Here is a 144,179-nt window from a genome sequence, read left to right as displayed (position 1 = left end):
TTCATGGGATTTTTCAGGCAAGAATACTGGATTGGGTTGTCATTTCCTTCTCCAGATCTTCCCAACCCAGGGATTGAACCTTCAGCTCCTGCCATGTCTCCTGCATTATAGGTGGATTCTTCACTGCTGAGCCACCAAAGAAGCACTAAACACCCACATATCAAGTGGAAATCACAACTCACTTGAGACTTTCATGTCAAGCAAAAATAATCACAAAAGTCATTCTAAAAGTCAACAGATTCATAAATGTTTAGAGTATACCAAACTCAGGGGTTGGCACAAGAGTCAGAGTATTTTTTTAGCTTGCAAAGCATTTTAACATTCGTTATCCTGTTTGAATTACCTAAGAGCATTTTCTAGTGGCAGTATAAGAGAAGGAACAATATGAACAACGCTCTTTGTGTATACACATGCAAGCATGCCTCATTTGATTGTGCTTAGTTTATCAAGCTTCACACACATTGTGGTTTTTACATATTGAAGGTTTGTGGCAATCCTGAATTGACAAATGATGGTTAGCATTTTTTAGCAATAAAGTATTTTCAATTGAGGTATGTACTTTTTTAGACATAATACTATTGCACACTATAGTGCAAGCATAACTTTTTTGTGCATTCAAGAGACCAAAAAAATTCATGTGACTGACTTTATCATATTTGCTTTACTGCAGTGGTCTAGAACTGAACCTGTAGAATCTCTGAGGTGTGCCTACATATAAATACACTGAAGCCCTAAAAGCCTAAGTCTAAGGGCAGAGGACTTCTCTTTGAGAAGTATATCATTTTGGTGTTTTTGAAATATGTGAGCAATGCCTTGTAATTATTTTTCCCACCATCATTGTTTCATTTTTAAAAGCTTTAATGTGTGCCCAGATTTCTAAAGTCAGTAAACAAATAATATATTCTAAAAAGAAATGGCCCTGAGACAAAAATTGCTGGCCAGTTTGTTTTCTATCATTGTTATCTATTGACACTTAACATAATATGCCAATGGTTGTGCTATCAATGTCATTTCAAATTTGTATCCTTACATTCTCAAACACAGACATGAGTAGACATTTTATTCATATAAATGGAATATTTTTAACTACTTTTAAACTTGAAATCATACTACTTATAATAGTGAGACATCTACAATTTAATTAATTACAACACAATTCATTTAAAAGAAAACTTTTTAGAGAAAACTCAATTTTTGAAATGTTAGTGTGAGAATCACATAAATCAAGCTCCCCTCTCCTGTAGAATTTTGGCCTGGAGTTTTTAATAATTATTTCAGGAAATATGTTAAGTGAAAGAAATTATAAACACATTTCACAGAACTTCTTATATATATGGCATTATAGTATATCAAACTAAGAAAATGATTCTGCAACAACAAGCAATAGTCTTATGACTTGAGATATGCTTACTGATTATTTCTGATCAAGTATGTAATATTTAGTATAACAAGAATGGTATAAGACCACCTCTGTTTCTTACAATAGAAAATAAAACAAGTTATTATGCATGCCTCCTTCTTATTTCTGTATAATGCTTCCCCCACATGCATTGTGGAGCCAAAACCTGACATGAAAGTTTATGACAGAGTGAGATTGTAAAAATGTATTTTTATTTGAGACAATTTTGCAATAAAAGCACATTTCAGTCCTTAAAAATAACAGTCGACAAGATTTACTGTATCAAATGTAAGTTTCACACCTCAGTCAGTGGTTAAGATTTCAAACAAACCCCAGCCGCTAAGCTGAAATTGGCTTTTAAAATTTTTAAGTTAGTTTGTTCCCAGATGAACATTTTTTTTAACATGAAAAATCACACTTATCATGCAGCTTGCAAATTCTCTAGTTTCCATTTATCCATTTTATTATCTTTTTATTATTGACAGAGACAGGAGCCAAGTCAGAGCTACATTAATCCAGAAACCACAAGTAAGTAGACAATATTGTGAATATTAATGCAAGGTGGCAACTCTTATTTTTCACCATCCCATCCTATTTTTCCTTGGAACCAATTTGTACAAATGTATTTAAAAATCAGAAAGTTAAAGACAACCAATTTTCAACTTATTGACCTACAAATTTGTCTTTGATTGCAGTGCACTTCTGTTGTAGCAGAGAGATTAGGAGTGGGTGCTTGAAACTGCAGATCTCGTGGGGAGTGTGTAATCACATGCTGACAATGCACCCGAGCTGTTTAATGTCCAGGGTAGAAATTGGAGGACATCTAGCCAGTGTTTGAGTCCCAAGATAGGGGGGCAACAGATATCCATAACCGTAACACCTCACTCTGTGGGGAGCCTGTCTAGTTGTTGACAAGAATTTTAAGCTTAGTTTTTCCTGGATAACTTTCCCTTGTCTCTTTTTCTTTCACTCTCTTGTTGCTAAGTAAATAAAAGTAGAACTAAAAGTACATTCATTCACAAACACAGACACACACACACACACACACAGATAAAGAAAATTAAATGAAGAAAATCACAACAGATTCGACCCTAGATTTGTTTTAGCTATTATGAACACTCAGACTTAGCACCCACTTGCTTTGCGAGTTTATCCCTACAGTGAACACAGTGAAGTTGCTCAGTTCAGTTCAGTCGCTCAGTCATGTCCGACTCTCCGCGACCCCATGAATCACAGCACGCCAGGCCTCCCTGTCCATCACCAACTCCCGGAGTACACTCAAACTCATGTCCACAGAGTCGGTGATGCCATCCAGCCATCTCATTCTCCGTCGTCCCCTTCTCCTCCCGCCCCCAACCTTTCCCAGCATCAGAGTCTTTTCCAGTGAGTCAACTCGTCTCATGAGGTGGCCAAAGTATTGGAGTTTCAGCTTTAGCATCAGTCCCTCCAATGAACATCCAGGATTGATCTCCTTTAGAATGGACTGGTTGGATCTCCTTGCAGTATAAGGGACTCTCAAGAGTCTTCTCCAACACCACAGTTCAAAAGCATCGATTCTTCGGCGATCAGCTTTCTTCACAGTCCAACTCTCACATCCATACATGACCACGGGAAAAACCATTGCCTTGACTAGACGGACCTTGGTCGGCAAAGTAATGTCTCTGCTTTTTAATATACTATCAAGGTTGGTCATAACTTTCCTTCCAAGGAGCAAGCGTCTTTTAATTTCATGGCTGCAATCAGCATCTGCAGTGATTTTGGAGCCCAAAAAAACAAAGTCTGACACTGTTTCCACTGTTTTTCCATCTATTTCCCATGAAGTGATGGGACCAGATGCCATGATCTTAGTTTTCTGCATGTTGAGCTTCAAGCCAACCTTTTCACTCTCCTCTTTCACTTTCATCAAGAGGCTTTTGAGTTCCTCTTCACTTTCTGCCATAAGGGTAGTGTCATCTGCATATCTGAGGTTATTGATATTTCTCCCAGCAATCTTGATTCCAGCTTGTGCTTCTTCCAGCCCAGCGTTCCTCATGATGTACTCTGCATATAAGTTAAATAAGCAAGGTGACAATATACAACCTTGACGCACTCCTTTTCCTATTTGGAACCAGTCTGTTGTTCCATGACCGGTTCTAACTGTTGCTTCCTGACCTGCATACAGGTTTCTCAAGAGGCAGGTCAGGTGGTCTGGGATTCCCATCTCTTTCAGAATGTTCCACAGTTTATTGTGATCCACACAGTCAAAGGCTTTGGCATAGTCAATGAAGCAGAAATAGATGTTTTTCTGAAACTCTCTTGCTTTCTCCATGATCCAGCGGATGTTGGCAATTTGATCTCTGGTGCCTCTGCCTTTTCTAAAACCTGCTTGAACATCTGGGAGTTCACGGTTTACATACTGCTGAAGCCTGGCTTGGAGAATTTTGAGCATGACTTTACTAGCGTGTGAGATGAGTGCAATTGTGCGGTAGTTTGAGCATTCTTTGGCATTGCCTTTCTTTGGGATTGGAATGAAGACTGACCTCTTCCAGTCCTGTGGCCACTGCTGAGTTTTCCAAATCTGCTGGCATATTGAGTGCAGCACTTTCACAGCATCATCTTTCAAGACTTGAAATAGCTCAACTGGAATTCCATCACCACCACTAGCTTTGTTCGTAGTGATGCTTTCTAAGGCCCACTTGACTTCACATTCCAAGATGTCTGGCTCTAGGTCAGTGATCACATTATCGTGACTATCTTGGTCGTGAAGATCTTTTTTGTACAGTTCTTCTGTGTATTCCTGCCACCTCTTCTTAATATCTTCTGCTTCTGTTAGGTCCATACCATTTCTGTCCTTTATCGAGCCCATCTTTGCATGAAAAGTTCCCTTGGAATCTCTAATTTTCTTGAAGAGGTCTCTTGTTTTTCCTATTCTGTTGTTTTCCTCTATTTCTTTGCATTGATCACTGAGGAAGGCTTTCTTATCTCTCCTTGCTATTCTTTGGAACTCTGCATTCAGATGCTTATATCTTTCCTTTTCTCCTTTGCTTTTCGCCTCTCTTCTTTTCACAGCTATTTGTAAGGCCTCCTCAGACAGCCATTTCGCTCTTTTGCATTTCTTTTCCATGGGGATGGTCTTGGTCCCTGTCTCCTGTACAATGTCACGAACCTCCGTCCAGAGTTCATCAGGCACTCTATCAATCAGATCTAGTCCCTTAAATCTATTTCTCACTTCCACTGCATAATCATAAGGGATTTGATTGAGGTCATATCTGAATGGTCTAGTGGTTTTCCCTACTTTCTTCAATTTAAGTCTGAACTTCGCAATAAGGAGTTCATGATCTGAGCCACAGTCAGCTCCTGGTCTTGTTTTCGCTAACTGTATACAGCTTCTCCATCTTTGGTTGCAAAGAATATAATCAATCTGATTTCGGTGTTGACCATCTGGTGATGTCCATGTGTAGAGTCTTCTCTTGTGTTGTTGGAAGAGGGTGTTTGCTATGACCAGTGCATTCTCTTGACAAAACTCTATTAGCCTTTGCCCTGCTTCATTCCGTGCTCCAAGGCCAAATTTGCCTGTTACTCCAGGTGTTTCTTGACTTCCTACTTTTGCATTCCAGTCCCCTATAATGAAAAGGACATCTTTTTTGGGTGTTAGTTCTAAAAGTTGCTCAGTCGTGTCCAATTCTCTGCGATCCTATGGACTGTAGCCTACCAGGCTCCTCCATCCATGGAATTTTCCAGGCAAGAGTACTGGAGTAGGTTGCCATTTCCTTCTCCAGGGGATCTTCCCAACCCAGGGATCAAACCCAGGTCTCCCGCATTGCAGGCAGACACCTTACCATCTGAGCTACCAGGGAAGCCCCTAATAATGACCAATATTTGTGTACTGCCCTTAGGATTACCAAAGGCCTTCACAAATGTAACATCTGCACAATAAAAAGTTTTTGCAGCAGGACTATAACTCCATCAAACATATTGCAAATTTTAGTCTTGAAGATGGTTTTTTGAAACGAAGTCCCTGAGATAGAAATTCAAAGTCCGATGATCTTTTCTCTATACTAAGTTGATATCTTCACCTTTGAAATGTTTATTAATTTTTGTATATTTCATATAAAAAATAAATGAAAATTAGACTTCCTACATTTAGCATATTAAAAAAGGTAAACCTATACAGAGTATCCAAGTAATAAGAATACTAAAACACACAGTGTAAAATCAGATAGAAGATGGATGCCAAGTGTCCTCTGGTTGTTTCCTCTCCTTTAAGAATAAGTCCAATGAAATGTGAAGGACTGGAACACAGGGGAAGATGGCAAGCATGAGACACTGTGCCCTTTGGTTTTGTCATTTATGTGCTCTTTCGGAAAAATGTGGGACTCACTGAATATGATTATTTCTAATAAACCCAAAGTGAAAACTACCTAAGTGCCCATGCGTAGTAGAATGGATTGATAGATTGTGATTTATACAAACAAGAAGATAACACACAGCAATGAGAAAGAATCTTCACTTCACCCAACAGTGAGACTTTCTTAAATACACTAATTAGCAAAAAATAAAGAACCAGACACAAAAGAATACATACTATATTACCAAATTTATATAAAATGCAATGCAGTCAAACTAGTCTATAGGTTTAAAGAGGCTAGGAGCAGTCCACTGTTGAAAGGAATTAGTACATGGAGTATGGAGGGCTATGTCTTTATCTGCATGATGGGTACATAGTTGTGCTTTATTTGTCAGTCTTTGAAGTGAAACCTTTATGATATTTGTACTTTCCCCTAGTAGCTCAGATGGTAAAGCATCTGCCTACAATGCGGGAGACCCGGGTTCAATCCCTAGGTCAGGAAGATCCCCTGGAGAAGGAAATGGCAACCCACTCCAGTATTCTTGCCTGGAAAATCCCATGGACTGAGGAGTCTGGTAGGCTACAGTCCATGGGGTCACAAAGAGTCAGACACAACTAAGCAACTTCACTTTCTACTTAGAATATACTTCAATAAAACTTGCAAAGGAAGAACATGGTTGGACCTTAAGACTGCATCTGTACCACCATGGATATATTGGAGTAACTAACTGTAGCCTTTTTCTGGCAGAAGAACATTGGAAAAGTGTGGGCTTTGGATCCATTTGCCTGAGGTACAAATCTCCACTTCACCGTGACACTCACTAGCAATGTGTTCTAAGGGAAGTTTCCTAAACCTTGGTTTTTCCAATAATTTTTTTATGGACTTATGCCCCTCAACTACTCAGTAGGGACAAACAGCATAAATAGGACAAAAACATAAACGCAAACCATATAAACTGAGAGACTGCAAACAAATTGATGGTATCATTCTTCATTGGCCCTTAAATATCTTTGAGTTAGTGCTATCATTAGCAAAAAAATCAAATTCTGTATTAGGAAGGTTTGGTAATAATTCAGTATGGCTAGCAACTCTCCATAGTTTAGTGGCTTCACACAACAGATAATATTTCTGACACTTGACTGTCCAGTTGGGGTTTCCTCATTTAATGGCCTTCAGGAATCCTGTTCCTGGCTCAGTCTTTGGGATCCTCTCACTTTTTATTTGGAAAAAAGAGACCTTAGGAAAGGTACATCTATTCTTAACTGCTTTGTCCCTGAAGATGTATGCGTTTTTCTCATTTACATTCATTTTAGGGGGAAGTAGCCACATGGCCCCATCTCTCTGCACACAATCTCAGGAAAGTATGACTTTTCATTAGTCCATTAGCCACATCTGTCACATTGTCCTTATGTTCTCCTACATAAACTACAGATAATTTCTGAGGTGCTATCAGTTAGGCATTTCACAACAAAGTCATAGAAATGCCAGGATCATTTGATCTACAAACGCATGTAACTTCCTGAAATATATATTCCAACTGGTTGACTTTAAACTCAATCTAAATACCAATGGATCTACTCACACTTCTGAGAGACAGTTTACATTCATTAACAAATGTTAGTTAGCCTAAGTCTCAATACCAAGGTGTCAGGTCATATCAATCTGAATTGAATACACTTTACTTTTTTGATCGTTAAGGTGAGAGATGTCTTGGTGTTGTAGAAAGTACCCAGCACTGGTAACTGGGGTCATAATCCACCTTCTAAATTTATAACCAAATGTCAATATAATCAAAACTAGAGGGAATTCTTACATAGGACTTTTAAAAAATCATAAACTTAAACCCACTGTTAAATATTGTTCTCTAAAACTTTGGAAATGAAAGTTTTACTTTTACAACAGAAGGCTTATATAAGATACAGGACTTATTCCAAATCACAAACTTGGAACCAAAACTTGAGGCTCTATATTACCAGTCTAATATATACTTTACTTCTTAGCAAAGCAGGAAAATGTCAAAAGTAAAAATGTAATAATGTTTGCATATAGGATACGCTAATGATCAAGTTTAAGAAAAAATTTGATAAATCTGATAAGACTGTTTTACTGCTGAAATTCTCTCTGCTCCTTGATAGTTGACCCAAGTAGTACCAGGAACTACTGTTATATCAATAATCATCATAAATTGTATCTATTTCTCATTCTTCAATCTTTTTTTGTACTTATAGGCTTAGGATTGCAAAACATAAGGCAAAAGGTATCACTTTGAAGAGTTTTTGGTCCCAGGAAGTGGTTATTTCATTTTAATAGTCCTGTTTCTATATATAAAGGTGTCTCATGCCTGAAATGAATTTCCAAGACTGTCTTTATGCTAAGATTTGGCAATCCAAAAACTATTGCTTCTGAAAATATGTATAGACCAGGAATGAAGTGTTCCATTTTTACAATGAGATGCAGATTTCCCATTAAAAAGTAAAGCTTTCATTTCCAATGTTATAAAGGACAGTATTTGAGTTTTGGTGAATTAATTTAGGAGGCTATAGAAGTCCTATAAAAGAATTTTTTCTAGTCTATGTATTTACTGTTGATTATAAATTTGAACATTATTATTAGTGTCCAGTTTGTGACTTTGAATATTTGGGTCAAATAAATATTGCTGCTGCTACTGCTAAGTCACGTCAGTCGTGTCCAACTCTGTGCGACCCCATAGACGGCAGCTCACCAGGCTCCTCTGTCCCTGGGATTCTCCAGGCAAGAATACTGGAGTGGGTTGCCATTTCCCTCTCCAATAAATATTGCTAACTGGTACTTAATCATTTTCAGTAACACTATTTTCAATTAAACTTGATCTCACAAGTTTATACAATTTTACAATTTAATTACACAATTATCTCATACTATTTGCAAAATTTCAGGGATCAATTATCAAAATGCATGATACTATTTTTTCACTTGTCTCTGTCTCAATGATACTGTTTACTATTTTAGTGCCCTTTCTTCCATAGAGCAAAAAAAAACAAACAAAACAAAACAGGAAAGACACATGAGAAAATGTGGAGGTTATTTCAGGTCTGAAGTAAGATATGAAGAATTATTCTAATCTTTCCTCCAGCTTTTAACAGTGTTTCAAACTCTTATCAAGTAAGAATAGATAACTTATGCAATGTAGGGCATTGTGGGCCTGGGGTCTTCAATATTTCTCTAAGTTTGTAGATTTCATGGTCACAAGTAAGTACAAATAATTAATAAGCTCTATGCACCATCTTCACTAACCCTACATACCTATGAACCAGCACAATGTCTAGTATATAATACTTGATTAAAAATTAATGAAGTATGGTTGGCAGCAGTTCCTCTACCTCTTGGCCAATCCTGACTTGAACATTCTTCTCTCAATATTATAGGCAAGCCAAACAGACAATCACCCTGAAAGTTTTTCAAATGGCTAAGAAAACTTCTATGTCCCAAACTATACCGTCATCTGAAATTCCACTTTTGAGTTTCTTTCATTTAGCTAAAAATGTCAGTCTTGTTAAAATGCAAAACAAATGTAGCAACAGAGAGTCAATGACACTTGAATCCCTTTTAAATTATTTAAACTTGTGACAAATGAGTATCAGATTTGTTTTTCACTAGTGCAGTCTGGTCAGAGGAGGGAGTCATTCTGTGGTCACAGAAGTAGGATGAGAAAAACCCAAGTCAGTAAGATGAGTTTAGATGAGTCAGAACAAAGAAACTTCTTATCTCACACTGTTGCCTATAGATGAAATAATACTAAAAGCATAGATATTATCTGGTTATTACCACGACTTGTACATAATGAAAGTGAGATGCACTGATATGAACTAGTTAAACAGCTAATCATTGTCAGAGTTAAGGTTAGTTTTTAAGAGACTTGACTTTTAGTTTGATGCTCCTTCTTTCAACTTTGATTACTTATTTATAAATGCTAATCCTACTTCAAAGTAACCTAAACCTTATAAAATATTTTGGAAATTCAAAAGAACCTTAAAAGGAGTATCAACGAATTTCTTGCCTCTGTAATTTTGTATAGTATACATAAATAACTACTTAGGCTCCTTAAGAGTGATTTAATTTTCCAAACATGTAAACTATGATTAATTAAGTGTGAAGGTTTATGATTATGTAGTTGGAATTTGGTTTAAAAATATTCTCCATCATTTTCATCAATACTAAATCAGCTAATTGAAATAATCATTGGGATCTACGTGTATGGCAAAAAAGAAAAATTTGTATTGCTGCAAATATAAAGAAAATATCTTTCCTTCTACTTCAAAAACATATTCAATAAGGAAATTACTGTTAAATAAAAAATTATTATACCATGTTCCACAGTAGAATTCTGAGGTCAACAGAGTCAAAATTAAGACTATCAGGCAATGTATTACAGGGAATTAGCTCCCATGATTATAGAGATGCAGAAGTCTCAATATTTGCAAGGTGGCAAGCAAGCTGAAGACTCAAGTCAAAATCCACAATCCTGAGAATCAGGAAAGCCAATGATGTTGTTCCATGCTAAAAACAAGCAGGCTCGAAATCAGGAAGAGTTAATGTTTTAGTTTGCGTCTAAAGCCAGGAGCAAAGTCAGTGGCCCAGTTCAAAGGACACAAGTTGGCAGAATTTCCTCTTCACAGGGGAAGGTCAGCTTTTCTCTTCTATTTAGGCATTCAAATGATTAGATGAGTGACTTGACTAGCAAAGTTTGTTTTCTCTGGGGAGAAAGTTTGCTTGCTACCACAGTCCTCGAAACATAAGAGAATTTGAAGGTAGGAAAGGTAACATGTTAAACTTCCCATCATAAAAGCATTAAGACATTAGGCCCACCCACATTATGGGGGGCAATCTGATTTACTCAATATGCAGATTTAAATTTTAATCTCATCCAAAAACACTCTTAGGAGATACTTAGTGTCTGAATCCACTTGGGCTGCTATAACAAGATACTATAAATTTGACAGCTTATAAATAACAGAACTTTCTCACAGTTCTGAAAGTTGCACATCAAAAGATCAGAGTGATAACATGGTTGGCTGCTGACTTTTTCTGGATTGTAGACTTCTTCTTGTATCCTCACATAGCAGGAAAAACAAGGGATCTCTGTGGGGCCTCTTTTATAAGAAAACTTATCTCATTCATAAGGGTTCATCTCATGACTCTTAAGTCACCTCCTTAGACCCCTAACTCTTATTACTATCATTCTTGGAGCATTAGAATTTCAACATATGAATTTTGGGGAGACAGACATTCAGACTGTAGAACCAAGAATAATGTTTAACCAAATATCTGGGCACTCTGTGGCCCAGTCAAATTGACACATAAGATTAAGCATCACAGGAAGGTTACACTTTTCAAGTATCTTTATGCATCACATTTTAAAATAGAAATATAAGAATTTCCTGGGAAAAAGGTTGATACAGTTCTACAATTAGGATTAACACATACTTAGGCATATATGGCAACTGAATATTCTGGGATAGATGATAGAACCAGATTTTCAAGATGTTACATAGCGCTGCTAAGAAAGACATGTCCTAAACATAGACTAAGTCAAGCAACATCATTATCGTCAGAGAAAAGTGGCTTACCAGGTACAGATTAGTGACGATTTTACAAAGTGGTCTGGATTCGCCACCCTAGGATCTAATCTCACAAAATATAAGGACTAAATGTGAAACCAAAGCAGCTGTCCCATTAAATCTGTGATATTCCAGAGCTAGGCAACTTGGCGCTAGACACCTTTTACCAAGCACAACAGAAAGAAAAGAAGTAACTCTGAAGACGATCTCCAGGCCCATAGAATTGAAAAGTACTGGATATCAGCAGAACTGGAGGGTACTAGAGAATGTGGGAGTCGAGACTGATGTCATGAAAAGGGCAGACACATCAATGGTAGCTGCATGCATGCTAAGTTGTTTCAGTTGTGTATGACTTTGCAGCCCTAAGGACTGTAACCTGCCAAGCTCCTCTGTCCATGGAATTCTCTAGGCAAAAATACTGGAGTGGGTTGCCATTTCCTCCTTAAGGGATCTTCCCGACCCAGGGATCAAACCTGTGCCTCTTATGTCTCCTGCTTTGGCAGGCAGGTCCTTTACCCCTAGTCCCACCTGGGGAGCCCCCTATGGTACCTGGCATCTACACTAATCAGGGAGCACTGTAAGTGATCCCTCTGTGATATCCTAAAACAATGGGGGCAGCAGGAACATTTTTCATAGTAGGATGATTGATTCAACATTTTACGTAGCCAAATAGTCTACTGATAAATTAATTTTCATTTTGTGTTTTACTGCTCTATACTCACAAAAACATATAAAAATGAGCTTCCCTACAATACTCCAACCACAACTCCCTTCTCTCCAGAAGCACAGTCAGCCCCACAGTTCTAGTTCTTAATTCTCCACATAACAAGGTGCATGGTAAACAGGATTCTCTTAACACTTCTTTAAAAGAAGACATACCCAGGACCATGGACCATGATGCTGACAGTTCTTACAATGGCTCTTTGTGTTTGGAGACTGAGGACACTCAAGGGCTTTCCTGGTAGCTCAGAGGGTAAAGAATCTGCCTGCAATGCAGGAGACCGGGTTCGATCTCTGGGTCCAGAAGATCCCCTGGAGAAGGGAATGGCAATCCACTCCAGTATTATTGCCTGGAGAATTCCATGGTCACAGGAGCCTGGTGGGCTCCTCTGAGAATCTAAGAAGACAAATGATAGTGTACTACAGATAGCTTATATTCTCTTGCGAGAACCACTTATCTTTTTCAGGAATTTTGTGTTGTTAAGTACAGTCATCATTAAAATTTAAATGATATAAACTTACTGTGAAACTAATTTATTAAAAACAATACTAATGGATATTCAAAACTCATCACTTCCTAATTATTATACTGCATTTTATTATAATCTATGCTCTTTCTTGAGGTTATTTACATGTCTTAAATTTATATGGTGGAAATAATAAAAAAAAAAATCTGTTCCCAATTTTTCCTTTACTGACATCATGTTGGTAATGTGAAACTGACCACAGTGAGAGCAATCACACTCAGAAATTGGCAAACACTACAATTGTGGCTTCAGTTTTACAGTGAGTCAATTATGAAACTGGCATATCAGTGGGTTGACAAAGTGAGTGTCAAGATCTAACAAGGATGATCTGATCCTAAGTTATTGTGAGGTCACTGAGGATGAAGAAGAGGAAAGTGGTTACAAATTGAACATGGCACCCACATATGGCAGGATTTCTAAACGTGATGTGTCTATGGAATGGATTCTAAATCATGATATTCTGGAATCCCCTTCACCTTCAAAGGGATCATTCCTGGTCTGATCAAAAAATATTGGCAGGCATGACCTTTGAAAATGAGGACCAAGTCTCTCTTCACTTTTTCTGGTATAGAAGAAGCCTCTGATCTCTTCTACAAAATAATGGAAGGGTTTTCCACTATTAGATGATACTGTACATTTGCCCAACTTGGTGGTTTGTGTCTGAATCCAAAATAAATGCTATTTATATGAAAAAATCTGATATTACTTATACCCCTAGTATTGTGTAATGATTCATATTTGTTATTGCATGGGGAAAATGCCTTGTTAGTAAAAATTAAATGTGGTAGTAGGCATATCTCAGCAGGCATATCTCATAGGGACGTTGATTATAATTTGCATTTATTACTAGGTTTCATATAGGCCAAATAGTTGAAATATTTATATTGTCATAGAAAAAACAGGTGTGATTGATGTTTTAAATGTTTGCATCTGATTCCAGAAACTATGCTGCATAGTTATAATTCCCCCTCTATCTCTCAGAGTTTGTGAAACTAAGAAATGATTATACATGTGACATTGGGAGGAGAATTTATGAAGTTGGTAGAAAGGCCCTACAACCTTTCTCAGTTCAGTTCAGTTCAGTCGCTCAGTCGTGTCCGACTCTCCGTGACCCCATGAATCACAGCACGCCAGGCCTCCCTATCCATCACCAACTCCCGGAGTTCACTCAAACTCATGTCCACAGAGTTGGTGATGCCATCCAGCCATCTCATTCTCTGTCGTCCCCTTCTTCTCCCGCCCCCAACCTTTCCTAGCATCAGAATCTTTTCCAGTGAGTCAACTCGTCGCATGAGGTGGCCAAAGTATTGCAGTTTCAGCTTTAGCATCAGTCCTTCCAATGAACACCCAGGATTGATCTCCTTTCGAATGGACTGGTTGGATCTCCTTGCAGTCCAAGGGACTCTCAAGAGTCTTCTCCAACACCACAGTTCAAAAGCATCAATTCTTCGGCGATCAGCTTTCTTCACAGTCCAACTCTCACATCCATACATGACCACGGGAAAAACCATAGCCTTGAGTAGATGGACCTTGGTTGGCAAAGTAATGTCTCTGCTTTTTAATATACTATCAAGGTTGGTCATAACTTTCCTTCCAAGGAGTAAGCGTCTTTTAATTTCATGGCTGCAGTCAGCATCTGCAGTGATTTTGGAGCCCAAAAAAATAAAGTCTGACACTCTTTCCACTGTTTTTCCATCTATTTCCCATGAAGTGATGGGACCAGATGCCATGATCTTTGTTTTCTGAATGTTGAGCTTCTAGCCAACCTTTTCACTCTCCTCTTTCACTTTCTCAAGACCCCCCAAATCATGCTACCTTAAAGATACTCTAAGAATGGCTCAGACATCACAGTTAGTCAAATGCAGCTAATGAGTTAGTAAAATTAGGATATTAATGTTACTGGGAATTTGTTAATCCTCACTGAGCAGTGAGTTAGTCATGAGAAAAACTGCCCTATCCGTTGTATCCCAGGGTCTAACTAAGGAAAGAAAACCATTTTACAAGCAAGAATAAAGGGAATTAAGTACAGAGAATTGGTTATACCAGTCATGGAAGAGCCATGAGACCAAACAAGAGATGTGTGACAATCCAGAGATTATCACCAACAGAAGACTACTATTCTCTTAGGCTGGAGGTCAAAGGAATTAGGTGATATCACCAAGAGTCAAGACAGCATCTATGGTCACCTGGCTGACAGGCTTTTTAGGACCTGGAGTCACAGAATTGAAGACATTCCTGCCAGAGATGCCAGCAAGATCAAGATAGAGAAAAAGACTCAGGTTTCTCCCTTCCTCCTATTCCTCAACTACATATCAAGGATTCTCACTAAATCTAACCATGTTAACAGTGGGTCCTTGTATATGTAGCTTCTAGGGATCAGAAGAGAAAGAAAGGGAGAAGGAATATATCTGAGGGGAAACAGGTACAGGAATAATAAATCTAGCAAATCCAAAATATGTATCTACATCTAGATGGATGGATAGATAAACACAGATTCCCCCCAACATCCATTAATGCTATGATAAGGTAAAGAAATCGGAGAAGGCAATGGCAAGCCACTCCAGTACTCTTGCCTAGAAAATCGCATGGACAGGGGAGCCTGGTGGGCTGCAGTCCATGGGGTCCCTACTAGTCGGACACGACTGAGCGACTTCACTTTCACTTTTCACTTTCACGCATTGGAGAAGGAACTGGCAACCCACTCCAGTGTTCTTGCCTGGAGAATCCCAGGGACGGGGGAGCCTGGTTGGCTGCTGTCTATGGGGTCACACAGAGTCGGACACGACTGAAGTGACTTAGCAGCAGCAGCAGCAAGGTAAAGAAAATAAATTTTTTTTTCCTTACCCAGGTATATTATCTAAATGAGCATTTAATTAGTTACTGAATTAGAAGTTGACACATTCAATTGCTATTTAGCTTCCTAAATGAGCATCTGTTCAGTTCAGTTCAGTCACTCAGTCGTGTCTGACTCTCCGCGACCCCATGAATCACAGCATAAGATAGACCAAATATCATGAGAGTCTATTACTAATCCAAGAGACTCTTTTTTCCCATTATTCTAAAGCTCTCTATCTGTTCTCAAACTGAGAGGTACTATAACATAGAAAATCAGATTGATTTAACAGTTAACCCACTCTTTTTCACCTTGCCTTCTTTCAAATATGCTGAGAAAAGTAAAATAGCCAAAAGGAAAGAAGGAGGAGAAGCACAAGTATACTCTACAAACTTGGTGATGGATGATTGAGAGCTGACTCTTTCTCAAGTGCTTTTACTGGCCCACGTGTTAACCAGGCATCCCAAGAAACAGCTTGATGTAACATGCCAATATGAGTGTCACTTCTTTGCCATATCCTCTTTTCACCATCATAAAAATAAGAGTCCATCAGAAAATACATGTTTCATAGAGTTACTTCTGTTTTATGCAAATCCTCTTTATAAAGCTATTCTTAGCGTCCTCTTCAGTATCATAAGCTTAAACTAAGAAAACTACCTTTCCTTCCTTCTGAACATTATTTCATGAGGAATGAATCCTGTTACTTACAAAGATAGGCAGAATTCTCTCAAAGCAGAAAAGCCATCTATTTTGCTTGCTTTCCACATGCTATCTATGTACTACAGTTAAGAACTTCAAGCACACAAATTTATTCTAGAGAACTGGCAACTCAAAAATACAAATAATCTTTATAGTATTCAAGTAACCCTTAAACACTTTGGAGAAGAACTTTGCTTTAAAAGTTAGAGTACAAAAAATTTCAAAAGAATTGGCACACCCCTCCAAAAGATTCTCTAACGTTTAGCAGAACTGAACACTGAATCTGGTTTATGAGTAAAAGACAAGTCAACTTTAAAGCCAATCATAGATGACAATGTTTCTTTTCAATGTGCCTTCTTTGGAGCCATGTTTCTGCTAAACGGTCAAAAATTTCCTCGAGTATTTTGTGATATGTTAGAACCAGAAATAAGGGATGTTAGTGCTAGAAGGCCAGTAAACAGTCTTTAATTCACATATTCTTTCTGCACCAGATCACTGAGTTAGCTTAAGAATTTTGAAGCTGTAGAATTCAGGGCAGGACATTAAAGTATGCCAATATTACTATTCTCCTGCTCTGACATTCTCCACTGATTGACAGATGAAGGAGAAGGAAGGGCAGTCACCATTAACTGAGAGTAAATGAAACTGGAATATTAAAATTCAGGATTATCTGAGTTACCTGAATTTCCTGGCAGAGTGTTCACCAGTTAAGTGTGGGGAAAGATTAATTCTGCACATGACACCACTACTGTATTTATACAAGTCTACTGGGACAATTGTTTGCCTTGAATTTTCATTTATTTCAGACAGTTGTGTTGGCTGATTTTTGTTTTTGATGTATGAAATGACTGACTGAATTTACCATTTAATTTCCACTAATGCACTGTAAAAACAATAATCAAATTAGATTGGCAGGTATGAAAAAGTCTACCACAGAACTAGACAGAAATATTGTGTTCTATAGGTGTGTATGTCATATGCCCTGGGTTTTGGAAAACTTTTCCAATTTCAACTATTTTGCCACATGTTTCAGAAGTGTGGGGCCACTGGATTTAATAGTAAAAATAAGATTTGTGAAGTTCATATAAAAACAATTTTGTGTGAACCTAAGAATCACATAATGGGATCAGAAAAGAACTATTATGAGAAATTTCACTGTTTCTTACTTATCAAGAGGTGTTTCTATGTCAAACTTTTGAGTCTTCTTCTAGAAGATGTTTAGGAATGAAAGGTTTGAATATATTCATAGCAAATCCTTATTTATAATTTTGTTTTCCCAATTATTATAGTTACTATGATAGGCCATTTTCCATGTCCTATCTCATGATTCTAAGCTCCTATTGAACATTTGGAAATTGGTGACACGAGTAGGAAAGTGAAGCAATTTTTGAGATTGTTATTGAGTAATGCTGATTTTATAACGAGTGCTTCCTTACATAGTTGACTAATTTATCATGGTGCAGATGGCTGGTTACTACTCTTAGAAATGAAAAAGGTCTTAAGAAATTTTCCATATTCCATTCACCAATCTGTGTTCTTCTTCAAAGCAAAATTAATTCCTTGAAAATTAACATATTAGCTTAATTATAATTTTTAATTTTAAAATTAACTGTGAGAATGGGAATTTTTGGTAGGAAAAAGTGATGGAAGATGGGACAAAATAAAATAAAGAATTCATAGAAAGATAAAACAGAATTTTTCAATAGTAGGTAACGACTTCTGCTTCCAACTGTATCAGTTTACCTTAGGAAAACATACTGGAAAGGTCAGATAAATCATAAGCAACATTTGACTGAGCATTATAAAGCTAATGAGGTAGCAAACCAAAATAGAAAAGAAACTCACTGAAGTAAGAACAGTATCCTGCACATGCCTTTCTAGCCCAGTCATTTAGAAACTGGAACTCAAAAGCCTCTTGATGAAAGTGAAAGAGGAGAGTGAAAAGGTTGGCTTGAAGCTCAACATTCAGAAAACAAAGATCATGGCATCTGGTCCCATCACTTCATGGGAAATAGATGGAAAAACAGTGGAAACAGTGTCAGACTTTATTTTTTTGGGCTCCAAAATAACTGCAGATGCTGATCGCAGCCATGAAATTAAAAGACGCTTACTCCTTGGAAGGAAAGTTATGACCAACCTTGATAGTATATTAAAAAGCAGAGACATCACTTTGCCAACCAAGGTCCATCTACTCAAGGCTATGGTTTTTCCCGTGGTCATGTATGGATGTGAGAGTTGGACTGTGAAGAAAGCTGATCGCTGAAGAATTGATACTTTTGAACTGTGGTGTTGGAGAAGACTCTTGAGAGTCCCTTGTACCGCACGGAGATCCAACCAGTCCATTCTAAGGGAGATCGATCCTGGGTGTTCATTGGAAGGACTGATGCTAAAGCTGAAACTGCAATACTTTGGCCACCTCAAGCAACGAGTTGACTCACTGGAAAAGACTCTGATGCTGGGAAAGGTTGGGGGCGGGAGAAGAAGGGGACGACCGAGAATGAGATGGCTGGATGTCATCACCGACTCTGTGGACATGAGTTTGAGTGAACTCCGGGAGTTGGTGATGGATAGGGAGGCCTGGCGTGCTGTGATTCATGGGGTCGCGGAGAGTCGGACACGACTGAGCGACTGAAATGAACTGAACTGAACTGAACTGATGAAAATCAAAAGTCTGAGAAACCAAACGTGGCCCCTAAGAGGCAGAAAAGCCAGTAGATCTTAGGACAATGTCATAGAACTGAGGAGAGAGCAGAGTTGGAATTTAGAAATAACAAGGCAGCTAGAATTTTAAGGATCAAAATCCCAAAGACAGGAAAGATTCAGAGACTCGAGCTCAATTCAGCAACAGTGGTCATATTTTCCATGTAGGTAGACAAGGCAAGATGCTAAGAAGTCAAACAAAAGCTAACTGAAGTCAAAGCAAAGACTCAGAAGTCTTATAATGCTGAGGAGATAAAACTGACGTTCAGAACCCACCAAAGAATAGTGGCCCAGTGGAAAGCTAATGATATGAATTAGGACACTGGAGGTTTCTATATCTATGTGTATGTGTCTCTGTGTCCATGTGAACGTCTGTTAGGAAAGTTTAATGAAACAGCTACATTGAAGGAAACATCTATAAAGAAGGAAAATGAATATGAAGTTTGTGCAATGACTGAAGATCAATGAGGTGATCTTTCCTTCTGCTCCTTACTTGGGAATAGGAAATTCTCTCTTGAAAAAAGTACAGTTTACCATTGAACAATGGAAGAGTTAGAGGCACTGACTTCCTATGCAGTCAAAAATTCACATATAGGAGGCCCTTCCTATCTATGGTTCTGCATCTGAGGATTCAACCAACCACAGGTCACATAGTGCTGCAGTTGTTGGAAAAAAATCCATATATAAGTGGATCTGTGCAGTCTAAAATCAGGTTGTTCAAAGGTCAACTGCAATGTCATTCAGATTCTCTACAACTTGTCATATCCCAAGTCTGGTATCCATTGAAGAACCACCAAGACTACTAAGAAAAGGAGAATTAGAATAAAATACAGAATCAGAATCATGGATGATCTAAATATTAAAGTTCAAATATATTTTCATAAATATTACAAAGTTCAGGAAAATAGATGACAAGGTAGAGAATTTAACTAGACAACCAGAAACTGATTGAAGCGGAATTGATAGAATTCAAAATTATACTAAAATTAAAACTCAGTAGCGGACTGAACACAGGTGAAGAAAGATAAATGAACTGGAAGATAGAGTAACAGTAAAAACATTAAGACTAAACATGGAAAACAAAAAGGATAAAAAAGTACAGAAAAGAGCATTTGAAACATATGCACCACAGTAAACATTTTTGTCATATGTTTCTTTTATATTTTTTAATTTTTATTTTTATTGGAGGCTAATTATTTTACAATATTATATTGGTTGGTTTTGCCATACATTGACATGAATCTTCCCCGGGTGTACATGAGTTCCCCCTCCCGAACCCCCCTCCCACCTCCCTCCTCCCCTTATCCTCCCTCTGGGTCATCCCCGCATACCAGCCCCGAGCATCCTGTAACATGCATCGATCCTGAACTGGTGATTCGTTTCACATATGATAATATACATGTTTCAGTGCCATTCTCCCAAACCATCCAACCCTCACCCTCTCCCACAGAGTCCCAAAGACTGTTCTATACATCTGTGTCTCTTTTGCTGTTTCGTATACAGGGTTATCATTTGCATCTTTCTAAATTCCATATATATGCGTTAGTATATTGTATTGGTGTTTTACTTTCTGGCTTACTTCACTCTATATAATAGGCTCTAGTTTCATCCACCTCATTAGAACTGGTTCAAATGCACTCTTTTTAATGGCTGAGTAATACTCCATTGTGTATACGTACCAAGCGTTCTTATTCATTCGTCTGCAGATGGACATCTAGGTTGCTTCCATGTCCTGGCTATTATAAACAGTGCTGCAGTGAACATTGGAGTACATGTGTCTCTTTCAATTCTGGTTTCCTCGGTGTGTATGCCCAGGAGTGTGATTGCTGGGTCATATGGCAGTTCTATTTCCAGTTTTTTGAGGAATCTCCACACCGTTCTCCATAGTGGCTGTACTAGTTTGCATTCCCACCAACAGTGTAAGAGGGTTCCCTTCTCTCCACACCCTCTCCAGCATTTATTGCATGTAGACTTTTGGATAGCAGCCATTCTGACTGGTGTGAAATGGTATCTCATTGTGGGTTTGATTTGCATCTCTCTGATTATGAGGGATGTTGAGCATTTTTTCATGTGTTTGTTAGCCATCTTTATGTCTTCTTTGGAGAAATGCCTGTTTAGTTCTTTGGCCCATTTTTTGATTGGGTCATTTATTTTTCTGGAATTGTGCTGCAGGAGCTGCTTGTATATTTTGGAGATTAATCCTTTATCAGTTGCTTCATTTGCTATTATTTTCTCCCATTCTGAAGGCTGTCTTTTCACTTTGCTTATAGTTTCCTTTGCTGTGCAGAAGCTTTTGATTTTAATTAGGTCCCGTTTATTTTTGCTTTTATTTCCAGTATTCTGGGAGGTGGGTCTTGGAGGATCTTGCTGTGATTTATATCAGAGAGTGTTTTGCCTACATTCTCCTCAAGGAGTTTTATAGTTTCTGGTCTTACATTTAGCTCTCTAATCCATTTTGAGTTTATTTTGGTGTATGGTGTTAGGAAGTGTTCTAGTTTCATTCTTTTACAAGTGGCTGACCAGTGTTTCCAGCACCACTTGTTAAAGAGACTGTCTTTTCTCCATTTTATATTCTTGCCTCCTTTGTCAAAGATGAGGTGTCCATAGGTGTGTGGATTTATCTCTGGGCTTTCTATTTTGTTCCATTGATCTATATTTCCGTTTTATGCCAGTACCATACTGTCTTGATGACTGTGGCTTTGTAGTAGAGCCTGAAGTCTGGCAGGTTGATTCCCCCAGTTCCATTTTTCTTCCTCAAGATTGCTTTGGCTATTCGAGGTTTTTTCTATTTCCATACAAATTGTGAGATTATTTGTTCTAGTTCTGTGAAAAATATCGTTGGTAGCTTGATAGGGATTGCATTGAATGTATAGATTACTTTGGGTAGTATACTCATTTTTACAATATATATTCTTCCAATCCACAAACACGGTATATTTCTCCATCTATTAGTGTCCTCTTTGATTACTTTCACTAGTGTTTTATAGTTTTTGAAGTAGAAGTCTTTTGTTTCCTTAAATAGATATATTCCTAAGTATTTAATTATTTTTGTTGCAACAGTGAATGGAATAGTTTCCTTAATTTCTCTTTCTATTTTCTCATTATTAGTGTATAGGAATGCAAGGGATTTCTGTGTGTTGATTTTATATCCTACAACTTTACTGTATTCATTGATTAGCTCTAGTAGTTTTCTGGTAGAGTCTTTAGGGTTTTCTGTGTAGAGGATCATGTCATCAGCGAACAGTGAAAGTTTTACTTCTTCTTTTCCGATTTGGATTCCTTTTATGTCTTTTTCTGCTCGGATTGCTGTGGCCAAAACTTCCAGAACTATGTTGAATAGTAGTGGTGAGAGTGGGCACCCTTGTCTTGTTCCTGACTTTAGGGGAAATGCTTTCAGTTTTTCACCATTGAGGATAATGTTTGCTGTGGGTTTGTCATATATAGCTTTTATTATGTTGAGATATGTCCCTTTTATTCCCACTCTCTGGAGGGTTTTTATCATAAATGGATGCTGAATTTTGTTGAAGGCTTTCTCTGCATCTATTGAGATAATCATATGATTTTTACTTTTCAGTTTGTTAATGTGGTGTATTACGTTGATTGATTTGCGGATATTGAAGAATCCTTGCATTCCTGGGATAAAGCCCACTTGGTCATGATGTATGATCTTCTTAATGTGTTGTTGGATTCTGATTGCTAGAATTTTGTTAAGGATTTTTGCATCTATGTTCATCAGTGATATTGGCCTGTCGTTTTCTTTTTTTGTGGGATCTTTACCAGGTTTTGGGATTAGGGTGATGGTGGCCTCATAGAATGAGTTTGGAAGTTTCCCTTCCTCAGCAATTTTCTGGAAGAGTTTGAGTAGAATAGGTGTTAGCTCTTTTCTAAATTTTTGGTAGAATTGAGCTGTGAAGCTGTCTGGACCTGGGCTTTTGTTTGCTGGAAGATTTCTGATTACAGCCTCTAATTCCATGCTTGTGAAGGGTCTATTCAGATTTTCTATTTCTTCCTGGTTCAGTTTTGGCAAGGTGTACTTTTCTAGGAATTTGACCATTTCTTCCAGGTTATTCATTTTATTGCCATATAATTTCTGATAGTATTCTCTAATAATCCTTTGCATTTCTATGTTGTCAGTTGTGATTTCTCCATTTTCATTCCTAATTTTATTGATTTGGTTCTTCTCCCTTTGTTTCCTGATGAGTCTGGCTAGTGGTTTGTCAATTTTATTTACCTTCTCAAAGAACCAGCTTTTGGCTTTGTTGATTTTTGCTATGGTCTCTTTTGTTTCTTTTGCATTTATCTCTGCCCTAATTTTTACGGTTTCTTTTCTTCTACTAACCCTGGGGTTCTTCATTTCTTCCTTTTCTACTTTATTTAGATGTAGGGTTAGGTTATTTAGTTGACTCTTTTCTGTTTCTTGAGGTGTGCCTATATTGCTATGAACTTCCCCCTTAGCACTGCTTTTACAGTGTCCCAGAGGTTTGGGATTGTTGTGTTTTCATTTTCATTCATTTCTATGCATATTTTGATTTCTCTTTTGATTTCTTCTGAGATTTGTTCATTATTCAGCAGCATGTTGTTCAGCCTCCATATGTTGGCATTTTTAATGGTTTTTCTCCCATATTTGAGATCTAATCTTACTGCATTGTGGTCAGCAAAGATGCTTGGAATGATTTCAATTTTTTTGAATTTACCAAGCCTAGATTTATGGCCCATGATGTGATCTATCCTGGAAAAGATGCTGTGTGCGCTTGAGAAAAAGATGAAATTCATTGTTTTGGGGTGAAATGTCCTATAGAGATCTATTAGGTCTAACTGGTCTATTGTATCATTTAAAGTTTGTGTTTCCTTGTTAATTTTCTGTTTAGTTGATCTATCCATAGATGTAAGTGGGGTATTAAAATCTCCCACTATTATTGCATTGTTGTTAATTTCCCCTTTCATACTTGTTAGTAATTGTCTTACATATTGCGGTGCCCCTATGTTGGGTGCATAAATATTTATAATTGTTATATCTTCTTCTTGGATTGATCCTTTAATCATTATGTAGTTTCCTTCTTTGTTTCTTTTCACAGCCTTTGTTTTAAAGTCTATTTTATCTGATGAGTATTGCTACTCCTGCTTTCTTTTGGTCTCTATTTGCATGGAATATCTTTTCCCGCTCTTCATTTTCAGTCTGTATGTGTCCCTTGTTTTGAGGTGGGTCTCTTGTAGACAACATATATGGGGTTCTTGTTTTTGTATCCATTCAGCCAGCCTTTGTCTTTTGGTTGGGGCATTCAACCCATTTACATTTAAGGTAATTATTGATAAGTATGATCCCGTTGCCATTTTCTTTACTGCTTTGGGTTCGAGTTTATATTCCCTTTCTGTGTTTCCTGTCTAGAGAAGATCCTTTAGCATTTGTTGGAGAACTGGTTTGGTGATGCCGAATTCTCTCAGCTTTTGCTTGTCTGTAATGCTTTTGATTTCTCCTTCGTATTTGAATGAGATCCTTGCTGGGTACAGTAATCTGGGCTGTAGGTTATTTTCTTTCATCACTTTAAGTATGTCTTGCCATTCCCTCCTGGCCTGAAGAGTTTCTGTTGAAAGATCAGCTGTTATCCTTATGGGAATCCCCTTGTGTGTTATTTGCTGCTTTTCCCTTGCTGCTTTTAATATTTGTTCTCTGTGTTTGATCTTTGTTAATTTGATTAATATGTGTCTTGGAGTATTTCACCTTGGGTTTATCCTGTTGGGGACTCTCTGGGTTTCTTGGACTTGGGTGATTATTTCTTTCCTCATTTTAGGGAAGTTTTCAACTATTATCTCCTCAAGTATTCTCTCATGGTCTTTCTTTTTGTCTTCTTCTTCTGGGACTCCTATGATTCGAATGTTGGAGCGTTTAACATTGTCCCAGAGATCTCTAATATTGTCCTCATTTCTTTTAATTAGTTTTTCTTTTTTCCTCTGTTTCATTTATTTCTACAATTCTATCTTCTAGCTCACTTATCCTGTCTTCTGCCTCTGTTATTCTACTGTTTGTTCCCTCCAGAGTGTTTCTGATCTCCTCTATTGCATTATTCATTGTATATTGACTCTTTTTTATTTCCTCTAAGTCCTTATTAAACCTTTCTTCCATCTTCTCAATCCTTTCTCCAGGTTATTTATCTGTAACTCCATTTTGCTTTCAAGATTTTGAATCATTTTCACCATCAAAATTCTAAATTCTTTATCAGGTAGATAACCTATATCTTCCTCTTTTATTTGTGTTGGTGGGCATTTATCTTGTTCCTTTACTTGCTGGTTATTTCTCTGCCTCTTCATCTTGCTTATATTGCTTTGCTTGGGGTGGCCTTTCCGTCTTCTGGCAGTTTGTGGAGTTCTCTTTATTGTGGAGTTTCCTCACTGTGTGTGGGGTTGGACGGGTGACTTGTCAAGGTTCCCTGGTTAGGGAAGCTTGTTTCGGTGTTCTGGTGGGTGGAGCTGGATTTCTTCTCTCGGAATGCAATGAAGTGTCCAGTAATGAGTTATGAGATGTCAGTGGGTTTGTAGTGACTTTGGGCAGCCTGTATATTGAAGCTCAGGGCTATTTTCCTGTGTTGCTGGAGAATTTGCGTGGTATGTCTTGGTCTGGAACTTGTTGACCCCTGGGTGGTGCTTGGTTTTAGTGTAGGTATGGAGGTTTTTAATGATACTCCAGTACTCTTGCCTGGAAAATCCCATGGTGGAGAAGCCTGGTGGGCTGCAGTCCTTGGGGTCGCTAAGAGTCAGACACGACTGAGCGACTTCAGTTTCACTTTTCACCTTCATGCATTGGAGAAGGAAATGGCAACCCACTCCAGTGTTCTTGCCTGGAGAATCCCAGGGACGGGGAGCCTTGTGGGCTGCTGTCTATGGGGTCACACAGAGTCGGACACGACTGAATTGACTTAGCAGCAGCAGCAGCATGGAGGTGTTTGATGAGCTCCTATCGATTAATGTTCCCTGGAGTCAGGAGTTCTCTGGTGTTCTCAGGATTCGGGCTTAAGCCTCTTGCCTCTGGTTTTTTGTCTTATTCTTGGAGTAGTCTCTAGACTACTCAATCTGTCATTTCCAAGGTGGTTCCCTCCTATTTTAGCTTCTGTTTGCTGGTCTCTTCAGTGTCTAATTTCCGCCCTGACACTAGTGTGTGGGTGGACACTTTTTAAATCTCAGTTGTTCAGTCCTGTTCTGGGAAGGGAGGAACACTGCAGACAAATATCTCTGGCATCTGTGGGGAGTGCTCGCAGCATCTCGGCCACACTGGGTTTGCCCCTGCTCACAGTGCTTGTGTTGTCCCAGTCTACACTGCACAGGCTATTGGTTGCTCTTCTGGGGACTGTCCGAGGCCGACACTGGGTTGTATGCACTTCCCAGGTCTGAGTGGCTCAAGTTCAGTTTCTCGGGTACTCCACAAAGGCGCAGACTTGGTTGGGCATGCATTTTGTGCCTTCCCCAGTCCGAGCAGCTCAGATGACCAGGTGTTTGGCAAGCACCGTCACTCCGACTTATCACCTCCCCAGTCCCTGCCACTCGGTTTTCTGGGTGTGCAACCGGTGCACCTTCTCAGGCAGATATCGACTGGCCCGAGCCCAAGAAGTCTTAATTAGCAACAAGCCTGCCTGCAGTTTGTATTAGATGCCTTTCTGTGGCCTTGGTTGCCCCCTCCGGCTCTGGCTGACCTCCCTGCCTGTCTCGGCAGGGGATGGGGGATGGTCCGACAGGAGCCGGCTCGCTCTGTCAGCCCTTTGTTCTGTGAGCGGGGCTGGTGGAGTCTTAGGTTAGAGCTTTCCGCCTTTTCGTGGGGAAGCTATCCCAGTCTGCTTTGCTATCCCCAGTTAGTTCTCTCATTTTGTTCTTGTGGCATTCAAGCCCAGTCCTCTCTCTAAGCAGTTCATCCGGCTCCTCCCTGCCCAGCCCCCGCTTGCTAATGGTGTCTGCAGGCATCTGCACTGCTTCTCTGCTGGGAGTTACCGTTTGGCGGGTAATCTGTGGGTTTTAATTGTTTCTTTCTTTTTCCTCCAGGTTATGTGGCCCTCTGAGGTTCCAAGGCTCACCACAGATTCATCAGTGAGAGTGTTTCCTGGTGTTCGGAAATTTCTCTCTTTTTAAAGCCTCCCTTCCCGGGATGGAGCTCCGTCCTTACCTCTTTTGTCTCTCTTTTTATCTTTTATGTTTTTTCCTACCTCCTTTCGAAGACAATGGACTGCTTTTCTGGGTGCCTGATGTCCTCTGCCAGCATTCAGAAGTTTTTTTGTGGACTTTACTCCATGTTCAAATGTTCTTTTGATGAATTTGTGGGGGAGAGAGTGGTCTTGCCGTCCTATTCCTCCGCCATCTTGTTCCTCCCTCTTTCATATGTTTAAATTGGAGTCCAAAGTGAAAAGAAGAGAGAGACTGGGGTGAAAACAATATTTAGAAATAATAGCTGAGAGTTCTCAAAAACTAAAAAGACTATATCAAGCCATAAATTCAACAAGCACTAAAAATGCAACAAGAATAAATATAAAGAAACCATATCTAACACCACCACAGTACAATTCACAAATAGCAAAGAAACACAGAACATCTCAGAAGTAACCAGAGGAAAAACAACAAGAGTTGACCTTTGAACAATTCAGAAGATTAAGATTACAGCTTACTTCTCAACAAAAATGATTAATATTAGAAAATAATGGAAAGTGCTAAAGAAAATAACTGCCCACTGAAAATTCTAGAGGTGGAGAAAATGTTGTTTGGAAGATGAAATAAGGAAATCTTCAAACAAACAAAATTTAGAGAATATGTTCTCATCAGAACCAACTGAATTAAATTATAAAGAGAGACCTGCAGGCAGAAGGAAAATTATCATAGATGAAAATAAGGACTTTACAAAGGAATTAAATATAAGAGAAAGGATAAATAAGTGAATAAATCTAAATAAAATCTAACTGCACATAAGAGTAATAATGAAATATATAAAAATTAGAATGCATTAAAACAAAAGGAGGAGGAAAAAGTAATAAAATAAATTTAAGGTCTCAGCATTGCTTGAGAAGCAGTAAAAGAGCTAATAAGTCATGATGTATGTGTAATTGCTACTTATATAAACATTGTGAGCTAATAAAGGGATAATGGAGTTTGATGAATTCAAAAGGAAGAGCCAAAGGAACACAAAAAGGAAGGACAAGTAGAAAACAAGGAATAAATGGCCTATAATAAGACACATTAACTGTAAATATTCAAATTAAAGGGCAAAGATATTTTGAAACAAAAATCTTAATTCTGTGCCCCTTACAAGAGACCATAGTCTGACTGCAAGTTAAAGGATGCAAAAATTATGTCATGAAAACAATAAGCAAAATTGGAAAAAATATTAATGTGAGATTTGAAAGCAAAAAGTATCACTGGAGATAAGGCAGGATAATAAAACCAGGCATTACTTTACAAGGAACATGTCATAAAACTAAACTTCAATGCAATATATGAAGGAAAATTCTAAAAACTAACTAGAAATAAAATCGAAATTACCTAGATCAGTAATTCAGAACAACAAAAAATCAGTAAACTACAGATCTAAATACCATCATTAAAATCTTTGGCTTATACACCCCAAGGATACCAGAATTGAAAGAGACATAAACAAATTAACAAATATGAATAAACAAATTTAAAAAAAAAGCCAACATTCACTGCAGCACTATTTACAAAACCAGACATGGAAGCAACCTAGATGTCCATCAGTAGATGAATGGATAAGGAAGTTGTGCTATATACACACAATGAAATATTAATCAGCTATAAAAAGGAATGCATCTGAGTCAGTTCTAATGAGGTGGATGAACCTGGAGCCTATTATACAGAGTGAAGTAAGCCAGAAAGAGAAATACAAATACTGTATATTAATGCATATATATAGAACTTAGAAAGATGGTACCAACAATCCTACATGCATGACAGCAAAGATGACACATATGTAAACAATAGACTTTTGGACTCAGGTGGAAAAGATGAGGGTGGGATAATTCAAGAGAACAGCATTGAAACATGTACATTACCATAGGTAAAATAAATGACCCGTGCAAATTTGATGCATGAACCAGGGCACCCAAAGTTGGTGCTCTGGAACAACCCAGAGGGATACAGTGGGGTGGGAAATGGGAGAGAAGGTTCAGGACTGGAGGGGGGACACATGTATACCTGTGGCCATTTCATGTTGATGTATGGCAAAAACCATCACAATATTGTTAATGTAATTATCCTCCAATTAAAATAAATTAATTGAAAAAAAAATCTTTGGTCTAAATTTGCATAAAACACTGCATCGACAAGAATGAAATGCACATTTATACACAAATTTTGAGTTGTACATGTACATTTTTAAGTTGACTGTATGCTGGTTATAAAACAAGATGCAGAATAATCAAGAAATTTAAAAATATATAACCAATATTTTATCAAATATTTGGACATTAAAAACATATTTATGGATTTCCATGGTGGTCCAGTGACTAAGACTCCATACTCCCAATGCAGGGAGCCTGAATTCCATCCCTAGTCAGGGAACAGGATCCCACAAACAGAGTTTGCATGCCACAACTAAACGACCTTGCATGCTACAATGAAGATTGAAGATCCTGAAAGCCACAACTAAGACCTGGTGCAGCTGAATAAACAAATTAAAAAAAAAAAAAACATACTTCTGATCAATATGTAGGTCAAAGATAAAGTCATAATAAGCATTAGAATTTTATTAATTGAATGATAATGAAACACTCACCTACAGCCGGACTGGAATGTGAAGTGACGTGGGCCTTAGGAAGCATCACTACGAACAAAGCTAGTGGAGGTGATGGAATTCCAGTTGAGCTATTTCAAATCCTGAAAGACGATGCTGTGAAAGTGCTGCACTCAATATGCCAGCAAATTTGGAAAACTCAGCAGGGGCCACAGGACTGGAAAAGGTCAGTTGTCATCCCAATCCCAAAGAAAGGTAATTACAAAGAATGCTCAAACTACTACACAACTGCACTCATCTCACACGCTAGTAAAGTCATGCTCAAAATTCTCCAAGCCAGGCTTCAGCAATACATGAACCGTGAACTTCCAGATGTTCAAGCTGGATTTAGAAAAGGCAGAGGAACCAGAGATCAAATTGCCAACATCCGCTGGATCATGGAAAAAGCAAGAGAGTTCCAGAAAAACATCTATCTCTCCTTCATTGACTATGCCAAAGCCTTTGACTGTGTGGATCACAAGAAACTGTGGAAAATTCTGAAAGAGATGGGAATACCAGACCACCTGACCTGCCTCTTGAGAAACCTATATGCAGGTCAGGAAGCAACAGTTAGAACTGGACATGGAACAACAGACTGGTTCCAAATAGGAAAAGGAGTACGTCAAGGCTGTATATTGTCACCCTGTTTATTTAACTTATATGTAGAGTACATCATGAGAAACGCTTGGCTGGAGGCAGCACAAACTGGAATCAAGACTGCCGGGAGAAATATCAATAACCTCAGATACACAGATGACACAACCCTTATGGCCACTGGAGAAGGATATGGCAACCCACTCCAGTGTTGTTGCCTGGAGAATCCCAGGGGCAGGGGAGCCTGGTGGGCTGCTGTCTATGGGGTCGCAAAGAGTCGGACATGACTGAAGCGATTTAGCAGCAGCAGTAGCAGCACCCTTATGGCAGAAAGTGAACAACTAAAAAGCCTCTTGATGAAAGTGAAAGAGGAGAATGAAAGAGTTGACTTAAAGTTCAACATTCAGAAAACTAAGATCATAGCAGCCGGTCCTATCACTTCATGGCAAATAGATGGGGAAACAGTGGAAACAGTGGCTGATTTTATTTTCCTGGCCTCCAAAATCACTGCAGATGGTGAATGCAGCCATGAAATTAAAAGACGCTTACTCCTTGGAAGGAAAGTTATGACCAACCTAGACAGCATATTAAAAAGCAGAGACATTACTTTGCCGACCAAGGTCCATCTAATCAAGGCTATGGTTTTTTCCAGTAGTCATGTATGGATGTGAGAGTTGGACTATAAAGAAAGCTGAGCACAGAAGAATTGATGCTTTTGAACTGTGGTGTTGGAGAGACTCTTGAGAGTCCCTTGGACTGCAAGGAGATCCAACCAGTCCATTCTAAAGGAGATCAATCCTGGGTGTTCATTGGAAGGACTGATGCTAAAGCTGAAACTCCAATACTTTGGCCACCTGACACAAAGAGCTGACTCATTTGAAAAGACCCTGATGCTGGGAACGATTGAGGGCAGGAGTAGAAGGGGATGATGTAGGATGAGATGGTTGGATGGCATCACTGACACAATGGACATGGATTTGGGTGGACTCTGGGAGTTGGTGATGGACAGGGAGGCCTGGCGTGCTGCAGTTCATGGGGTCGGAAAGAGTTGGACACGACTGTGCAACTGAACTGAACAAAAATATACTGTAGCAAAACCTGTGGGTTGCAGATAAAGCTGTGGTCACATAGACGATTAAGTATTAGAATTATGTAATATATGTATCATATGTGTGTTTGTATATGTGTGTGTAAATGGTAAAAGAATAAAGCTTCCAAAAGATACCCTATTACCTTGAGGTAGACAACTACTGAACCTAATGGTGGAGGCTGGGCAGACTTAAGAACTTCAGGTGACCAGCAGAAGGCAGCATTTGGAAACAGGAGTAGCTTCCAAATGAGGCTGTTTGAGAGCACAGTGAACATCAATGTCAGAAACAGTCTCCAGGGAAGAGCATTTAATGTATAAAGCGCTGGATAAACTAAAATATATTTAAGATTTGCCACTGTAATTCCTTTTAAGGATGATTTATGTTGCTAGGGAAAAAATAAGAAGTACTTGATGTAGAAGGTGAATAACTTTATAATTTCCAGGAGAATCTTGGTACCAGGACTACACAATGAAGAACTTGGGAGTCCCCTGGCTAATCTAGCAGAGAGAAAATGAAAACAGAGATGAGAGAGAGAAATAGAAGGAAATATTTGTGAAATTTGGTGCTTTTGCACACCAAAGTCTAGGTATGCCCTCCAAATCTTAAATAAATGCCACTATGTTCAGAGCTAACCCTGAGACAGTGATTAGTGTCCAAGAGATAACTAGGGACAACTCTTGGAATCAACAATGTATGGAAGAAAAAGGACATCAGATTGGGCAAAGGTAGAAGTAAAGCTGTGTTGCAGCCTCAGGAAACCTCAGGTGACCCTTTGGGGGAGAGTTCTTAAAATGAGATGACCCCTTCAGGAGGATGTTCCACTTCAGGAGGATGCTTAACCTTTATATTCCTACACCTGTCATTGGATGAAGGGCGTTGTAGGAAGGGGTGATGCGACCCTGGTCTAAGTGGCTCCCTCTAGCTGAGACTGGCTGCCTGCAGCACTTCTGCTGCTGCTAAGTCACTTCAGTCGTGTCCGACTCTGTGTGATCCCATAGACGGAAGCCCACCAGGCTCCCCCGTCCCTGGGATTCTCCAGGCAAGAACACTGGAGTGGGTTGCCATTTCCTTCTCCAATGTGTGAAAGTGAAAAGTGAAAGTAAAGTTGCTCAGTCGTGTCCGACCCTTAGCGACCCCATGGACTGCAGCCTACCAGGCTGCTCCATCCACGGGATTTTCTAGGCAAGAGTACGGGCCAGGGTAAAAGCGCTAGAATCTGAAAATGGATCAAGTTTCCCTGTCTTGGATCAAGTTGCCAAAGTACAAAATACAGGCAGGGTGTATTACAAATAGTTCTTTAGCCTGCAGAAGAGGTCTTGAAGCTGTGAACCACTCACTGGGAACCAGCAGGACATGAAGGCTTCTTGAATAGATCTGAAGCTACTGGAAGGCCTTTCAGGAGTTCAATCCAATAATAAATAGTGTAACTTCAGTGTAACTTTGCCCTCTCTGCCAGTCTTCCTCAATTACCATGTGGGCCCTTTTGGACTTGGACTTGGTGTTCCCAGAGCTTGAGTTGGAGACTTCTGTGAAGTCAGCTTTCCATCTACTGGCTTTGGTTTCTTGCTCTCTCTGCTCCAAGCTAGTCTCTTCAAACTGCCTTTTCCATTTCTGGCAATAATACCCCTCTCAAGACCTAACTAATGCTTTTCTGGGGCAAAAGAAAGAGAATTAATAATGGTAACTTTTATTTCTAGGAGGGAAGTTCCCATATTCCTTCATAGTATTCATCTCCTTGATTATTTACCTTTTACTCTAGATTACTCATGGGTATTTCTGCTCCCCTACCTTCAACCCAAGGAGGTTTTAGAATATTGTCCTGTCTTAACATCTCTCCATCCTCCCTCTCTCTGTCTCCTTACCCACCTTTATCCACAGACTCACAGGCTTTCTGGACCTCCGAGGAAGGTAAGCACTTCACAGAATCTCTGCTACAGGACCAAACATATTGAAATGACTTTTTATGAAGATACTGAAGCAACAGAAAAAGAATATATGAGGCTTGTTTCTCCTGAGGGTTCAATTATTTAGAGGGCCTTTATCAAACTTTGATTGATAAATCTAACCTTTCCTTTCTTGACAACAGTTGATCACACTGCGAAGAAAACAAGTTAGAAAATGGAAAAACAATATTTGGATTTCAATGAAATAATAAAAATGCAGGGACTATCTTTGACTTTTGCAAAGTGAGAAAAGAGTTCACATTTCAACTTTGTGGTGGTAGGAGTCCCTTTTAAACAGGGCCAGTCTGCATAATGCGTTAAAAAGTCAACCTTTTCAAATACAGCCATACCCCCCACAAAATTTTTTCATTTCTTGGGGTCAGATAAACCAAACTTCAGAGTGGTGCCCTGTATATTAAAGTGATAAACATAATCTGGAAGCACAGCAATGGCTAAAAATATGGAGCTGGCAGTTTTTCATTGAAATTGAAAATTTTTTTCTGCTTTTAATTCATTGCATAAAATTTTAAATGTCCAAATTAGTCAGGTAGGTCTTCCTAATGATCATGAGCTTCAACCCTGCTAACAACTAAGCCTGCACTGTTAAACTCTACTTTATCTGTTCTAGAAACTTACTGGATTTCTTTTTTAACGCCTCTGTTACTACTTCCTTTCTGTGTTTCTTTAACAACATAGCTGTGTGACCTCTGGAAGTTTTATTACTTCCATGAGACTTGGTTGCCTCCTCTGTGAATATCTGGGTATACATTTAGTATTGCTCAACAGAATTTTCTATGATAATGAAAATGTTTTGTATCTGTACTATCCAATGCAGTGTTCACTAGCCACATGTAGCTAATAAACATCTTTGAAATATGGCAAATCCAACTGAGAAACTGCAGTTTTAATTTTAAAATTTGTTTAAATACAAATAACCTCGTGTAGTTAGCATCTACTGACAGTATAAATCTATGTAATATTTTAAGGATATTCTCCACTCTGAAACTCTACCATTCGTTAGCTCAACCTAAATATTTTTGCCCTTTGACAAGCATAAAATAATTTATGCTTCCCTTGAAATTATTTTTTCAAGACCTTTGTCAGTTGAGGACACTATATTCTTAAAATTGACTTTGCTTTATGAAACTTTAATAATGTTGAAGTTTCCTGCCCTTGGAAGCACCTTTGTTATTATGGGAAATATTGTGGATGAACAAGGACCATTTCAAGAGATCATGGAGAAAAAACTCCTTCTGGACTTAATTTCATTATGAGGATGCTCAGAATGTCAAATGCTAAATTGCTTACAGTAAGAACCATACCTTTTTTACACTATTTTCTGCATGTAGCTGGAAAACGTTTAAAATATTTTAAAATAACTGCACATCTATTTTTGAAGCTGATTTGGCTGTTCAAGGCTTGCTAGCACTTTATCCATCTCACTATTTCACTCAGTAAACAAATGCAGTTGTTACATATGTGTCTGTGTTCCCTTCTAGATTATGTGTTTATGAAGTTGGAAACTATATTTATGTCACAGCCCCTATGTATAGCAACAATATTCATTGCTAATTCAGATCGTGTTTTAAGGTGAGACAAAATTTAACATTTTTATTGTAGTCATAAACATCTAGCAAACCAACCAGAAAATGAAAACAATTTTTTTAATTGGTCAAGAACAAAAAAGAGAAATACTTAGGGCAAAACCATATCTCTAATAACTACCACTGGAATAAGAACACACACAAGCTAAAATTATTTTAAAATATCTTATCAAAGACTTTGAGGTTGTACCTAAAAAGATGATATCAGAAGTGGACATATTCATGTTGTCTGACCAGCGTGGATCATGCATTCAAAGTAAGTGTATATTATATATAAAATAAATAATAAGAACCCACTTTTAGGACAGAGAACTTACTCAATGCCTTGTAATAAACTGTAATGGAAAGACTACATACACACACACACATAACTGAATTACTTACCTGTACACCTGACACACAACATTGTAAATCAACTACACTTCAATTTTTTTTTAAAGTGTAAAAGGTAGTATAGCTTCATAAATTCACCTCTGATATCCAATGGACTAGCTGAAACAACAGAAGCTACAACTTTCTTGGAGACAGGACATGGCCAGCAAACTGGGCTGTTACATTTGGTAATAGTCATATCTGTCCAAAAATATGCAGATTCATTAATACATAGGAATTCTTCATTTTTCTGGCATTATTAGGCAATGAGGTATGCATATTAGAATTTTTTAAATGACAAATTTAAGAAGAGTATTTTAACCTTCACTCATTAATTTTTTCTAAAATTAAGAAATGTATTCATCAGTGTATTTAATGTTTCCTTGATAACTTGGGGTCATCAGTTCAATCAACGTTTGCATGAATAATACAAATGGAAGCAAGACAAGCACTCACACTGAAACTGAAGATGACATAATATTCTATCAACTGGAATAACTGATGAAGGAGTAAGAAAAAAACAAAGATGAAAACAAACCATGATCAAGGTACAGTCAAGTTCTGACTTCTACTTAGTTTCAAAAAGTGAATTGGAAGTGTTCAGTTGTGTCCGACTCTTTGTGACCCCATGGACTGTAGCCCACCAGGCTCCTCTGTCCATGAAATTCTCCAGGCCAGAATACTGGAGTGGGTAGCTGATCCCAGGGATCGAAACCAGGTCTTCTGCATTGAAGGTGGATTCTTTACTGCCTGAACCACCAGGGAAGCCATTTCAAAAAGAGATATCACAAATCCCAGTGATATTGCCAACATTACTAGCTGTCTTTATCCCTTGTTTCCATTTTCCTTTCCTTTTTCTTCTACCCTAGAGGGGTTCCAGGGAATGTTTATAGCTGCTCTCAAGACCAATTCTAATACCTGATTCTTCTCAAAACTTCACAATATGTCCAGGAGATAAATAGTGTGGAAGTCAAATACAATTCATCACAGGGAGATCTGTTGTGAAAATAAAATCAGAAACTAGCTTCTAAACATGCAAAAAGAAGAGTATGGTGTCAGGCACTAATTTCCTTCCAAATTCCTCTCCATTTCTAAAAGATGTTTTTATTTACCAAGATCCCTTTTTATCGGTTCCCTTTTCCAAACTACTCCACTTCACCCATCCTCACACTAAAAATACATTCACACTGTTTTTGATTCCAGTTATTTGCTCATTAAGTAATCATAGGACTGTTGGAATTAAATACAGAGTAAAATTAAAATACTAGAATCACTTGGAGGGTTTAAGCACATCCACCAATAAGTACTGGCTGTGGAATTCAAGAGGCTGCACTTGACTTGGCCTTGTCCAAGTTCTTTCTCAAGAAGTATGTAAGATAAACCTAAATTCAGAGTTAATCAGATTGGCCTGCTTTCTCAGGTGGACTAGAATTCACTGCTCATTCCACCCACTCTGAGATCAGTGGCACTTTTCGGAAATGGGGTGGCCTCCTCTGCCCACTGCAGAGGCTCAGTTTCCCCTGGGCCCACTCTCTGTCTGAAATCCCACACTGAGGCCAGATGCCAGCCTTCCCAGAACATTAGTGGTCTCCTTTCAGTGTTTGAACTGCTCAGACTGAGTCCCCATAGACTCTTTCTCAGCTTGAAACCTGATCTTCAACCCCTTTACCTGACCTGGATGGTCACCTTCCTACTCTAGGCTTCAGCTGTAAAATGATAAATCTCTTCTTAATTCTAAAGTCTTCTTTCTAACGCTCTAGAATGTGGTGACTCCATGAAAATGTTGCTCTCTGCTGGTTTCAACTTTGTAGAGAATTAAAATCTCAATTACTCTAAAAGACAGTGAGTTACACTTGATAAGGAAAGTGTGATTTTATAGTTAGATTTATAGGGATGAAAGATGATTTACTATGTTTTAAGATACTCACGATCCGTCCTCATGAGACTCAGGAAAGGGGAAGGGAGTGAATAAAATACTAAATGATTCTGACAAATTAAGTTAGCCAAGGTGTATCTAATTAGTTACATTTTGAATGAGTCACACATAACCAATTCAAGTTTTCTTTTCTAAGAAGGGATCCCAGTGAACAGAGCCCCATGTTCAGTAAACCCACATTCAGTGGTTTAGTCTTAAAAATTAGTTACGTTGCTAGAAGAAGAAATACTGCCCATCAGTCCTAATTGACGTTTAGCTATCAAGTGCATCTGAAATAAATTTATTACTTTGGCTGATCGCTGTTTAATACATTCCAAAAGGGGAAAAAAGCATAGAGAAATTTATGTACTCTCCGTCTTTTACACTAAAGTGTGTGATAAATTACATATTATTTGGCCATGAAATTAACAAGCCAGAGAAAGCACACCATTAGCAAGGTATATAGTGGTAAGCAGCAGGCAATGATACTGATGTAAAACAAAATAGAGTGTGTATGTTGGCACAGCTGCCAATAAAGTAATCATTACACACACGCATATGCATCTATGATAGGTAGGCTCTGTGAGAGCATTTCCTACGAAGATAGCCCCGTTTCTAGGGCCTTTATTCAAAGATGCTGAGAAAGGGTTATTGTAATAAACTCAGATCTTTCCTCAATATAGAATTTGGCCAACATGCATTCTGAACATCAAAATTTCACACTGCTGTCAACGTTCCTATACTAACGCCACCTCAACAAATGCAAGATAAAGTATAATGGATTATAAGAAGCTAGAAACAAAAAATGAAAGTAAGAAAGGTAGAAAAAAACATGGGTATAGAGTACTTCAACATTTATGTAAAGAGAGGACCCCAAAATAACCAGGTTACCCTAAACTATTAGCATACACTCTAGAAACTTGAGTAAACTCCAAGAGTTGGTGATGGACAGGGAGGCCAGGCATGCTGCCGTCCGTGGGGTCGCAAAGTGTCTGACACAACTGTGTGGCTGAACTGAACGGAATAGAAACTTGAATGAAAAACAATACAAGGGAAACTCAGAAAGACTTTTTTCACTTTACTGCATATGCATGCCCATCTTAAATAATCTATATGTTTATATTCAACAAGAAAGCACTGTTTTGCTAAAAATATTTGGGTTCTATCAGAAAGCATGTAAGGGTTAGGCAACTCATAGCCTTCAGGTGAATAACTGTTTCTTTCAGGTTGTGAGCATTTGAATTTCCCAGAAATATTTCCCCAAAATTGAAAACTAAAAGAGTAGGACAGTATCCTTTATTTTTTATTTTTATCTTTTTGAGAGACTAAACAACAACATACCTTTATTTTTTTTTAATTGGAGGCTAATTATTTTACAATATTATATTGGTTGGTTTTGCCATACATTGACATGAATCCGCCCCGGGGGTATATGAGTTCCCCTTTCTGAACCCGCCTCCCACCTCCCTCCTCTCCTTATCCTCCCTCTGGGTCATCCCCGCACACCAGCACCGAGCATCCTGTATCATGCAATGACCCTGAACTGGCGATTCGTTTCACATATGATAATATATATGTTTCAATGCCATTCTCCCAAATCATCCCACCCTCACCCTCTCCCACAGAGTCCCAAAGACTGTTCTATACATCTGTGTCTCTTTTGCTGTCTCGTATACAGGGTTATCATTTCCATCTTTCTAGATTCCATATATATGCATTAGTATACTGTATTGGTGTTTTTCTTTCTGGCTTACTTCACTATGTATAATAGGCTCCAGTTTCATCCACCTCATTAGAACTGATTCAAATGCATTCTTTTTAATGGCTGAGTAATACTCCATTGTGTATATGTACCAAAGCTTTCTTATCCATTATATCTCTTGATTCTCCTCCATTGGTAGGCAGATTCTTTACCACTGCACCACCTGGGAAGTCTCAATAATGAAAATATGTTTTAGTTGTCACCCCTCTCTTCCACCCTGTAGGACAGCTAACAGCTATTAGGAAGAATAATCCATAAGGATGTTCTTCCTACAAAAATCTTGACAGTGTAAAACTTCTAAAGGATACTGTCTGTCTGCTGCACACAGTATCCTTTAGAAGTTTTACACTGTCAAGATTTTTGTAGGAAGAACATCCTTATGGATTATCAACACAATGATTCCAAGTAGATCAATTTATGCTGAGAAAATTATATAACAACATTCACATCACCTCCATTATATTGACAATAAGTTTCATTACTTCAACCTGTGCTTCTTAGTAAAGTTTAAAACATTGAGCCAAGAATACATAGGGACAATGTCAGAGACTCAGGTGTACCTATAGGTGTCTTCAGACAAAATCAGCCACCTAGGCTAAAGTCCTGATTTAAAACGCTCCAGCATGAATGAATCTCAAAAAACATATGCTGAGTAAGTGAAGGCAGATCAAAAAGGCACCTTCTGTATTATTCAACTTATACAAATTTCTAAAATCAGCAAAATTAATCTCTAAAGATAGAAAATAGATCAGTGGTTACCTGGGAGTGGGAGATGGGGAGATTTTTGCAAAAGGTTAGGAGGAAACTTCCTAGAGTTTTAGAACTGTTATCTACCTTTATGGGGGTGGTAGTTATACAAATGTATAAACTAATTAAAAGCCACTGAACTGTTGACTAAAAGAGGCAAGGCCTCTTCTCCAACTCAACTCCAGCTCCCATTTCACTATGAAACCAAAGACTCACCTTCCTGGTTTTGGGGCTTCATTGGTGGCTCAGAAGGTAAAGAATCTGCCTGCAATGAGGGAGACCTAGGTTCAATCATTGAGTCTGGAAGACCCCCTGGGGAACAGAATGGCTACCCACTCCAGTATTCTTGCCTGGAGAATTCCATGGACAGAAGAGTCTCGCAGGTTACAGTCCATGGGGTCACAAGAAGTCGGATACGACTGAGCTACTAACACTTTCACTTTCAGGTCATTACCATATTGTGACAGCCCTGAAGAATAGCCAAGCAATTGTTATGTCAGAGCCATTTGACAGCTTGTAGCTCTTAAAAAAAAAAAAAGAAAGAACCAGGTACAGCATCTGTCAAATTTTTCCTGGTTTAAGATTGTGGTAATACAGCAGCAGTAATTCCAAAGTCATTTATGACAACCTGTGTGGGAAGCACCTCCCTTCGGGAAAATTCTTTGCCATATAATACTCCTTCCCTGATAGGCAATAAGAAAGCATGGCCGTGGAAAGTTATAATACCTTTTGTGGAAAGAACACTCAGCTTTAAGAAGGCCTGAGGTTCATCCAATTTTTTTTTCTTGAATTAGATTCCCCATTAATTACTTTATCCACAAGAAACTAATTATCAGAATTATGTAAGCAATTAAAGAGAAGCTAATCCATGTTCTTTCAGCTTGTTGACCTTTCCCACTTTATGTCATGTGGCTATCTGAAAAATCAGCAATTTACATGCCTTTCTTTTTTTTTTTTTTTTTTACAGATTTGTATGTATGTGTCCTCATAATAAAAAGATCATTAAAATAAAATATCATCAATGCAGTCTTAAGAAGCAGAGTCTTTTTAAAGTCTTGGAAAATGTGAAAGCACTGATATTCATGGACAATTTTACACTCTGAAATTTACCCCCAATTTTGTAAATCTCTATTTTGTCTAGCAGATTTTCAAAATTCCTACCATGGTCATTTGTTAATTTTATAATTACATAATAAATGCATTAAACATACAATTTTCTGTTATCAATTGCAGTTTTTAAACTAGTTCTCTCCTTGTCTTCAGCAGATATGTCATAGACTTGTTTCAAGTAAAGACAACATACAGAACTTTATAGTGACAAGAACTCTACTAAGCCCTCTCCATCCTAAGACAGTGTACCATAAAACCACAATATAGAACACTCCAAGTATTTCAAAATTACAAAACACTTATCTACTCAAAAAGAGTATACAAACTTGCACAGAAAATAAACATGTAAAAGTTCATAAATAAACCACAATATAACTCCCTTCACAGAATATGCTGACTCTATTGTCCTGAGCCTCTCCCATCCTTAGGTAGCCGGAAATTACAACAAAATAATATTTCACCTTTGGAAGTCACATCATCTCTCATACCAACCACCCTATTGCTTCCTTGGAGAAAACAGGAAATTAACCTGAATATCATGCAAAAAAATACAGCATTACTGATGTAGACTCTCTGTTTAAAGACAATAACTTCAATAGCAGAGGGAATTTCACCATTACAGGTTTCTAACCTCTATATTTCTCAGATTTCAAGCTAAATCATAAAATGCTATATTGTGTCTAAAGCTATTTTTTCAATAGTCTATTTTGTAAAATGCACTAGCAAAGCAACAAACACTGAGGAATAGTCTGACTTCCAAATCCTAAAGTCATTCTGATTATGTATGGGTGATCATGGGGACATCAGTGGACCCACCAGAAGACTGACTGAAATGCCAGTGTTCTGACCAACTTATAAATTAGAAATTATACAGAATCCAACTTTATTTTATTTTTTGTCAAGTAATTCCTATGAGGGATTTAGGATGTCAATATAAAGTCCTATGATGTATAACCTTTATCCATGAGATAGGGAACAATATCAATCCCCGTCATAAATACTTTCAAAATCTGACACAGAAAATCCACTGTAGGGCATAGGATCAGCCAATTGGATATGAATCACACATATCCATTCATTTGGACAATCTGCAAATATTCATTTTTAAGTCTACTATATGCCAATAATGTACTGGGTTCTGAGATACTAAAACCATGCTAAATGCTAAAAACAGACAAACTCAGGTGTGGCCCTCCTGGAACTTATTACTCAAAGATGTGCCTTCACTGTAAATGGTCAGGTCTCAGTCAACGCTGTTATCATCAGCAGGTGACCAAGTGATACAGCTTGATTTCTAAACAGCCTGCACACTCTGTCACTTGCTTTCAATATTTTTGCTCTCCTGCAAGGAACATAACCCAGTGGTGCCTCTCTCCTCGTTAGTGAGGTTTAGGGAAAAATCACCCGGTGAACAATCCTTGCAGCCTCTTTCGTCATCCTCTCCTCTTTCCTCTTGAACTAAAGAGACCTGGAGTAAAGTTGCTTGCTTTAATCCTATTATTTTAAAATACGGCTGCCCCTGCTCTGAGGATTTCTACTGGACCAACGTGGTGGCAAAGCAGCAATGAAGGACAGGCAGGTAAATTTCAAAAAGACAGCTCTAAAAATATCCATTCTCCTTCTGTTCTCCTCCCATCCCTCTGCTCTGATCACCTCTGCCCTGATGCACTGCCTTTATTTCTCTCTGCTCCAAAAGCGTTTCTAAGAGCGGGGAGTATTTATGATTTCATTTGTTCCCGAGTCCTTGGTGGAAGAGAATGGTTTCTCATTCTTACTAATTCCACACTCCCATTGGTAACACAAAAATCATTGTTTTTAAAAAATATTTCTTCAGCTTCCCATTTCTTCTGGACCAACACTGAAAGAATATTTTCAAAGAAACAATATTCTCTCCCCACTGCCCTTCTGGGCTTCAAGTTCCCACCTCTAGTCTCATTTTCAACCCTTACTAAGGGATGCATCACAAAAATAGAAGAACATTCTTTGTGCCTTCCTTGTACCAGCCAATTATTCTAATTTGTTCTGTCTCTAAAGAACAGAATGCGAAATCAACACAAAAGCTGATTATGTGATCTCTTCCAAGGGAAAGATCTGAAAGTTGTCTATTTACTAATGAAGCTCCATGTGTTTTAAGGGTTGACTGAAGCAACCATCAAGAATGTTCATCCCTTAAATTAGTGTCTTCCACCAGATACAAGTCTTTCATTTTGGATAATGTATCTTTTCAGTTTAGGATACAACTGGGCAAAAGAAAAGAAAAAAAGATAATCAACACCATGTTTTTGAGTAATAACACAGTAATATAGCTACCATCCTTCCCTGAGGAATTTCACCTACTTTATGAACACAATTTAGTATAAACTCATAAGAAAACTAACAAAGCCCAAAACCACTTCACAATAGCCTAGAGAGGTAAAGGTTGAAAATGATTATTGCCAGGCCCAGCAGACAATGGCATCTACTAGAAAGGGCACAGGACAGGAAAATCTCAGAAGCCTGTGTTCCATTTTCAGTTATTCCTGTAAGCACTAGTATGATCTGAGTGATCTCAGCCTGCCCCACTTTTTCCATTTATAAAAACTTGCATCATCCTCTCAATAGAATGAAATACAAGATCCAAAATGCTATAAACCTTTTTAGGAAAGAAATAAAATAAGCAAGCTTTCTAATGAAAAAGAATAATTCAGTCAATGGAGACTTAGTAAAAATCTGCCATAATGCAATTGTTTTCCTGAAATTTATCTTTTGTGGCATATTTACTGGGGTAAGGAATTTAAGGAAACCATACTTAGAGTTACCAATTTTTCCAGAAATCAAAGTCATTAAGTTCAGGTTCCAACTTTGAAGTATAAGATGTCCCTACACCTCATATTCACCATACATGTGAGAAACAAGATATGCAGACACATCCTCATATAAATATCCCATATGTGGTGGTTTTAATACAGGGCCCCAAAGTCATTGCCATTCTTTCCATCCACATGTGGGCACCTCTCCTCTTGAATTTGGGCAGACTTTCTATGGCTTCAAAGAACGGAGCAGGAGTCAGTAAATCATGGCTGGTGGGCCAAATCTAGGCCTCTATTTTCTTTTATAAATAAAGTTTCATTGAAACACAGCCATGTTCATTAGTCTATGTATTATCCATAACTGTTTTCATATCACAGCAGTGGAACTGAGTATCTGCTACAGAGCCTATATGGTTTGCAAAGACTAAAGTACTGACTGCTGACACCTTATAGAAAAAGACCTTAAACTCCTGTAATAGAATATAACAAGAGTGATGCTATGTAATATCTAACACTAGGTTATAAAGGTCATGCAGCTTCTGCATGATTCTCTTGCAATGCTTGAACTCTGGACACTCATTCTTGAGACACCCTACCTTGAATCCTAATTATCATGTTATAAGAAGTCCAAACCACACGGGCAGCCTTCTGCAGGCACACCAGTCAACAGTCCTTTTCAGGCCCAGTCTTCAAGTCATCCCATCTCAGGTGCCAGATGTGAAATTAAGATTATCTAGATGATTCCAGCCCTAGCTACTCAAATCCTCATGAGCTGAGGTTTCAAACATCAGTTATGGAGTAGAGACAAGCCATCTCCTCTGGGCACTGTTTGAATTGCTGACCATAGAATCTGTGCATATGTTAAAATTTCTGTTTACACACTACTAGGTTTAGACTTTTTATCATGTGAGCAATAGATAACTGTAGCACTGTGTCTCTCCACAGGAAATCCACATTTCACAGCATACGTACAAGAACTTATTAATCCCTGCATTGTATAAATTTTCTCTTTTAACCTCATAGAAACTCCTTGAGAGAAGCAATATTGTCTCTATTTTATAGATGAGAAAACTGAGGCAAAAACAGGTAACATAGTTGAGTACTCAACAAGTAAATTTTAGTCAGGGTTTGAATCTAAGCAGTCAAGTTTCAGATCCCTTTCTCTTAGTCATCAAGCAATATACTGAGAAAGGAGATGCAAGCTGAAAGCCATTACTTCATGTTCAAGAAGACAGAAAATTAGCAGGCATGGTTGAAAGAATACAAAACTTGGGAGTTGTAAGATCAGAGCTCAAGTTATGCAATGAATTCTCCTCTCATTTAGATAGAGGTTTGTTTTAGAAAATGAAGAAGAGTACTACATATTTTGGTTGTTAACATCTGTACTTAAGAAAATGATTACCAAAGATGAGCATTTCACCAAGGAGTTATTTTGCAATGACACAAATTACTGATTCAAAATCAAATCTTCATTAAGTATCCATTGCATCAGAAGTCTTTCCCACTCTGCATTTTAAAAATTCCTTTTCTGTCCACTCTTGGCTAAAGCCTTGAAGCCTAACATTTGGAAAGACAATAATTTAGGGGAGTCTCCTACTTGCTAAGATTAGAATCCAAAGAGCATGGTGGGTAAAAAGCTGCCCAAGGATATAAGTTCCTGCAGCTGGGAGGAGGAGGCAGAATGAATATCTGAAGATGTGCACTGAGCCAACACTAATTCCACAGGATAAAGTTAGAATTCAGGGAGCCATACTGTTGGCATTTTTTCCTTATTTTCCCCCCAAAAAGGGGCAAAACAAGCACATTGGCAAATGAAGAGCATTAGCCATCACAAATTCCTTTTTAGAGGTGATCTATCAAATGATTTGATGCAATGTAGACTATGATTTGGCTCCAAAAACCGTAAACAGGTCTATCCTCAAAGATCCATGATAGACTCTCCCCAGGTGATTATATTAATAAAATGCAAATAGGGTTAAGAGCCACCAACATAGCCAATTCAAGACACATAATATGTAGAGAAAATTTAAACTGAAATTTAGTTTAACAGTAAAACAAACTGTGACTCTACTGGCTGAAACTAGATAAGGGCTATGGATTTAGCGGGATGAGAAGAAAAGACGACTAGGGAGTAAATCAAATGCTTTACACCTGTGCTTAGCTAATTGCTACTCATAATTCAGACAGTACTCATAGTACCTGCGGAGAAGGCAAAGCAACCCACTCCAGTACTCTTCCCTCCAATCCCATGGATGGAGGAGCCTGAGAGGCTGCAGTCCATGGGGTTGCTAAGAGTCGGACACAACTGAAGCGACTTAGCAGCAGCAGCAGCATAGAACCTTAAAATCCCTTAGTTCTGTTAAAAGGAAAAACTTTTCAAGTAAACAAATTCTGGGATTATATAAATCATAAAGAGAAAAAAGAAATCTTATTTTCTGAGTTAGTTGCTTTCATATTTACTAGTTCACTTTCATGACATAAACTAGATTATTTTTCTCTCCATTTTATATTTGAGGAAAATAAAGCTTTAAAAGTGGTACTGAAACAACTGGACATCCCTCAAAAATTATAATAATAACCTCAACCTAAACCTCAACCTAAACCTCCACACCTTATGTAAAAAATAAATCAAAGTGGATCATAACCTTAAAAAGCAGAGGGAAAAAAACAGGAGAAAAGCTTTGGCATCCAGAGCTAGGTGAGTAATTCTTTGACTTGACAACAAAAGTATGATCAATAAAAGCAAAAACAAGAAATTGGATCTCATCAAAATGAATTAAGAATGCTTCATAGAATATCCTTTTTAAGTGGATGAAAACTCAAATTACACACTGAGAAAACACATTTGAAAATCCCATATGAGAAAAATGACTTATATCTATAATATACAAAGAATTCTCTAAACTTCAAAAAATCCAATTAGAAAATAGGCAGATGCAGGCAGAATACAGGGAAAGACATTTCCATGAAATAAAATATACACATGGCAAATAAGCACACAAAAAGATTTTCAACATCATTAGCCATTAGAAAAACACAAACTGAGACACGATATCACAGAATAACAAAAATTAAAATACAGTGACAACATCAAGTGTTGGTGAGTATGAGGAAAAACTGTATCACATCGCTGGTAGGAATAAAAAATGGTTTAGCCACTCTGAAAAACAGCTTGACAGTTTTTTTTTTTTAATCCTAAAACTAGATTTACCGTCAGTTCAGCTCAGTTCAGTTGCTCAGTCGTGTCCGACTCTCTGCGACCCCATGAATCACAGCACGCCAGGCCTCCCTGTCCATCACCAACTCCCGGAGTTCACTCTAACTCATGTCCACAGAGTCGGTGATGGCATCCAGCCATCTCATTCTCGGTCGTCCCCTTCTCCTCCCGCCCCTAACCTTTCCCAACATCAGAGTCTTTTCCAGTGAGTCAACTCGTCCCATGAAGTGGCCAAAGTATTGCAGTTTCAGCTTTAGCATCCATCCTTCCAATGAACACCCAGGATTGATCTCCTTTGGACTGGTTGGATCTCCTTGCAGTACAAGGGACTCTCAAGAGTCTTCTCCAACACCACAGTTCAAAAGCATCAATTCTTCGGCAATCAGCTTTCTTCACAGTCCAACTCTCACATCCATACGTGACCACAGGAAAAACCATAGCCTTGACTAGACGGACCTTGGTTGGCAAAGTAATGTCTCTGCTTTTTAATATACTATCAAGGTTGGTCATAACTTTCCTTCCAAGGAGTAAGCATCTTATAATTTCATGGCTGCAATCAGCATCTGCAGTTATTTTGGAGCCCCCAAAAATAAAGTCTGACACTGTTTCCACTGTTTTTCCATCTATTTCCCATGAAGTGATGGGACCAGATGCAATGATCTTTGTTTTCTGAATGTTGAGCTTCAAGCCAACCTTTTCACTCTCCTCTTTCACTTTCATCAAGAGGCTTTTGAGTTCCTCTTCACTTTCTGCCATAAGGGTAGTTTCATCTGCATATCTGAGGTTATTGATATTTCTCCCGGCAATCTTGATTCCAGCTTGTGCTTCTTCCAGCCCAGCGTTCCTCATGATATACTCTGCATAGAAGTTAAATAAGCAAGGTGACAATATACAGCCTTGACGTACACCTTTTCCTATTTGGAACCAGCCTGTTGTTCCATGTCCAGTTCTAACTGTTGCTTCCTGACCTGCATACAGGTTTCTCAAGAGGCAGGTCAGGTGGTCTGGTATTCCCATCTCTTTCAGAATGTTCCACAGTTTATTGTGATCCACACAGTCAAAGGCTTTGGCATAGTCAATGAAGCAGAAATAGATATTTTTCTGGAACTCTCTTGCTTTCTCCATGATCCAGCGGATGTTGGCAATTTGATCTCTGGTGCCTCTGCCTTTTCTAAAACCTGCTTGAACATCTGGGAGTTCACGGTTCACATATTGCTAAAGCCTGGCTTGGAGAATTTTGAGCATGACTTTACTAGCGTGTGAGATGAGTGCACCTACAAACCAGTAATTGTTTTATTGAGCTTTTATCCCAAAGAAAAACTTAAGTTCCTGCAGAAACTTAAACATAAATATTCATAGTAGTTTTATTTGTAACAACTAAAAACTGGCAACTACCCACATTTCTTTCAATGGGCAAATGTTTAAACAAATTGTGATAAAATATTGTGATAGACTACTACTTAGCAACAAAAAGTAATAAATAATATATGCAGAAAATTGAAATGAACTTCAAGGGAATGATACTGAGTGAAAAATTTTAAAAAGCCAATCTCTGAAGATTAATTCATGATTGTGTTTATATATCATTCTTAAAATAACAAAACTGTGGAGACAGAGAAAGATTAGAAGCTGCCAAGGGTTAGAAATGTGGGTAGAAAGTACAGGAGGAAACTTTGTGAGTATTTTTGGTCCCAGCACAAATAACACAGCAATCTTCGTTTTAATCCCTAAAGATATTTAAAAGCAATTCTTAATATGAGGTGTCCAGATATTTAGCAATGGCAGCAGATCAGAGGTATAGCATCCCCAAATGACAACTTCAAAAGAGACCGTACTAATTCAAACTATATGTCAGTTTTTAAAAGGCCAGTAACATTACTTAAATGGTACATTTTTTTTTTTAATGGAACATACTTTAACTATTCTGGATATCCAGTATACCAGATGGACCAGCAGCAATTTCTCTACATTCAATCTTATTTAAGAGAATAACTTTAATAATAAGACAGTAAGAGAAAAGAAACCACAAACATCAAGTACAGTTCTCATAGGAAGACAAGGTTAAAATAAGTAGTAGCAGTTAAAAAGCTTAAGCCATGGTACCTAAATTTGGCTGTGCCTTAGAATTATCTGAAAAACTTTTAAAAAACCTTCACACTCAGGATGCACCCTAGATCAACAAAATCATTTTAAATCTCCTCACAACACCAACATCTAGCCAGAATTGAGAACCAGCAGACTAAGCAGAAGGGGATGTTTCTACAAAAACCTTTTAATAGTAAGTCCTTTCACCCAATCAGATTTACCTCTCCCCAAGACTTCCCCACTCAAGAATCTCCCTGCAGTGCAGGAGGTATAGGAGACAAGGGTTTGATCCCTGGGTCAGGAAGATCCCCTGAAGGAAATGGCAACCCACTCCAGTATTCTTGCCTGGAAAATCCCATGGACAGAGGAGTCTGGCAGGCTATAATCCCAAGGGTAGCAAAGAATCTGGCATGACTGAGTGACTACACACACACACACGTAAAGAAGGCTAGATTTTGTCCATACTGATCTTTAATTAATACTTGGGACTTACCAAAAACTTGGATCATGTTCACCTAAATTATATATTATTCTCTAAGTTTTTCAAACCCAGAGCTAAGGGGAAAAGTTTCCCAAAATGAGATTTTAAGTGCTCACAGAGGACTAGTCGCTGGAAAACCAAAACAGCCATCACTCTGCGTTGAAATGTAAAGCATTCTTGATAATCTTGCCACTGCCTGTAGATACTAGTCTCTGCCAACCAATGGATAAAAAACATTTTCCATTCCTACCAGGGCAAATTCTGCTGTACTTCTCTTAGCTAGACTCCTCCTTTTCCAAGCACCACTGCCCTTCACCTGGTGTTGGACACTTTGGTTCTCTGACAGTGCAGCTATTTTCAAACTTTCAGGTGAATGAACATCATCTGGAGGACCTATAACAAAGATCACTGAGCCCCTCTAGAATTGCTGAGCCCATAAGTCTGGGACAGGGCCCTAAAACTTGAATATCTAACACAATGTCAGGGGACACTCTCAGGCTGTCACCGAATGCCAAGTTCCTGTGCCTGAAGCACAGTGAGGCCAAACAAACCTGAACACTGGAGCACGGAGCAGGGAAAGGTTTATGGTAGGGCTGAGCAAGGAGAGGGGTGGTTTATGCTCCTCAAAGCCCAAACTCCTGAAGGGTTTCAGCAAAGCACTTTTTACAGGCCACATAGGCAAGGGGCATCCCTGGGAATGTGATAACCTCACGCACAGTTTGATTGGCTGATGCAGAGGGAATAGGGCAGTTAACATTATCAATCCTTAGGTGCCAGAAGGCCTGGGGGCTACAAGCTCCGGATCATCAAGTGGTTAATTTCTTCCATTTGGTGCTGGTTTTCAGCATCTGAAAACTCAGGAAATATGCATGAGATACTGGAGAGCAGCTACAGCTGAGGATACCAGGGAGGAGTCTGCTAGAAGAAGGCCTGGTAGGTTACTGTTGGTTAGTAGATGACCATACTTTGAGAACCACCCTTCGAGAGACTTGGAATGTTAAGTAATAGAAGAATCCCTTTCCTAGTAGAGCCAACTGTGGGGGCAGGGGAGTAAGTTTTGTCCTTGGCTGTATTTCTTGTTCATTTAAATCAACACCTATTTGAGGGACTTCCCTGGTGTCAGAGTGGTTAAGAATCTGCCAGCCAATGCAGGGTACACGGGTTCAATGTCTGGTCTGAGAAAATCCCACATGCCTCAGAGAAACTAAACCTGGCCACCACAACTACTGAGCTAGCACTCTAAAGCCTGAGAACGACAGTTACTGAAATTACTGAGGGGCGCATCTCACCCCACAACTGCTGAAGCCCAAGTGCCCATGCTCCACAACAAGATAAACCACAGCAATACCGCAATAAGAAGCCCACACAACACAATTAAGAGAAGCCTGCTGCCCCGCCCCTCCACCTTGCTGCAAGTAGAGAAAGCCACCGTGCAGCAAGGAAGACCCAGCACAGACAAAAATAAATAAATCTAGAAAAGAAAAAGCCTATTTGAGACAGTGCTGCGCTCAAGCAGTCCGGAAGACCTCTCTCTTGCTTCAACAGTGTTTGGACGGAACCGACCCACGTGTTCCCCGTCCTCTAGCCTCCGACCACCCTTCAACCTTTTTTCCAGGTGCAACCTTTGGAATCCACCACTCAGCTCTCCTCGGCCTCTGGGACCAGCCAACACCAGTTTTGAGCTTAATTTACTACTGTTCAACCACAAGCTCCCTGATTTGTCAGAGTTATTCCACCGTGGTGGAGACTGCCGTTCACCGCCTGTTCAACACGCATCTGCCGGCACTTAGCTCTTTCTGCGCTTCCATTTCAACCACAACAAGGTGGCTCTGGATGAGCTGCTGCTGCTAAGTCGCTTCAGTCGTGACCAACTCTGTGCGACCCCATAGAGGGCAGCCCACCAGGTTCCCCCATCCCTGGGATTCTCCAGGCAAGAACACTAGAGTGGGTTGCCATTTCCTTCTCCAATACATGAAAGTGAAAAGTGAAAGTGAAGTCGCCCAGTTGTGTCCAACTCTTAGCGACCCCACGGACTGCAGCCCACCAGGCTCCTCCGTCCATGGGATTTTCCAGGCAAGAGTACTGGAGTGGGGTGCCATTGCCTTCTCCGGTGGACGAGCTAGGTCCACTTTTTTTCTTCCCCAATTGGCCCAGGAGAAGCCAAGAACGCTTTGAGTCTTTGGAAAACGCAAAACCAGTGTTGCGACTGCGCCCTCTTCCAGGACGTGCAGAAGCTTCTCAAGAGGGTGGGGTAAAACCCAGGATGCTGTGAAGCTGCCACTGTCATGAAGAAGAACCTGAACTGGGCCCTTCTGGATCTGCCTGCCCTGGTTCTCGCGAGCAGACTTCCACCTCCGTGATTTCCTGGGGAGACCCGTCCTGGAGGAGCAGGTGAAACTCATCAAGGTCCACCTCCGCAAGCTGGCAGCCACCCAGGCCGGGCTGGGTGAGTCTCTCTCTCAAAGGCTCACCCTCAAGCTCGACCAGGAGCCTTCAAAGCCCAGAGGCCTCTGAGGAGCCCCTCTGACATCAGGGCTTCTCCCTGAAGCCCCTTTCTGTAGCCATAAGGCAGCTGTTTAACCACTCTGGAGCCCTCTTTTGTGCCTTGAACCAAATGGAAACAGTAAAGCTTTTTGCAGGGGTGGTGGGGGAAGCATGTTTGAAACTCAAACAGTGTAACGAGAAATAAAGAAATAGATATATGAATTAATGTCCTTTTTACATATGAATTGCTCTCACTGTATCTGTATGAAATAAGTTTGTCCCCCTACTGGACTGGTTTTCAAACTTTGCTGCTTGTTTGAATACCTAAAGAGCTTTAAAAAAGAAACAAACAAACAAAAAAAACCAAAACTAGTGTCTTTGTCCCAGCCCCAGAGATTTTGATTTAATAGGTCTAGGAGGAGCCTGGGCACGGAGAGCTAAGTAGAGTTCCCCAGGTGATTCTAATGTGCAGCAAATTTGTGAACTGCCTCTTGGCTTCAATTCAGCTAGTGATCAGATATTAAATCTAAGACACATGGGCTATTGCGTGAGCTCTGTTGCTCCATATATTGCATTTTCTTCCTCCTGTAATATTTGTACCAGGGAAAAGAATGTACAGTTGTGTAACTTGCTGAAATGGACTGACGTTTTCAATTAGCTTGAAGGCAGGGTGGGGGTGAATGCAATAATGCAGATAGCCCTAGGTGAGTGGCTAGAAGCTTTTTCAATTGAGTCCACTCTACTGTTCATGCCAATGGTAATACTTGTCCTCCTAATGCAGCTGTAAACTTTATAAGCCCACAGGTAGAGAGCATCACAAAATATTCACCCCTCCCCATTGGCCCACTCTCAAGCTCCACTCCCTTCCCCAACACACAAATGTACATCAGTGTGCTGAGAGCAAAATAAACATATTGACCAATTCTTCTCCTTTGCAGCTTCTCTCTTATCAGGAGATGTCAGCATTTAGTGCAGGGACAAATGCTTGCCTCTTGGTAAGTAATGTAGACCAAGCCTCCAAGAGACAAATAGCCTTTAGGGAGCGGGGCAGGGGGGTGGCGGAAAACAGTCTTTCAAAAAGGTTTATGGCCTTTTCCAGTCATCTCATCTTAGAGATCAAATATCCAAGATAAAAATGGTTAAAAAGAAAAAGAAAGGAAAGAAAGAAGAAAATATAACTTTTTAATCACATTATAATAAGGCAATTTTCCTTAAAAAAAAAAACTTAAATTCTCTTTCCTAAACAAAATGTGCTATCCCATCTTTAGACTATTCCTCCTACTTCCTATATTATTTATGATGCTTAATTCCTCAAATAGCACATGGCTGAAAACAGAAGCTAACCTCTTGTTCAGAGTGAACTAAGTATTTTCCTAGAGCCCACATTCAATGTACAATTTGGAGTTGGCCAACACAAATATTTTCTCTGAAATAAGTTGCAGTATTATGTCTTTTCAATATATTGTTAACACAATATAATTAATATAGTTACTATAATCAATATTGTTAATATAACTACAACATACATGGTATGATGCCACTTTGGTGATTTCCTTCATCCATGTAATTTTGAAATTTGACAGTATATTTATTTTTGTATTCTAATGAGCTTAATAATACCTTTGCAGGGATACAAAAATAAAATAAATCTGTAATATTCATGTGTGGTTTGCCCCTGGGGTGGATTATCATAATGGCGGGTGGGATATTTGAGCCTTTTCCCAAGTCATTAAAAAACCTCCGGCCAGCAGCCCCTGGTCCTCTCCAGGGGGTGGAAGGAAAGGATCTTTAATCATAACAATCCTGGGGGAAAAACCTCGGAAATAAGACATCTGGTTCTGTGCCTGTTGTTCTGCAGAATAGCAACGATTGCTTTAGCAGCTTCCATTGCCATATGTGTACAATAAGTAAATGAACATAAAATTGAATGAACACATAAAAGAAGGATAAACCCACCCAGCTTAACAAATCCACTCTCTGACCTGCTGTGCCCTGAAACATGAAAAAAAGAATCACTGGATCATAAGGATTAATAAAATAACAGTCTCTGTTAACAATACTGACAGGCAGTACTAAGGATCATTTGTCTGATGTGGGGACCAAAAGCTTAGCTGCTTAATTCTTAAGCCTGCCCTCTTTTATTGCTTTTCTCCTAATCAGGCAATAAACATCACCTATATATTTGCCTTAGAAAAAATTAAAAGTTTGTAGTCCAAACATTTCATTTTGTTTTCTGTCCAGCTGGAAAGGAAATACATGACTGAGTTTTCTTCATCATTCAGATAGTCAATGTGGAAAACATCAGGGCTATGAATCTCAGTGCAGTAAGATCAGAAAATTTTATATTGATCTTTCCAAACCACTAATAATTAACTAATATTTTGTATAATGCTAAAATCTTTGATAGTATATTAAAAAGCAGAGACATTACTTTGCCAACCAAGGTCCGTCTAGTCAAGGCTATGGTTTTTCCCGTGGTCATGTATGGATGTGAGAGTTGGACTGTGAAGAAAGCTGATCACCGAAGAATTGATGCTTTTGAACTGTGGTGCTGGAGAAGACTCTTGAGAGTCTCTTGTATTGCAAGGAGATCCAACCAGTCCATTCTGAAGGAGATCAATCCTGGGTGTTCATTGGAAGGACTGATGCTAAAGCTGAAACTGCAATACTTTGGCCACCTCATGCGACGAGTTGACTCACTGGAAAAGACTCTGATGCTGGGAAAGGTTGGGGGCAGGAGGAGAAGGGGACGACCGAGAATGATGGCTGGATGGCATCACCGACTCTGTGGATATGAGTTTGAGTGAACTCTGGGAGTTGGTGATGGACAGGGAGGCCTGGCGTGCTGTGATTCATGGGGTCGCAGAGAGTCAGACACGACTGAGCGACTGAACTGAACTGAACTGAAAATCTTAGACTTTCTCTGATTTTAAAAAGTTCTGAGAACATTAGCAATTTTTCATCATCACATTTCTCATGCCTCAAACCTAGGTATTATTGAAAGTCCTTAATAATTCTTGATGAATAAATGTTTGTTAATTCTCACTGCTGCAGCAAAGTCATACTACTGATAAAAGAAATCTTATTTTAGATTTAGTAGAACAGGATGGAAGTAGGAGATTTTTGTGTGCTAACTATGGCAATAATTAAATATGTAAAAGAAGTTTCATATATTGTTGTTGGTCATTCTAAAATTGAATTAATACCCTCAGTTTCACAAGCGTTTATCCCAAAGTTCTTCTTTGGGATAATATCTCAAAGAAAAGCATATCATGTGTTTCCATTCAAAGTGCTACAAGCTCAGGTAATAAACTCAAGAAGACCCAGGTTCAAGTTCACGGTTATGTCTATGTCACTTACTGTCTATGTGACCTTGGGCGTTATGTAACCAAGCTAGGCCTTTATTTCCTCCTTTATAAGATAATGCTCATAATAGTCACCAGCCATACATACATACTATAAGGGTTAAATAAAAGTGAATTCAAATTGCTTAGTATAGGACCAATCATATAGCAAGTAACCAAAATGTGTTATTTCGTTCTTCTGAACAGACTTCTTTTTGCAATTTTTTTGTTCCCTTTAGTGTCTATCCCCTCTTCTTCAATGTCATGTATATCCCTGCATTCAGCTAGTTGCTCTTACTTTCTTGTTGAAAACCTACATTCTGCCCATCTCTAATGACTCATTCCTTTTATAGCCCTTTTTTTCTTACTGCCTCTCAATTACCATAAATACAAGGAAAATTTACTTATAAGCTAGTGAAGCTTAAATTCAGGGTTCCACAACTCTACGGGTTCCTTTTTAGGTCCTAGGAAGAGTGCTAAAATTAGTTCATGTAATCATGTTTTTGAAAAATTTTCTGAAGTGATATCTTTTAACTTCAATCAGATAAGACAAGTATTTCTTTCTTTTCCAATTTTCCCTCCATCATATTCCCCTATGTTGAGTCACACTGGAATGGCCACAGACTTTTTTGAAATCTGGCTGTGAAGTTAGAGTTGAGGCCATTATGTGATTTTCAGACACTGCTGCTGCTGCTAAGTCACTTCAGTCGTGTCCGACTCTGTGCGACCCCATAGACGGTAGCCCACCGGGTTCCGCTGTCTCTGGGATTCTCCAGGCAAGAACACTGGAGTGGGCTGCCATTTCCTTCTCCAATTTTCAGACACTACCATAAGTAATTGACTACATGCTGTCCCATTATAGGAATGACTTCCAGTACCCTTATTATCTACTCTACACCTCCTTAACTAGCATGAGACACAAAAGCACAAGAACAAAAACCATATTACAATACGGCCTTATCCTACAGTTCATAGCTCTTGAAGTATGTGGATTGGAAGAAGAAAAAAGAACTGAAAAGTATAAAGCCAGAAGCTATTCTCTGGAAAATTATTTCAATCATCAGGCATGTAAAATGTAAGTCAAAGACTCAGTTCTCATCAATGCTTAGTCAAAACAGAAATTTTCTTCTGTCAAGAATATACTCCATCAATGACAAAGAATGTATGTGTGTGTTTATAATGGAATTGTATGAAAAGTATTTTATCACAATTCCTGTAATGCACAAACCTATAGCAGTACCGAAATCATAATGCCTTTATAATAGTATTTCTGAGGAAGTAATCCATAGAGTTTTCTCAAATTTAACAATGAAAATTAATGTGAAATTATCAGTAATAAGTTGTGAAGTTGAAATAAAATTTTCTAATTTATTAATAACTAAAAGCAAATTCTAATCAACCAAATTAAAAGAAATTTGTGCACAGCTCAGTAGCTGAGGCATATAGGCTTAGTTGTCCTGCAATATGTGGGATCTTAGTTCCCCAACCAAGGACTGAACTCTTATTCTCTGTGTTGGAAGGTGGATGCTTAATCATTGGACCACCAGGTAAGTCCCTCACAGCATTTTAAAAATGTTAATTTGAAGGTTTGCTATTTCTAGGTGGGATTAAAATTTTTGAAGCAAAACAAGGTTTCCAGTGAGAAAAAAAAAAGGCAAATAAAATGGCCAGCATTCAATCAAAAATTTCTAGACATACCAAGAGATAGAATTATATGACTAAAATTCTAAGAGAAGAATGTGTGTGTGTGTGTGTGTGTGTGTGTGTGTGTGTGTGCATGTGCACGCGCATAGACCCCATGGTCTGTAGACCGCCAGGCTCCTCTGTCCATGGGATTTTCCAGGCAAGGATACTGGAGTGGGTTGCCATTTCCTTCTCCAGGGGATCTACCCAATTTAGGAATTGAACCCATGTTTCCTGTCTCTTGCACTGGCAGGCATATTCTTTACCATAGAGACACCTGGGAAGTTCAAGAGAAGAATAGCCAATATAAAAATATTTATATAAGATATTGTGCATCTTTATCAGGAAAATACTTTAAAATCATCAGAATTAATATTATATTTTATTTATTTACATATTTTATTTACATATAGATATTTATACTTATATTTATAGAACTTAAAACCCTGGTTAAGGCAGTGACGACTGCAGTGGGAATATAAAGAAATGGTGATATTCAAGACCTACTTTGTCAATATAATGTCTGACTGTATACATGGGATGAATAGAAAGAAAAAAAATCAAAGTTGACTTTAAAGGTCTGGTAAAGATGGGGTTGCCATCATCCCAAAGTCTAGGATACTCAAACGGAAGTCATGGTCAAAGGAAAAGATAATCAGTGAGAAAGCAAAACTCCAAGTCCCTCCATCTCCTTATACCCACTTTTTCTGCTCATATATGTAGCAGCATTTCATTCAAGGGGAAAGTCTTTAATCTGATTGATTGAATTAAATAAGGCACATTTACAGTGGGTAGTTTATCTGCAATTTAGAAGGCCATGCTCACAATCTCCTGCCTCATATACCCTGGAACACAATGGCCATTCCTCCAGAGTTTCCATTCCAAAGAGCAGGCCAGAGATGACGTTAGCCCAGAACTGAAAGCTTGGCATGAGATGGTGTCAGCCCCACATAGAACTCTGGCATTTTATACCCCAATCCAGCTTTCCAGAAAGTTCTATGTGGAATCCTGGAGTAAACACAGCCATAATAATGTGATTCTGTATTTTGTTTGGTTTTCTTCCTTGCTTAAACTTTCCCTAGCCACTCTAACAAATAAACTTTCAGGCATTCCTGGGCCACTCACTAACTTTAATCTATTTAATGTCATGCAGATTCCCAAGAAAATTATTAGCAATAAGGAGGGCAATTTGGAACATGATGAGTTTTAGATGCCTGAAATATACAGGTAATTGAATCCAGTAAGTAGCAAATTATTTGTATCTTAAATATACCAATAAAATCGCAGAGTAAGCTCAATTTAATGTAATCTTCTTAGTGGAGACACATGTAAATTCTGGGTGAATTTTTTGAAAGTTAAAAGCACATAGCTGAGATTAAAATAAAGGAACACATACATGTTTCAGAAAGTAATAGAAAAATTAAGCCCTGGAATTAGAAATCTAACATTACCTCGAAGTCAGGAATTTAGATTTAGTTTGGAAGAATATTGAGAAACTGGTACAAATGTCATAAAAAAAAATTTCATCCATTAAAAGGGGAAGGGGAAGTGGTGAGAAAGACTGACATCTGTTTAAGACCTTCAGGTAGAGAAAACATTAACACTTTTGAAAAGCAGGCCTGTCCTTCCCAGACTTTCGATGGCCAGGTTGTCACTAACCTGTAAGGCCTTGTATGAATTAGAAACTTCAAGGAGAGTAATTCAAAGAAAACAAGGTATAGGATGAGTATGGCAATAAATCCTAAGATCCCATCAGAAACAAAATTAAAACCACGAGTTGGTGATGGACAGGGAGGCCTGCCGTGCTGTGATTCATGGGGTCGCAAAGAGTTGGACACGACTGAGCGACTGAACTGAACTGAAAGGGAAATTTTAACAAACCAGAGCAGACAGCATCCTAGCCAGGATGGAATAATAATCCAGAGGATGTTACTTTATTTAAATAATATTCAATGCATTTCCATAGCCAGGCCATTGTGAAGAATTCTAAAACATAATAAACAATTCATTTACATCTTATGATTTACATCAATCCCACCATTCAGAGCAAAATTCATTTAGGAAAGACACTAGTGGAAATTGGGTAGCACTATGGAGAAAATTAAAGGTGTTTGCCAGGAAAAAAAAGAATGAAACTAAGAAAGATAATGTCTAATTTTTAATTATCCTGTATTTTATTTAAATCTTTTGAAAACCCAAATAGAGAAAACCTATGTGGACATGGAGATTGAGAGATTTATAAATTATGTCTATAAAACATTTATAAATCTCTTTTAATGAAATTCCTAAGAGGTATAAATGTATCTAGTGATAGGGTTAATAAGTCTGAGAGAATTTCAGTTGTTAACTATTCTTGGTCAGCTCTTAAGACCTTTCAGGAGTATCCTGATTTTCATGACATCACCCAATTGAAAACAGGATATTTTGCAGAAAGTCCTGGTCCTCTTTTGGCTTGTTTTTGTGTTTATGTTTTTGTTTTGTCACATTGGCTGGTACATTAGGCAACCTATTGCATACTTTCTTTCACGTGCATGCTTTCATTCAAAGAATATCTATTGAGTTGAAATATATTAGTTAAGACTCAATAAATAATGTTTAGATAAATGAATGTATTTTTGTCTAAGTGTAAGTACTTAAAAAAAAATCACAAAATGTATGATTCCAGACCTATAGAAGCTTATAATTATGTTGAAGATACCAAAAATGCTGATGACATAGCTAATTTATTACATTAGACAGTTCCTAAGTTCAAAAGTGAGTTTTTTATAAACAATCAGAGTCTACGGAGAACAAAGAAGGAGCAGTTTATTGTGGGTTGAATATGTCAGTAAATGTACATTTGAGATGTGATTTGAGATTGACCTTAAAGAAAGAAGGGACCTAGATATATGAAGCCTGGCATGCTGCATGCAATCTATGGGGTCACAAAGAGTTGGACATGACTGAGCAACAAGATACATGAACTGGGAACAAAAACTTCATGGAAGTAGCATGCACATAGATAGTGTGGCCAATGTTTATGTTTCTTTTTAAAGATAATCATAGATAACCAAAGTGTAACTGTTTCTATGGGTCCATTCTTGTGTCCAAACAAAACAGAAAATCCTATCTCAGTAACACTACTGAAAAATACAGTCTTTCACAAAGAGAAGAAAAGGGGGAGGAAAAAACTTGCATCCCATACCACACAAGCAAACTTATTTAATTATTTGTTTAATTTTATCCATCTGCAAATCTCTCCCTCTCGCTGCACATCTCTCTTCTCCCCCATCTAGCCACACTCTACCAGACATCTTTCCCAGTCTTTCCAGATCTCCTCATCCGAGTTTCATTATGCCATCATTTAAACATCTCACATGTCTCTGGGATGCATCCCCATCACATTACACAAAGACAAACATAAGACACTTCTCAGGATCCCATTTCTTTGAAGCAAGAGGTGATGAGGAGTGATTATAAATAACATGAGATGAAGAACAGTGACTTAAAACATAATTTTCCCTGTTTGAACATGAATAAAGGGGACTTTGGGAAACTATAAAATCTAGAAAAAATCACTGAAGATTATTTATTTTCAGTGAATAAAATAAAACATAAAAATAAGGCTAAACTCTGACAGGTAACTTTCAAAAGTTGCTTTCACACAACTTCACTATTGGGATGTTTGATAACCACATCTTTCCTTCTTGTTTTCTTCTTTCTTTGCAGACACATACACTGGCACCAATCTTTCAAATAGTAAGAATCTTCACATAAGTCCCTTTCCAGGTAAGGTTAAGGTATAACAACCCAAACAGATTTTTGAATAAGATGGTTGGTTGAAAGCAAAGGAAAAGAGTTGGGTTTCTCTTTTTCAACAGTCACATGAGTAATGTGGGAAGTGGCTTCAAAAGCCTCTCTTCATGAAGGGCTAAGGTTAAGACGAGGACTTTTGAGGCCAGAAGAGCACAGCAATCCACATATTTTCAAAAGCAGCCCTCTGGATCTGAGAGATTAATTTTTCCCAATATTTTTTCAGCAATCCAACTGGTGTCTTTATTAAATGACCTAGGAGAATACAATGTGGCCAAGAAGGTTTAGATTTCCTTAGCCCCAAGTCAGATACTCTCAATTTACTGTTCACTCAAATTAAAAAGAGAATTTTACAACAGGAAACTGTATACAACTAAGTGTACTTTTATCTGAATTTTTTGTTTTGTTTTCAATTCTCCACAGAAGTGCCTACATTAATATATTTTTAAGAACAGTTCGTTAATTTGAAGCATTCATCCAGTATATTCATTTACTATCATTTGGAAAATCCAAGTTCATTTCTATATAGCCACAGCAGTGTATTCTGAATTGAATGATACTTGGCAGTTCTTTACTCAGTTACTGACTCAACTCGAAGGCAGAACAAGGATTTCTACCTAATCAGGGAAAGAAAGGTTACTGAGCCTATGTAGCTATCTTAGGTTTCTTATCATCACATTAACAAACTGAAGACTAAAAACCATTTGATCATATCAATAGGTACAGAAAAAAGTTTTGAAAAAATTCAATATCCATTCATGGTAGAAACTCTCCAAAGGTGAGATAGAGGGACTATACTTCAACATAATAAAGGCCACAGTGACAAGCTAGCATATTTAATGATGAAAAGCTACAAGCACTTCCCCAAAGATCAGGAACAAGATAAGGATGCCCACTCTCACAAATTTTATTCAACATGTTTTAGAAGTCCTAGCCACAGCAATCAGACAAGAAAAAAAAAATAAAAGGAATCCAAAATACAAAAGAAGTAGAAGTGTTACTGTTTGCAGATGGCATGATACATAGAGAATCCTAAAAACACCTTCAAAAACTGCTAGAGCTCATAAATGAATCTGAAGAACTTGCAGATACAAAATTAATATACAGAAATCTATGACATTTCTATACACTAAAAATGAACTATAAGAAAGCAAAATTAAAGAAACAATCACATTTATAATTACATAAAAATGAAAAGGGCTCCTCAGGTTGTGCTAGTGGTAAAGAACCCACCTGCCAATTCAAGAGTCATGAGACACACAGGTTTGATCCCTGGGTCATGAAGATCCCCTGGAGTATGATATGGCAGCCCACTCCAATATTCGTTCCTGGAAAATTCCATGGACAGAGGAGCCTGTGAGGCTATAGTTCATGAGGCCACAAAGAACTGGACACAACTGAGTGACTGAGGATACACACACAAAGAATAAAATATCTAAGAATAAACTTGCCTACATGGGTAAAAGGCCTGCATCCAGGAAACTATAAGACACTGAAGATATTAAAGATGAGAAATAGCTGAAAAGATAAAACATTATGGTCATGGATTGGAAGAATTAATATTGTTAACATGGATATCCTACCCAAGGAAATCTACAGATTCAGTGGAATCTCTATTGAAATATCAAAGGCATTTTTCACAGACCTAGAACAAATAATTTTTATAACTGTATGAAAACACAAAAGACCCTGAATAGCTAAAACAATCTTGAAAAAGAAAAACAAAATTAGAGGAATCACATGCCTGATTTCAGACTATACTATAAGTTCAGTTCAGTTCAGTCACTCAGTCATGTCCGACTCTTTGTAACCCCATGGACTGCAGTACGCCAGGTTTCCCTGTCCATCATGAACTCCTGGAACTTACTCAGACTCATGTCCATTGAGTCGTGATGCCATCCAACCATCTCATCCTTTGTAGTCCCCTTCTCCTCCCACCTTCAAAATTTCCCAGCATGAAGGTCTTTTCAAGTGAGTCAGTTATTTGCATCAGGTAGCCAACGTATTGGGAGTTTCAGCAGCTTCAACATCAATCCTTCCAATGAATATTTAGGACTGATTTCCTTTAGGATGGACTGATTGGATCTCCTTGCTGTCCAAGAGACTCTCAAGAGTCTTCTCCAATACCACAGTTCAAAAGCATCAATTCTTTGGTGCTCAGCTTTCTTTATAGTCCAACTTTCACATCAATACATGACTACTGGAAAAACCATAGTTTTGGCTAGATGGACCTTTGTTGGCAAAGTAATGTCTCTGCTTTTTAATTTGCTGTCTTGGTTGGTCATAACTTTTCTTCCAAGGAGCAAGCATCTTTTAATTTCATGGCTGTAATCACCATCTGCAGTGATTTTGGAGCCCAAGAAAATAAAGTCTGTTACTGTTTCCATTGTTTCCCCATCTATTTACCATGAAGTGATGGGACCAGATGCCATGATCTTAGTTTTCTGAATGCTGAGTGTTAGTAACCAAAACACTATTGTACTGGCACAAAAACAGACACATAGATCAACATAACAGAATAGAGAGCCCAGAAATAAACCTATGTACTTATGGTCAATTACTCTATGACAAAGGAGGCAAGAATATACAATGGGCTTCCTTAGGGATAGTTTGATTCCTTAAGTGGACCATACTTTCCTATGTCTTGATATGAGTCTTATGATTAGTTGAAAATTTGGCATTCAAGTATTATTATTATAAGGTGATATCTATGGAAATAAGATTATCTCACTTTCCCAGGGTTTTCTGTGCTTTTGACTGTTGAAGCCTGTTTCAGTATGTTAGGGACCTTTCCAAAGTATTTTTGCAATGACTGTATTCCTAGTCATATGTAGTCACTGAAATCTCTATTCCTTTAGCCCATATTTAGCTAATGTTTTAACAGATATTTCCTCAAATTCCTGGACCTAAAGCAAACAAAAACAAATATACACCTGAACATCCACATGTACACTCAAAACTACACTAGTCTCCCCATTTTGCTAATTGCTAGATGACTCCTTCAGTAGCTGACTTGCACTGAGTTTATGGCTCAGTTCAGTTCAGTCACTCAGTAGTGTCCGACTCTCCGTGACCCCATGAATCACAGCACGCCAGGCCTCCCTGTCCATCACCAACTCCCGGAGTTCACTCAAACTCATGTCCATCGAGTCGGTGATGCCATCCAGCCATCTCATTCTCTGTCATCCCTGTCTCCTCCCACCCCCAACCCCTTCCAGCATCAGAGTCTTTTCCAGTGAGTCAACTCGTCGCATGAGGTGCCCAAAGTATTGGAGTTTCAGCTTTAGCATCAGTCCTTCCAATGAAAACCCAGGATTGATCTCCTTTAGAATGGACTGGTTGTATCTCCTTGTAGTACAAGGGACTCTCAAGACTCTTCTCCAACACCACAGTTCAAAAGCATCAATTCTTCGGCGATCAGCTTTCTTCACAGTCCAACTCTCACATCCATACATGACCACAGGAAAAACCATAGCCTTGACTAGACGGACCTTTGTTGGCAAAGTAATGTCTCTGCTTTTTAATATACTATCTAGGCTGGTCATAACTTTCCTTCCAAGGAGTAAGCGTCTTTTAATTTCATGGCTGCAATCAGCATCCGCAGTGATTTTGGAGTCCCAAAAAATAAAGTCTGACACTGTTTCCACTGTTTCCCCATCTATTTCCCATGAAGTGATGGGACCAGATGCCATGATCTTCGTTTTCTGAATGTTGAGCTTCAAGCCGAACTTTTCACTCTCCTCTTTCACTTTCATCAAGAGGCCTTTGAGTTCCTCTTCACTTTCTGCCATAAGGGTGGTGTCATCTGCATATCTGAGGTTATTGATATTTCTCCCGGCAGTCTTGATTCCAGCTTGTGCTTCTTCCAGCCCAGGGTTCCTCATGATGTACTCTGCATAGAAGTCAAATAAGCAGGGTGACAATATACAACCTTGATGTACTCCTTTTCCTATTTGGAACCAGCCTGTTTTTCCATGTCCAGTTCTAACTGTTGCTTCCTGACCTGCATACAGGTTTCTCAAGAGGCAGGTCAGGTGGTCTGGTATTCCCATCTCTTTCAGAATGTTCCACAGTTTGTTGTGATCCACACAGTCAAAGGCTTTGGCATAGTCAATGAAGCAGAAATTGATGTTTTTCTGGAACTCTCTTGCTTTCTTCATGATCCAGCGGATGTTGGCAATTTGATCTCTGGTGCCTCTGCCTTTTCTAAAACCTGCTTGAACATCTGGGAGTTCACAGTTCACATATTGCTGAAGCCTGGCTTGGAGAATTTTGAGCATGACTTTACTAGCGTGTGAGATGAGTGCAATTGTGCGGTAGTTTGAGCAGTCTTTGGCATTGCCTTTCTTTGGGATTGGAATGAAGACTGACCTTTTCCAGTCCTGTGGCCACTGCTGAGTTTTCCAAATTTGCTGGCATATTGAGTGCAGCACTTTCAGAGTATCATCTTTCAGGATTTGAAATAGCTCAATTGGAATTCCATCACCTGCACTAGCTTTGTTCGTAGTGATGCTCTCTAAGGCCCACTTCACTTCACATTCCAAGATGTCTGGTTCCAGGTGAGTGGTCATGCCATCATGATTATCTTCATCATGAAGATCTTTTTTGTACAGTTCTTCTGTGTATTCTTGCCACCGCTTCTTAATGTCTTCTGCTTCTGTTAGGTCCATGCCATTTCTGTCTTTTATCGAGCCCATCTTTGCATGAAATGTTCCCTTGATATCTCTAATTTTCTTGAAAAGATCTCTTGTTTTTCCTATTCGGTTGTTTTCCTCTATTTCTTTGCATAGATCGCTGAGGAAGGCTTTCTTATCTCTCCATGCTATTCTTTAGAACTCTGCATTCAGATGCTTATATCTTTCCTTTTCTCCTTTGCTTTTCGCTTCTCTTCTTTTCCCAGCTATTTGTAAGGCCTCTTCAGACAACCATTTTGCTTTTTTGTATTTCTTTTCCATGGGGATGGTCTTGGTCCCTGTCTCCTGTAAAATGTCACGAAACTCTGTCCAGAGTTCATCAGGCACTCTATCAGATCTAGTCCCTTAAATCTATTTCTCACTTCCACTCTATAATCATAAGGGATTTGATTTAGGTCATATCTGAATGGTCGGGTGGTTTTCCCTACTCTCTTCAATTTAAGTCTGAATTTGGCCATAAGCAGTCCATGATCTGAGTCACAGTCAGCTCCTGGTCTTGTTTTTGCTAACTGTATAGAGCTTCTCCATCTTTGGCTGCAAAGAATATAATCAGTCTGATTTCGGTGTTGACCATCTGGTGTTGTCCATGTGTAGAGTCTTCTCTTGTGTTGTTGGAAGAGGGTGTTTGCTATGACCAGTGCATTCTCTTGGCAAAACTCTATTAGCCTTTGTCCTGCTTCATTTCGTGCTCCAAGGCCAAATTTGCCTGGTATTCCAGGTGTTTCTTGACTTCCTACTTTTGCATTCCAGTCCCCTATAATGAAAAGGACATCTTTTTTGGATGTTAGTTCTAAAAGGTCTTGTTGGTCTTCATAGAACTGTTCAACTTCGGCTTCTTCAGCATTACTGGTTGGGGCATAGACTTGGATTGCTGTAATGTTGAATGGTTTGCCTTGGAAACGAACAGAAATCATTCTGTCATTTTTAAGAGTGCATCCAAGTACTGCATTTCGGACTCTTTTTTTGACCATGATGGCTACTCCATTTCTTCTAAGGGATTCCTGCCCACAGTAGTAGATATGATGGTCATCTGAGTTGAATTCACCCATTCCAGTCCATTTTAGTTCACTGATTCCCAGAATGTCGACGTTCACTCTTGTCATCTCCTGTCTGACCACTTCCAATTTGCCTTGATTCATGGATCTAACATTCCAGGTTCCTATGCAATATTGCTCTTTATAGCATCGGACCTTGCTTCTGTCACCAGTCACATCCGCTTTGGCTCCATCCCTTCATTCTTTCTCGAGTTATTTCTCCACTGATCTCCAGCAGCATACTGGGCACCTACCGACCTGGGGAATTCCTCATTCAGTATCCTATCATTTTGCCTTTTGATACTGTTCATGGGGTTCTCAAGGCAAGTATACTGAAGTGGTTTTCCATTCCCTTCTCCAGTGGACCACATTCTGTCAGACCGCTCCACCATGACCTGTCCCTTTTGGGTGGCCCCACACGGCATGGCTTAGTTTCATTGAGTTAGACAGGGCTGTGGTCCATATGATCAGATCAACTAGTTTTTGTGATTATGATTTCTTGTGTCTGCCCTCTAATGCCCCCTCCCAATACCTACCGTCTCATTTGGGTTTCTCTTACCTTGGTCGTGGAAAAATCTCTTCACAGCTGCTCCAGCAAAGTGTACCTTACCTTGGACGAGGGGTATCTCCTCAAGGCCGCCCCTCCTGACATTGAACGTGGAGTAGCTCCTCTCGGCCCTCCTGTGCCCGTGCAGCCACCGCGTCTTGGACGTGGGACAGTTCCTCTCGGCTACCGCCCTTACCTTGGGCGTGGGGTAGCTCCTCTCGGCCACGCTTCTGCAAGTGGTCGGTTGCGCCATTGCCGGTGTCTCTCGCGTCTGCGCCGCTGGGGGCCGGAGTCTCACGTCTGCGCAGCCAGGGCTGGCGTCAAAAGCTTAGAGTGAAGACTTCATAAGTATGCATGTGGTTTTCTTGATTTTTCTGTATACATGGATACTGTTTGTATGTTCTAATTCACAAAGTATCTCCCCCAGCTTTTGCTCCTGGATCTTATGTGGTCTATTGTATTTCAATCTGTAATCTTTTGCCCTAGTCATCTGTGCTTTGTTAGTTTACCTTTCACTTTTTTGGAACAATGATTTCTGCTTTTCCAGACTGTTTTCCATGTTGACAAAACAGATATAAGCATCTTTGTCAGTCTTTCAGGTAGCTCTAAGACAGGCTAGATCAGATACACATCATAATTTGAGAGTAGGGTCTCTCTGGTCCCTCTTGAACCAGGATTGATGGTCCCATACTAGGAACATGGTCTGTTGCTGTTTTAAGATTATCGTTGCATTAAGACTCCACTTCTTTAAGACCATCACAACACTGAGAATGGATGGGGCAAGGGCAAGTGTCACAAAGCTTTCCTGCCATTTTTGAACCACCTCTTCCTGGATTCAATATGCATCTGGTTGTTGTAAACCTTTGGCCAATTTCTTTTATTAAGATAAACTCAAAGAACCCTCCCCCCACCCACACCCCCACAAACATACCCAGAAACAGTATAATCAAACTCTCAGAAGCCAAAAGACAAAGAGAGAATCTTGAAAGGAGAAAGAAATGTTTTACAAAGAAGTGATCTCCAATAAGATTAATAGCTAATTTCTTATCTGAAACCATGGGAGCCAAAGGCCAGACATTTAAAGTGCTGAAAGAAAAATTAACAAACAAAAAACAAAAACTGTCAACCAAGAATTCTATATTTGGCAAAAATGTTTTCAAAACTTAGGGGGAAATTAACACATTCTCACATAAACAAGAGCTGAGGGAGTTTGTTACAACTTCCAACAAGTACCCTATAAGAAATGCCAAACTGAATCCTTCAGGTTGAAATTAAAAACCACTACACAGTAACTCAAAGCTGTTTAAAGAAATAGAGATCTCCAGTAAAGATAAATACATGGGCAAATATTAAGGCCACTATCATGTTATTGGCTTGCAATGCCACTTTTTATTTCGTACATGATTTAAAAAACAAATGCATAAAGTAAGTATAAATCAATGATATTGGGCTCACAAAGTATAAAGGTGTAATTTGTAACAACAATAAAGAAGAGGAATGGAACTATATAGGAACAGAGTTTCTGTATGTCATTGAGGTTAAATTGGTTTCAGTTCAAATTATATTGTTTTTAACTTTGGAATGGTAAATAATGACAGAATTAAGTTCTTCCTCATTAGTAAATTTTGAGAAGTAAGTGAATTAAGCTCTCCAATAAAAAGATAAACATTGATAAAGTTTTAAAAAATCACGATGCAGTTATATGCTGTCTACAAAAAAACTGACTTGACCCCAAAACACAGGTTGGTTGATAGTTAAAGCATGGGATAAAATATCCCATGTAATTATAGCCAAAAAGGAAAAAAATGGAGCAATATCTGGAATAGCTATGCTAATATCACACAAAATAAACTTTAAATCAAAACTGTCACAAGAGACAAAGGGCACTATATAGTGACAAGTCCATTCCATCAAAAAGATATAACAACTATAAAAAAAATGTACCAAACAACCCCCAAATATATAAAGCAAACATTGACAGAACTGAAAGAAAAATAGATAGTTCTAAAATAATAGTTGGAGATCAATACCTTGCTTTCAGTAATGTATAACACATCTAGACAGAAGATCAATAGAGAGCTGGGGGACTAAATAACACAATTAACCACCAAAACCTAACAGAGATGTATAGATCACTCCACTCAATAAAAGAAGAATATACATTTTTTTCAGGTACACGTGAAACATTCTTCAGTATAGACCATACATTAGGCCACAATACAAGTACCAAAACATTATAAGAAACTGAAATCATACAAAGTATCTTTAGCCACAGTGAAATGAAGGTAATAATAGAAATTAATAGCAAAATCATTGGTAGCCATTTCCCATCATGCTTGCTACACATGATCTAAAGCAATGAAGGGAAAAATATAACATTTAGAAAAGTGGGAAACAGGATATATCATTGGCACAGAGTTTGTGCTTTTCCCATGGTCAGGGATAGAAGCCTGCACACCAAACTAGAGAGTAGCCCCCACTCACTGCAACTTGGTTGTGCAAATTCAATCCCTGGTCCGGGAAGATCACATATGCCACAGAGCAGCTAAGCCCATGTACTGCAAATACTGAGTCCACAGGCCACAGCTACTTAAGCCCACATGCTCTGCAACAGAAGAAGCCACTTCAATGAGAAGCCTGCACACCAAAACTAGAGCATAGCCCCCACTCACTGCAACTAGAGAAAGCCCACTAACAGCAATGAAGACCCAGCACACCCAAAAATAATATTAATTTCAAATACAAAAATAAATTATATGAATATACACATATACATACGCATACACATACCTGCTATACATTTCACTTTTCCAAAATCAATTCAGGGATATGCACATTTATTGTATATTAGAGGTAAGGCCAGAAATAAGTGTAACACTCTGTTTGCAAGATACAGAAAAGAGACCCAAATATGGAAATTATTAACAATAAGAATGGGAAAGAAAGACTGTAACAAGGAATTTAAATGTCGTTTTATTTCCTAGTTATGATATTGAATATTGAACTTGCAACTTAAGATGAGGAGGCCATAAAAAGAAGTTCTAGTTTCCTAGAGTTGCCATGACAAAATACCACAGACTGAGTTAAACAACATAAATGTATCTACTCACAGGTCTAGAGGCTAGAAGTCTGATAAGTTGTCAATAGGGTTGATTTCTTCCGAGATGTCTCTTCTTGGTTTGGAGTTGCCATATTTTCTTTTTGTCTTTCCATGGTCTTCTCTCTATGCATGTCTGGTCCTAATAGTTTCAGAAATTATATCGGGACAGGATGCAGTTGGATATTTTTAGTGAAATTCCCACACAAGGGAGGAAATTAGGTCCAGAAACTTCAGCCATGTTTCCATGAAGAAGGCCAACAAAAGAACAAGAAACATTGTCATCCTTTTGATTCAGTGATCTTTCCTACAGCACTACAAGAATCAATTTCAAGAAGCTTAGTGTTTTCCAAACATTTACCAAACGACTTTGCAGGGTCCTCTAATTATATCTAAGAGACATAGTTTCACATTCCAGTCCACTTAAGACCAGGAGTTCCAATTGTTCTTTTGAGGAAATCAAAGTGAAAATCACAGCTGGTAATTTAGGACAGTTTCTTCAGGGCCTAGACAAAACCAAATACATACAGTAATAATTGTTGTTAATTGCACCTTTGAAAATGAATAATCAAGTATCAAAGAGGTGTATAAGATGGGAGAAATTATGGTAAAAAAGAAACATGGATCACAAATATTTAATTAATGTTCAATTATTTATGAGTTTACTTTTGGTTAAGCTAATTTTGGATCTTCTATACAATTTCCAGTTCATCTCCAGAAAGAGACCAGAATAATCAGCTTTCAATACAAGATTTATTGTGTCCCTCTAATTAAAAGCCTATAGTGACTTCTACATTCACTCTACCAATCTCGCTATGAGCAAAAAATAGCCATTATATTTTGTCTTGAATTAGATACCCAACCAAATTTCACTTAGCTCATACTATTGGAAGGGGGCAATAGAGGATAAAATGGTTGGATGGCATCCCCGACTCGATGGACATGAGTTTCAGCAAACTCTGGAAGACAGTGAAGGACAGGGAAGTCTGGTGTGCTGCAGTTCATGGGGTCACAAAGAGTTGAATGTGACTTAGCGACTGAACAACAACATCCTATTGGAAGCACTGTGAAGGCAGATTCTACAGTCTTGTCTTGTATCCTCTACAGAATCAAACCAAGGAACTCACACATAGTTAGAGCTGGAAAATATTTGTTCAGGGTTCATATTTTTAGCCTTTACCACCAAGACTTATGTCTACAGTCTCCAAAGCAGAAGACCTTCTTGCCTTCCATTTTCATATTGACTAGGAATGTGAAGGGAAGAACTGAGAAGTAACCACAGTGTGCTAGTGGCTGGAGCAGCCAGCAGAAATAAATCATCTGTGGAGATATTGTTTTTTTCAAAAGATACAAAAAGAGGAAGTCCTAGAGTCTGAAACATATTTGCATAATTAAATTCCACAAAGTGATCTCTCCGATGGTCCAGTGGCTAAGACTCCCTCCCAAGGCATGGAGCCCAGGTTTGATACCTGGTCAGGGAACTAGATCCCACACACTGTAACTAAGAGTTTGCATGTCACAACTAAAGATCCTGCATACTGCAATAAAAATAGATTTAAAAAGTAAATAAAGTAAAATTCCATAAGAACCTAGAAACCCAGATGTAGCACAGTGATGTATTAAATAAGCTGCTATATTCATGCAATGAAAACATGTACAGACATTAAGAACAATGAAATACTCTTTTCTATGGATATTATTTTCTCTTGTCACAGAACTCATAAGTGCTTCAAAAACACTGTTCAATAATTGTTTTTATTTAACATTATATCAGGCACTTTCATCTTGTCTGGCATTTATTGCCTATGTTACTAAAGTTTTATTATTAATCTCTTTCTCTTATATAATTACTTCTTATTGTGGAAGTATTCATTTATCCCTATTATTATTTAGTTTAAAATGAACATGGGCTTCCCTGGTGGCTCAGAGGTTAAAGCGTCTGCCTCCAATGCGGGAGACCCGGGTTCGATCCCTGGGTCGGGAAGATCCCCTGGAGAAGGAAACGGTAACCCACTCCAGTATTCTTGCCTGGAGAATCCCGTGGACGGAGAAGCCTGGTAGGCCACAGTCCACGGAGTCGCATAGAGTCGGACACGACTGAGCCACGGAACGGAACGGAGAAATGAATATTGATTTTTACAAAATATCTTTGGGGGATGTTTCAAATGACTGTATAGTTTCTGTTCTCTTTTGACCTTGTTATATGGTAAATTATACTGTTATTTAATATTATGCTATTTGTTATATCTTGTAATATATTTACTATATCACATTTATTATAATTAAAGTAGCATTTTGGTTCAAAAATAGAAGAAATATCCAGTGGAACAGGATGCATCTTAAATTAAAATTAGATTCAAGAGCATAAAGGAATTGAGATGATAATAAAATTGACATTTTTGGATCAGTAGCAAAAATCATTCAACAAAACTGGGAAAATATGGCTAATCATTAAGAAATTCTAGATATACCAACTAGTTTTTTAAAAATGACACTGTAAAAGAATCAGTAGTAACCTGGGAGACTTGAAATAGATTATTCATGAAGAATACCTTTCTAAGCTACAAAGAAAAAGGATACATTTAAATTATATAAGAATTAATTTTTCTTCATGGCAAAATGTACTTCAAAAGTCAGAAAAGAAATTGGGAAATATATTTACAAATAGATTTGCTTTCTTTACATCTTTTCAGAGAAGTATGTTTCTTTTGCTTCTAACCTGTAATATGAGTGTTAATCTGTAATGTAAGTGTACGGTTCCTTTCCTATAACCTATAATGTGAGCACTAAACTATATTGTAAGTGCATGGTTCTTTTCATCTATAACATAAGTGTCAATACAGAGCTCTGTTTCCGAGTAGTCTTTGAATGGTTTCTGTCCTGGTCCCATCACTGACCATCCACACAAACCTGCAAATGTAACCTTACTTTCCTGGGTATTAAGAGTATTACCTAAGAAATAGAAGCAAAATAGAACCTTCTCCCAGGAATAATAGAAGGTTTAAAGGAGCAAATGTGTAAACCACTTAGGACAATGCCGAGTACAAGAAGGATCAATATAGGTACTTACCAATTTTTTAAAAGACAAATGAGAGAAATAAAATGTGGGTGATTTAAATTTATATATTCTTGACATTAAACTACTTTTTCATTCATTGAATGACCTAACTTGGTCATGCTTTTTCTCATTCTAGTGAACTGAGGTAGCTGATATAATAGTTTAAAATTTTGCTTTTATATTCACAAGTAAATTTGACCTATAAATCTCATTTTCCTTACTGTGCTATCCTATTTTCAGTAGAAAGATTATAGACTTTGTAAGATGAATAAAGGAGCATCTTTCTTTTGTGACTCTTTGGAAGTTTTTTCCTTATTAATATTGATATTATCTGTTTATAGAAATTTGATAGAATTCACTTCCCAAATGATCTGATATTTTCTTGGTAAAAGATTCTAAACTATTGACTTAATTCCTGTACTGGTTAAAGAACTCCAGTTATATACTTTCTCTTCTGTCAGTTTTGGTAAACTTTAGGAACTAGGAAATTGTCCATTTTACATAAATGTTCAAATTTACTGGCATTTCATATATTCTCTGTTTGACTTCTCTGCTGGAATCTTTTCCAGATTCTTTCTGTACCTTATTTGTTTGCTTTTTGTAATCAAAGTGATTGTTTTTAAATCTTTTCAAGGAATATCATTTTGACCTACTAAATCCCCTCAATTTTATACTTTTTTTCTGTTTTATTAAGTTCTGTTCATACCTCTAATTTTTTCCTACATTCTCAGGGTTTATTGTTTTACTCTTCTGATGTCAGTTAAAATACTTGGTCATTAATTAAAACAAATCTTTTTGGTGATAAATACTTAAACATTTCTGAAGGTTTCAGCTTAGTGTTAAGTATCTAAGGGTCAGCTCCTGTTGTTTAGTTGCTCAGTCATGTCTGACTCTTGCGACCCCATGGACTGTAGCCTGCCAGGTTCCTCTGTCCAGGGGACTTTCCAGGTAAAAATACTGGAGTGCATGCCCATTTCCTTCTCCAGGGGATCTTCCAGATCCAGGGGTCAAACCTGCATCTCATGCATTGACAGGAGGATTCTTTACCACTGAGCCACCAGGGAAGTCCTGACTGTAGAGTTAGTAAGTCTTTAAAACAATGTGTATTTTTAAAGATCAGTCTACTTATACAATTAGGCAGAATATCTGATCTGCCATATTTTAAAAAACAGCATAATTTCACTCCTCTCCATAATTAATCTGTTTTAAACAATCTTTGAGTTTTTACCTCTATCAATGACATGTATTTTAAATTTTTTAAAAAGATTCTACCCAGTCTTATAAATTATCCTTCTTTAAGTTCTAGTTTTATGTATATTTATTTTCTGCCTTACACTTGGTAATTTCAACATCCAATGGATGGCCTTGGGAATCTAACTCTAGTATTGACTGCTTTTGCTGATTCTCTCACATTGTAGCTGATTTCCTCATTATTGTGTAAATTTAGCTTATGAGCTCATGTTTCGCTAAACTTTATCTGTGGGACCCTTTAGGCCAGGGTTGAAGGTCTACCTCTCCAGAAAGGATTTAGTTTTGTGTTTGGAATGCTACCCCTTTGGAAGCACTTTAATTTTTTGGCTTCTAGTTGCAGAACCACAAACAAATTTACAACCCAAACACTGTGAACACAGGTGTGGGGTTCAAAAATTTCAAGATTTCCTACTTGCTTCCTGCCGAGAGTAGAGGCCAAGAGAATTTGGTCTTAGTCTCCCTTTCCTCAAAGATACTTTTTCTCCTGGCACACCCTTTCACTACAGGTGAAGCGAGGGACAGGTTTAGTTCTAACTTCCCATCTAGTAGGGATGGACTCCTATCTCCTGCCTCCCATGTGGTCACAACCATTAAAACCGAGTCTCTAAGTCAGTAAACTATGGCTTGTGTCTCAAATCCAGAGAGCTGCCTATTTTTTACAGCTTATGAGCTATGAATAATTTTCACATTTTTAAGTGGTAACATTTTAATGGTTATATAAGTACCTAATATACATGTATGTGGGTTTCCCTGGTGGCTCAGATGGCAAAGAATCCACCTACAAGCAGAAGATCCAGGTCCGATCCCTGGAAAAGGAAATGGCAACCCACTCCAGTATTCTTGCCTGGAGAATTCTGTGGACAGAGGAACCTGGCAGCCTATAGTCCATGGGGTTGCAAAGAGTTGGACACAACTAAGCGACTAACATACATATATACATAAGTACCTAAATAGTGGGCTTCCTAGGTAGCTCAGCTGGTAAAGAATCTGCCTGCAATGCAGGGGACCCCAGTTTGATTCCTGGGTTGGAAAGTTCTCCTGAAGGAGGGATTGGCTCCCAACTACAGTATTCTTGGGCTTCCCTGGTAGCTAACATGGTAAAAGAATCTGCCTGCAATGCAGGAAACTTGGGTTTGATCCCTGGGTTGGGAAGATCCCGTAGAGAAAGGCAACCCACTCCAGTCTTCTTGCCTGAAGAATCCCCATGGACAGAGGAGCCTGATGGGCTACAGTCCATGGGGTTGCAAAGAGTCAGACGTGGCTGAGCAACTAAGCACAGCACAGCACCTAAATAATATCCCCAATTTTGCCTCTTAGGTCCACAAAGCCTTAAATATTTGCTATTTGGCTCTATAAAATGAGGTTTGCCAGCTTGTGTTCTAGGCTATCAAGATCTTAAATCCACCCTTAATGTAACTTTAACTCTCACAGTGATACACCACCCTTCATTCGTGGGTCATGGAAATTTCTATTACATATCTCCAAAATCAGACATGCACTTGAAAATAAGTTTTTTACATTGAACTTAGCATACCTAAGTGTTTTCTTTTAGGAGAGTTTTTCAAGTACTCTTGCCCCCCATGTGCTTCATAGCCTCATTTATAATGACAAATATTAAAACAACATTCAACAAAGGGGAATTGTTCATAACAATTACAGAAACACATGTGGTAGAAAACTATAAAGAGTTGTTGAAACGGTGAGACGTAACTATTTTTGTTCTTCAGTTCACTTCAGTCGCTCAGTTGTGTCCGACTCTTTGCGACCCCATGAATCACAGCATACCAGGCCTCCCTGTCCATCACCAACTCCCGGAATTTACCCAACTCATGTCCATCAAGTCGGTGATGCCATCTAGCCATCTCATTCTCTGTTGTCCCCTTCTCCTCCTGCCCCCAATCCCTCCCAGCATCAGGGTCTTATCCAATGAGTCAACTCTTCGCATGAGGTGGCCAAAGTATTGGAGTTTCAGCTTTAGCATCAGTCCTCCCAATGAACACCCAGACTGATCTCATTTAGAATGGACTGGTTGGATCTCCTTGCAGCCCAAGGGACTCTCAAGAGTCTTCTCCAACACCACAGTTCAAAAGCATCGATTCTTCAGCTCTCAGCTTTCTTCACAGTCCAACTCTCACATCCATACGTGACCACTGGAAAAACCATAGCCTTGACTAGACGGACCTTGGTTGGCAAAGTAATGTCTCTGCTTTTTAATGTGCTATCTAGGTTGGTCATAACTTTCCTTCCAAGGAGTAAGCGTCTTTTCATTTCATGGCTGCAGTCACCATCTGCAGTGATTTTGGAGCCCAAAAAATAAAGTCTGACACTGTTTCCACTGTTTCCCCATCTATTTGCCATGAAGTGATAGGACCAGATGCCATGATCTTAGTCTTCTGAAATCTGAGCTTTAAGCCAACTTTTTCACCCTCCTCTTTCACTTTCATCAAGAGGCTTTTTAGTTTTTCACTTTCTGCCATAAGGATGGTGTCATCTGCATGTCTGAGGTTACTGATATTTCTCCCAGCAATCTTGATTCCAGCTTGTGCTTCTTCTAGCCCAGTGTTTCTCATGATGTACTCTGCATATAAGTTAAATAAGCAGGGTGACAATATACAGCTTTGATGTACTCCTTTGAGAACTATGTTTATTTTAGTCCCTTTTGTTAAATAAGTATATTTCTGTATCTATATATACATAATTTATATGACATTTATATAAACATATGAAACATATATACATTTTTATATATATATGAAAACATGATGTATATTTATATATATACACAGGAACATAATCATATATATATACACACACACTGAACTGAAAACTGGTATTATATATATTATCATATATAAATGTGTACATGTACATGTGTAAAAATATAGTTGAGAGTTATGCAAGTATGATTTAGATAAGGTTCAAAATTTTTTAAGTAGTTATGTGTAGGTAGTAAGATTATAGCCCATTTGATTTAAAATACTGTTTATTTTACATCAGCTGTTATGATGAACAGATTCCTACATAATAAAATGTTAAGTATACCTACATACTTGTATGCATAATGTAACGCACGTATTATATAATTAAAATACATAAATATGTTTATAAATGTATATATTTATATTATATAATTGTCTTATAATACATTATATTGTATTGTATAGAATATATTAAACATATCATTATAAGAACTGTATATTTATATGTGCCCCATCACTCAGTCATGTCCAGTTCTTTGCAATCCCATGGAATGTGACCCACCAGGCTCCTCTCTCCATGGAATTCTCCAGGAAAGAATACTGGAGTGGGTAGCCATTCCCTTCTCCAAGGGATCTTCCTGAGTCAGGGATCGAACCCACATCTCTTGCATCTCCTTCACCTGCATTCTTTACCACTGCACCATCTGGGAAGCCTGAATATTTATATATTTGATATAACTATTTTATAGTCAGTGTGGTATATCACATTAATATCATGACTATATTATATTAATAAAATATATACTTGTATATGTTATACATAAATAGTTAATATTTAATATAACACATAATTGTTATACATCAACATAAATATTAATATATTACATTTATATAGTAATATGTTGATAATATTGGCATATTTATATAATATTTAATAAATATATAGCTAATGCTCTCAAAAGCCATCTGCTACATGAAGTAGAATGAGACTAGGAATACAACCAAAGCAAATTCTAAAACTTTCAGATTACTTATATTCATTTATATCTCATTTTCCTAGAATCCACATCTGTCTATTAAAGAGCACACATAGAAAAATCACCAAAAAAGTGCCCAGGTGGATGTAGAATCATTTATTTATTGGAACCTCAAAGGAAATATAGTGACATTCAATCCCATGTCAAAGAGCCAAAAGCAAAGCCTGAAGCACCCAGTAAAAGTCAATTCAAACAAAAAGCTTTTATACTTAATCTTGAAAAAGGTACATTCCTAAGATACCCACTACATCAACCACCAACGCTCACTTGGCAGTTAAAACAAATCAAAACAAAACAATATCATTCACATAACAACAAGAAATCTAAAACAATACTTGTTTTACTAAGAAAAAAGTAGCGACTTAATATATTCTCTGCTTGAAAGAAAGGAGTGGGGAGTGGGCACAAGACCTGATAGGAAAGATAAAAGGAAAGAAAAAGGAAACTAAAATTTTCCAGGTTTTCAACCAAGCCATCTTCAGCATCCGTTTCATCCTAAGGCCACCAAGCCAATGTGGAGGGATTTTCCTCCTTTCCTTTTCTTTCCATAAAACTGATTATGACCAGCACGGATTAGTCCATAGGATTAAGGAATGCTGTTGACTTCATGTCTGAAGGGGCTGGGGGTAAAGTACTGGTGGAAGCCTAAATGTAAATGTCTTCATGAATGTCCATATGGCACAGAGGAAGCTGACCCATCACAGATGAGCCAAAGAAGAATGAAAAGTGAAAGTGTTAGTCATTCAGTCATGTCCAACTCTTTGTGACCCCATGGACTGCAGCCCACAGGCTCCTCTGTCCATGGAATTCTCCAGCAAGAATACTGGAGTGGGTTGCCATTTCCTTCTCCAAGGTTTCTTCCCAACCCAGGGACTGAACCTGGGTCTCCCACATTGCAGGCAGACTTTTTACCAACTGAGCCACCAGGGAAGAATGGGTACTGGGATAGGTAGTTGTCCCCTTCTTCAGTGGATCTTCCCAACCCAGGGTATTGAACCCTGGTCTCTCGCATTACGGGCAGATTCTTTATGGACTGAGCCACCGGGGAAGCTCCAAAGAATAGTTGGATTTTATTTTATGTTTCTTTACTTTCCTTTCAGTTCACTCAGTCATGTCTGACTCTATGTGACACCATGAACCACAGCACGCCAGGCCTCCCTGTCCATCACCAACTCCGGGAGTTTACCCAAACTCATGTCCATTGAGTCAGTGATGCCATCCAGCCGTCTCATCCTCTGTCATCCCCTTCTCCTCCTGCCCTCAATCTTTCCCAGAATCAGGGTATTTTCAAATGAGTCAGCTCTTTGCATCAGGTAGCCAAAGTATTGGAGTTTCAGCCTCAACATCAGTCATACCAATGAACACCCATGTTATACCTCCTTTAGGATGGACTGGTTGGATCTCCTTGCAGTCCAAGGGACTCTTAGGAGTCTTCTCCAACATCACAGTTCAAAAGCATCAATTCTTCTGTGCTCAGCTTTCTTTATAGTCCAACTCTCACATCCATACATGACCACTGGAAAAACCATAGCCTTGACTAGAAGGACCTTTGTTGATAAAGTAATGTCTCTGCTTTTTAATATGCTGTCTAGGTTGGTCATAACTTTCCTTCCAAGGAGTAAGCATCTTTTAATTTCATGACTGCAGTCACCATCTGCAGTGATTTTGGAGCCCAAAAAAATAAAGTCAGCCACTGTTTCCACTGTTTCCCCAAATATTTTCCATGAAGTGATGGAACCGGATGCCATGATCTTAGTTTTCTGAATGTTGAGCTTTAAGCAAACCTTTTCACTCTCCTCTTTGACTTTCATCTTTGGACCATGCTTAATGACTATCATCTACAGGTTCAGCCTACTTTTTGCTGAGGACCAACACACTGGGAGAGCTGAGAGAAAATTGCATAGTAGATATGTCTTTCTTTTGACCAGTTCACCTTACTTCCCCAAACACAATGACTTTCTCTAATTCTTTCACATTTTTATTGTAGTAAAATAAACTGAACTGAAAATGAACATAAAATGTAGCATATTGATCATTTTACAATTCATTGTATAATTCGGTAGAAGTTAGTACTTTCACAATGTTGTGCGACTGTCACCACTATCTAGTTGTGAAACATTTCCATCACCCTACAAGGAAATCTGCACCCATTTGCAGCATCCATACTCTATTTCCCTCTCTTCCAAATCTCTGGAAACCACTAATGTATTTTCTGTTTCTATGTGTTATGTAGTTAGAAAAGGAAAAAGGAGTCCAAAATGGCAGTGGCTAAAAAACACAGAAGGGAGAAACCCGAGAAAATGGAACAAAGGAGAGTCCAAGGACCAGAGTGAGGACCTCGGGTGAAACAAACAGCCCTCCTGGCTAGCCCGATTTACATAGGGCAGACTCAGAGAGGAGGAGAAAAAAAACATATAAAACAGGACCCAAATAGAGCCCCACTCTTCTTTTGGGTCAGCCCGCCCTCATGCCTCAAGGATATATTTTCCTTTGCTTGACAAATAAAACTGAGCTGTAACCAAGCTGTAACACTGGCCCGCCATTTCAAATTTTTGCTGCGGTGAGAGAGAACAGAGGAAATTACACACTCCCCCGATGTATCTGGTGCCATTTCTCAGATTTAACTGGTTGAAACAATCTTGTCTCGGCCCCCACAAGGTGGAGGCCAAGTACAGCAGCAGCCCAACTCAGCAGAAGCTCTGAAGTGGAAGCTGAATGTGAAGGAAACCTAGTGCAGTGGAAGTGACAAGAAGCCCAATGTGCTGGAAACTGGGACAGCAAAAATAAACTCGGCAGAAAGCTCATGTGGCTCAGTCTTAGATTCCGGAAGACCTCCAGCTAAGGTAGGTGGTCCTCATCCCTATGGCTGGAAGGACATAGGGCTAACAAAATCTTAAATCCTTTATGATCTCTCATTTCTTGTTTCCTTGAACCCCCTGCAAATAGGTGAGTGGCAGTGGATGCAATTGAGGGACTCTGGCAGGTGCTAATACCCAGTGTATCCCAAAGGTTCTACAATCTGCTGTGCCCAAGCAGGAGAGGGTTCTTCTGTCCTCAGTCTTCTTTGTGCCAAGGATCAGGCCAATGAAAACTGTGAGCCCAGGTCAGATATTCAGCAGATTTTCCAGCAGGCCATGAAGGGGTTTCCTTGGCACGTTTCTCCAACTGCTTTTTCCTCCCATCTTTCCGTTCCTCTCTCCATCTATGCCACTGCTTACAAAGTATTGGGCAGGTCATCATCTTTCCACTTCTGAAAGTTGTGTTTGAAACTGTTTACCTAAGATTGGGACTCAAACCTACGTGGCAAGGATTCTGTGCTATGCTTAGTCATTCAGTTGTATCCAACTGGGACTTGAGCCTGGCTGAAACCCACAGTTCCTGGTTTCAGGAACTAATGAAGCTCAGGTTCTTGATGTCTCTCTGCAAAAAAATTCATTGAGAGACACAGCAATAGGTAAGAGGTAGATTTGTTCAGATTCAGAAAGAAGCACAGACCAGAGTGTGTGCCATCACAGAGGGGATATGTGGTGGCCATGAAATGTGGTAAGCTTAGTTTTCCTGAGCTGGGTGATTTCATGTGCTAATGAGTTAGAGGATCATTCCAACAATTGGGGAACCACCCACTCCTTGGTCTTTTGATTCGGTTCAGTTCAGTTACACAGTCTATTATATAGCAAAGGGACTCAGCTTTACATATACATATATCCTCTCTTTTGTGGTTTTCCTTCCCATTTAGGTCATCAAAAAGTGGTCGAGTTCCCTGTGCTATACAGTATGTTCTCACTAGTTATCTATTTTATCAGTTCAGTTCAGCTCAGTCGTTCAGTCATGTCTGACTCTTTGCAACCCCAGGGAGTGCAGTATGCCAGCCTTCCCGGTCTGTCACAAACTCCTGAAGTTTACTCAAACTCATGTCCATTGAGCCAGTGATGCCATCCAACCACCTCGTCCTCTGTCATACCCTTCTCTTCCTGCCTTCAATCTTTCCCAGCATCAGGGTCTTTCCCAAAGAGTCAGTTCTTCACATCAGGTAGCCAAAGTATTGGAGTTTCAGATTCAGCATCAGTCCTTCCAATGAATTTTCAGGACTGATTTCTTTTAGGATGGAATGGTTGGATCTCCTTGCAGTCCATGGGACTCTCAAGAGACTTCTCCAACACCACAATTCAAAAGCATCAATTCTTCAGTGCTCAGCTTTCTTTATAGTCCAACTCTCACATCCATACATGACTACTGGAAAACCATAGCCTTGACTAGATGGACCTTTGGTGGCAAAGTAATGTCTCTGCTTTTTAATAAGCTGTCTAGGTTGGTCATAACTTTTCTTTCAAGGAGCATGTATCTTTTAATTTCATGGCAGTCACCATCTGCAGTGATTCTGGAGCCCAAGAAAATAAAGTCTGACACTATTTCCACTGTTTCCCCATCTATTTCCCATGAAGTGATGGGACCAGATGCCATGATCTTAGTTTTCTGAATGTTGAGCTTTAAGCCAACTTTTTCACTCTCCTCTTTCACTTTCATCAAGAGGCTCTTTATTTCTTCTTCACTTTCTGCCATAAGGATGGTATCATCAGCATATTTGAGGTTATTGATATTCTTCCAGCAATCTTGATTCCAGCTTGTGCTTCATCCAGTCCAGCATTTCTCATGATGTACTCTGCATATATGTTAAATAAGCAAGGTGACAATATAAAGCCCTGAAGTACTCCTTTCCTGATTTGGAACCAGTCTGTTGTTCCATGTCCGATTCTAACCGTTGCTTCTTGACCTGCATACAGATTTCTCAGGAGGCAGGTCATGTGGTCTGGTATTCCCATCTCTTGAAGAATTTTTCAGTTTGTTGTGATCCACATAAAGCTTTTGTCATAGTCAATAAAGCAGAAATAGATGTTTTTCTGGAACTCTCTTGGTTTCTCGATGATCCAACGAATGTTGGCAATTTGATCTCTCATTCCTCTGCCTTTTCTAAATCCAGCCTGAACATCTGGAAGTTCACCATTCACATACTGCTGAAGCCTGACTTGGAGAATTTTGAGTATTACTTTGCTAGCATGTCAGATGAGTGCAATTGTGCAGTAGTTTGAGCATTCTTTGGCATTTCCTTTCTTTGGGATTGGAATGAAAACTGATCTTTTCCAGTCTTGTGGCCACTGCTGATATTTCCAGATTTGCTGGCATATTGAGTGTAGCACTTTCACAGCATTATCTTTTAGGATTTGAAATAGCTCAACTGGAATTCCATCACCTCCACTAGCTTTGTTCATAGTGATGCTTCCTAAGGCCCACTTGACTTCTCATTCCAGGATGTCTGGCTCTAGGTGAGTGATCACACCATCATGATTATCTGGGTCGTGAAGATCTTTTCTGTATAGTTCTTCTGTGTTTTCTTGCCACCTCTTCTTAGTATCTTCTGCTTCTCTTAAGTCCATACCATTTCTGTCCTTTATTGTGCCCATCTTTGTATGAAATATTCCCTTGCTATCTCTAATTTTCTTGAAGAGATCTCTGGTCTTTCCCATTCTATTGTTTTCCTCTATTTCTTTGCACGGATCACTGAGGAAGGCGTTCTTATCTCTCTTTGCTATTCTTTAGAACTCTGCATTCAAATGGGTATATCTTTCCTTTTCTCCTTTGCCTTTCACATCTCTTCTTTCCATAGCTGTTTGTAAGGCCTCCTCAGACAACCATTTTGCCTTTTTGCATTTCTTTTTCTTGGGGATGGTCTTAATCACTGCCTCCTCTACAATGTCATGAACCTCTGTCCATAGTTCTTCAGGCACTCTGTCTGTCAGATCTAATCCCTTGAATCTATTTGTCACTTCCACTGTAAAGTCACAGTCTTTTGATAGTACCTTGGAACTGTCCTGGCACCTCTGGGTGTGTCATTTAGCTTGCAGATTGAGAATCAAGGTTTAGTTGAAATTGACTTGTTTGTCATCTTGGACCCATTTGATTTTAATCAGTTTATGTGATGCCCATGGGCTCTGTCATTCTTTCATAAGTTGTGCCCTGCTCCCTTAGCTCTTGCATAATGCTCTTTTCCTGAGCCTTGTCCAGGCCCACAATTTGCCTCTAAAATCTTCTTGAGGGACAACCAGAAAAGAGCCGGCCCTTGGAAGGGAAATACTGTATCATATTCAGTCCCTCTAGGTATTCAGGCCTTCATCTTCCATGTTTCCTACAACATGAGCAACAACAGCATCTCTCAGTGAACCCACTAGGGTGGGTGTCAGGCACATAATATCTGCTACAAGTCCATCTGTTGGTTGCATCCCTTCCAGGACAACTGGGCTTCCAGGGATAATGTTTGCCACTTTGAGAGTTATTCCTGCAGGCCATTTGGACCCCAACCTTTACCACCTTTCTCCTAAAGTTACAAACATATCCCCAGGTCAAATCTCAATTCCACTTTTATGGCCCATCTAGTCTGTTCAGTTCAGTTCAGTTGCTCAGTCATGACCGACTCTTTGCGACCTCATGAATCACAGCACGCCAGGCCTCCCTGTCCATCACCAGTTCCCAGAGTACACTTAAACCCACCTCCATCGAGTTGGTGATGCCTTTCCAGCCATCTCTTTCGCTTTCGTCCCCTTCTCCTCCTGCCCCCAATCCCTCCCGGCATCAGAGTCTTTTCCAGTGAGTCAACTCTTCGCATGAGGTGGCCAAAGTATTGGAGTTTCAGCTTTAGCATCAGTCCTTCCAAAGAACACCCAGGACCAATCTCCTTTAGAATGGACTAGTTGGATCTCCTTGCAGTGCAAGGGACTCTCAAGAGTCTTCTCCAACACCACAGTTCAAAAGCACCAGTTCTTCGGCGATCAGCTTTCTTCACAGTCCAACTCTCACATCCATATGTGACCACTGGAAAAACCATAGCCTTGACTAGACGGATCTTGGTTGGCAAAGTAATGTCTCTGCTTTTTAACATGCTATCTAGGTTGGTCACAACTTTCCTTCCAAGGAGTAAGCGTCTTTTCATTTCATGGATGCAATCACCATCTGCAGTGATTTTGGAGCCCCCAAAAATAAAGTCTGTCACTGTTTACATTGTTTCCCCATCTATTTGCCATGAAGTGATGGGACCAGATGTCAAGATCTTAGTTTTCTGAATGTTGAGCTTTAAGCCAAATTTTTCACTCTCCTCTTTAACGTTCATCAAAAGGCTCTTTAGTTCCTCTTCACTTTCTGCCATAAGGGTGGTGTCATCTGCATATCTGAGGTTATTGATATTTCTCCCAGCAATCTTGATTCCAGCTTGTGCTTCTTCTAGCCCAGTGTTCCTCATGATTTACTCTGCATATAACTTAAAAATAAGCAGGAAAATATACAGCCTTGACACATCTCTTTCCCGATTTGGAACCAGTCTGTTGTTCCATGTCCAGTTCTAACTGTTGCTTCCTGACCTGCATATAGGTTTCTCAAGAGGCAGGTCAGGTGGTTTGGTATTCCCAGCTCATTCAGAATTTTCCAGTTTCTTGTGATCCACACATTCAAAGGCTTTGGCATAGTCAATGAAGCAGAAATAGATGTTTTTCTGAAACTCTCTTGCTTTTTCCATGATCTAGTGGGTGTTGGCAATTTGATCTCTGGTTCCTCTGCCTTTTCTAAAACCAGCTTGAACATCTAGAAGTTCATGGTTCATGTATTGCTGAAGACTGGCTTGGAGAATTTTGAGCATGACTTTACTAGCGTGTGAGATGAGTGCACATGTGTGAGATGTAGTTTGAGCATTCTTTGGCATTGCCTTTCTTTGGGATTGGAATGAAAACTGACCTTTTCCAGTCCTGTGACCACTGCTGAGTTTTCCAAATTTGCTGGCATATTGAGTGCAGCACTTTCACAGCATCATTCTTCAGGATTTGAAATAGCTCAACTGGAATTCCATCACCTCCAGTATCTTTGTTCATAGTGATGCTTTCTAAGGCCCACTAGTCTGTTGCCTCTTATAAATTTGTTCTTAATCCATTCACTAACTCCTACAACCAGGACCCTGCCCCTTGTAGGAAACATAGCTCCACCCAGCTTATTATTACTATTAATGCCCCTAACAGGACCAGATAACCCATTCCTTTGTCATTACTTCTGCTATTACCTAAAGTAGGTCTATGACAATGAAATGTTAACCATTGGAAACACTTTATGGAGGTGTTAAAATTGTTCTTATGGAGTACTAGGAGAGGAAATCAGTGACATCCATTCTGTCAGAGCAATAAGAGCAATAACAGCTTATGACTTTCACCAGGTTCCCAGTCTCAGGGCATAGACTTGGATTGCTTTACATCATGATATGTGTTCCCATCCACGGTGGACAAACCAGCAATGAGCTAAGATTATAACCCCTTTATCCTACCCAGTACTGGTCATGCTGGAGACCTTGGGGATGCCCAATTCCAGCCAGGGTTCCCAGGAGGTCGACCTGCCTTGACCTGCCTAGGGATCTGGTCCTTGGGAGGTTGTCACACTTCAACCTGCTTGGGGATCCACAAGTCCGGGGGTCCCAGCAGGTTGACATGGCTCAACCTGCCTGGGGATTTGATTTCCAGGAGGCTGTCACATCTCAACCTGCTCGGGAATCCACCAGTCCAGGGATCTCAGGAAGTTGACATGCCTCAACCTGCCCAGGGACCCAATTCTCAGGAGGCCAACCTGCCTTGACCTGCCCAGGGATTCAATCTCCAGGAGGCTGTCACACCTCAGCCTGCCTGGGGATCTGCACCCTGATCCTGGGACCCCTGGTTCTCAGGTTGCAACAGTACTAGGTAGGATAAGCTTCAGAAAGACTCACCCCTAAGGAAGTCCACCCATGGAAATAGCAGGAAGCATATTAGTTGTGGGACTGTGCCTGGTCTCGGCAATAACTCAGGAGCCCAATGAGAACCCCATTGCCTACTGGAAAGGCTTAAAGAGTCCCTTCAAAAGTTTACCAATCTGGACTTATACTCTTACAAGGGGCAAGTGATTTTAAAGGACAAATTCCTGTCCCAATGTGCATCAGACATCAGGATAAAGTTATAACAGCTGTAGCAGCAGAACCCTGCTGCCTCTTTAGATGTGATGGTCCAGACAGCCACCAGTACCTTTTATAACAGAGAACAGGAGAGGGAAGCCAAGGCCCAGGAAAGGAAGAAAAGGAAACAGACAAGACATGCCCAGATGCTAGATGCCCTCCAGGGAAGCCCTATGGCAAAACCCGAGGCCTTAAAGGACAAAGCAGGAGGCAAATGCTTTATCTGTAGACAGGCGGGACATTGGGCCAAAGAATGTCCAAACTGTGACAAGTCTCCTAAAACTTGCTACAAATGCCATCAATTGGGACACTGGGCAGCACTCTGCTCTCGGGACACAGGAGCCTCAAGGTCAAGCACCCAGCCTTCCCTCATGATGGTTCAACAGACTTGAAGTGGCTCATTCCAGCCAGCTCACCTGTTACAGATAACCATCACGTGGCTATAGCCAAGGGTGCAACTGGATATGGCAGGTAGGTCTGAGAATTTCTTGGTTGACACAGGGGCTACCTACTCTTTCCTAACCTCCTACTCCAGAGCCTTCTCCTCCCAAACCTGTACCATTTTGGGTACTATAGGAAAACAATTACAAAAAGATTCACCCAAGTACTTTTTTGTTGCTGGGATGAACAAATATTTTCCCACCAGTTTCTGGTGGTCCCTGAGTGTCCTACTTCCTTATTGGGAAGAGATTTTCCCTGCCTTCAAAATCTTGAAGCCATTGCAGTCCTGACAGTAGATGCTTTAAAACTCTCTCTTGGCAGCAAACTATTTTTACCAGCCACCAAGCAAAACATCTCCTTAATAGGAGAGACCATTTATGTATGTCTGATCAAGGGACCCTCAGATATCAAGTAGTGCTGATGGAAAATCCAGGCCTGACTATATTCCCTCATGAGGGAATATAACCCAGCTACCCCCCTGCCTACCCCCGAGGGCTCTCTCCCCTTTCACTCTTGCCTCTAAGAGTGAGAGCTTTCAAGAAGATCTTATGGGGTGGTTCCAATAGGAAGGACGCTTTTTTCTGCCTGGGAACCTCCAATGGAAGTTTGTTAACTCCTTACATGCCACCACTCATTTAGGGGAGAAGGCCCTCCAAAGATTACTACAAAGGTCCTTCAGAGGAACAGGCCTCCAAACAACTATATGGCAAGTCATCTCCTCTTGTCCCACTTACCAAATAAACCCCCCAAGCAGCTCGAAGACCCCAGTTAGCCCAGTCCATCCAATGGCATGGGACCTACCCAGGAGAGGACTGGCAGATGGACTTCACCCAGATGAGAGTTTCTCAAGGGTAAAAATACCTATTAATCATGATAGATACATTCACAGGATGGATTGAAGGCTTTCATACCTCAGAAGGCTGAGGAGGTGGTAAAAAAAACTGCTCCATGAAATCTTTCTGAGATTTGGTCTGCCCAGGTCATTACAAAGTAACAATGGGATATCATTTACTTTTAAGGTCACCCAAGGTCCGTCTAGTCAAGGCTATGGTTTTTCCAGTGGTCATGTATGGATATGAGAGTTGGACTGTGAAGAAAGCTGATCACCAAAGAATTGATGCTTTTGAAGGGTGGTGTTGGAGAAGACTCTTGAGAGTCCCTTGGACTGCAAGGAGATCCAACCAGTTCATTCTAAAGGAGATCAGTCCTGGGTATTCACTGGAAGGACTGATGCTAAAACTGAAACTCCAATACTTTGGCTACCTCATGCGAAGAGTTGACTCACTGGAAAAGACTCTGATGCTGGGAAGGATTGGGGTCAGGAGGAGAAGAGGAAGACAGAGAATGAGATGGCTGGATGGCATCACCGACTTGAAGGACATGAGTTTGAGTGAACTCCGGGAGTTGGTGATGGACAGGGAGGCCTGGCGTGCTGTGATTCATGGGGTCACAAAGAGTCGGACACGACTGAGCGACTGAACTGAACTCAACTGAAAAGACAAAGAAGGGAGAAGTCCACGAAAATGGAACAAAGGAAGGTCCAAGGACTGGAGTGAGAACCTCAGGTGAAACAAAAAGCCCTCCTGGTTAGTCCAATTTACATAGGACAGGCTCAGGGGAGGAGAAAAAAACATATAAAAAGAGGATCCAAATTGAGACCCACTCTGCTTTTGGGTTAGCCCGCCCTCACAACTTGAGCATGTATTTTCCTTTGCTTGACAAATAAAACTGAACTGTAACCACGCTGTAACACTGGTCTGCTGTTTCAGATTTTTGCTGCGGTGAGACAGAACCAAGGAAATTATACACTCCCCCGACATATGGATTTTCCTATGCTGGACAGCGGAACCAAATACTATGTGGCCTTTTGTGTCTGACTTCTTTCATTTAGTCTCATCCATAAAGTAGCATGTATCAGTAATCTATTCAGTTTTACGGCTCAATTCCCTGATCCTGTTTTCTTCTTACTGTTTGAATACAAAATGTAAAATATGTTAAGGATGAAGCTCTGTTTTAATTGCACATCTGCTAGGCCAATTCATTTAAAGAAGGTAAAAATGGAGATACTGTTGTGAAATGATAATCATTGGGAAACCTCACCCAATTTGATAATGAAAAGTTTGGGAAATGTTGCAGAAAATTATTTGTTTTATACTAAAAGTCTTTTAAACAAGGATTCAGGAAATTGTATTTTTCTTGCAGGTAACTTAAATGAGTCAGATGAAAATAACTGCCCTTGAAAGCATATTTTGAAAGGATTCTATTTATTCTTAATAGGAGAACCAGAGTACAGGTTGTTCATATCCAATACAAACCCCCTACCCAAACACTGCTTATCATTCCAGCTACCACTATCGAATTATATTTCTTTGGAGTCAGGCAGCTTAATTCCTGCATATTACTTTTTAAAATTCATCTATCAAATTCATTAATACACTATAAACAAGAGATGTTGATGTTTAAATGTAGTTCAAATATGAGATATAAAGAAAAAGAATCCTATGTCCCTTGCCAGAACATTGTCAGCTCTGGGGTGGTTTTCTAGCTGAAAGACACTTTTATTGCTAAAGGATAGAGGCTGTTTAAGAGGGCTGAGAGCCAAAATTTTTTAAGTACTTGTGTATGTTAAGAACAGTGCTAAGCTATTTCATATTTTGTATCAGTCAAGGCTCATCATTTTACATATGTGAAAAGCAAAGTTCAAAATGTTTTAGCAACTTACTAAAAGGCATGCAACCAATAAATCTGAGCAAGAATTCAATCCTAAATCTGTCACACCGAAGTTTGAGTTAATACTTAAGATTAAAAGAAATAGCACAAAATTAAAAGTTCATAGATATTTTTTATTTCATACTCTTTCACTAACACTCTTTAGAGATCAATCATTTCACTTATGTGGGCCTTAGTTTTTGCAGCTATAAAAGTTGGAAGCTTGACTACATGATCTCTTTACAGTATTCCAATTCTAAAAGGTTCCATTAAATTGGACTCCTACAGTATCTCTGCCCTTGCAATATATGCATGCTGCCACCAAGTGGCAGTAGAGAGTACTAGTTCCTTCTTTTTTTAGAGTGGGGAGTGCATTTTGACACCTGGCATGCTGTGATTCATGGGGTGGCAGAGTCAGACAGGACTGAGCTACTGAACTGAACTTAACTGAATACAACTATAAAATAAAAGTATTATTTCATGTAAAGCAAAAGCTTTACACTGTGTCTATGCATTGTATCAGAATCACTTGTAGAGACTTTTAAACATAGAGGAAATCCAGCCCCCACTAAATGAGAAGCTTCAGAGGTAGGTCTTGGGTATCTGGATTTTATTTATTGTTTTGCTTCCACAGGTGATTCTGACATACAGACAGTTTTAGGGTAAACAGAAAGAAAGTGTAAAAGCTCCTGACACTAACTGTTGACATTTTATAACTAACCTTTAGCCTGATCCACACACATACATACATGTATAATACACAGATACACATACCTCAAAGGGCAAACCTCATTTTACTGTACTTTGCTTTACTGCACTTCACAGCATTGTGTTTGTTACAGATGAAAGATGTGTGGCCACCCTGTGTTAAGCAAGTTTATCCACATTATTTTTCCAACAGCATTTGCTCACTTCATTTCTATGTCATAATCTGGTAATTCTCTTAAATAGTTTAAACTTTTTCATTATTATTATTTTTGCCATGGTGATCTGTGATCAGTGATCTTTGGTGTTAGTATTAAAAAAAAATTCGACTTGCTGAAGACTCAGAATATGGTTTTTAGCAACAAAGTATTTTTAAATTAAGATATCTTTAGACATAATGCTATGCAAACAATAGACTACAATGTAGTGTAAACATAACTCATATGGAAAGCAGAAAAACTGTGTTAACTCATTTTCTTGGGATACTCTTTTTATTTTGGTGGTCTGGGACCAAAATCACAATATCTCTGAGGTGTGCCTTTATATGGCTTTGTAGATATAACCTTACCCAAGCTCATCAAATATAAGTCATTCTAAACAACATGTAACTCTTTTTTTCTCCCAATTTTAGCCTCCTTCTTTCAAGGTCATCCTCTGAGTACCCTAATTTGCAACCATTGAAATGTCCCATAATAGAAAAGTAAAAAAGAATTATATACCCACACATACACCTTCAATTATCCAAACAATAGCTTTTTGGTTTAATAACTTTCTAAAGGGAGCATTGCAAAAATACCCACTCTAACTTAAAGCAATAGTGTTTTGTCCTTTCATTTTGGTTTTAAGCATTTATACATTTTTCCTGATTTCCTCTTTAATTCAAGGGTCATTGTATATAATTCTTAAATTTGTTTTTAATAATCATATACACAAAATTTTGCTATTGATTTTATGCATATGACATTATCATAGGAGAATCTATCTTATATGATGTTGTTTCTTTAAAATAATGTTTTTATTCTTTCTGAAAATTTTTGTGAAATTCTCAAGACTTGAAAAAATGTGTTGTTGTTTTTGTTTGTTTTATATGAAGTTCTTCCCAAATCATTTAGTGTAAAATTATTAATAGCATTATTTAAACATTTATCTCTCCTTGATTTTTTCTGCTTGACCTATATGGTTTTAAGAAACTTGCAGTAAAATAGTAATCTTTTAAGTTTTTTTAGTCTTCGATTTTACCTTACATTTCTAGCAGCATTTTACAGTCTATTTTAGGTACCTATATGTTCAGAATTGTTATATATTCTTGATCTGTTATTTGTTTTACTAGTATATATAACCTCTTTAAGTTTTAGGATGAATTTTATCATGAGTTATAATTTTTCTAGCTTTAAATCACTCACATTAGCTCATATTGATTGATACATCTTTTAAAACTTTTTATTATCATCTTTTTCCTGTTATTTTAAGAATAAATCAAATAGAAAAAATGTTGTTCAATATCTTTGCATTTTTAATCCAGTCTTCTGGTATTTGAATTCAACTTATTTATATTTACTGCAATTAATGTTATATTAGGATTTATCTTGGCTATTTAACTTTCTATTTTCTATTTCTTACACTTTCATTTCTTTCTGCTTTTCTGTCTCCTCTCATATGAGCTTTCATTGTATAGATTGTTTTATTTGAAAGTTATATAGTGCATTATAGTTTTTTCTTCCAGCAGTTAAATGTAATTCACAAAGGCCCATGCTTAAAGTCATTTCTTACTATGAATATTCTAAATATCAATATATGTTTTTCAGATAAGAAAAATGAGCTAAAATGATTTTTCCTTTCTCTGGGCTTCCCTTACCTATTCATATACCCACTCATCTCACTAAAAATGCTACAGCATAGTATTGAATTAATTAATTTAGTTAGACATATTTTTGTAACAAGTGTTTTCAAAGAAGGTTTTTATATGGTAACCCTTATGATGCTTTGTCTGATATCTTCATTGTGATTTCATCTTTAAATAATAATTTAGCCAGATATAAAATTCTAGGATCACATTTATTTTCCTTCAAAGGTTTGAAATTATTACTCCATTATCTTCTGGCCTGCATTTGTGATCAAGAAACCTGATGTCCATATGACACCTACTGATTTACAGTTCATCTACTATTTTTCTTTTTCTGGACTTTTTGAATATTTCTTTGTAATGTTCTTAATTTTTCTTACAAATTTATTGTGTTGTTTTCCCCTCTATCCTATTCCATTTGGACCACTTTATGGTTTTAATCCAAGACCCTTTCATGTTATCCATCAATGTTGTTCCTGTTTCAAATTATGAGTAGATTCCCATATTACTTTTTAAGTATTCAGCATGCTAATTTTCTAATCTGGCATTGATTATTATTGACTTGCATGCTTAGTCACTGAGTCATGTCTGACTCTCTGCAACTCCATGGACTGTAGGCCACTAGGCTCCTCTGTCCATGGGATTTTCCAGGTAAGACTATTGGAGTGGGTTGCCATTGCCTCATCCAGGGGATCTTCCCCACCCAGGGACCAAACCTGCATTTCTTGCATCTCCTACATTGATAGGTGGATTCTATCAATGTGTTATTTCAGTACACATTTTATAGTATTCAGGCTCCTCACACAGCTTGATGTATCTCCTAAAGCTTATATTCTCCTACAGTCATAAGCAAGATCATCACACATGACTATGCCAACTGAGCATTGCATAAACATACCTGGTCAAGGGGACTTGGGGACTTGATATGGACCTGCACTCAATCACCAAGTTGATGCCCTGGCACACGGCTGATCCTCCAAGAAACTGAACTAAATTTTCTTTACCCCAAAGTGCCATGTACTTGTCAAGTCAGACTATATGGTGCTGTCTTTTCCTAATTCTTGGGTCTTATTTTTAAGTTTTCTGTCTAGACATGTTGTGCCTTTAAAATTATTTTTAACAACTTGTCCATGTTGTAGATAGTATGCTTTTCTAAATTTTCATTGAGAAAGGATGTTTTTTCTAACTTGGGCTTTCCTGATAAGCTCAGTTGGTAATGAATCCGCCTGCAATGCAGGAGACCCTGGTTCAATTCCTGGGTTGGGAAGATCCATTGGCGAAGGGATAGGCTACCCGCTATGGAATTCTTGGGCTTCCCTTTGTGGCTCAGCTGGTAAAGAATCTGCCTGCAATGTGGGAAACCTGGATTCGATCCCTGAGTTGGGAAGATCCTTTGGAGAAGGGAAAGGCTACCCACTCCAGTATTCTGGCCTGGAGAATTCCATAGACTCCATGTGTAGTCCATGGGGTCCCAAAGGGTTGGACACAATCGAGTGACTTTCACTTTCACTTTCTTTCATAGAAATATAACTTTTGCATAGGGTTACCATCCTGGTCAGTCTGGGACATTCCCAGTTTATACCTATCAAGCCAAGGTACTTATTAATTGCTCCTCTTTCACTGTCAAAATGTCCCAACTTGGATGATAAATTAAGTGGTCATTCTATTTGTGGGTTACCTATAAGCAGCCTTGAATGTTACCACTACTTGGTAGATTGCTGATGTATACTCAGGAAGGGGGCTAAAGCCCAGGCTCTATTTTGTGACTTTCTCAGTGACTTAAAGGGAGATCTGCCAGAGTGGATGGGTCCTGGAGCAATGATCTTGGTTTGAACTTATCTATTTGTTGCATACTCCAAATAAGTGTGCAACTCTACCTTTCAGCATAACTCCTTTCTGACTTTCTTGAACACCGCTCTCCTTCAAGGGCTTTTCACTTCCAATCATTCAGAATTTAAGTAGGTATAGGACTGGGAGCCCCCATTGAAATACTGGCCAGGAGACATTCAGAATCTAGGAGAAAAGTAGAATGTAACTATGAAGACTCAGGCAGCTTATTGAGACATCAGTTCAGTTCAGTCGCTCAGTCGTATCCGACTCTTTGCAACCCCATGAATCACATCACGCCAGGCCTCCGTGTCCATCACCAACTCCTGGAGTTCACTCAAACTCATGTCCACCGAATCAGTGGTGCCATCCAGCCATCTCATTCTCCGTCGTCCCCTTCTCCTCCTGCCCCCAATCCCTCCCAGCACCAGTCTTTTCCAGTGAGTCAACTCTTCGCATGAGGTGGCCAAAGTATTGGAGTTTCAGCTTTAACATCAGTCCTTCCAATGAACACCCAGGACTGATCTCCTTTAGAATGGACTGGTTGGATCTCCTTGCAGTGAAGGGGACTCTCAAGAGTCTTCTCCAACACCACAGTTCAAAAGCATCAATTCTTCAGTGCTCAGCTTTCTTCACAGTCCAACTCTCACATCCATACATGACCACTGGAAAAACCATAGCCTTGACTAGATGGACCTTTGTTGGCAAAGTCATGTCTCTGCTTTTTAATATGCTATCTAGGTTGGTCATAACTTTCCTTCCAAGGAGCAAGCGTCTTTTAATTTCATGGCTGCAGTCACCATCTGCAGTGATTTTGGAGCCCCCAAAAATAAAGTCTGACACTGTTTCCACTGTTTCCCCATCTATTTCCCATGAAGTGATGGGACCAGATCCATGATCTTTGTTTTCTGAATGTTGAGCTTCAAGCCAACCTTTTCACTCTCCTCTTTCACTTTCATCAAGAGGCTCTTTAGTTCCTCTTCACTTTCTGCCATCAGGGTGGTGTCATCTGCATATCTGAGGTTATTGATATTTCTCCCGGCAATCTTGATTCCAGCTTGTGCTTCTTCCACCCCAGCGTTCCTCATGATGTACTCTGCATATAAGTTAAATATGCAGGTTGTATAGTACAATATACAACCTTGACGTACTCCTTTTCCTATTTGGAACCAGTCTGTTGTTCCATGTCCAGTTCTAACTGTTGCTTCCTGACCTGTATACAGGTTTCTCAAGAGGCAGGTCATGTGGTCTGGTATTCCCATCTCTTTCAGAATGTTCCACAGTTTATTGTGATCCACAGAGTCAAAGTCTTTGGCATAGTCAATAAAGCAGAAATAGATGTTTTTCTGGAACTCTCTTGCTTTTTCCATGATCCAGCGGATTTTGGCAATTTGATCTCTGGTTCCTCTGCCTTTTCTAAAAGCAGCTCAAACATCTGGAAGTTCACAGTTCATGTATTGCTGAAGCCTAGCTTGGAGAATTTTGAGCATGACTTTACTAGCGTGTGAGATGAGTGCAATTTTGCCGTAGTTTGAGCATTCTTTGAGACATAAGCTAGACTTTAATACTGCCCTAGAGTTACTGACCAACCAAGGTATGCTGGGTGGCTGCTGCTTTTTGCTTTCTTAAAGTAACTTCACTTCAGAGTTTTCTCCTGACCAGTGTTTCAATGGGGGCTCCCAGTCCTATACCTATTTAGGCTCCTTCTTCCATCCTGTGCCAGGTCACAACCACCTCCATTTCCCCAGGAGTTTCTGTAGGGCCTTAGATTCATTTTTCAGATCTACATATGTTTCTCTATTTTTCTGTCATTGCCAGAGTTGGATTTACTGGAGATAACCAGCATCCTATGTCAGTACTCCAAAACCCAAACTTCTCTGTTTTATTTTCATAGTACGGTTGACTTCAAACAACAACTCACAGATAATCACTGCAGGGCCACGAACAAGAGAAAATATGGACTACTATGCAACATATACCCAAATATTTAGAATTAAATAGCTGCCCAAATCTGTTAAATATGTTTTATATACCCTTGTCTTGAGAGATATGCCTTAATAAAGACTTGGAAGTTCTGGTTACAATTTTGATACAGGAGGAGCCAGTCCTCATCAGTGACCTCTCACCCATGGCCCACCCAACATAGGCTACATACTTTGTATGGCACAGTGCAAAATAAAAATGTTTAGGCCCATTACTAACAAAGTATGAAAAAAGTCAAAGTCATTAAAGTTGTTTAAGTATGAAGTTTTTCCCTTTCTTCTGCAGTCTTTCTCCTTCTCGACTTAACATGGGTGTTTTATACTTGCTATTTAAATAAAAACAAAAACTGGACTTCCTTGGTGGCTCAGTGATGAAGAGTCTACCTGCCAATGCAGGAGGCACAGGTTCAATCCCTGATACAGGAAGATCCCACGTGCATCAGAGTGGCTAAGCCCATGAGTTGCAGTTACTGATCCTATGATCTCGAGCCTGGGAGCCACAGCTAATGAGCCCACAAGCCACAGCTACAGAAGCCCACGCACCCAAGCAAGAGGAACCACAGCAAGAAACCACCGCGATGAGAAGCCTGTGCACAACAACTAGAGAACAGCCCCTGCTCTCTGCAACTAGAGAAAGCCTGTGCAGCAACAAAGACCCAGCAGGCCAAAAGTTAATTAATTAAAGAAGAAAAGAAAACGGAAATTTTAACTTACTAGCATGAATGTTATGTCCTATAAGTACATAATGCCAATTTTAAATGCAGATATCTTTATATAAAATCTTTCTATGACACCTTATGTTGTACCGTGCCAGTTTTAAATATGACTATGAGAGCATTTAACTTTTATGCAAAATTACCTAAAGTACATGATTCATTTTTGTGTGTGCATATATTTGCACACACAAAAATGAATCATATAATGAATCATATATCTTTACCACAATGGAAACACTACACAAAATAAACTTTCTAAGTTTACTTTTTCATATATGCACATTCACCAAAAATTTCTTTTACCTTATTAATGAGTAAGAAAGGGTTAGCCAGGAAAGGGGCTACCAATTGCTTTATCTTTCTCTTTCCTTTCATGTCATCACTTTCAGTGTAAGTAGCTGACTATTAAGGAGAGGTAATACAAATAGGAACAAATATGATAGGCTTCCTGTCATTCATGTTTCTTAAAACACCAATGGTTTCTTTCTGTGTTCAAAGCAAGTTTGTTCAAATGGAAAGCATGGCCTCTCAGGACTGTCAGTGCCTGTCTTTAGTAATAGACCTAATATGCTTACCTACACTTGCTCTGAGTCTCACTGAGCTTCCATGCATTGTGAATTCGCTGAAATTCTGTGCTCATGGGGCACTAGGAATGCTGGCATACAAATAGGGTGGCAAGGAACAGTGGTGAGCATGCATATTGTGTATATCTCCTCTGTTTATATGCATGCTCCATTGTCTTATTAGACTCCAATCTTGGAAAACAAATTCAAAGGTGGAATTATTAATGAGGACCAAAACATCAATAGCAGAGCACTAAACTAAACTAAGTGCAGGGTTCTTTTCTGTGACTGCACAGATTATATGCCTGTTGCCCACCTCACTTGTCTTCCTAGCCTCAATTCTATCCTGTATACCTTCACACATCAGCCCATTCAAATCATGCCCCATTCCCTGCAAACAGCTATGTGTTGGCCATCAACCCTTGTGAGGACAAATCCAGAGAAGAGGCCTGTGCAGGCACTGAAAACACAGGATTTGAGGGCAGGAAATTTCAGGGTTCCAAGCTACCTGGATCATGGTCTAAGGATAAGAGGTCTGCTCCATGTGAGTGAGTCCCCTAAATCTCGTGATCTCTTTGTTCCAAGAGGCAGACCAGCATGTGAGCCTCTGAAAGCACAGGGTTCAGGGTAGGGACTACACTTGCCTGGGTCTCAGGTACTCCTGTTGATGAGCCAATACCATCTTTGTTCTTCTCATTCTCATCATAACTCATCTTGTTTTAAATTCATCATGTCTCATAAGTTTCATCTCATTCTGAAATTTAACTTTATTAGTATCATTTCCCTTTGGTCATGTGGCTTTCTTTTTATCATTTATACATGTCCTTTCTTAAATCAATCTTATTGAAGAGGTACTTGAGCAGCCACAGAAGTCTCTGTAGACACCTCCTTGGTCTCTACCATACTTATAATATTAATGACACCATTGTCAGAATTTCATTTTCTCACATTACTGTGAATTGACACAACTAAGTGTAAGGTCCAGAATCAGAAAATTGTATAGAACTTTATAGTCTTATGGGATATGTGGCTCAAGTAGTTATTAAGAGACTTTTCCTGTTGGAAAAGACTGCTGGGAGGGATTGGGGGCGAGAGGAGCAGGGGACGACAGAGAATGAGATGGCTGGATGGCATCACCGACTCGATAGACATGAGTTTGAGTGAACTCTGGGAGTTGGTGATGGACAGGAAGGCCTGGCGTGCTGTGATTCATGGGGTCGCAAAGAGTCGGTCATGACTGAGCGACTGAACTGAACTGAACTGAACAGGTGATTGGTAACATAATAGATGGTGGGTTCTGCACCTTTCGACCTTCAGTCTAATGCTCTATATTATGCTGTTTCAAAACAGAATTAATTGGTAATATCTTGATCTTTGACTTATGGTTTACAAGATCAGCCTATCCAGTGCTGAAATGCAGCTCTGAATGTGAAGGTCTAAGAGAAAAATCAGACTCAACATTAGCATTTTGATAAGTACATGAACATATGTAGTATATATGCCTATGGCAGTTATTGTTAATAAAACAAAGCCCTCTTTCACTTCAAGCTTCATATTTCTTTTTGCCATTAATAAACAATGAAAATTGGGACAAAAGATGAAACCTGTAATCATTCCAGCTATATAAAACTAAAAATGTTATACAGCTCAGAATACATATCTAATATTAAAACTAAAAACAATGACAACAAGTTAAACTTAAGTCTGCATGTGTGCCAAGCCGCTTTAGTCATGTCTGACTCTTTGGAATCTTATGAACCATAGCCTGCCAGGCTCCTCTGTCCATGGGTTTCTCTAGGAAAGAATACTGGAGTGGGTTGTCGTATCCTCCTCCAGGATATCTTCCTGACCCAGAGATTGAACCTGCATCTCTTATGTCTCCTGCATTGCCAGGCAGGTTCTTTACCACTATCACCACCTTGGAAGTCCAAACTTAAGTCTAACATTTTGTAAACAGCCATTTCAAAAGAGGATTTGGTCAAAGTACCCATATTGGTCAACAATTTCTACAGTAATGCTGTGTAATAAGCAATCAAAAATTCTCGGAAACTTACACAATAGTCATTGATTCTCACAGATTGACAGGACAGGTGGTGTTGTGGTATTTGGTGGTGAATCTGCAAGTCTAGGTTTGTAACAGGTGTGTTTTGTGTATCTTGGAACTTCAAGCAAAGCAGGATTGGTTCTACTCACAGCAATGTCAAAGGTCAAGATGCAGATAAGACAAACAGGATCTCTTCAGACCTAAGCTCAGTACTGGCGTATTGTCACTTCTGCTCACATGCCATGAGTCCAATAAGTCCCATGACCAAGCCCAAATTCAAAGACTATGGAAGGGCAATCCACCCACGATGAGACCACAGTAAGAGTGTGGATGCAGAGAGAATGGAGGAATTGAAGGCACTCATTCAGATGACTGCAGAACAGATGCCAATAGGAAGAAATGAGGTAAAATAATTTTGGAGTCCTGCCTGAAGGTAGTAATCCTAATAAAAGATATTTGTTTTATTTATGTTAGCTTTTAAAAAATCTCTACTGAGACTGCGCTGGTGGCAGAGTGGATACGAATCTGCCTGTCAATACCAGACACACAGATTCAATCTCTGGTCCGGTAAGATCCCATGTGCCATGGAGCAACTAAGCCCATGAACTCTAGGGCCTGGGAGGTGCAACTACTGTGCCTGTGTGCTGCAACTACTGAAGCCTGTATACCTAGAGACTGTGCTCCACAACAAGAGAAGCCACTACAATGGAAGTCTGTGCATCGCAATAAAGAATAGTCCCCGCTCGCTGCAACTAGAGAAAGCCCAAGCACAGCAATGAAGATCCAGCACAGCCAAATCAATTAAATAATTTTTTAAAAATCTCGACTACTTGTCAATAGATTGTTCTGTGCATGTGAATATTTTTCCTCATGGGGAATCTAATGATTCTATCATTTTTTAAGAAATATGTGTCTTCAACTGCAACTGATTCACAGTTGGCTTCCCTGCAAATTGACCACTACACAGAGGATCCTGAACAGATGTTCCATTACCATTTAGTACCATGTCCACGCTTTTCTAGCAAGACTTGCCATCATCCATTTTGTGAACTAATGTTAAAAGCATAACTGCATTGGAGATGTAAAATGTCAGGTCATTCCTTTGGAAATAGATTTAACTCTTACGCTAAAAGTTAAAAACCAATCAAACAAACAAACAAACCACCAACAACATTGTAGAAGTGAGGTGGGGGAAAGAAATGAGTCTGACTCCAAAGAAATAATCATTGTATTAATTATTATTTTCTTTGAAAAAGGTATTCCTTCTCTTTTATCTTTCTTTAAATGCAAACAATATGCAGCTCTTCTCTAACCAAGTTTTTAACAGTATTCTATAACAGGAAGGTATAGGGTTTTGAAGAAGACGACTGAGGGGCAGTGGGGAATAAAGAGAGGCAGCTACTCTGGAAATATTCTTAAATAAAACTAAAATTGCAGCATGAACTTGATTTCACTTTAAAAGTAAGAAATGTATAGCTTCATATTTCCATTTTTGTGTTTAAAATCCTATCTATATGGACATTTTAAAGATAGTAAGTCTTCCAGTCTTCACAGTGGAAGTGAGAAATAGATTTCAGGGACCAGATCTGATAGAGTGCCTGATGAACTATGGACGGAGGTTTGTGATATTGTACAGGAGACAGGAATCAAGACCATCCCCAAGAAAAAGAAATGCAAAAAGTAAATTGGCTGTCTGAGGAGGCCTTACAAATAGCTGTGAAATAAGAGAAGCAAAAAGCAAGGAAAAAAGGAAAGATATACCCATTTGAATGCAGAGTTCCAAAGAACAACAAGGAGAGATAAGAAAGCCTTCCTCAGCAATCAAAGCAAAGAAATAGAGGAAAACAATAGAATGGGAAAGACTAGAGATCTCTTCAAGAAAATTAGAGATACCAAGGGAACATTTCATTCAAAGATGGGCTCGATAAAGGACAGAAATGGTATGGACCTAACAGAAGCAGAAGATATTAAGAAGAGGTGGCAAGAATACACAGAAGAACTGTACAAAAAAGAGCTTCATGACCCAGATAATTACGATGGTGTGATCACTCACCTAGAGCCAGACAAGCTGGAATGTGAAGTCAAGTGGGCCTTAAGAAGCATCACTACGAACAAAGCTAGTGGAGGTGATGGAATTTCAGTTGAGCTATTTCAAATCCTAAAAGATGATGCTGTGAAAGTGCTGTACTCAATATGTCAGCAAATCTGGAAAACTCAGCAGTGGCCTCAGCATTGGAAAAAGTCAGTTTTCATTCCAATCCCAAAGAAAGGCAATGCCAAAGAGTGCTCAGACTACAACACACTTGCACTCATCTCACAAGCTAGTAAAGTAATGCTCAACATTCTCCAAGTAAGGCTTCAGCAATACATGAACTGTGACCTTCCAGATGTTCAAGCTGGTTTTAGAAAAGGCAGAGGCACCAGAGATCAAATTGCCAACATCCGCTGGATCATGGAAAAAGCAAGTGAGTTCCAGAAAAACATCTATTTCTGCTTCATTGACTATGCCAAGGTCCTTGACTATGTGGATCACAATAAACTGTGGAACATTCTGAAAGAGATGGGAATACCAAACCACCTGACCTGCCTCTAGAGAAAACTGTATGCAAGTCAGGAAACAACAGTTAGAATTGGACATGGAACAACAGACTGGTTCCAAATAGGAAAAGGAGTACATCAAGGCTGTATATTGTCACACTGCTTGTTTAACTTATATGCAGATTACATCATGAGAAATGCTTGGCTGGAGGAAGCACAAGCTGGAATCAAGATTGCCGGGAGAAACACCAATAAGCTCAGATATGCAGATGACACCATCCTTGTGGCAGAAAGTGAAGAAGAACTAAAGAGCCTCTTGAGGAAAGTGAAAGAGGAGAGTGTGAAAGAGGAGAGTGAAAAAGTTGGCTTAAAGTTCAACATTCATAAAACTAAGATCATGGCATTTGGTCCCATCACTTCATGGGAAATAGATGGGGAAACAGTGGCTGATTTTATTTTGGGGGGCCAAAATCACCTCAGATGGTGATTGCAGCCATGAAATTAAAAGACGCTTACTCCTTGGAAGGAAAGTTATGACCAACCTAGACAGCATATTAAAAAGCAGAGATGTTACTTTTCCAAGAAAAGTCCATCTAGTCAAGGCTATGGCTTTCCCAGTAGTCATATATGGTTGTGAGAGCTGGACTATAAAGAAAGCTGAGTGCTGAAGAACTGATGCTTTTGAATCATAGTGTTGGAGAAGACTCTTGAGAGTCCCTTGGACTGCAAGGAGATCCAACCAGTCCATTCTAGAGGAGATCAGTCCTGGGTGTTCATTGGAAGGACTGATGCTGAAGTTGAAACTCCATTACTTTGGCCACCTGATGGGAAGATCTGACTCATTGGATAAGACCCTGATTCTGAGAAAGATTGAGGGCAGGAGGAGAAGGGGATGACAGAGGAAGAGATGGTTGGATGGCATCACGGACACAATGGACATAGGTTTGGGTAGACTCCAGCAGTTTGTGATGGACAGGGATGCTTGACGTGCTGTGGTTCATGGGGTCGCAAAGAGTCGGACATGACTGAGTGACTGAAATGAACTGAACTGAAGTCTTCCAGTCTATAAAGATGGGCTCATGCTACCAAAGTGATCTATAGAATCAGTGTTAGCTCCATCAAAATCACAGTTCAGTTCAGTTCAGTCGCTCAGTTGTGTCTGACTCTTTGCGACCCCATGAATCACAGCACACCAGGCCTCCCTGTCGATCACCAACTCCTGGAGTTCACTCAAACTCATGTCCATCAAGTCAGTGATGCCATCCAGCCATCTCATTCTCTGTCGTCCCCATCTCCTCCCACCCCCAATCCTTCCTAGCATCAGACTCTTTTCCAGTGAGTCGACTTGTCGCATGAGGTGGCCAAAGTATTGAAGTTTCAGCTTTAGCATCAGTCCTTCCAATGAACACCCAGGATTGAGCTCCTGTAGAATGGACTGGTTGGATCTCCTTGCAGTCCAAGGGACTCTCAAGAGTCTTCTCCAACACCCAGTTCAAAAGCATCAATTCTTCGGCGATCAGCTTTTTTCACAGTCCAACTCTCACATCCATACATTACCACTAGAAAAACCATAGCCTTGACTAGACGGACCTTTGTTGGCAAAGTAATGTCTCTACTTTCTAATGTGCTATCTAGGTTGATCATAACTTTCCTTCCAAGGAGTAAGCATCTTTTAATTTTTGGGCTGCAATCAGCATCTGCAGTGATTTTGAAGGCCCAAAAAATAAAGTCTGACACTGTTTCCACTGTTTCCCCATCTATTTCCCATGAAGTGATGGGACCAGATGCCATGATCTTTGTTTTCTGAATGTTGAGCTTCAAGCCAACCTTTTCACTCTCCTCTTTCACTTTCATCAAGAGGTTTTTTAGTTCCTCTTCACTTTCTGCCATCAGGGTGGTGTCATCTGCATATCTGAGGTTATTGATATTTCTCCCAGCAATCTTGATTCCAGCTTGTGCTTCTTCCAGCCCAGCGTTCCTCATGATGTACTCTGCATAGAAGTTAAATAAGCAGGGTGACAATATACAACCTTGACGTCCTCCTTTTCCTATTTGGAACCAGTCTGTTGTTCCATGTCCAGTTCTACCTGTTGCTTCTTGACCTGCATACAGGTTTCTCAAGAGGCAGGTCAGGTGGTCTGGTATGGCATTCTTACAGAAATAGAAAAAAAATTCAAAAGACAGTAAGTAGCCAGAGGAACCTCGAAAAAAAGAACAAAGTTAGAGGCATCATACTTCCTGATCTCAAAATATATTATAAAACTAGAGTAATTAAAATAAAAGACAGAAATGGTAAGGCCCCAACGGAGGCAGAAGAGTTTAAGAAAAGATGGCAAGAATACACAGAACTGTACAAAAATTATTTTAATGACCCAGATGACCATGATCACTCACCTAGAGCCTGAGATCCTGGAATGTAAAGTCAAGTGGGTTTAGGAAGCATTACTACAAACAAGGCTAGTGGAGGTTTTGGAATCCCATATGAGCTGTTTCAAATCCTAAAAGATGATGCTGTTAAGTGCTGCACTCAATAGACCAGAAAATTTGGAAAACTCAGTAGTGGCCACAGGAAAGGAAAAGATCAGTTTTCATTTCAATCCCAAAGAAGGACAATGCCAAAGAATGCTCAAACTATTGCACAATTGCTCTCATTTCACATACTAGCTCAAAATCCTTTAAGGTAGGCTTCAGCAGTATGTGAATTGAGAACTTCTAGATGTACAAGCTAGATTTAGAAAAGGCAGAGGAACCAGAGATCAAATTGCCAACATCCCTTGGATCATACAAAAAGCAAGGGAATTCCAGAAAAATATCTACTTCCACTTCATTGACAACACTAAAGCCTTGAACTGTGTGGATCACAAAAAAAACTGGAAAATTCATAAAGAGATGAGAATACCAGACTACTTTACCTGCCTCCTAAGAAACCTGTATGCAGGTCAAGAAGCAACAGTTAAAACTGGACATGGAACAACAGACTGGTTCCAAATTGGGAAGGGAGTACATCAATGCTATATACTGTCACCCTGCTTATTTGTTTTATATACAGCATACATCATGTGAAATGCCAAGCTGGATGAAGCTCAAGCTGGAATCAAAATTTCTGGGAGAAATATCAATAATCTCAGATATGCAGATGATACCACCCTAGTGACAGAAAGCAAAGAGGAACTAAAAAGGCTCTTGATCAAAGTGGAAGAGGAGAGTGAAAAAACAAGCTTAAAACTTAACATTCAAAAAAACTAAGATCATGGCATACATTCCCATTATTTCATGCAAACAGATGGGGGAACAACAGAACCAGTGACAGACTTTATTTTATTGGGCTTCAAAATCACTGTGGACAGCGACTTCAGCCATGAAATTAAAAGATGCTTGCTCCTTGGAAGAAAACCTATGACAAACCTAGAGGCATATGAAAGAGCAGAGACATTACTCTGCTGACAAAGGTCCATCTAGTCAAAGCTATGGTTTTTCCAGTAGTCATGTTCGGATGTGACAGATGGACCATAAAGAAGGTTGACTGCTGAAGAATTGATGCTTTAGAAGCGTGGTGCTGAAGAAGACTCTTGAGAGTCCCTTGGACAGTAAGGAGATCAAACTAGTCAATCCTAAAGGAAATCCACCCTGAAGGAATGATGCTGAAGCTGAAGCTCCAACCATTTGGCCGCCTGATGCGAACAGCCAACTCACTAGAAAAGACCCTAATACTAGGAAAGATTTAGGGCAAGAGGAGAAAAGGGTGACAGAGGATGAGATTTTTGGTTAGTATCACCAACTGAATGGACACGAATCTGAGCAAACTCTAGGAGATAGTGAAGGACAGGGAAGCCGGGGATGTTGTAGTCCATGGGGTCACAAATAGTTGGATACAACTTAGCCATTGAACAACAATAGTAATTAAAATAATGTTACTGGCATACAGACATATAGATCAATGGAAAAGAAAAGACAGCCCAGAAATAAACCCACACATATAGTCAAACTGACCTTCAACAAGGGTATAAAGAATATGCAATGAAAAAAGGGCAATCTCTTTAACAAATGGTATTGAACACTGGATATCTGCACACAAAAGAATGAAATTGGACCCTTATCTTTTACCATATACAAAAAATCAGCTCAACTGATGAAAAACTTAAGTGTAATACCTAAAACTGTATAACTCCTGAAAGAAAACACAGGAGAAAAGCCTGACATTTGCCTCGGTAATGGTTTCTTGACTATGACATCAAAAGCACAGACAAGAAAAACAAAAATAGAAAAGTGGGATTGCATCAAATGAAAAATCTTCCATACAGCAAAAGAAGTAAAAAGTCAACTCATTGCCTTTAACAGTTTTTGAAAGGATGACTCTCACATTAAATGTTCTTACTACAGAAACAAAACAAATCAAACCCAAAGGGGCAGGAGGAAACTTTTAGAGGTGATGGATATGTTTATTACTATGATGATAGTTCCATGGATATGTGCATGTTTCCAAACTCATCAGTTGTATCCATTTAATATGTTCAATTTTTTTATTATCAATTATACCTCAGTAAAACTGTCTGAAAAATACTATGTGCACTGTTTTGATTAGACAGATGTAAGGTGCTGGACAAATCTAAAGTCTGGTTATTTATTTTTTGGTACTTACTTTAAACTATTGCTTATATTAAATTGAATAAAATCAATAGAAGGAGAAAGTCCTTAGCCTTTTATGCAACATGGTTTCCAGTACAGGCTCAGCCCAATTATTCCTTTGACATCTGCAACTGGCATTTTAAATGATCAGAAAAAATAGCTGCTAGTGATGTTTTTCTCAAAGTCCACTTGGCTGCACAGTATGTCATGATCTCCCTAGAAAAGTGTATCAGGAGGAATTAGATTAATTTTTAAAGGCTCTTTACCCTTGAGTTTACTGTAAGAATCCATCATTTTAACACCTCATGTTTATTAAGTAACTCCATGTTTTATATATGATGTTTATAAAATTTGGTTGTGTGAGGGGTTTATATTTGATTCCCTGCATGGCTATATGAAACAATCAGGGTTGGAAGATGTTAACAAATTAATAAATAGAGCCCCGATCATAATAATAGAGAGATTCCATTCTATGTTATATTTAATTTTGTCCAAATATAAAAAAAGAAAGTTGTTTAATTCTACAAGCTGTAATCACAGAGAATTTTTACATAAACATGAGATAAATCTTCAGAGAGTAACATTACAGTTCAATATCACAGCTTACAAAAAAAAGCCTTTCTTGATTCTTCAAGTTTAACTTAAAAGCCCCACTCTCTGTGAAACCATATTAAAATCTGTATCACTGCTGCCCTTAGTGTCTATGTCATTATCATAGTAATGTCCATTTCTAACCATCCTAGCCCTCAAGCAACCCTACAAGAGTTATAGAGCAGGTGTTACTATACCCATTTCATGGAAAAGGGAACAGAATCTCAGAACATATCAATACTTGGGGAGGGAACAAAGAGAGAATGGTAAAGATGGGATTTGACTTGAAGCCTTAAGACCTATGTCCAGGGTTTACATCTCTGAGAGTATCCTCACCGACTGAGCTGTGCTCCACAGCTCCAAGTATAGTCAACTTGGATCGAGTAGGCAGCAGCAGATGTTACTGAATGGAGCACCCAGCACAGCGGAAAGGTGGTTGCTTTTTCCAATGCCAGAGATTTAACAATGGGCAAAGCAAGAACTAAGAATTGTCCTGCAAGATATACAAGTGCATCCTCTGAAGTATACAGCATCATCATTTTTGACATTCAGCTTCTAAATGGTTCAGGTTCTATGGCCTCGGTAATTAGCTGCTTCCCATCACTGAGCAAAGGACCAGAAACAAGACAGTGGGACATGGCTCTCCACTCTCCTTGCTCCACAGAGAGCTCTTTGCTCTGCAAGGTGATCAATAACGCTGAGTGGGGAGGGAACAAGAGAGACTTATAAATACAGAAAGATATGTTCTATCTTGAAAAGGGCTTTGAGGGGCATCAGTTCAGTTCAGTTCAGTTCAGTCGCTCAGTTGTGTCCGACTCTCTGCGACCCCATGCATAATTGACTTTAAAAAGTTCCCACAAATAAAATCAGTTATAAATTGCACATAAACCATCAGGCATCAAAATTGTTTCTCACTTAACCTCAATTATAAAGACTAAGAGCCATGTTATCCCTGATAAGTTATCTGCAAGGTCTAGTTTGTTCAGCAGATGACAAACTGTATCACATCATCCAGTGTTTCCATGCTTAATATCTAATGGCCATATTTTCTATCCATTAGGAAGTATGTTTCTCATTAATTGTTATATAAAGCTATTTAATTACAAATCACTCACAAGTTAAAAATTGATGTTTAGTTGGCACACTAGTGATGAGATTAAAAATTTAAGGAAGAAAACCTCCTTGTATTAAAGACAGCAAGTCTTGCATAGCCAAATGATTTCATAAGGCAAGGATTTCCATTTCATTGACAGGAAGTCAATGGGGACACCTCAGTAACCTCCAGATTTGAAATGCTCTGTGATGTATAAAATAATATAAATTGCCTCCCTTGTTGCTATCTAATTTCAGTTTGCCAAATGATGTCATTTGTTACTTTTCAGGAAATAATTTCCCAAGAAAGGTATTTCCTTATTTGGTTTTACATAATTTAAAAAAGAGAAAGAAATTACCTACAGGAGGAATGCAATTAGTAAGAACAGTTGAAGTTAGAGATGGATTATATCCTTGCAGAAGATATCAGGGGAAAAAAATGCATGCATCTTTCATGTATACAATGCAAAGTGTCAGTATATAACACATGCTGTAGTTGTTAAACATATATATGTACACAGTGGGAAATGTACATATATATGTGTATATATACATGTGTTGTTCAGAGACAAAGAGGTCAAAGGAGGGCAATTATCCATCCATCCACCCATTTGATAATATTTGAATGAGCACATACTATGTGCTATGGGGGCACACACAGTTAGGATATGGTGAAGCTAGACCCTCTGTATTATTAACAGAACCCAGTTCCTCCTTCACTAGGCAATTTTAAACAGTGCAAAACAGCTGATAGATTGAAAAGTCACGTTGCTTATTTTCTTAATAGAGAAGAGGTAGCCCCCTAGAAGGCTCAAGGAAATTCGTTGTTCATGGTGTAAAATAACAACACCAGTACTATTTGCATTGTGTTTCCACTAGGGGATTAAACACAGTGGCCTTTAGCTATAGGGTCGGGCAACACTGTTGCCTTGCCTTTCAACCATTCATAATACTGAGCATTAGTAGTCTGGAATTACGGACTGTAAGAACAGGAAGACAATGTTAGAGCTAGTACATTAAAGCAAATTTCTAATTCTGCCTAACTAGCATGAATTTACTTCATTAACTAGTAGTTACATATCCCACGCCTTCAATTAACACTGGTTTCATTTTAAATGCTATCAGTTAAGACAAGATGCGATAAGAAAACATCATTGCCAGGCAAGCTTTCCTCAAACACAGCTGATTTATCTCTTTGGCAATTCATTAAAATGCAAAATATATTGGAATTGATTTTCAGCACTTTCAGGCAGGAATGTTTCTAATAATGTTAATTTGCAAATTTTCTCTTTTTTTTAAAGTCTCTGTGCTGCAGACGCCATGTTCAGCCAGAGGCTATTTGTATTGTGCAGACAGAAAATGAACAGGGAACATTTATTTCTCATATCTTTCTGAGAAACCTGAGGCGCATGAAGATATTTGTGCTGTAACAGGCATAGTCAATCCCCTTCACTCCCTTTAGTTGCTATATATCAACCAGCAAACTCCCAGCTAGTCCTGCTGTAGCAATTAACCTGCCAGAGCGCACTCCTGTCAGGCTCAGTAATAATAAACTCCTCCCGCACCACCACCACCCCCAAGAGAGACAGAGCTATAGATTCTGGCTGGGCAACTTCCATAGAGGCTGAATTATTCAGAATCAGCCTGATTAAGAAGATGACATGGTATTACTTAAAAAGACATACTTTTTTCCCCTGGCTGAGGTTTAAACCTATTAAGGGAGAGGCAACTGGTCTTTCTTTCCCCCCTTGGTGCACAGTTCCTAAAATAGGGATTCTTGAAAGACTATTTACAATGCCTTGTCAATTTCCAAGTCTATGAATAAAAGTATAAATACCAGGAGGGAAGTGTCAGAGTCAAAATGTACAGCTCATGTAAACCTAGGAACTGGCTAAAAATAATATTTTCACCCCAAAGAGACAAAGGGAGCGGGTTCATTTTGAGTAATTGATCGTGTTTCAGTTGTTATTCTTAAAAGCAAAGCAAAAAAATATCCCCGTGTTTGTGTTTCAGGGGTCAGTTTCTAGTGGACCAAATTGTGATGAATTATAAATCAGAAATCCGGATATACAATCTGTCAGATAACAAGTTGTTAGACTCTGGAAATAGCATATTCTTAACAATAAACCTTGTCTTTATGAGGATGGCAGTATTATAAATGTCATAATGGATTGCAAATGAACCAGCTGTTTATATTCGACTCTAGTACATGAATGAGAGAGGAGCAAGCCAGAAAATAAAAGGAGATTGAGGAAAATTTACTGGTACCAAGTCAGGGGGGAAAAAAAAGCCCAAGGAACTCAATTTTTACGCATTCCCATCCAATTTACCCTTGCTGGTGACTTTTGGGGGGAAGTATAGCTTTTGAAACCAATCGTATTATTCCACTTTAAGATGCCTTCTAGTATATTCAATAGACCCATCACAGTTATATGTTCCTTTTTCAGTCTCAAGCTGCCCTCACCATATGAGATTCGTTATTGTCAGAGGACTTTCAGAGAAGGATTTGAATGCAATTTCAAAGGCCAGACAGAGCAGCTTTCAAAACACTGCAAGCTTAGGAAAGCAGGGTTAGTAGCCCCAAAAGGGTGAGAGGCTGGCTTTCTGTTTCTCATTTCACTTCAAGCTAAAGACCCTTTGATCCCAACCAGGGGAAATCGAGGCAGTATGGTACTACTAAGTGAACGAGCCCACCTACCCGAAGCTCTGCGAATGGCCATTTTCTGTAAGTGCATCATTGTCAGCATCATCTACATTAGCCAGTGCAGATGGGCTATTCCCTTTGAGAACAGAAATCCCTTCCTCTTCTATGTAGGATTAAATCTAGGTCTACCTGGGATATTTCAACAAATGGCTAGGCCATTCGTGGTTACTTGTTAGCAGATGGCCATTTTCTGCATGTCAGGTTATGAATTATATCTGTTATGCAAAGATCTTATTTCAAGTTTCACATCCTCCTTTCTCAGCCAGAACTAAAATCCAGCAAAGGGATGCAGAGAAGGGGTACAACTCAACTTTACAAATTAACAGTTTTGCTTTATGGAGCATTACAGCTACTCCATTTAAAAATCCAATCCAGAAGATCACATTACTAATTGTTATGTTTGCATTTTCAGATAAGGCACCTCATCCTTGGCTTATAGGTCTCTTATCGCTATAATATTCATGGGTGCTGGCTTTTAATTTATTTTTAAAGCTTGGATAGTTTCATTGCCAGTGATGTCATGAAGAGTACTGTCCTACAAAGATGACCAAATTTTCTCCCAAAACATCTTTTGATTTTTGCAGATGTAAGAGTCAGAGATCTTGAGTTTGTCAGAAACCCTTGGAGCTCTGTGATACATAATCATTAGTCATTTTCCTAAAGCATAATTTTATTCACATGCATGGTGGATCTGAAATGCAGAGCCAAGTCACGAAGTTACTGATTCCACCAAACTGACCATCTGTCTTCTCCAAATATAATACACCTTAACTTCTCTGACGTTTGCTTAGTCCCTTTTTCTGGTTCTTTTTTATTCCCACCCTGTAAATGTTGAAGTCTAAGACCTAACTTCTCATTTTTCACATTCCGCCTAGGTCACCTCATTCCAAGACTTCAAGTTCTAGGAGAATGTTGATAATTCTCAAATTAAAATCATCTACCTAGATCTAACTCCTGAAATTCAGAGCATATATGCAACTGCTTTTTAGGACATTGGGTATTCTACTGGCTCTTTAATCAAACATATTCAATGTGGCATTTTGCCACCCATGAACTGTAGCCTGCCAGGCTTCTCTGTCCATGGAATTCTCCAGGCAAGAAGACTGGAGTGGGTTGCCATTCCCTTCTCCAGAGGATCTTCCCAATAGAGGGATTGAATCTGAGTCTCCTGAATTTCAGGCAGATCTTTTACCATCTGAGCCACCAGGGAAGCCCATAATAATGCTGGTTACATTTAATACAAATTTAATGTTTACAATCATCAGTTCAGTTCAGTTCAGTTCAGTCGCTCAGTCGTGTCCGACTCTCCGCGACCCCATGAATCACAGCACGCCAGGCCTCCCTGTCCATCACCAACTCCCGGAGTACACTCAAACTCATGTCCACAGAGTCGGTGATGCCATCCAGCCATCTCATTCTCCGTCGTCCCCTTCTCCTCCCGCCCCCAACCTTTCCCAGCATCAGAGTCTTTTCCAGTGAGTCAACTCGTCTCATGAGGTGGCCAAAGTATTGGAGTTTCAGCTTTAGCATCAGTCCCTCCAATGAACATCCAGGATTGATCTCCTTTAGAATGGACTGGTTGGATCTCCTTGCAGTATAAGGGACTCTCAAGAGTCTTCTCCAACACCACAGTTCAAAAGCATCGATTCTTCGGCGATCAGCTTTCTTCACAGTCCAACTCTCACATCCATACATGACCACGGGAAAAACCATTGCCTTGACTAGACGGACCTTGGTCGGCAAAGTAATGTCTCTGCTTTTTAATATACTATCAAGGTTGGTCATAACTTTCCTTCCAAGGAGCAAGCGTCTTTTAATTTCATGGCTGCAATCAGCATCTGCAGTCATAATCTTTACAAAAATCCTATCATGTAGGAGACTATTATATTCCCAGTTTTACTGATGAGGAAACTGGGACTTGAAGAAGTTGATTGTCCAGGTCATGTAATTATAAGGAAATATGATTTGGACCTAAGTCCCCCTGATCAGTTGTCATCGTTCCAATCGCTCAGTCATGTCTGACTCTTTGTAACCCCAAGGACTGCAGCACACCAGGCTTCCCTGTCCTTCACCATCTTCCAGAGCTTGCTCAAATTCATGTCCATTGAGTTGGGGATACCATCCAACCATCTCGTCCTCTGTTGTGCCCTTCTCCTCCTGTCCTCAATCTTTCCCAGCATCAGGGTCTTTTCTGCTATTAATCACTGCCTAGCCTGGATTTTTTTTCTTTAATTTACATGATTCATCCTAGTAGTCCTTTCCCATTTCAATTTTATAATGACCTTTTCAGTGATGCCTTTTCTAATCCTACAGAGAAACTTGGGTTTCCACAAATGTAAACTTGGGTTTCCTTTTTTCTTTTAGAAAGCCTGTAATTATGTATTTTATTTTCAATCTTCTCAATAGTCTGAGAAATACATAGGGAAGATAAATTTGAGAAAACAAAGGGAGACAGATGAGATGAGAGAGAGAATAACCTAGAAAGAAAGAACAAGTGTGAAGGTGCCAGTAGAGAAAACAACAAAATTAAAGTTTCATTTTCAAGTAACAAAATTATTAATTTTTTAAATGAGAGCAAAAACAATTCAAGTGAGGAGGGGTAAGGCTTAAAGACTTTAAAAATTGTATACTAAGGACAAAACAAGATTTTTTTTTTTAAATGGGGAATGAAACACAGTTCATTTATTTAATAATTCCTGGTCACTGACAGCCAAAGCTGACCTTGGAGACTGACGGTCCAAATGCATGGAGGATATCAGGAAGGAAGGAAGAAAACTGGCAAACTGTGATCTCTTTCAGTTCAGTTCAGTTCAGTCACTCAGTCGTGTCCGACTCTTTGCGACCCCGTGAACAGCACGCCAGGCTTCCCTGTCCATCACCAACTCCCGGAGTTCACTCAAACTCATGTCCATCGAGTCGGTGATGCCATCCAGCCATCTCATTCTCTGTTGTCCCCATCTCCTTTACTTATACATTAAAAGACCAAGTACTCCAGGGCATCCTGTATAAGTAGGATATTTAGAGAATAAGACTTATTTTAAATAAATTAATAATTTTAATTAGTAGACATTTTAGGGCACTTTTAAACTTATAGAACAATAGATACAGAAATTTCCCATATATTTCCTGCTCACATACACACATAGCCTCCCTTACCATCAACATCAGGAATCTGAGAGTGGTACATTATTACACAGATGAATCTACATTGACACATCATTATCACCCAAAGTCCACAGTTTATATTATATTATCTCTGTTGGCTCAGTGGTAAAATATCTGCCTGCAATGCAGGAGACTTAGGCTCAATCCCTGAATCAGGAAGATACCCTGGAGAAGGAAATGGCAACCCACTCCAGCATTCTTGCTGGAAAATTTCATGGACAGAGGAGCCTGGAGAGGTACAGTCTATGGAGTCACAGAGTCGGACATGACATACTTACCCAACAACAGCAATCACACAGAGCAGATTCCCTGTCCTGGAAATTCTGTGTTCCACCTGTTAGGACTTCCCTCTCCTCCAACCTCTGACCAACTTTTTGCCATCTCCTTAGCTTTGCCTTTCACAGAATGTCACATAGTTGAAATCATACCATATGCAACCTTTTCAGATTGGCTTCTTTCACTTTTATAATATTCATTTAAGTTGCCTCCCTGTCTTTTTCTATTTTGATGGCTCATTTCTTTTTAGTGGCAAATAATATTCCATTGTCTGGATACACCACAGTTTATTTATCCATTCACCTACTAAAGGATAATCTGGTTGCTTCCAAGCTCAGGCAATTCTGAACAAAGCTGTTATAAACATACATGTGCAGGTTTTTGTATGAACATAAGTTTTCAGTTCATTTGGGAGAATACCAAGAAGCATAATTGCTGAATGGTATGTAAGACTATGTTTATAAGAAACTGCCATCTCCCAAAGCAACTGTACTGTTTTGTATTCCCACCTGCAAAGAAAGAGCATTCTCACTGCTCCACATCCTGTTGCTCCACACCCTCACCAACATTTGGTGTTGTCACTGTTCTGGATTTTGGCCATCGTAATTGATATGTAATGGAATCTCATTTCTGTTTTAACTTAAAAGTCCCTAATGACATGTAATATTGAGCATGTTTTGTCTGCTTATTGGCCATCTGTATATGTTCTTTGGTGAGGCATCTAAGTCTTGCTTAATTTTTAGATTGGGTTATTTTTATTCTTACTGTTGAGTTTTAAGAGTTCTTTGTATATTTTAGATAACATACTTTATTAGATATGTCTTTTGCAGATATTTTCTCTTAGTCTGTCTCATTTTCCTATTTTACATTATGTTCTTTATATATATATGTGTGTATATATATATGTATATATATGTGTGTGTGTGTACTTTATATTTTTATTTTTTTATTGGAGGCTAATTATTTTACAATATTATATTGGTTGGTTTTGCCATACATTGACATGAATCCGCCCTGGGTGTACATGAGTTTCCCCTCCCGAAGCCCACTCCCACCTCCCTCCTCCCTCCTCCCCTTATCCTCCCTCTGGGTCATCCCCACATACCAGTCATGAGCATCCTATAACATGCATCGACCCTGAACTGGCGATTTGTTTCACATATGATAATATACATGTTTCAATACCATTCTCCCAAACCATCCCACCCTCACCCTCTCCCACAGAGTCCCAAAGACTGTTCTATACACCTGTGTCTCTTTTGCTGTCTCGTATACAGGGTTATCATTTGCATCTTTCTAAATTCCATATATATGCGTTAGTATATTGTATTGGTGTTTTACTTTCTGGCTTACTTCACTCTATATAATAGGCTCTAGTTTCATCCACCTCATTAGAACTGATTCAAATGCATTCTTTTTGATGGCTGAGTAATACTCCATTGTGTATATATACCAAAGCTTTCTTATCCATTCATCTGCAGATGGACATCTAGGTTGCTTCCGTGTCCTGGCTATTATAAACAGTGCTGCAATGAACATTGGAGTACATGTGTCTCTTTCAATTCTGGTTTCCTCAGTGTGTCTGCCCAGGAGTGCGATTGCTGGATCATATGGCAGTTCTATTTCCAGTTTTTTGAGGAATCTCCACACTGTTCTCCATAGTGGCTGTACTAGTTTGCATTCCCACCAACAGTGTAAGAGGGTTCCCTTCTCTCCACACCCTCTCCAGCATTTATTGCATGTAGATTTTTGGATAGCAGCCATTCTGACTGGTGTGAAATGGTATCTCATTGTGGTTTTGATTTGCATTTCTCTGATTATGAGGGATGTTGAGCACTTTTTCATGTGTTTGTTCGCCATCTTTATGTCTTCTTTGGAGAAATGTCTGTTTAGTTCTTTGGCCCATTTTTTGATTGAGTCCTTTATTTTTCTGGAATTGAGCTGCAGGAGCTGCTTGTATATTTTGGAGATTAATCCTTTATCCATTGCTTCATTTGCTATTATTTTCTCCCATTCTGCAGGCTGTCTTTTCACCTTGCTTATAGTTTCCTTTGCTGTGCAGAAGCTTTTGATTTTAATTAGGTCCCATTTGTTTATTTTTGCTTTTATTTCCAATATTCTGGGAGGTGGGTCTTGGAGGATCCTGCTGTGATTTATGTCAGAGAGTGTTTTGCCTACGTTCTCCTCTAGGAGTTTTATAGTTTCTGGTCTTACATTTAGCTCTCCAATCCATTTTGAGTTTATTTTGGTGTATGGTGTTAGGAAGTGTTCTAGTTTCATTCTTTTACAGGTGGCTGACCAGTTTTCCCAGCACCACTTGTTAAAGAAACTGTCTTTTCTCCATTTTATATTCTTGCCTCCTTTGTCAAAGATAAGGTGTCCATAGGTGCATGGATTTATTTCTGGGCTTTCTATTTTGTTCCATTGATCTATATTTCTGTCTTTATGCCAGTACCATACTGTCTTGATGACTGTGGCTTTGTAGAAGAGCCTGAAGTCCGGCAGGTTAATTCCCCCAGTTCCATTTTTCTTCCTCAAGATTGCTTTGGATATTCGAGGTTTTTTGTGTTTCCATACAAATTGTGAGATTATTTGTTCTAGTTCTGTGAAAAATATTGTTGGTAGCTTGATAGGGATTGCATTGAATATATAAATTACTTTGGGTAGTATACTCATTTTTACAATATTTATTCTTCCAATTCACGAACACGGTATATTTCTCCATCTATGAGTGTCCTCTCTGATTACTTTCACTAGTGTTTTATAGTTTTCTATGTACAAGTCTTTTGTTTCCTTAAATAGATATATTCCTAAGTATTTAATTCTTTTCGTTGCAACAGTGAATGGAATAGTTTCCTTAATTTCTCTTTCTATTTTCTCATTATTAGTGTATAGGAATGCAAGGGATTTCTGTGTATTGATTTTATATCCTACAACTTTACTGTATTCATTGATTAGCTCTAGTAGTTTTCTGGTAGAGTCTTTAGGGTTTTCTGTGTAGAGGATCATGTCATCAGCGAACAGTGAAAGTTTTACTTCTTCTTTTCTGATTTGGATTTCTTTTATGTCTTTTTCTGCTCTGATTGCTGCAGACAAAACTTCCAGAACTATGTTGAATAGTAGTGGTGAGAGTGGGCACCCTTGTCTTGTTCCTGACTTTAGGGGAAATGCTTTCAGTTTTTCACCATTGAGGATAATGTTTGCTGTGGGTTTGTCATATATAGCTTTTATTATGTTGAGATATGTCCCTTCTATTCCCACTTTCTGGAGGGTTTTTTATCATAAATGGATGTTTTGTCTAAGGCTTTCTCTGCATCTATTGAGATAATCATATGGTTTTTATTTTTCAGTTTGTTAATGTGGTATATTACGTTGATTGATTTGCAGATATTGAAGAATCCTTGCATTCCTGGGATAAAGCCCACTTGGTCATGATGTATGATCTTCTTAATATGTTGTTGGATTCTGATTGCTAGAGTTTTGTTAAGGATTTTTGCATCTATGTTCATCAGTGATATTGGCCTGTAGTTTTCTTTTTTTGTGGGATCTTTACCAGGTTTTGGGATTAGGGTGATGGTGGCCTCATAGAATGAGTTTGGAAGTTTCCCTTCCTCAGCAATTTTCTGGAAGAGTTTGAGTAGAATAGGTGTTAGCTCTTTTTTAAATTTTTGGTAGAATTGAGCTGTGAAGCTGTCTGGACCTGGGCTTTTGTTTGCTGGAAGATTTCTGATTACAGCCTCTAGTTCCGTGCTTGTGATGGGTCTATTCAGATTTTCTATTTCTTCCTGGTTCAGTTTTAGAAGGTTTACTTTTCTAGGAATTTGTCCATTTCTTCCAGGTTATTCATTTTATTGCTGATAGTATTCTCTAATAATCCTTTGTATTTCTGTGTTGTCAGTTGTGATCTCTCTATTTTCATTTCTAATTTTATTGATTTGGTTCTTCTCCCTTTGTTTCTTGATGAGTCTGGCTAGTGGTTTGTCAATTTTATTTACCGTCTCAAAGAACTAGCTTTTGGCTTTGTTGATTTTTGCTATGGTCTCTTTTGTTTCTTTTGCATTTATCTCTGCCCTAATATTTACGATTTCTTTCCTTCTACTGACCCTGGGGTTCTTCTTTTCTAGTTGCTTTAGATGTAGAGTTAGGTTATTTAGTTGACTTTTTTCTTGTTTCTTGTGGTGTGCCTGTATTGCTATGAACTTCCCCTTTAGCACTGCTTTTACAATGTCCCAGAGGTTTTGGGTTGTTGTGTTTTCATTTTCATTCATTTCTATGCATATTTTGATTTCTCTTTTGATTTCGTCTATGATTTGTTCATTATTCAGCAGCGTGTTGTTCAGCCTCCATATGTTGGCATTTTTAATGGTTTTTCTCCTGTAATTGAGATCTAATCTTACTGCATTGTGGTCAGCAAAGATGCTTGGAATGATTTCAATTTTTTTGAATTTACCAAGCCTAGATTTATGGCCCAGGATGTGATCTATCCTGGAAAAGGTGCCATGTGCACTTGAGAAAAAGGTGAAATTCATTGTTTTGGGGTGAAATGTCCTATAGAGATCTATTAGGTCTAACTGGTCTATTGTATCATTTAAAGTTTGTGTTTCCTTGTTAATTTTCTGTTTAGATGATCTATCCATAGATGTAAGTGGGGTATTAAAATCTCCCACTATTATTGCATTGTTGTTAATTTCCCCTTTCATACTTGTTAGTAATTGTCTTACATATTGCGGTTCCCCTATGTTGGGTTCATAAATATTTATAATTGTTATATCTTCTTCTTGGATTGATCCTTTGATCATTATGTAGTTTCCTTCTTTGTCTCTTTTCACAGACTTTGTTTTAAAGTCTATTTTATCTGATATGAGTATTGCTACTCCTGCTTTCTTTTGGTCTCTATTTGCATGGAATATCTTTTTCCAGCCCTTCACTTTCAGTCTGTATGTGTCCCTCGTTTTGAGGTGGGTCTCTTGTAGACAACATATATGGGGTTCTTGTTTTTGTATCCATTCAGCCAGCCTTTGTCTTTTGGTTGGGGCATTCAACCCATTTACGTTTAAGGTGATTATTGATAAGTATGATCCCATTGCCATTTTCTTTATTGCTTTGGGTTTGAGTTTATACACCCTTTCTGTGTTTCCTGTCTAGAGAAGATCCTTTAGCATTTGTTGGAGAACTGGTTTGGTGATGCCGAATTCTCTCAGCTTTTGCTTGTCTGTAAAGCTTTTGATTTCTCCTTCCTATTTGAATGAGATCCTTGCTGGGTACAGTAATCTGGGCTGTAGGTTATTTTCTTTCATCACTTTAAGTATGTCTTGCCATTCCCTCCTGGCCTGAAGAGTTTCTGTTGAAAGATCAGCTGTTATCCTTATGGGAATCCCCTTGTGTGTTATTTGCTGCTTTTCCCTTGCTGCTTTTAATATTTGTTCTTTGTGTTTGATCTTTGTTAATTTGATTAATATGTGCCTTGGGGTATTTCGCCTTGGGTTTATCCTGTTGGGGACTCTCTGGGTTTCTTGGACTTGGGTGATTATTTCTTTCCCCATTTTAGGGAAGTTTTCAACTATTATCTCCTCAAGTATTCTCTCATGGTCTTTCTTTTTGTCTTCTTCTTCTGGGACTCCTATGATTCGAATGTTGGAGCGTTTAACATTGTCCCAGGGGTCTCTAATATTGTCCTCATTTCTTTTAATTAGTTTTTCTTTTTTCCTCTGTTTCATTTATTTCTACAATTCTATCTTCTAGCTCACTTATCCTGTCTTCTGCCTCTGTTATTCTACTGTTTGTTCCCTCCAGAGTGTTTCTGATCTCCTCTATTGCATTATTCATTGTATATTGACTCTTTTTTATTTCCTCTAAGTCCTTATTAAACCTTTCTTCCATCTTCTCAATCCTTTTCTCCAGGTTATTCATCTGTAACTCCATTTTGCTTTCAAGATTTTGAATCATTTTCACCACCAAAATTCGAAATTCTTTATCAGGTAGATTCCCTATATCTTCCTCTTTTGTTTGTGTTGGTGGGCATTTATCTTGTTCCTTTACTTGCTGGGTATTTCTCTGCCTCTTCATCTTGCTTATATTGCTTTGCTTGGGGTAGCCTTTCCGTCTTCTGGCAGTTTGTGGAGTTCTCTTTATTATGTAGTTTCCTTGCTGTGTATGGGGTTGGATGGGTTACTTGTCAAGGTTCCCTGGTTAGGGAAGCTTGTGTCGGTGTTCTGGTGGGTGGAGCTGGATTTCTTCTCTCTGGAGTGCAATGAAGTGTCCAGTAATGTGTTATGAGATGTCAGTGGGTTTGTAGTGACTTTGGGCAGCCTGTATATTGAAGCTCAGGGCTATTCTCCTGTGTTGCTGGAGAATTTGCGTGGTATGTCTTGCTCTGGAACTTGTTGACCCTTGGTTAAAAGTGCTTGGTTTTAGTGTAGGTATGGAGGCATTTGATGAACTCCTATCAATTAATGTCCCCTGGAGTCAGGAGTTCTCTGGTGTTCTCAGGATTCAGGCTTAAGCCTCTTGCCTCTGGTTTTTGGTCTTATTCTTGGAGTAGTCTCTAGACTTCTCTATCTTTCATTTCCAAGGTGGTTCCCTCTGTTTTACCTTCTGTTTGCTGGTCTCTTCAGTGTCTAATTTCTGCCCTGATACTAGGCGGCAGGTGGACACTTTTTAAGGCTCAGATGTTCAGTCCTGTTCTGGGAAGGGAGGAACGCTGCAGACAAATCTCTCTGGCGACTGTGGGGCATGCTCGCAGCGTCTCGGCCACACTGGGTTTGCCCCCACTCACAGCACGTGTGTTGTCCCAGTCTACACTGCACAGGCTCTAGGTTGCTCTGCCAGGAACTGTCTGAGGCCGGCGCTGGGTTGTATGCACTTCCCAGGTCTGAGCGACTCAAGTTCAGTTTTTGGGTACTCCACAAAGGCGCAGACTTGGTTGGGCCTGCGTTTTGTGCCTTCCCCGGTCTGAGCAGCTCAGGTGACCAGGTGTTTGGCGAGCGCAGTCACTGTGACTTATCACCTCCCCAGTCCCTGCCACTCGGTTTTCTGGGTGTACAACTGGCACACCTTCTCAGGCGGATATCGACTGGACAGATCCCAAGAAGTCTTGATTATCAACAAGCCTGCCTGCAGTTTGTATCGGATGCCTTTCTGGGGCCACGGTTGCCCCCTCCGGTTCTGGCTGACCTCCCTGCCTGTCTTGGCGGGGGATGGGGGATGGGCTGACAGCAGCCGGCTCACTCTGCTCAGTCCTTTGTTCTGTGAGCGGGGCTGGCGGAGTCTTAGGTTAGAGCTTTCCGCCTTTTTGTGGGGAAGCTATCCCAATCTGCTTTGCTATCCCCAGTTAGTTCTCTCAGATGTTTCTCACGGCATTCAAGTCCAGTCCTCTCTCTAAGCAGTTCACCGGCTCCTCCCTGCCCAGCCCCCACTTGCTAATGGCGTATGCAGGTGTCTGCGCTGCTTCTCCGCTGGGAGTTACCGTTTGGCGGGTAATCTGTGTGTTTTAATTATTTCTTTCTTTTTCCTCCTGGTTATGTGGCCCTCTGAGGTTCCAAGGCTCACCACAGACTCATCAGTGAGAGTGTTTCCTGGTGTTTGCAATCTTCTCTCTTTTTAAAGCCTCCCTTCCCGGGACGGAGCTCCATCCTTACCTCCTTTGTCTCTCTTTTTATCTTTTATGTTTTTTCCTACCTCTTTTCGAAGACAATGGGCTGGTTTTCTGGGTGCCTGATGTCCTCTGCCAGCATTCACAAGTTGCCCTGTGGACTTTACTCCACTTTCAAATGTTCTTTTGATGAATCTGTGGGGGAGAGTGTGGTCCTGCCGTCCTATTCCTCCGCCATCTTGTTCCTTCCCCCCACGTTATGTTCTTATAGTTATTAAAATATGTTCCTGAATTCCCACTATATACTAAGTTTTCATAGAACTTGGAATGCATGCGTAGAGCATTCTGATTCCAGAGAAGAATAATTGGAACAAGTTTTCTTTGAGAGCTGACGGTGTGTAAGGCACTGTGTGTGGTGGTAGATGCTGTAAGATTGCATGTCTTTTGGTTCACGTCTGTCCTCAAGAAATTTGTAGTCATAGTGATGGTAGGGAAGACAGGCCCACAAACCCACAAAGCCATTCCAAATGGCTTTTCATTAACACAGAACAACTTAAAAAAAAAATCCATCCCCACTGTCTTTGTTTCTATCTCCCTGGGTCCAAAGTCAGTGCTCATTTCTCATTCTTTAAAGTTTCATCACCCTAAAGATACCCTTACTAACTTCAGAGATTTCAGCATTCCTATAGTCTCCTATGAATTCCATGGACAGAGGAGCCTGGTAAGCTACAGTCCATTGGGTTGCAAAGAGTCAGACACAACTGAAGCAACTTAGCATGCAAACACAGTCTCCTGTCTTTCTTAGAAGTCACCCCTGCTACTCTGAGCACATTCTTTTTTTCTTTTCTTTTTTTATTCCTGAGAGATTTTCCAACACCATTCCTTATAACCATGAACTTTGGTCCCATAACCGTGCAGGTCCAGTTCTAGAAGTGTTGAAGAAGTGATTACTATCACAGGTGGCAGTTATCTGGGAAGACTCCACAGAAAAGAAATTAAAGCTGAAACTTGAGATGAATAGGACATGGCAAGAAGGGTAAAATAAGATGTCAGAGAGATGAAAAGTTACCAGGGAGAGGAAAAATGCTCAGGGGCTTTCTAGTAAACCCACTAAACTGGGCCGAGCAGGGGATGCAAACAGGAGAAGGGTGTGGACAGAACTTCAGAGTTAACCCAGATTTATAACAACACTCTCCTTTACACGCTCCAGAGTGACTTCTACTTCTGATGGACGGTCATGTCATCATAAATAGCTAACATTTATTGAGTACTGGTGAGGAACCAGGTGCTGTTCTACAGAGTTACGTATTGAGCTGCAAAGGCTGGTCTTTTTTTTTTTTAAGATTGGTCTCTTAACAGGGAGTCTGATTCTAGAGCTCTACCTTGTAACTACTGCATTCCATATCAGCTTCCTCAACAGAGCTTTACAACAACCCCTTCTCTCTCTCTCCTTCTTTTTTTATTGAAGGATAATTGCTTTCCAGAATTTTGTTGTTTTCTGTCAAACCTCAATATGAATCAGCCATAGGTATACCTATATCCCCTCCCTTTTGAAACTCCCTCTCATCTCCCTCCCCATCCCACCCCTCTAGGTTGATACAGAGCCCCTGTGTGAGTTTCCTTAGCCATACAGCAAATTCCCATTGGCTACCTATTTTACATATGGTAATGTAAGTTTCCATGTTACTCTTTCCATGCATCTCACCCTCTCTTCCCCTCTCCCCATGTGCATAAGTCTATTCTCTATGTCTGTTTCTCCATTACTGCCCTGTATATAAGTCCTTTGGTACCATTCTTCTAGATTTCATATATATGCATTGGAAGACAATATTTAACTTTCTCTTTCTGACTCACTTCACTCTGTATAATAGGTTCTAGGTTCATCCACTTCATCAGAAATGACTCAAATGAGTTCCTTTTTATGGCTGAGTAATATTCCATTGTGTATATGTACCACAAATTCTTTATCCATTCATCTGTCAATGAACATCTAAGTTGCTTCCATGTTCTAGCTATTATAAATAGTGCTGCAATGAACATGTGTCTCTTTCAATTTTGGTTTCCTCAGGGTATATGCCTAGGAGTAGGATTTCTGGGTCATATGGTGGTTTTATTCCTAGTTTTTTAAGGAATCTCCATAGTGGCTGTATCAACTTACATTCCCACCAACAGTGAAAGAGTGTTCCCTTTTCTCCACACCTTCTCCAGCATTTATTGTTTGTAGACTTTTTGATGAGGGCTATTCTGACTGGTGTGAGGTGATATCTCATTGTAGTTTTGATTTGCATTTCTCTAATAATGAGTGATAATGAACATTTTTTCATGTTTGTTAGCCATCTGTATGTCTTCTTTGGAGAAATGTCTGTTTAGGTCTTTTTCCCACTTTTTGATTGGGTTGTTTGTTTTTTTTGGCATTGAGTTGTATGAGCTGCTTTTACATTTTGGAAATTAATCCTTTGTCAATTGTTTCATTTGCTATTATTTTCTCCCATTCTGAGGGTTGTCTTTTCACCTTGCTTATAGTTTCCTTTGCTGTGCAAAAGCTTTTAAGTTTAATCAGGTCCTACTTGTTTTTATTTCCATTATTCTAGGAGGTGGGTCATAGAAGATCTTGCTTTGATTTATGCCATCGACTGTTCTGCCTATGTTTCTCTCTAAGAGTTTTATAGTTTCTGGTCTTACATTTAGGTCTTTAATCCATTTTGAGTTTATCTTTGTGTGTGGTGTTGGGAAGTATTCTAATTTCATTCTTTTACATGTAGCTGTTCAGTTTTCTCAACACCATTTATTGAAGAGGCTGTCTTTGCCACATTGTATATTCTTGCCTCATTTGTCAAAAATAAGGTACCCATAGGTGCCTGGGTTTATTTCTGGGCTTTCTTTCTTGTTACATTGGTCAATATTTCTGTTTTTGTGCCAGTACCACACTGTCTTGATGACTGTAGCTTTGTAGTATAGTCTAAAATCAGGAAGGTTGATTACTCCAGCTCCATTCTTCTTTCTCAAGACTGCTTTGGCTATTTGGAGCCCTTTGTGTTTCCATACGAATTGTGAAATTTTTTGTTCTAGCTATTTGAAAAATGCTATTGGTAATTTGATAGGGATCATATTGAATCTGTAGATTGTGTTTGGTAGTATAGTCATTTTCACAATATTGATTTTTCCTACCCAGGAACATGGACTATCCCTTCATCTGTTTATGTTGTCTTTGATTTCTTTCATTAGTGTCTTATAATTTTCTGTGTACAGTTCTTTTGTCTCCTTAGGTAAGTTTATTCCTATCTCTTTTTTTAAAAAAATCAATACAGTTTTATTTTATTTATTTATTTAGCCACATCACACAGCAGGTGGGATCTTAGCTCCCTGCCTAGGGATCAAACATTTGCAGTGGAAGAACAGAACCTCAACCACTGGACCACCAGGGAAGTCCCCCCACCACTCTTTTTAACAATAATAGTGCCGGTGATGGATATGTTGAATTCCACTATTTTTCCCTTTTCTGAGATCTTATTACAAAGTCAGTTATTGAAACAGGCACACTTGAGAGGGTCATACAATTAAACTATACATTTACAGCAGTGTTTTACTGCTAATGTAGCAAATTACCAATTACCAACTGAGACACCAGGGAAACCTGTAAAGAAAAAAAAAACAACTTAGTAGCATAAAACAACTCAAATTTATGATCTTACTGCACTGTAGGTCTGAGGTCCAACACAGGTTTCACTGGGCTAGGCTAAAACTGGGGTGTCAGTGGGGCTGTGTTCCTTTCTGGAGGCTCTAGAGGAGAACTGACTCCCTTGGCTTATTCCAGCTTACTCCTTGGCTCCTGGACCTATGCGCCACTGTTAAAGCCAATGATGGCAGGCTTCTCCTATGGATCCTTCTCCTCTGGCATCGCGTTGAACTTGCTTCTTTCATCCTATCTTCCTTTGACTCTCCCTTCTATCTCACTGTTCCACTTTAAAGGATTATTCTGATTACCCTGGATCTACCCAGAGAATCCAGGATAAACTCCCTATTTTACACTAAAATGTTAGCAATCCTAATTCCCCTTTGTCTTAATATATTCACAGGTTCTGGGGATTAGGATGCGGACATCTTTCTTGGGGGATGGCATGGGGTGAAAAAGACTATGCCTACCATAGTGTTCCACAATATTAGTTATTTGCTAGCTATTTGCTAGCAGAGTAAGAACATAAGGAAACATGAAGCCATTAGTTATGAAATGATTAATTACTGAGTTAATAAAATCTTCCCAATATTTCATAACTGTCTTGCTCCGACTTTATTCAACAACAAAAGTTTTTTGTTTGTTTTTGTGTTTTTAGCAGCTCAAATGTATGAAGTCTATTCAAAGTATTAGGATTCATAGAAACAAAATCTTTTCACACTCATAGGGGGCCTAGAATTTATACAAGTATTAATTAAATTACATAATGACAGAGATAATTGTACCTAGGATAAAGCATGGGGAGAAAAACAACTGACAGCTGAAAACATGTAACTTGGAAGCAGACGGCTATTTAAGCTCAAAAGAAGGACACCTACTGGTGACAAGCACAGAGCATACACTGAACATTCATCCCTGTGTTTTGCCAAGGGAATGGGCTGCCCATTCATCTGACAAAACAGTTGAGATGAAATTTTTTAAGAAAGCTTCTTCTTTACCACAAACAATAGGATGCAAACTCTGTGGTCAGACTTGATTCTAAACCCTTCTTATTCACGCCTTACAAGTTGAGTGACCTTGGGCAAAATTAACTAATGTCTAAAAGTGACTTAGCAGCAGCAGCAGCAAGAAGTTAGTCCTGTTCCTTCCTCTGATTATGAGGATTAAGATCTACCAACTTCAAAGCAGAGCATAACTACTAAAGTCTTACAGGTAAGGATCTTCAAGGGTTTCATGGGCTATTCTGTAAATCATAAATATTTGCATATTGGTTCCATTACTTCTATGACTGAATGTGTCTATAAATTTCTCAATTTTTGTACATAACTATTATCAAAATGACCTCCAGAAATACATATCAATTTCACTCCCAACTGCAATGTAGGATGATGCCCATATCCTTAACAAACTTGCCAAGACTCCTTATCATTTAAAAATTGCCAGCTGAGCTGCCTAAATAGAGTATCTAAAATTATTTTCATTTGAATTTTTGTGACAATGGATTTTTAAATAATTTTTGTGTGAAATTACACTGACCACTTGATTTCTTCTTGTGAATTGTTCATTAATATCTTTACCCATTTTTAATTTGTATCTTTAAAGTTTCCTCATATATTTGAAAGAATTCTAAATAAAAAGACCTTTGTCTTCTATGGCCTTAATTTTTCTAATTCAAGTTTTTCTCTGTATTTTATTTATGTGTCCTGAGGATATCCTTGAAAGACAATTCCTGAATTTTTTCTGTCCTCTGTGGGAGAAATCAATTTTAAAATACCATCTGCCTGTGATTTCCTGTGGCTAGTAAATTTCCTAATAATATTAGCATGTATATTTCATTATTCATCAAACAATTCATTTGAATCTCTGGTGATTAGTTGACTTTTTTAAGAAGCCACAACTGTTTTCAGAAAATATGCTATCTTCTTTACATTCTTCTCACTCCTTAGGTACCAAACCAGCTTGCATTTGTGCTCCCTGACTTGTTTTCACCAATCAATTTCCATTCTTTTTTAATTGCATATTTCACTAGGCTTGCCTTTATTTAGCAAATGTTACCTTAAGCTTATTATTACAGCACCTCCATCTGTTTAATGATGTCAACAGCCTTCCAGTCACCTCAGCTCTTCTAATCTCCCTCCTCACAGCCCCCTCACTGAATGAAAAGCAACGGGCTTTTTGTTGGAAGCTTTGAATGAATAATTCATTGGGGAAAAATTGTCCGTGTTGTGAATGTTTGGAAGACAAAGCACTTCTCTTGTCAGTCACGATGGCCTGGGTAGGGCTAAGTGCTGTTCAGGGTGTGCTCGGTGAGCACTGCTGATGGCGAGCTGCTGAGATTGCCAACTGTGTTAATCCTGTTCATCCTTCTTTGTCTTTTGTGACAGCAAGATTAAGATTCGAGGTCTTATTCAGGTGTTGCAGCTAGACTCAATTTCATTCAGCTGTTTCAAGCCTTCTTTTAAGTTACCAATGGATTCCCATCATCATCCCCTCAAGCCCAGGCAAACTCCTGAGCTAGCGTAACGTTCTCCTGGGGCATCTCAAGGTAGAGAGAGGAGAGAGTGTGCCCTTTCACCTCAGAGACTCTTGGGTTTGCATTTGATCAGCCACTATTGAACTCAAAGAGTCGGATATAACTGAAGTGACTTCGCATACACGCGCAGTGATGAACTAGGTAGCTTGGATGAGTTACATAATCTTGATGAGCCTCAGTTCCCTTATCTGGAAGCAATCATTGTGACAACACAGATTGTGTGTGTATATGGATGGATTCGAAAAGAAAGTATTTTATGGTAGCACCCAGCACTATGCCTGGATAATGGCAGGATTTTACTTAATGTTTATGTCCTTTAAATTAATTCCTTCTTCCCTACTGTCTCCATGATCTCCTTTCCATCCTCTACGCTCTTCAACTTATACAGGCATATGGCACTTCCCTGGAGGTCCAAAGGTTAAAAATCCACCTGCCAATGCAGGGGAGGTTTAATCCTTGGACTGGGAAAACCCCACAGGCCATGGAGCCACTAAGCCTGGGAGCCACAACTACTGAGCAAGTGCACCTAGAGCCCATACTCTGCAAAAAGAGAAGCTACCACAATGAGAAGCCCACACATCGCAACCAGAGAGAAGCCCCCACTGCCCACAGGCAGAGAAAGCTTCAGGCAGTAACAAAGATCCAGCACAACCAGAAATATATAATATATACACAGGCACATTTTGGAGATATTGGATGCTTGGTTACAGACCATTGTAATAAATACTGCAGTAAAGTGAGTCACACAATTTTTCTGGTTTCCCAGTACATATAAAACCTTTGTTTATACTATTATGTGGTCTATTAAGTGTATATTAGTATTAGATATTTTAAAAATGTACATACCTTAATTAAAGAGTACTTTATTGCCCCAAAAGTGCTAATCATCACCTAGGCCTTCAGTGAGTCATAATCTTTTTGCTGGTGGAGGATCTTGCCAATGTTGATGGTTGCTGACTGAGGAGTGTGGCAATTGCTAAAGGTTGGGGTGGCTGTGGCAATTTCCTAAAATAAGACAATGATAAGGTTTTCCATGTGGATTGATTCTTCGTTTCATTTGACGGCTTAGAGGCCAGTGTAGGATTACTAATTGGCGTAATTTCAATGTTGTTATATCTCAGGGATAGAGAGGTTTGAGGAGAGGGAAAGAGAGAGGGTATGGCTAGTCAGTGGAACAGTCAGAATACACATAGCACTTATCTATTAAGTTCGTCTTCTTATATGGGTATCGTTGAGCATCAATAGTAATATCAAAGATCACTCGTCACAGATCACCATCACCATGACAAATATAATAATAATGAAAAGTCTGAAATATTGCAAGAATTAAGAAAATATGACAAAGTGAACAAATGCTGATGGAAAAATGGTGCCAAGAGACCAGCTCTAGGCAAGGTTGCCACAAACCTTTTATGTGTAAAAAATGCAATAAAGCAAAGCATAATACAAAGTATATTTGTATGAAATGCTGGATGAGCATACTGTTTTTCTTGTCCAACAGCATTCAATGTTTCCCTATTTTCATGAGATAAAATTCTCTCTCCCCAGCATAATTCCAATCAGCTGCCCTCTCCCTAACTACCCAGTGTGCCTAGTGGACTATCCACATGGAAATAATCTTCATTTTTCTTGAAAAATCTCATGTTACTTCAGTTTCCAGGCCCAGCAGCTCCTGCTTCAACCTGGGTTGTCCATTCTCTTCTGTGCAGCTGCAAAAATTGCATTCCTCCTTTAAGATGTGTGCTGTGTGTTGTGGTTAGTTGCTCAGTCATGTCCAACTCTTTGCGACCCCATGAACTGTTGCCAGCCAGGCTCCTCTGTCCACGGGGATTCTCCAGGCAAGAATATTGGAGTGGGTTTCCATGCCCTCCATCAGGGGATTTTCCCAACCCAGGGATCAAACCCAGAGATCAAATGGTCTCCCCCATTACAGGCAGATTCTTTACCATCCGAGCCACAAGGGAAGCCCATGAATAATGCACCTCTTCTGAATTCTTTCCAGTCCTCCATCAGTCTTTGGCCTCCCTCCATGCTCCCAAAGCACAAGGAGTTTGGGGGAATAAATGAATGAATGCTTAGATGAATGGATAGATGAACAAATGAATGGTGTACTGAATATTTTGAAAAAAATAGCATAGACATTAAAGAATACTAAAATTGTCAGACTTCAGTGATGTGGTAATAGGAACTTCAGAGAATGCCTGTTGCATACTTTTAATCAAACATCTGTAGAAACATTTTTGGAAAAATGTTGACAAATGATGTGTATCTTTCACACTATTCAGTTCAGTTCAGTTCAGTTCAGTCACTCAGTTGTGTCCGACTCTTTGCAACCCCATGTCACAGCACGCCAGGCCCCCCTGTCCCAGAGCCCACCCAAACCCATGTCCATTGAGTCAGTGATACCATCCATCCATCTCATCCTCTGTCGTCCCCTTCTCCTGCCCTCAATCCCTCCCAGCATCAGAGTCTTTTCAAATGAGTGAGCTCTTCCCATCAAGTGGCCAAAGTATTGCAGTTTCAGCTTCAACATCAGCCCTTCCAGTGAACACCCAGGACTGATCTCCTTTAGGATGGACTGGTTGGATCTCCTTGCAGTCCAAGGGACTCTCAAGAGTCTTCTCCAACACCATACTTCAAAAGCATCCATTCTTCAGCACTCAGCTTTCTTTATAATCTAACTCTCACATCCACACACGACCACTAGAAAAACCATAGCCTTGACTAGACGGACTTTTGTGGACAAAGTAATGTCTCTGCTTTTTAATATGCTGTCTAGGTTGGTCATAACTGTTCTTCCAAGGAGTAAGTGTCTTTTAATTTCATGACTGCAATCACTATCTGCAGTGATTTTGGAGCCCAGAAAAATAAAGTCAGCCACTGTTTCCACTGTTTCCCCATCTATTTCCCATGAAGTGATGGGACCGGATGCCATGATCTTAGTTTTCTGAATGCTGAGCTTTAAGCCAGCTTTTTCACTCTCCTCTTTCACTTTCATCAAGAGGCTTTTTAGTTCCTCTTCACTTTCTGCCATAAGGGTGGTGTCATCTGCATATCTGAGGGTATTGATATTTCTCTTGGCAATCTTGATTCCAGTTTGTGCTTCCTCCAGCCAAGCATTTCTCATGATGTACTCAGCATATAGTTAAATAAGTAGGGTGACAATATACAGCCTTGACGTATTCCTTTTCCTATTTGGAACCAGTCTGCTGTTCCATGTCCAATTCTAACTCTTGCTTCCCAACCTGCATACAGGTTCCTCAAGAGGCAGGTTAGGTGGTCTGGTATTCCCATCTCTTTCAGAATTTTCCACAGTTTCTTGTGATCCACACAGTCAAAGGCTTTGGCATAGTCAATAAAGCAGAAATAGATGTTTTTCTGGAATTCTCTTGCATTTTCAGTGATCCAGCAGATGTTGGCAATTTGATCTCTGGTTCCTCTGCCTTTTCTAAAACCTGCTTGAACATCTGGAAGTTCACGGTTCACATATTGAAGCCTGGCTTGGAGAATTTTAAGCATCACTTTACTAGTGTGTGAGATGAGTGCAATTGTGCAGTAGTTTGAGCATTCTTTGGCATTGCCTTTCTTTGGGATTGGAATGAAAACTGACTTTTTCCAGTCCTGTGGCCACTGCTAAGTTTTCCAAATTTGCTGGCATATTGAGTGCAGCACTTTCACAGCATCATCTTTCATGATTTGAAATAGCTCAACTGGAATTCCATCACCTCCACTAGCTTTGTTCGGAGTGATGCTTCCTAAGGCCCACTTGACTTCACATTCCAGGATGTCTTGTTCTAGGTGAGTGATCACACCATAGTGATTATCTGCGTCATGAAGATCTTTTTTGTCCACCCCACCTCCCTGATTAATTCCTCAACCCTTTTCCTCTCTTTCCACCTTTTGAAGAAAGTAGAATCAAGAAGGATTATGTAAAGGTCCCTCCAGAGGGTAGTAACCTCAGCTGTGGCATCTGGAATCCAGCCTGTTTGACTAGATCTGTCTACAAGACATCCTCACAAAGGCTACCTGGTAACTCACCTAAGTTCTGTTAACCCTCTCCTTCCTGGCTTGGGAGGGACTCTGTTCTGCATCTTGTCTTATCCTATAACTTACATTCCTTTTCTCCCCTAGGGGGCATGTCTTGTATTAACTGGTGATGACTGAAACTGCCAGGCAGTCAGCCACAGATCATAAAAGACTTAAGGGATTTTTCTCCTGCAGTTTCTATGTGATATCCATTGATTTTTCAGGAAGTGCCTCAGCACTTTTTCTGTCTCCCTTGGGAGGAAAATCTGGAGTCCTAGCACAGAATGTATGATCTGGTCAGCCGGCCCATGCCAACAATGAATATATTTATGGATTGGGTTCATACCCAACAGAGCCTATGTCCCCTTCAGAAGAACTCAAAACCAATGATGCCAACAAGTGCCTGCAGGAAAAATAACCTAGGAACCCATGTGAGAACAAGACTAATTTATTTTAACATACTCTTTAAAGCAAAAACTTAGATTGAAACTAAAGAGGAATGTTATTTGAGACACATGACTGGTCATATCTTCCACTTATGGACGCTACACATATAAACTGTGTGTGCATGTGTGTGTCTTTGGTATCTGTCACTACAGAACTGATGACAGAGAGGCCCAATATTCTAACGAAGAAGGCAAATACAGATGCCTTGATTTTTCTCCTGAGTGCTTTATGATGACAGCAACAATGATAACTACCACTAACAAGAGAACGCATAGTGTCACACCTGGCAAGCGATATCTCATTTAATCAGCAAAACAACCTACAAAATAAGGAAATGTTACCTTTGTTTTACAGAAGACAGTTGTGTGCCTGAGCAAAACACTAAACCTCTTGAGCAGTTGCCCAATGTCATCCAGAGGAGGAGGAGCAGAGATTCGGTCTGATTCCAAATTCCAGCTTTCATCACCATACAGTAGCACTGACTTGTGCCAGTTCAAGAATATACTACTGCCAAGCTTACTTTTCCCAAATTGTTAAAAATACAAGGCTATTACAGTGTAGCTAATCAATGAGAACAATGACTCTGAATTTGACAGCTTGGGAAAATGACCTTTTTGGTCAAAATAGACTTTATTTTAAAAAGGTGGACTGGGAACTCACCAGAGACCTCCTGGCAGTTTAGAGGCAGGATTCTGGAATCTCTGTTAGAACACCTCCCCAGTTGGTTCTGATGAAACATGCCTGGCTTTGCTTGATGGCACATGCCTGGGAACCACATCTTAGATTCTAAACATTTGGTCAGGACAGCATCTGTTGCAAATGGTCCAGCACATAGTAGCCACTCAGTGAATTGCTGTTGAACTGAACTGTTGAGCCATCAGTCTCTACAGTGATATGTCCCACAAGAGGATAATGATGAGCACACCTGAGAAATCTGTGTGCTTGTCAAGAAGCAACAGTTAGAACTGGACATGAAACAACAAACTGATTCCAAATGGGAAAAGGAATACATCAAGGCTGTATACTGTCACCTTGCTTATTTAACTTATATGCAGAGTACATCATGTGAAATGCTAGCTGGATGAAGCACAGGCAGGAATCAAGATTACCGGGAGAAATATTAATAACCCTTATATGCAGATAACACCACCCTTATGGCAGAAAGTGAAGAAGAACTAAAGAGCCTCTTGATGAAAGTGAAAGAGGAGAGTGAAAAAGTTGGCTTAAAGCTCAACATTCAGAAAACTAACATCATGGCATCCAGTTCTATCACTTCATGGCAAATAGATGGGGAAATAATGGAAGCAGTGAGAGACTTTATTTTGGGGGCTCCAAAATCACAGCAGATGGTGATTGCAGCCATGAAATAAAGAGACACTTACTCCTTGGAAGAAAAGCTATGATCAACCTAGACAGCATATTAAAAAGCAGAGACATTACTTTGCCAACAAAGGTCCATCTAGTCAAAGCTGTGGTTTTTCTAGTAGTCACATATGGATGTGAGAATTGGACTATAAAGAAAGCTGAGCACCAAAGAATTGATGATTTTGAACTGCAGTGTTGGAGAAGACTCTTGAGAGTCCCTTGGACTGCAAAAGAGATCCAACCACTCAATCCTAAGGAAATAAGTTCTGAATAGTCATTGGAAGGACTGATGCTGAAGCCCCAATACTTTGGCCACCTAATGCAAAGGGATGACTCACTGGAAAAGAAACCCTGATGCTGAGAAAGATTGAAGCCAGGAGGAGAAGGGGATGACAGGGATGAGATGGTTGGATGGCATCACCAACTTGATGGACATGAGTTTGAGCAAGCTTCGGGAGTTGGTGATGGACAGGGAAGCCTGGTATGCTGCAGTCCATGGGGTCACAAAGAGCTGGACACAACTTAATGACTCAACTGACTGACTGAGCACTATTTTTCCTTCACTGTATTGCAGGGACATCCCCTCAGCCCCATGATGCAGCTCAATCTTTAGGGCTTGGGGGAGGCAGTTAGGCAATGGGTAGTGAAGTCTCTTTTGGCAGAGCTTTGCATTAAGCAGAAAGGTTACAGTCAAGGTAGGTATTTCCTTCCTAGGACAACATGGGTATCTATCATTAAGGTTTATAGGTATTTGTGTATGTCATTACCATTACTGGTTTTCTCCTAGGTCCTGGGGAGAATCAAGCTGAATGCCTATAAAATACAACAAGCTTCTAAGAGAAAGATGCTCTCTAACGATATAGTATTACTATAAATTTCAACCACTTCCCCCAGCCTGAAAATGCTGTCCTGGTGAGAATGATCACTTAGCAGTCGTTGGCTCATTTCCTAAGCTAGTAGGAAGCCAACCTAACTCCCAGGCTTGGCAAAAATGAAGGCATGGGGTCACTGGGAGAAAGAGCAAGGAAAATAGCTAACAAAAGTGACAATAATCTATTTTTCAAATCAATATCAGTTACAAATACAGCTTTACCAATAGTTGCTGTAAAAACAGTAAAAGCATGGGCTTATAAAACTCTATTATCTGTTCATAAATGGAATACCATCTTCTTAAATTTATTTCATTTTCTGTGCTGCAATGACCCAATGTTATTGGGCACGTGACAGCATCAGGGAGACTGATTCTCCTCTTTACTCCTGGAGAACTATCAGTCATCTTGATCACCATCAGATTTTCACAGTAGTTGGCTATTTGAACCAGGACAGTTCCCTTGGAGTTAATCTTTTAAACAGAAAGCCAAAATCCCCTTACTCATCTTGTGCTTATGAGAGTAGTCTCTGAACTGCTCATAATCTTGGAGAAGTGCCATATTTCAGCCTGCAGATAAAAACAGCTCTGCACCAGTTTCTGGTTATTTTATACCCATTTGGGATGTGATGCCTAAGTAAGTGACATTCCAGAAGGAAATGGATACATTTAGAAGAAGGGAGTATAAATTGTACAGCCACTTTGAATGTAACGATGCAATGTGATCAATCTACATATATACAATGAAATACTACTCATATAAAATGGAAAGGAATTGGGTCATTTGCAGAGATGTAGATGGACCTAGAGTCTGTCGTACAGAACTAAGTCAGAAAGAGACAAACAAATATCGTATATTAACACATATGTGTGGAATCCGAACCTAGGATATATACGAATCTATTTGCAGGGCAGGGAAAGAGATGCAGACATAGATAATAGAGATGTGGACACAGAAGGGGAAAGGAAGGTTGGGACAAATTGGTATATTAGGATTAGGACTGACATACATACATTACCATGCGTAAAAATGCTAGTTAGTTGGAACCTGCTGTATAGCACAGGGAACTCAGCTCTGTGCTCTGTGATGACCTAGATGGATGGGACTGGAGTGGATGGAAGGGCGGTCCAAGACAGAGGGGATATATATACATACAGCTGATTCACTTTGGTGTACAGCAGAAACTAACATAACATTGTAAAACAACTGTACTACAATAAAAAAGGACTTGGAAATGTTAATAGAATATCCTTTATGTTATACATATATAATATTTATATGATCATTATAAATAATAGAAAATATTTAAATGCATAAACATAATGCAAATATGTACAATGTATATGCAAATACAAAATGTACTTTTATACTAGTCTACTGGTGACCTTGTCCTATTCTATGAATTCTATGCTGACAACTCTCTGTCCTCTTTTCTAACTCTTTATTCTGATAGCAAACTGCCTTCTCAACATCTCTTGCAAGACCAATAGATATCTCAAAGCTAAACTGATGTTCCCAGCCAAACCTGCTCTTCCCTCAAACTTCTCTATCTCTAATGGGACCTCCATTCAACAATTTGTTCAGCCCAAAGTCTCTTCTCTTTTTCTCACAGTAACTAAGACATTCCATTGTTTCCACCTTCAAAATAGATCAAGAATCCAGACTCACCTGATAACTTACATCACCCCTGCTCCTTAAAACCACTGTCACCTTGGAGGTCTGAAGAGAACTGTGACTAGGGTTACATATTAGGCAGTCACCAGCAAATTGTTAGATTTGAAAGACTGAAAGATGGATGAGCTCACCTAGAGAGAGAATGAGGAGCGTAAAAACAATATAACCCAAGAAAAAGCCGAACAGAACCTGAACACTGAGAGCTCAGATATAGAAGGTGGAAACTGAGAAAGTTAGAAGGAAAGCTCTTGCTTTGTTAGCGGTGCAGCCATGTCAGATTAACAATGGAGGCAGAGCTGAGTAGGTGCAGGTGGGGAGCACTACTTAACCCTCCTCTAGGAGAGGGCAATGGCAAGCCACTCCAGTACTCTTGCCTGGGGGATCCCATGGATGGAGGAGGATGATAGGCTGCAGTCCCTGGGGTCGCTAAGGGTCGGACACGACTGAGCGACTTCACTTTTCACTTGCACACATTGGAGAAGGAAATGGCAACCCACTCCAGTGTTCTTGCCTGGAGAATCCCAGGGACGGGGGAGCCTGGTGGGCTTCCGTCTATGGGGTCACACAGAGTCGGACACGACTGAAGTGACTTAGCAGCAGCAGGTTGTCCCAGAAGCTTCTCATTACATGAATAGTGCATGGGCCTGGGATCACTGAGACAGGACTTGAGCCTCATCCAGAGAAAGGGGTTCAACCCCATGAATTACCTCGGATTCAGTAGAGCCAGGCCATGTGTGTTTTTTGTGGAACAAAAGGAAGAGGGTCAAGCCTTCACTAGTCTAGCTCAAGTTTCAGAAGGCTGAGGGGAAACCCCAACCTACAGCGGTCATCTTTCTCAGTCCTGTCTCAAGGCAGCAGCCCCCTTGACCATCACAGGACTCAAGTTCCTGTTAGATGGGCTAGGCTACTGCCCAAGAGGCTGCACTGGAAAGGAAGAAAATGGACTTCTGGAGAGAAATTCAATGACAGTGATGTCAGGGTAAGGCTGCCAAACTTTAAGCTAACCTCAAGCCTATCCCAAGTTACCCAAAAACTCAAGTTTACCTAAATGTAAGATCAGAAACTATACATGCATGAGGTTTATAGTTTCTAGTCTTACATTTTATAGTTGCATAAGGTAAGCTTACCCAATGTTACCTCAAGCTACCCCAAGCCTCAGTCCTGCAACACCTTGGATCCACCAGGTGAGAATCTGTCATTTTAATGATGGATGAAGGGAGGAAGAGATCACAAAGGGAGACAGGGGGTGTGGGCCACTGAGTGCTGGCAGTTCTAGGCGCAAAACAGTGAGTCACAAGCCCCCAGAGAAGAAAGGCCAGGCAGCACAGGAGAAAACTTTCTGCTCCTCTGTCTACATCAGAGATTCCCAGAGGGAATTCTTTAAGAAAAGATTCCTGAGGAAAACTGGATTTCCTCTCATCAAAATGGTAAAACACTCAGGCCCATTTAGACTTGAAACAGACATACATTTATAAGAAAGTCCTGGGATATATCTATCATATTTATTTTTTAAACTGTCTTTAAATAGCATGAACCACATTTATTATGAACAAAAAAAGACATTAAAAGGAAATGATCGTGTTTTTTGCACTTATTTCCCTATATTTCTAAAAGATTTACTTACATTTATATTACAAATCTCATGTAGGGTAGTTGGCAAATACCCCGTTTCATTGACTAAAAAATGGAATACTGGAGAGATTAATGAACCTTCTAAAGGTCAAAATTTTAAACACTAAATCCTGTGGGTAATTTTTCCCTACACATAAATTCCCTATCTCCACAGGTTCAGCAATTGGAAAATTATAATTTCTGCTTTTGTCCTGAATTCTCAGTGGGTAAGACTGAACAGGCTGATTTTGGACTAATTATTCAGATATTAAAAATGGCATCTGGCATGATTTCAGGTAAAATGCAGTTTTACAGTGATTATTTGCCTTCTTCTGACTTAAAGCTTCTCTGCACTTCATGTTCAGTTGTTCTTTCTTGAAAATACACATAAAATGAACTCTTTCTTTTCCTAAATTCCTGAGTGGGAAGCTTTTTTGGTCAACAAATACTTAGGGGTAGTAAAGTATTTAAATACTTTAACTATAGCTGTGGGAGATGACCAAAGTGTTATGACACATCACTCAAGTAAAGATTATACTGCTCTATATAGGAGGTTTACAAATTTCTATACCTTGTTCTGTGCAAAATCTAAGCTTGACCTCAATTTAAAATCTTGTAATATTTTACTTATACTAAAAATGATCTCGTTAGCTGAATATCTTCTTTTGCAGAGACTGTATATTTTGAAATACTGTTTAGAGTTTCAGTCGCTAAATTATGTACAACTCTTTGAAACCCCATGGACTGCAGCATGCCAGGTTTCCCTGTCCTTCACTATCTCCCAGAGTTTGCACAAACTCATGTCCATTGAATCAGTGATTCCATTCAGTCATCTCATCCTCTGTCACCCATTTCTCCTCCTGCCCTCAATCTTTCCCAGCATCGAGGTCTTTTACAATGAATCGGCCCTTCACATCAGGTGGACAAGGTATTGGAGCTTCAGCATCAGTCCTTCCAATTAATATTCAGGGTTGGTTTTCTTCAGAATTGACTGGTTTGATCTCCCTGCTGTTCAAAGGACTCTCAAGACTCTTCTCCAGCACCACAACTTGGAAGCCTCAATCCTTTGATGCTCAGCCTTTTTTATGGTCCAACTCTCACGTCCATACATGACTACTGGCAAAACCATAGCTTTGAATATATGAAACTTTGTCAGCAAAGTAATGTCTCTGCTTTTTAATATGCTGTCTAGCTTTGTCATAGTTTTTCTTGCAAGAAGCAAGTGTCTGAATTTCATGGCTGCAGTCACTCTCCACAGTGATTTTGGAGACCAAGAAAAGAAAATCGGTCACTGTTTCCATTGTTTCCCTATCTATTTGCCATGAAGAGATAGGACCAGATGTCATGATCTTAGTGTTTTTGAATGTTGAGTTTTAAGCCAGCTTTTCCACTCTTCTGTTTCATCCTCATCAAGAGACTCTTTAGATTCTCTTCACTTTCTGCCATTACAGTGTCATCATCTGCATATATGAGATTGTTGATATTTCTCCTGGCAAGTTTAATTCCAGCTTCAACTGCTTCATCCAGCCAGCATTGTGCATGATATACTCTACATACAAGTTAAATAAGCAGGGTGACAATATACAGCCTTGACGTACTCCTTTCTCAATTTGGAACTGGTGTGTTGTTCTGGTACTTTGAATATTCTTTGGGATTGGAATGAAAAACGAACAATTCTAGTCCTGCGGCCACTGCTGAGTTTTCCAAATTTGCTGATATACTGAGTGCAGCACTTTAACAGCATCATCTTCTAGGATTTTAAATAGCTCATTTGGAATTCTACCACCTTTACTAGTTTTGTTCCTAAAGCCCAGGATGATTCCTAAAGCCCAGGATGCTTTGACTTCACACTTCAGGATGTATGGCTCTAGGGTAGTGATCACACCATCATGGTTATCCAGGTCATTAAGACCTTTTTTGCATAATTCTTCTGTGTATTCTTGCCATCTCTCCTTAATCTTATCTGCTTCTATTAGGTCCTTGCTGTTTCTGTCCTTTATTGTGCCCATCTTTGCATGAAATGCTTCCTTGGAATCTCCAATTTTCTTGACGAAACCTCTAGTCTTTCCCATTCTATTGTTTTCCTCAATTTCTTTGCATTGTTCACTTAAGAAGGCTTTCTGATCTCTCCTTGATCTTCTCTGAAACTCTGCATTCAGTTGTATATACCTTTCCCTTTCTCCTTTGCCTTTCGCTTCTCTTCTTTTCTCAGCTATTTGTAAGACCTCCTCAGACAACCAGTTTGCCTTCTTGTATTTCTTTCTCTTGAGGATGGTTTTGGTCACTGCCTCCTATTCAAGGTTGTGAATATGTGTTATAAACCTCCGTACATAGTTCTTCAGATCCTCTGTCTACCAAATCTAATCCCTTGAATCTATTTGTCACTTGCACTGTATAATCACAAGGGATTTGATTTAGGTCATATCTGAACGGTCTAGTGGTTGTCCCTACTTTCTTTAAGCCTGAATTTTGCAATTAAGGAGGTGATGATCTGAGCCACAGTAAGCTCCTAGTCTTGTTTTTGCTGACAGTATAGAGCTTCTCCATCTTTGGCTGCAAAGAATATAATCAATCCGATTTTGGTATTGACCATTTGGTGATGTCCATGTGTAGAGTTATCTCTTGTGTTGTTGGAGGAGGGTGTTTGCTATGACCAGTGTGTTCTCTTGGCAAAACTCTGAGCCTTTGCCCTGATTCATTTTGTATTACAAAGTCAAACTCACCTGTTACTCCAGGTGTCTCTTGACTTCCTACTTTTGCATTCCAATCTTCTATGATGAAAAGGACATCTATTTTTAGTGTCAGTTCTAGAAAGTATTGTAGGTATTCATAGACCCCTTTAACTTCATCTTTTTTGGCATTAATGGTTGGGGCATAGGCTTGGATTACTGTGATGTTGAGTGATTTTCCTTGGAAACAAACCAAGATCATTCTGTTGTTTTCGAGATTGCATCCAAGTACTACATTTCAGACTCTTTTGTTAACTATGAGGGCTACTCCATTTCTTCTATGGGATTCTTGCCCACAGTAGTAGATATAATGGTCAGTTGAATTAAATCTGCCCATTCCTGTACATTTTAGTTTACTGATTTGTAAAATGTTGATGTTGCCATTTCCTGCTTGACCACATCCAATTTTCCTTTATTCATGGAACTAATGTTCCAGGTTCCTATGCAACATTGTTCTTTACAGAATCAGACTTTACTTTCACCACCAGGCACATCCACAAGTAAGAGTCATTTCCGCTTTGGCCCAGCCTCTTCATTCTTTATGGAGCTATTTCTCTGCTTTTTCCCCAGCAGCAGATTGAATACCTATTAACCTAAGGGGCTTCTCTTCCAGTGTCATATCTTTCTGCCTTTTCATACTGTTCCTGGGTTTCTTGAGGCAACCCAGCCCTAGAGTCTGCAGGCTCAATGGTAGGGCAGTTGGCCACCTCCAAGAGGACTTATGCCAACATGTGCCTCCCAGGACTGCTGATGCCAGTTTAGAGTATGAGCATATAAGTACATTTAAAAAGATATAGTTTCTGAAATACAATAGCAATTGCTGCTCTCTTTGAATAGTATAATAAATGCTTAGTTGTGATATGTTTAACTGATAACATTTTATAACAGATAAAATTTTATAACAAAATCACAGATGTTTGCACCATTGGGGGCTCAGTCGTATCTGACTCTTTGCGACCCCATGGACTCAACAGTCCACGGAATTCTCCAGGCCAGAATACTGGAGTGGGTACCCTTTTCTTTCTCCAAGGGATATTCCTAACCCAGGGATTGAACCCAGGTCTCCCACATTGCAGGCGGATTCTTTATTAACTGAGCCACAAGGGAAGCCATTGGGGGCTTACTTACATAAATCTATCCATTTTGCTAAAATTCATGTTTGACATGAAATTTATATTAGTAAATGCAGTTAAAATATTATCAGTTAAATAATTGATATGCTATTTTATTTTAACTGTCGTTTTTAATTGACTTATCTATTTTCCTTCCACGCCCAACATAGGGGTAGGGTCAGGTAGAAGAAAAAAAAAGGACAATTAATTATAAACAGCAGATACTAAACTGTCAGTTGCTACACAGTTTTATAATGATAATACCACAGAAAAAAAATATATTTTTACAAATATTTCTTTCTTTAATATCCTTTCATTTTTTTAAAGATAAGCCTAGAAAGTGCCAGTAATTACTCTCACAGGAACAATCAGAGAAACAAAATTGTGCTATTAAGAGCTGAGAAGCAAGAAATGTTTCTTAAAAAAACACTTAAATGAATAACATTTCCTATCGAGTTATGGTTTTTCCAGGTAAATGACTCTTCTGACTAATTCTCAAGTGTAAGCCTGAAACAAGCAAACGTAATTGTTCAAGTTTCTGGCTTAGGGAAAACATGTATGTAATTGCATGTCTACTCACTTTCCATGATGAGCACAAGTACAAATGGTCTTCACTTAATTAGTCTGGGGGAGAAGCCAAGGAAGGAGGGGTTGGTAGCTAGCACAGAAGAGCAATTAGGTAATAATGTGATGGGGAGGATTAGAATCGATTCAGGAAATTCTACTTTGCTACTTCATAGTGAGAGAGGCCAATGAAGGTAGAATGGCAAGTCTGCCAAAAAATAGAAGAATCAAAGTCTAATGAACTTTTCAAGTTGAAGACTTATTGGTCACTGAATTCAATAATCTTCCATTTAAACAGAGAGATATTTCAAGACTGAGAAGTGACGTGGCTCGCTGACAATTAGACAACTGGTGAGGGAGAAAGCCCAGCTTTGTACCAGAAAGTTCTCTTCTTTAAGAATTCCTTCTACTATTTTCCCAACTGCCACTCTTTAAGGTGGATCCAGATGGTAGTGGAATATACCTGGGCTCTAGTTCATTTTGTTTTGATATGGGACATTTGGAAAGGATGACCAAGAAAGACTAAAAATTTGGCTTAGGCAGAGAAGAGTATGAAGATATTAAACACCCTCTAACCAGATAAAGTTGATGTAGTGGAGAAGGGTGGGGAAGGCAGGGGTTGGATACTCATACAGAAACAAAACAGAGGGCTGAATATCAGGAAGTAATGGTTGTTTGTGAGAACAGTCTAAAAGAAGGTCTTGGGACAATAGCTTTGCATGTCAGGTGCAGGTACGTAGGGGCTGAATTTCATAAGGGGAGAAGGTGGGTTTTGTTAATAAGGTTCACTGATCTCTGTCATGTGGTCATGTAGGGACTTCCCAAACACATTTACCTGGGAAGTTTTCCACTTCTGCTGAGGCTTAAAAGTACCCCACACTCTGAACAAGGCTTTCCACTCTGGTCCAGTATTTTTGCCTCACTATCAGGAAGCAACAATTGACACGTTCAAACCATCAAATGGAAAATTAGCAGTTTTGTTTTGCTTTTTTTTTTTTTAAATAGGACTGTCTGGACATGTGAGGTCTTCTTCTTTCTCCTGCCCTCAAGTAGCCTTTTTCTACATATAACTTTTATTATATTCCAAGTTTCTTAAGCCAGTATTTCTTTTTAAAAATTTTGGCCAATTAATAATGAGTTTCTGTCATGGAGATGATCCCATTT

Source organism: Moschus berezovskii, chromosome 7, assembly GCF_049115385.1.
Source record: "Moschus berezovskii isolate FMDL1 chromosome 7, NW_MosBer_1.0, whole genome shotgun sequence".
In the NCBI taxonomy this organism is placed as follows: domain Eukaryota; kingdom Metazoa; phylum Chordata; class Mammalia; order Artiodactyla; family Moschidae; genus Moschus; species Moschus berezovskii.
This window is presented reverse-complemented; position numbering follows the sequence as displayed.